The 125,847-nt window shown below is 40.4% G+C and overlaps 7 protein-coding genes across 10 annotated transcripts; 3 read left to right on the top strand and 4 right to left on the bottom strand.

Moving 5' to 3' along the window:
- Positions 1 to 9,191: 9,191 nt before the first annotated feature.
- On the bottom strand, positions 9,192 to 18,037 carry LOC103362596 (uncharacterized). The gene is made up of 14 exons (XM_008288995.1): positions 17,872 to 18,037; positions 17,468 to 17,576; positions 16,364 to 16,448; positions 16,200 to 16,273; positions 16,000 to 16,059; positions 15,627 to 15,734; positions 15,052 to 15,108; positions 13,121 to 13,251; positions 12,797 to 12,851; positions 12,519 to 12,611; positions 12,285 to 12,419; positions 11,735 to 11,836; positions 10,046 to 10,207; positions 9,192 to 9,786 (listed from the first exon to the last, which is right to left on the bottom strand). Exons 1-14 carry the CDS (start codon positions 17,883 to 17,885, stop codon positions 9,658 to 9,660), a joined length of 1,314 nt encoding a protein of 437 aa, XP_008287217.1. The 5' UTR covers positions 17,886 to 18,037; the 3' UTR covers positions 9,192 to 9,657.
- Positions 18,038 to 19,025: 988 nt separating this feature from the next.
- taf10 (TAF10 RNA polymerase II, TATA box binding protein (TBP)-associated factor) lies at positions 19,026 to 23,090 on the top strand. The gene is made up of 5 exons (XM_008288993.1): positions 19,026 to 19,427; positions 20,918 to 21,075; positions 21,246 to 21,310; positions 22,727 to 22,841; positions 22,937 to 23,090. Exons 1-5 carry the CDS (start codon positions 19,295 to 19,297, stop codon positions 23,024 to 23,026), a joined length of 561 nt encoding a protein of 186 aa, XP_008287215.1. The 5' UTR covers positions 19,026 to 19,294; the 3' UTR covers positions 23,027 to 23,090.
- Positions 23,091 to 24,430: 1,340 nt separating this feature from the next.
- Positions 24,431 to 41,187, top strand: ppih (peptidylprolyl isomerase H (cyclophilin H)). Its single transcript, XM_008288992.1, has 9 exons — positions 24,431 to 24,594; positions 31,297 to 31,361; positions 33,085 to 33,108; positions 36,056 to 36,100; positions 38,032 to 38,074; positions 38,664 to 38,756; positions 39,739 to 39,826; positions 40,092 to 40,132; positions 40,785 to 41,187. The coding sequence occupies exons 1-9, from the start codon at positions 24,529 to 24,531 to the stop codon at positions 40,851 to 40,853; spliced, it is 534 nt and encodes a 177-aa protein (XP_008287214.1). The 5' UTR covers positions 24,431 to 24,528; the 3' UTR covers positions 40,854 to 41,187.
- Positions 27,257 to 29,792, bottom strand: si:dkeyp-100a1.6 (probable G-protein coupled receptor 160). Its single transcript, XM_008288991.1, has 2 exons — positions 29,553 to 29,792; positions 27,257 to 28,743 (listed from the first exon to the last, which is right to left on the bottom strand). Exon 2 carries the CDS (start codon positions 28,709 to 28,711, stop codon positions 27,617 to 27,619), a length of 1,095 nt encoding a protein of 364 aa, XP_008287213.1. The 5' UTR covers positions 28,712 to 28,743; positions 29,553 to 29,792; the 3' UTR covers positions 27,257 to 27,616.
- Positions 41,188 to 43,497: 2,310 nt separating the features above from the next.
- Positions 43,498 to 48,590, top strand: ybx1 (Y box binding protein 1). Of its 4 annotated transcripts, none has more exons than XM_008288986.1 (8): positions 43,498 to 43,765; positions 45,682 to 45,745; positions 46,014 to 46,047; positions 46,135 to 46,224; positions 46,384 to 46,722; positions 47,085 to 47,182; positions 47,540 to 47,826; positions 48,248 to 48,590. In XM_008288986.1, the coding sequence occupies exons 1-7, from the start codon at positions 43,657 to 43,659 to the stop codon at positions 47,778 to 47,780; spliced, it is 975 nt and encodes a 324-aa protein (XP_008287208.1). In that variant the 5' UTR covers positions 43,498 to 43,656; the 3' UTR covers positions 47,781 to 47,826; positions 48,248 to 48,590. The 4 variants fall into 4 exon arrangements, with proteins under 4 accessions (XP_008287208.1, XP_008287210.1, XP_008287209.1 ...); XM_008288988.1 differs by having other exon boundaries at positions 43,499 to 43,765; positions 46,384 to 46,659; XM_008288987.1 differs by having other exon boundaries at positions 43,501 to 43,765; positions 47,085 to 47,170.
- Positions 48,393 to 64,896, bottom strand: arhgef16 (Rho guanine nucleotide exchange factor (GEF) 16). Its single transcript, XM_008288990.1, has 15 exons — positions 64,751 to 64,896; positions 63,216 to 63,821; positions 62,646 to 62,697; positions 61,564 to 61,727; positions 60,652 to 60,708; positions 57,789 to 57,949; positions 56,487 to 56,639; positions 56,275 to 56,404; positions 55,149 to 55,223; positions 54,918 to 55,010; positions 54,650 to 54,801; positions 52,389 to 52,574; positions 52,055 to 52,125; positions 49,626 to 49,727; positions 48,393 to 49,498 (listed from the first exon to the last, which is right to left on the bottom strand). Exons 2-15 carry the CDS (start codon positions 63,771 to 63,773, stop codon positions 49,359 to 49,361), a joined length of 2,094 nt encoding a protein of 697 aa, XP_008287212.1. The 5' UTR covers positions 63,774 to 63,821; positions 64,751 to 64,896; the 3' UTR covers positions 48,393 to 49,358.
- Positions 64,897 to 72,424: 7,528 nt separating this feature from the next.
- On the bottom strand, positions 72,425 to 119,102 carry espn (espin). The gene is made up of 15 exons (XM_008288985.1): positions 118,803 to 119,102; positions 115,438 to 115,631; positions 104,734 to 104,920; positions 103,537 to 103,719; positions 102,279 to 102,410; positions 100,302 to 100,557; positions 99,600 to 99,892; positions 95,314 to 95,472; positions 92,058 to 92,289; positions 90,962 to 91,015; positions 86,338 to 86,483; positions 85,462 to 85,845; positions 75,674 to 75,753; positions 74,352 to 74,363; positions 72,425 to 73,188 (listed from the first exon to the last, which is right to left on the bottom strand). The coding sequence occupies exons 1-15, from the start codon at positions 119,100 to 119,102 to the stop codon at positions 73,041 to 73,043; spliced, it is 2,760 nt and encodes a 919-aa protein (XP_008287207.1). The 3' UTR covers positions 72,425 to 73,040.
- Between the last annotated feature and the right edge of the window lie 6,745 nt (positions 119,103 to 125,847).

The raw sequence follows: 125,847 nt of genomic DNA, 5'->3' as shown, positions 1-125,847 counted from the left end.
CATTAATAAACAATATGTCATCAATCACAAATTAATTCTTTATTTTCTGTCTTCTTTTTACTTTCAGCAGTTTACAGTTTAATTGTACTACAGATATTTTAAAGGACTATCTTTTAATCCACTTTACAATCATGCTTTCCACACAACAACATGATAAAAGATGATGCATTGTTCCTGATTAGACTACACAACAGGATGTGAAATCTTTTTAATGAGCTCAATGCAACATTAAAAACAATCGGTTTTCATACTATAGAGTGTATTTTCTTTTACTTACATCCAGGGTTTTCATTTCTAAAGCGGTCACCAGAGAATTAATGATGATTTTGTTGATTTTATATGCATGCATCCATATTTTCTACTAAAAATACAGCCTTTGGTTGACATTGCACCAACTTTAAGGCCTCTAATGTCAGTGGAATTTGATGTGTGGCAAGTCTGGCAAAACAAGGTTCCAGCTTTTTATATATATTTTTTTATTTTGCTATTTTGACATAAAAAACTTGAGATGTGCACAACAAAAACTGGTGCCATAAGGGTCAATGTATTGTTATTATATTTGCAAGGTTCCAAGTTGCAGAGATAATTTATCAGTTTACTAACTTACTGACATCTTTATAGTCTCACATTTATGAGTCTACATCTTTCACATTCTAGATGAGTCCTCTCTACCTCAAGTTTAAAAAAAGGTTGAATGAATGACTGAATGAATATTTCCTACTGTCCATAAATCCAAAAGTCACACTTCCGCTTTTTTACCAATAATCTTTCCACTCTTGCATTTCAGAAAAAGCAAAAGCAAAAACACAATGAGACCTCCAGGATCTGAAATTAGAATCATTTTATATGTCTTGCGTAATGAGCTTATGTGGAAGTGTGTTTCGTAAAGCAGTAAACAATTTTGGTCTGACCTGTGTGGGAGTCAGAGAGCGTGTGGGCGGATTTTGACATGAGTTCAATATCGGACTGATAAAGAGTTCAGGACTGGCAGTGGATGTTTTGAGGGCTGCATGTCACAAACTGTCTGTATTTGTGTTCACCCACGTCGAGAGGGAGGCGGAAGGACAATACAGGAGGCCATTTACCAGAAAATAACAGCGTAGCGAGGCTTGTTTTTGAACCACAGAGTCCAAACCACACTGAGCCTACAGTGTTTCCCTCCGACTGCCAAGTGATCTTTCTACTGTGGTAACAACACAAATAAATCCTCCGGCAAAAAGACACATTAAATAAAGTGCTGGATAAAATCACCTCATAAAAGTGTAACAGAGACGTCTGTTGACACAGTGACCTCCCTTCCTTCTTTTTCTTTTTTCCCTACTGCTCCACTGTTGCAATCCTCCAATAAAACCCATACAGGGTCATATATGGATTAAGGCGTGCCTTATACCACTACATCCATTGGTAAATCATGAACCCACTAAATAAATACACCACCTGTAATGTGCCTGCATTGTCTGACTGTCCTTCTCCCACCAGCGTAATATGTTTGCTCAAAAGAATACTCATACGTTTTTCAGGCTGCTTGATCGGCCTCGTGTTGTGCAATGAAGTGATTTAAAGCACATGTGATTTCCGTGTGACAAAGACGGGAAAACTGCTGTCACACTGCACTGAAGAAATGTCAGGTTTTGTCCTGGAGTACAAAGTCATGGTACAGCTCACATCTGGGTCCGTCTGTGCCATTTCAAAAAGGAGTGTTGCCTTTTTAGGGTCTCAAAGCTAAGCTCCATAAAATATTTTGGCTAAATTTTTCATGTTTTCAGACCTGAGAATTTTAGATTTCAAACATCTTACCTATGAAGCCATTACAACGGTTCAATATTTCTAGAAATATAGCTGAGGACACTGAAAACAACATCTCCAGTCAATCCAAATGGTCAAATGGCTCCAGGAGAAGCCAAATTTTAAACTAATGGCACTTGAAAATAGGACAAAATGTAAAACTGGGTGGTGTTGGGGGTCCAGAAAATGGTCTAAGTGTATTTATATTGATGTATCTATATTTCCTACTAAAGATATAGTCTTCAGTTGACATTTCACCAACTTTTAAGACCTCTAACATTTATAAAAGATACATCTTTAATTGAAAATGGGGGGAAAAGCAAAATATTCCAGTGTCCATGTATTGTCATTATATGTGCAAAGTTGCAAGTTGCTTCCTGTTGTGTTCATGTTGAACTTGGACAACAAATGAGGTTTACTTTGCGTTAATGTTCCCATACTGTACATACGATTGAAATTAAGACAGAACATGAAAACTGATGATAATTCAACCAACGTCACAATAAAGGGCGGTTGTGGCTCAGGTGGTAGAGCGGGTTGTCGTCCAGTCACAATGTTGGCAGTTCGATCCCCTGCCTCTCCACAGTCGAAGTGTCCTTGGGCAAGACACTGAACCCGAAGTTGCTCCCAATGGCAGGCAGCAGTTTGCATGGCAGCTCTGTCCCCATGAGTGTATGAACGTGTGTGTGAATGGGTGAATGAGAAACACATTGTAAAGCGCTTTGGATAGAAGCGCTATATAAGTGACCATTTATTGAATCGCACCATGGCAACAACAAGACCAGCGAAAACTCTTTAACTTTGCTCTTCACTGTAGTAAATTACTGTAAAAACATATTTTAGCAGTGCTGCACCGTTTTTCCAAAATAGGAGTAAATACTGTAAAATACTGAGATGAGCTGTTAACAGCAGGTTACTGTAAAAATCGACAGTGTGACCTGAACAGTTCAGAAAGCACTGTTTAGAGGAGAAACTTGATTTGGGCAGCTGAAATGATCATTACTAACTTTTCTCTGGAAACCACGGCTGACAGTATTTTACTGTACATTCACAGGAAGTATTGTAACAGTGAAGGAGGTTTCAGTTTTTGGCATCAGTTAACACATTTATGAAGGCGGGACTAAATCTGAGACTGTATTTCAATATGTTTCCTTATTTCTGTCTGAGATGACGCCGGCTGACCCGTCCAGATTTTGGAACCTTTAGTCCCTTTTAAAGGCCTTACTACAGGCATTTTTGTGTGTGTTTTTTTCTATTTCGTTTCATAGATGTGACCATGCACAACCTTTCATTTTGCCACTCTGCAGCCCGCTCGGGGCGACCAAGGATGCTCAGAGCTGTGGGGGTTGTTGTCAGGGCGGGCCAGTCTCCCACAGGGGAGGTCAAGCCATTTCCTGCTCTGAGAGACCTCCGTCCCTCACAGCTGTCCGTGCAGTCAGAAGCCCACCTTCCACATCTGTAGCAACCCCCCACCCCCATGCTTTTAATTTCAAAGAGATTGCTTTGAAGAAACACTCCTGTTCTGCTGCTGCAGCATTAAATACAAGGCCTTCTGTTTGTGCCTTATCAGTTTAATCAAGGGAAAGAAACGTGATTTTAGTGCAAGAATGAATGAACTGTGAGCACAAGCCGATGATAAACAGCAGTAACATCTGTAGAAACATTAAGCCGGGTCGGTAAAGGGGTTTCACGTCTCACCGGAAAATGTCGAGAACAGATAACCTCTGAAATTAGAAATATGTCAGGAAACAAATGTCTGCACAGCCTTCATGTGACAGTGTCTCGAGCTGGAATCGGAAATTAAGTAAGTAGGTGTTAACATATGTTTTCTGCAGTAAATACATCTGTGTAGGTTGATGTGCTGACACGGTGACACAGGGAATTCTCTTATAGAGGAACCAGCTGTGTACAAACATGTAATAGTAATTAGAGCACACAGACATGCCTGCTGCTGTTTTCAGAGTCACGGTCGTCCTGGCTTGTATTTCAGCTTCGCATTCCTGTTAACCGTGACGTTGTTGTTCCTGTGAATCTGTGGTAGAGGTTGTAATTACTGAAAAGACACATATGACGGCTACATTTTTTGATAAGATTTGCACATTTAAGATCTACGATTGGGCTGAAATGAGTCAGCTGCAGACGCTACATGTGTAAGAAATTAAAATTCCCAAATATCCAATCATTTTCAGATGAGTAAACGGAGTAGTGGGGCACCAGAGCTGGAACAAGGGGACGTCGTCATTCATCTCTGGACTTGTGCTGCAGTACTTCAGAAAAACCAGAGAGAAAATTCTTGTGAAATTCTCAGATCGAGTTTATTGCACCTCTTTGTTACCACCCACCACTTCCTTCAAGCCTGACATGGAATACTCGTGTTTGATGTTTATATTTCAAAGTCAAACGCCTGTGATTGCGTTCTGAATCAGAACCATTCATTTAAAACCGTGATGCTACTGTCTGCGGGACTACGTGTGATTTGAAACACACACACACCCTTCCCTTGATCTTTTTTTTTTTTTCTGTGTGTGTAATTTAATGGATCTGCGGTCAGGGTTTGACAAGTTGGAGGCGTCAGGAAGGAATCGGGCTCCTCAAATGTCTGAGTGGGCTTTGCACCACGGCCTTTGACCTCATCCTGCGAGGAGACAGCTCAGTTATCAAAGAGCCAACAGCCATCGGGAGGAAAGAGGAGGACGGACTGAAAGAGTGATGTTTGTACCTTTGATTGTTGGACAGTTCAGGAAGTGCACGGAGAGACAAAAGAACATGCTCTCTGTGAAATCTATTCGGATGCTAAACTGCATTTCGTGAACCCAATAACGGCGTCACAGACTGCCAATGTGTCCTGTGAATAAACTGTAGCTGCGAGCAAAATGAATGGATTCGAGGTGGAAAACACACACTCACACGTATACAAACGCACAGCTTTATGTGTGGTGGTGCTATCCCTGGAAAAAAACAAAAAAGTTTTTTCCCAGGGTACCAGCAGAGAGAAACAAAACCGAGTCAGAAGGAACAGTGATGGAGGAAGTGGCAAGGATTAAAGTGATTTAAACCCTGTGACATCTGATTTCATGGTGACAGCTTCAGTGAATGGCAGAGATCCGAGCATGAAAAGAGCAATTCTTTGCCCGGGATACAGAACTGGAGGCCTGGGCAGCTTCCCTACCCGTGATTTCAGGCCTCAGTGTGGGCAGCGGGTCTGCAGGCCCAGCAGGAGGACTTCCGCAGCTCTGTAAATCTGATCTCCGGTTCATTAAAAGCTGAAATGAGAAACGAGGCAAATCCAAAGGGAAATTTATTTAATATTAGTTCTCTTTTCAGCAGCTACTATCTGCAAAAAATCCTCCCGTCATCAGAGTCAAAATGCTATCTGCTAACCAGGTCATGGAGATACTGAATGTTTTTTTTTATTTGCGGTAAAAGGAGACAGGCAGACGTAATCAATATTTGGTTGTTTACACGGTGTTCACAACTTGTTCTTGAGGTCAAAGTCTTTTTTAATCACCACACGAATTCCAGGGTCATCCTTCGGACGGAAATGAGTCAAGTGTGGTAACTTTGCTGATTATTTGCATTGTGGCTGCGCATTGTTACTTCATTGTGCAGGGGTGGCGGGGGAGAAATGATGAACTGAACAGCCCACAGATTTCTCAAAAAAAAAAAAAAAGCTGGGCATGACCCTTCTCAGTCTGTCTCTCCTTACAAAATAGCTTCGATTCCTGAGGCATGACAAAACCCCCTTTTCTTTCCCCCCTCTTCCCTCGATCTCTCCTCCCACTCCACAACCCTCCTCCTCTTTTTCCCTCTCTCACCTTACTTACTCTCGCTCCATCATTTCCTGTTGAGTCACCGGCAGAGCCATGTTTTACAGTTTGCTGCTCCCCTCTTTTGCCTTTTTTCCTCCACTTCCTTGTTCACACACGCCTGTCTTGTAAGGGAGAAAAGCTCGGCGTGACGCGACAACAATGGCCCCGCTCCAGCTGAAATAATTGCATGAAAAGCAGGTAGAAAAATCAAAGCAGACGTAGGAGGTCTCTTTCCTGGCAGTGATTCACGCAAGTTAAATGACCTGGAGGATCAGGGGATTATTAGCTCTGCACATCAGTTCAACACCTCACCCGTCACAACATGTCACATCACTAAAGAAAAAATACAGCTTCAAGCAAAACAAAAGGGAAGAGAGAGAGAGAGAGAAAAAAAAAAACATCACTGAGGTCAATTACTTCCTTGGAAATTTGGGATTGCAGCCTGGTATTTGCCGACGTAGTCTGGTGAAGTGGGAGGAAGTGATGCTGTAGTGAGGTAAGGGTTGTACTAAAGCGCCTGCCAGTGTGTGAGGGAGGGTTGAGGGCAGGGCTCTGAGAAACGAAAGGGCTCTGTGGAGGACCGGTTGAGTCATTCAGAAATACAGCTGCTGACTCAGTTTGCAAACTCGTCTCCTGGAGCACGTCGCCAGCCTATGTGGCATTTTGTATGTATGTGTGCGTCTAAACCTGCACCTCAGGATCAGGAAACTCCTCAGGGCTGATCTTGTCACTCTTAAAAAGAAAACATTGCTCATTAAAATCAGTCCTCATTCTGTCAGAAACTAAGTGTTTGCTCAGAAGCCACTCACAGAATCACCAAGCAGGTTACATCAAGTGGAAAATGAAGCTTTGCCCGAAGGAGTGCCTATTCTCCACCGCCGCTGTAATCCCACTCTGGCACCCGGTCAAAGTTTCTCAGTGATTCAATCGTTTCGTCATTTCTCCGGTTTTCTCTCCACGCCCTTCTTGACGGTCTTACAACTGTGACAGTCCAACCATCATCAACACAGCGTGATCCTTCTGGGAGTACGGACTACGGGACCCAATCCAGAATTAGTCATCCTGGATGTGTTGCAAGGTCCAAGAATTGTGCGCTGCTGTTGACATTATTGTGCTCACAGGGTAGTTAAGGACACCTCCCATCCAGGATGGAATGCGATAAAATTGAAGAGCTATCTTACCTGATTGTGATGCAATGTGAGTCATGCTGACAGTGTGTACGGCAATTACCTGTTTAGTACTTAGAGGTGTCATAAATAACTGTAAAAACAACAACAGGAGTGCACTGAAAACTGTGATATCTGATGCTTTTTGGGGGCTAAAGATAAGAATGACAGTTATTTAACTTCACACTGATGCCCTGAGTTAGGCCATTTTTACAACTATTTCACACAAAGTTAATTGATCTTTCCTTGATTTCTATAGTATGTGTAACAGACTACACAGTGAGTAGATCCTAATTCTGGATTATAAAGATTAAAGACGAATTGTTCATTTTAAACATTTTAAAAGAAGAAATGTTGTAATTTACAGGTAACTATTAATGGTTAATGCTTGTTACAGTGGCCCCAGTACAGGCTTTTCTTTTCTTTTCTTTTTTTTACATGATTACTAATATATTCTGAATTATTGCAGATACTCCACAGCATTTTGACATCTTCTGGTGCTAAGCGTTGTAATGTTTACCACAACACACCGCTGTCACCCCAGTGATTGTCTTCTAACCACCTGTGTGACGTTCTAATCAAAGAAACTAGCGCCACCTTGTGTTTAAAAGACGCTACTTCTTCACTAACAAGCACTGAGTAACAAAAACTGATGCCTTTCTGTTATTTATTCTGAGTGCACATGATTTTATTTAACACTGTGAATTAACAATCTAGAGTTATGACCCAGCGTAATCAAGCCAACAGAAACAACCCGCCACCTTTTTGTGAATAGTGGGATCTTTCAGCCCGCCGTGATTCCTCTGTGCTGTTTAAACTCAAGGCAGAACCACCACACATGGCTACTGGTGTAGAGTTTTAAATTCTTTAAAGATGTTGGTGGGTGTTGAAGCAACCCAATTTGTGAAAAAGAAGAATATGTGGGGATAGGAAATTCCCATTGCTCTTTTACTGCTTTTCAAACATGATTCATGGTTCATTTAATTTGGCTTTTTTTGGACCAGACTTTACAAACAAGACTCTTTCATGTCCAAGTAAAAACAGATTTCGACAAAGTATTGTAATTTAATTCTGACTAGCAAAATATAGGACAACTGGAAGAAGGTTCTTAGCTCTGATTAGACCAAAATTGTGCTTTTTAGACTTTATGTTTGGCAGACAACAAACACTACACATCATCACAAGCACACCATCCTCACTGTGAAGCATGGTGGTGGCAGCATCATGATGCTTATTGCCAACAGGCCCTGTAATGCTTGGAAAGGTAGAGGGGGAAATGAATGCAGCAAAGTCGAGAGAAACCCCCAAGGACAACCTGCAAGAGAACCGCAACTTTGGGGGAAGATTTGTTTTCTAGCAAGCCAATAACCTGAAGAAAAAAAACAGCCAAAGCTACTCAGAAATGGTTTAAAGACAACAAGGTGAATGTTCTGGAGTCAGAATCCAATAGACAATTTGAAGGCGAACTTGAATAGGACTATTTAATCCTGATCCCTGTGCAATCTGACAGAACTTGAGCAGTTTCCAAAGAAGAATGTGGCAGAATGTGCTGTGCCAGGCTGACTGACACCTAGTGACACAGGCTCAATGCTGTAACTGCAGTCAAAGGTGCATTAACTACTATTACTACAATCATTTCTGGAATATAAGACGCTACTTTTCTAACACGCTTTGAACCCTGCAGCTTAAACAATGATGCAGCTAATTTATGGATTTTTACGAATTTGCCTCGAGACGAAAGTGACATTGAGAGCGACAACGAAAGAGAGACTGAGGAAGTGTGTGACGGAGTAATTCTGAGGCTGTTCAACTCCGACACTGAAGAACTTTAGTGGTTTTAGTGCGCAGGAGGAAGATGAAGATAGCGATCAATGACTTTTCCTGGTAGCCAACTGTGTTTTTTATTTTCGTAACCAGCCGTGTTACAGGCACTGTTCGGAAAAAAGCATTTATGGTATTTGTGTATGTTACTGGTAGGTATTTAATTAAAAGTTTTAAAAATCTTTCTGTGTAACTATCTCATGTTACAACATGGACACCTGCGGCCTATATATGTACTTTTTTTTTTTCTTTTTAAAGTTAGTGGGTGCGACTTATATTCAGGTGCGCTCAATAGTCCGGAAATTACGGTACTATCAAATACTCAATGGAAGTGGGTGAATTCTCAAGCAGTCACTTGTTTTACGTTTACTGTTTTCATAAATTGACATTACTTTGTAGACATCAGTTTTCCCTTTGACATGAAAGAGACTTTTTTTGTAAATTCTTGTGGATAAACGACAAATTAATTGGACCAAGGTATAATATTTTACTACAAGGTACTTTTAGAGGCACTATGTCTATATGTATTGTATGTTTATGTGAATTTGCTCTAAGTAAATGGCACTTACAGTCAATAAAATAACTTCAGTTAAATAATGCCACTCTCGAATAGTGGAAAATAAGCAATTTATTCATACAGTAGTTAAACAGGAGTTGTTTAAGCCCTGAGCATTTCAAGAATCTGTTTGGAGTGAAAGATCAACTGGCATGAATATTTACAGAAAGTTTCTCAAGCAGTGATAACAACATGACTAATCAACTGATCATGAAGTTATTGACAGTACACTGACAGCACTGAAATGATTACATGACTACACAAGATTTGTTCCTTCATCTATCAGTTTAAAAGCATCTTCAATCATTTGGATATCATCATAGTGTTTGTTTTAAGGTGAGCTAACATGCTCAGAATGTTTGGCAGTCCTCTAGCTCTGGTTACTGTCCTCACAGTACACCACCCTGCCCTCCAGATTTGTTCCTTCATCTATCAGTTTAAAAGCATCTTCAATCACTTGGATGGCATTAAAGTTTTGGTTATAAGGGGAGCTAACATGCTCACAGTGTTTGGCAGTCTTCTAGCTCTGGTTACTGTCCTCACAGTACACCACCCTGCCCTCCAGTCGCGAGCGCTCTGCTTCAAACACCAGCAAATGGCTCAGCAACGTATCCTCAGGACCCGATCGAATCAGGGACGGATCGTTTTTCTGCATTCACAAAAGCAAACACCACATACATATGATATATCCATCCCTCAAACCCCGTGTCAGTGCCGTCCCTGAAAATAATGGTAATAACTGTATTCATCACAAACGACTGTCCACAAAAGGTCCTGACTCACATAAAACCTCCTCATATACTGCAACAATCAAATAAACTAATTCTAAAGACGGTCAAGAAAAAAAAGCTCAACGGAAACTATCCATCGCTCAAATAAAAAAGTGTATAGTACTTGCAAGAACTCACCGCCACAGCAGAAATAAAGGCTTTTATAAGGTGGTAGTCGGCTCCACCGTGTCCACTCATGCCGAACGTCTGGTGAGCTTTACTGTCTGCTGTGTGCTTTGTGGATCTCTGGGTCAGAAAGTCGAACACACGAATCTCATGGCCATCGTATGACAGCTCTCCCTGTGAAGACACAGTTCATTAGACTACAAATAAGGTTGTGAAATTTCCACACTGTTGTAAAGACCGTCTATATCATTGCAGTCTTGAATCTCCAATGACTCCAATAACTCTGAATTTTCTATGATGGAATCATTGAAACCTATGAATCTTCGTCACAAAAAAAACAATCGTGCATTTTGGTTCTTTCATAGATTTATTAAAGATCTTCTGGAAACATGACTAAATCTGCTGGGTGCTCACCTTGTCTCCTCCAAACATGTTTCTGGTCATTGTGGCCATATAGCTCTATTTTTGTTTCATTTGACCACAGAATTTTTCACCAGAAGGCCTCTTCTTTGTCCATGGTTTCGGCAGCAAACTGTAGTTGAGCCTTAAGGTGCTGCTTCTGGAGGAAGAGCTTCCTTCTGGATCATCCTGACCAACTGTCTCTCAGCAGCAGGTGATAGTTTGTGTTTTCTTCCTGATCGTGGCAGCGACACAACTGTACCATGCACTTTGTACTTAGAAACAATTGATTTTGGGATCTGTAGCTGCTTTGAAAAGGCTCCAAGTGACTTTCCTGATTGTTCAAGACAATTCTGAGCTTTTCCAGATCTTTGCTGAGCTCCTCAGGGTTTCACACTGGAGTGCTCGTAGCTAATAAGAGCAGGTAAGCAGCAGCAGTCAATTGTAGTCACTCACGAGAAGTTAAGAGGTCATGCCACTAAGAAAATCAGAATAACGCAGCATTCTACATCCCCTAAACTGCTCATTAAAGTTGCTGTATGATTTTGTCATATAATGTGTTTGGCAAATATGTGAACTGTGTTTCAATGGTTCCATCATAGAAAATGAAGTGTTATAGAAGTCTTAGAAAACTCAAGACTGACATGATATAGATGGTCTTTACAAGTGTACGTAAACTTTTGTTACAACTGATGTTCCGTCTCAGAAGAAGCTAAGGCATTGTACTATACCACTTATTCCAGTGACAGCATTATTTCTTTAAACAGGTGATAACATCATATTTGATTTTACAACATTATCAATGTGAATGCATACTAATACAGCCAAAGGTTGTTGGAGATCTTATGTTGTCCTTTGCTTCCAACATTGTGGCGACAGTTTGGGGAAGGACTAATGACTGGAACTTTATCGCCCAACTTCTATGCCTTACTTTACTCTTGTGGCTTAAAAGGAACAAATGTCTGGAGCCACATTTCTAAGTCCTGCTGAAAGCCGTCCCTGAATAGTTATTATTGGCTTGTTTGTTGAAGCAGCATATTGTTGCTCACCACAATTTCAGAATGGCATCGTCAACAGTTAAGGTACATATGGGTACAATGTTTTGGCATGCACTTGGCCACCTAGTGCATGTGGTCAAAACTACTATGACGTGATTTTGACATCATGACCCCATTCTTTTCACACTCTTGTTCACAAAGAATTAACTTGCTTTCTGAGGGACAAGATTTCATGGATTTCAAGTTGACATTTTTCTGCGTGTCCCTTTTCATTTTCTGCCATCCACGTTCCTCACAGTCCTACCTTGCTGCCGTAGATGGTTGTTTTTCGCATGCAAGTCTCCTCAGTGAACGCCACCATGGAAAAAGCTGCTGTCAGACCACCTTCAAACTCCATGTTAACCACCTGCACAAACAGAACACGTAAACAGGAACAAACGGGCAAAAGTTTAGGCTTCTAACTGTGAATAAGCCAGTTATGAATTTTCAGTTACTAAATCTATTTCTGGAAAGAATGAAAATGCTTGATAAGATTTAACCCATAAATATTGTATAATTAATGTGCAGCAAGGCAACATAGCATACGTTAATCCAAAACAAATACAGGATTATTTGTCAGCCTTTTGGAAGGTGCAAAACAGTGTTTGCTAAATGATGCTTAACTGTTTCAGTGTCCGTTTATTCTATATTTGCTGAAATTATTATTTGATACCACCATGGGTACAGATATCAAACATTTCATGAGTTTAACTAAAGTAAGAATGAAGCTTCATGGGTTAGAAAAAAAGGACAGAGCTGTACATTGTGCCGTGGAGAAAAGTCTTGAGTGAGGTACAAAGCCTGTGTTGTCTAACCTGATTACTGCAGACATCGTTGTCACACTCGTAGACACAGCGGCCATATGGTCCAGTCCTCAGTGCCTCAGTTACTGACTCGATGTCTGGGAGTGAGCTCGGGCAGATGACATTTACTGGCCAGCCGGTGTGACCCTAACACGCATAGATACACACATACAGTAGATATAAAAGTGTGTACAAGAAGCAAAGAAATGCGGTGTAGTGCACAGGTGGTGAAAATTCTGTGTTTACCCGTTTCACTTTGTCCAGGTAGATTTTGCATGCTGAGTACGGACATTCTTTTTCTATTGGACAGTCGAGGCAGCGATCTGCAGCACCTGTTGGCTGACAAAAAATAGGAATGTCACATTTTATAATCATGCTAAGTGCATAGATTCAGCTATAAAAATGATTCTGAATAAGGAGTCAAGTCCTTTTATACATAAAGAATTTTTTTGTCAGTTTCACTCCCAAAACTAAAAACTGTTCTGATTCCTTGTGTAAAAGTGATGATGGAACAAACTACGTACCTTGTGTTTTTTTTGGAAATGGCTGACTGATCCAAACGATGACACTTTCACACACCTGCCAAGTCCAAACTGCCATGTTAATGATGTATCCACAGAAAAACAAAAAGGACACTCAGCAAACATCTCTGTTTACATGTGGCCCAGTTAAACCAGGGTAAGGGTGAGTTTCTGTTGGCATTAAGTGGACTGTGCATCCAAACAATCAATACACCTTATGTCATGGCTAAACAACCACATTGTTGCAGAACTGTTTTTTTTAGAATCTTATCTCTGAACACCAAACAAAGCCTGGAGTTCATCATTGACTGCTGTCTGATGGTTTACCTGCGTGCTCCGGCCCAGTGATGTATTAGGTCAATGTCATGGCACGACTTGGCCAAAAGAGCAAAAGAGCTCTCTGCTTCGTTCCTCCAGTTTCCTCGAACAAACGAGTGAGCGAAGTGGTAAGACCCAACCTGAAACAAGAGGTTGATGCCATTTTCAAAAATACTCCAAACACTGTAATAATTCTTTTGACTGACACTGACAAACTAGAAAAATAAAAAACAAGGGTGCAACAGCATAACTTTCCCATTACTGTGAGTAAAAATGTGTACAATTACTTTTGTATTATCACAAACACCAGACATCTGAATGGTCTTTTGTAGTGCTACCAGCTCAGCAACAGTCGAACACTTACAAACAAAGAACTAGGAGTTTGACATCTAGAAAATAAGACTGAAATTTCACATTATTAGATTATTAATATTTAAATCTCTGCCGCAAGGAATAATCTAATCTAATCAGATCACCTACTACAGGGATCTCCAACTCCGGTTCTCCTGAGCTACTGTCCTGCAGGTTTTAGAGGTTTCCGTACTGCAAAACGCCTGACTCAAATTAATGGATCTCCAACAGCCTGTTGTCAAGTTCTAGACAAGTCTGTTAATGATCCATTAATCTGAGTCAGGTGTGTTGCAGTACGAAAACGTCTAAAACCTGCAGGACAGTAGCTCAGGAGGACCGGAGTTGGAGATCCCTGCTGTACCACACATGGGCTTCCTATGGTGAAAGTATAATGTTTCTGTATTGCTCTAAAAAAAAAAACTGTTTTATTGAAGCCAGTCGGCTCATTATTTGGCTAAAACTGTCCATGCATACGTACGTGGTGCAACTTGTTTGCTAAACCCTATTCAGGACTTTCTTGTTTCCATACGTAGATGGTCTTTCGGGGTCCATTGGATCCCAAGAAAGAATATGTGCAAAATATTTGTTGGTATTCATTATAGATTTTTATACTATGTTAAATACATTTTCTGACAAGTTGACATATTTTTGGTTCCAAATGCATGACAAATGTCCCTCTTTTTATATTAAAAAAATCTTCAAAAATAAAAAAAACACTACTTGCCACCTAAACCCAATGGCCTGTGGTCCAAAAGACCCCAAAAGTCTTGAATAAGGGGAGCACTAATGACTCACATAACGAGGGGGAGGAGCAACAAACCCCCAATTAAAACCTAAACTCAGGTGTAAATGGATCCTAAAGAATATAAGTATCTGGAACTCCCAACTAGTCAGTCAGAACTGATGAAGCCTCTTGGATAAGAGATGAAACGTCTTCAAGGAATTCAAGCAAGTCCAGTTGCTACGATTAATCCATGAGAATAACCATGACCTGGATGACTGAGAATCTTCACAGACACGTTGAGAAGAAACAGAGTAATGGAGCTGTGACTACATTAAATCCAGTTATTTACTCCATATGGGTGAGCTGTGGTGTAAATACAATATTGAGTTGTGTCTCTATGATTCTTGGTTTATCATGTTCAAGAATGTGTGTACTGAGACATAAAGTAACAGACGCCAGCATGATGGTGAAAGAGCATCAAAAGGATTCTAATCTGTTTCTTCTAACATTTTATACAAATTACATAAACATGCTACCGTTACATGAACGGGTTAAATGAGGTTCAATAAGAATGATGTGTCCTCATCCAGGGTTAGCCTGACAGGGAGAACAGTGGAAAGACTTTTCTGGGAAATTTCACAACAGCAGTCGTTTTGAACATTCCGATCCTCTAATCTAATATGGATCTAAATCAAGGTTCCAAACACAGAGATGATCTGTCTGTTGGAAGCACAACCGACTAACTGCATTAAAGAATATTACGACTATTACTGTTATCATTTATAAATTAAAGCATTAATGTTTTTTTCACCACAAGACACAGAGACTAATATTACTATTTTCACTGTGTTTGCTTCATTCTTACCGGCTCGAGGTGCTGAATATGGATCACATCACCAACGACTCCAGCATCAATGAGCTCCTAGAAAAAGATCAGTTCATTTTCATTTTTAAGACCAAAACAAGGCAGAATCCTAATGACTGTTTAGTATGTAATCTTCACCACCTGCTCTACTTTAAGGAAACACTGTTAATACTTTTATCACACAACAACACACTTAAGCTTTCTGGTTAAATCAGGTTAAAGTTCAGTCTTAGCTTCACAGTGAACTTTAACAGGACAAGCACTGGATAGTTTATTAACTTTACTGCCTCGTGAGTTACGACAACTTGTTGCAATTTTGGGCATTCTTTTAAGTGAACTGCTTTTCTTCTCAGTAGAAATCAAACAAAACTCAAACCAAAACATGTGAGAAGCTGTATTTGCTGATTGATCTGTATATCCTGTAAGTGTGCTGCTGATTTGATTAAGGCGCTAACTGGTCCTTTAGGCTTCATGACACTGAAGTTGACATACTTGATTCCAAAAACTGTTACTGTTGACTATTTAAGACAACTGTCAAATGTTTGGATTAAGTGAGTGGAACAGACAATGTTCACCTTAATCTTGTGGATGAGTGGATCGTAGCGGAGAACATGACCCACAGACAGCATCACACCACTCTGAACACAAGCCTCCACAATCACTGTGCAATCCTCTGCAGTTGTCTAAAGACAGATGGACATGTTAGTGACAGGAAGGTATGGGGGGGTTTTGAACGGAAAGACTGAAATCATACTGCAGTGATGAAAAATACATAAAACGTTTCTTAAAATGTGAATTTAAATCAAAATCCAGAATTACAAACCAAAGTTCATTTCCATTTCAAAAAAAGAAATGAAAAACTACTTTTACAAATGACTGTAAAATCAACATGTAGGGATCAGTAGCACCCATCAGAGGGACTTCTTATATGAAGAATGAAACACTCACTGCCATCGGTTTCTCCAGAAGAACATGGTATCCCTTCTTTGCAAATGCCACAGCAGGTTCCTGGAAAACATGCAGCAAAGTAGTTTACCTGAACTATAAGCAAATGAACAAATACAAAGGTTACAAATAATTTAGACCAGTTATGAGGACTAGAATTTTTTGTTACACATACATACAGAATGTACATGTTGTGTGTTTACCTTATGAAGGCGATCCGGAGTGCAAATTAACACGGCATCTGCAAACTTGTCTCTTTCAACGACAGTGTGCCAGTCTAGTTAGGAAAAAAAGAGGATTCAATAACTAAGTTCAAGGCACATGATTAGCATTTACTCAGTACAGTTGCTTTTCTGCTGATGCGCACCTTCAAATGTGTTTTCATCTTTGATGTTGTGTTGCTTCTGAAGTTTGGTGCGGGCGAACTTCCTTGGATCAGACACAGCAACAACCTGAACAGGTGAAAAAAAAGTGGAAAAAACAAGTTGTCTGTTTTTCATTACAGATCTAGGCAGTGGTGGAAAAAGTATTTTGGTGTTTTTCTTAAGTAAAGAAGCAACACAACAGGAGAAAGTGCTCTAAAATGAGCAAAAATCCTGTATTTAAAAAATGTAAACATTTCAAGGGCTTCAAAAGTGCATGAAATCAATATAGATGCATTTAATGGACTGTTTCATTTAATAAGCTTTTTTAGACTATCCTGAGCAAAACTATAAGCCCAGCATGCAACATTTTTTTAAGTTCTAACCATTCATTTTAACATCAGGAAATGAATATTTGTGTATTTAACATGACAGACATCATGAAGCAACCAAGTGGGCGTTACATTGGAAACACTAATGAGCACATTGAGAGTGGAGTCATCGAGCAAAAATCACATTTGCAGTGTAGATCCACACATCTGCAACAAGTTAATGAGGTTTTCGATGCTGGCTCATAAGATGTTGTGCCACTCTTCCTGATAGGCTTGGAGGAGTTGGTGGACATCGGCGGGGACAAGATCATGTTGTTGGAGATGACAAATGTTGGAGATATGGACATTCAGGTGCCTGGTTATGGCTCTAACAGACAGGCAGCATCCATCATGTCAACTGCATGTTCTCGTCTTGTCATTAGTAGCATCATGTCATTTCAATAAAGCTGCATTTTCAGGTCGACTTTTATTGTCACTGTTCAAAGGAGTGTCTGGTTACACTGTCTGATCATTGTCCTTTCACCTGACGACAGAGTGAAATGAAATGAAATGAAAAATACTTTAGTTATCCCAGAAGGGAAATTCAATTGGAGTGGAGTGGAGTTTCCTGTTTACTGCATTTATTTTATTTTTTCAGCATGTATTATTACAGAAAGCAGTGAGGATCTATTTCTTCTACACGTTTGGTCATAGCTATCTTGTCAAACGTGTTTTACTTGAATGAAAACATTAAAAACACCATAGACTAGACAGAGGCTCAGGACCAGCTCTCCTCACCTTCATGCGGTCAGGATGGATGGATGCATACTGGGAGTAGATCTCCCCTCGACAGCCAGCTCCCACCACGATCACACGGACAGGAGAAGTCATTCTGTCAACCTGGGAACTTGGACACAAATCAAAGCCTCTCAGACACACCTGTCTCAGCCCCGGAGGGAATAAACACCAACAATTTACCTGCACAGTCCCCGTCAGTGATACTTCCTGGAGTCTAATCTTCCTATATGACACTCTACATACAGTTTTCTAGATTAGTCGTCATCTAAATGTGTACTTATTTACCTTGATCGGTTTTTAAACACTGACTTATAAACAGAAACAGTGGATGAGAGCGTATTAAGTGTGTTGCACTGTGCTTCTAGTAAATCGTAGTTGTCAGTTTATTACACGGTTGTTAGTACCTGGTTTGTCCCATACAGCTGTCACAGCCTCCTGTCCGTCTTCCGTGTCTGTCCACGACTACAATGGTACCAGAGTCCAGTAAAACATCGACCACAAGGCGCTGTTTCACTTCTTCGTCCAAGATAATCAACCACGAAGCAGCTCGACAGTCTTCAGACGCCACCTGCAGTGAATGCAGCGGCACTTCCCTCTGATGCGTTCACTGCGCCTCGTAAACTACCACTTCTTACTTTAAGTAACGCACCTTGTTGCAAGATTAGAGGAAAATACGGGTTGATTGCAATTTTTTTTTGATTATGTGGTAAAATTGCATAATAATAATAATAATAATAATCAATAAATCAATGTTATGCTTATATTATCCATTTAAAATGGATTAATTTTGTCCCATTTTTGCCAACTGAATCATGTTAAAATAAGACATCCCAGTTACTATCAAAATAGGTCACTGCTCTTCGTTTTTTATGGATAGGAAAAATATTTTTTGAGAATCACAAAATGCATGTTGTCTTTAAAGAAATCCATTTTCGATATTGTATCAAAAATAAAATGATCTTCAGTCAATTAGGTTGCTGGAACTTGCTAAGAAAAGTCACCATAGTCATGTTTTAGCTGGCTTATATAAAAAGTATTGCCAGATTAATAAAAGCTTAAGCTTTCTATTTGTAGATATTGTATTTTTTTCCCCTAATGTCTATATATTGAGTCAAATAAATATCAAATATATCGATATTTTTGTATAGAATGTACAATTTTGCTGTGCCTTAACTTTGACTTATAAATTAATCAGGTAAACCTAATAGTTATTAATAATTCAAGGTCTGAACCCTACCATTTGATTAAATTCGATGAATTCGTATTTTATATCATTTTGTAGGATTTTAATCTTAATATTTAAAGTTGTCAACTAAATTTACCAAGCTAGTCTTATATCGCTGTGGGAAAGCATTTTGGCTATTGGTTAAAATATGTCATATGAACAACAGTGACTTGACTAGATTTATGTACATATTTAGCTGCTGATATGACGAAATCAAATAAATTTAAAATCCAAATCGCGTAAAACACATTCAGAATTTCAACAAGGCCAAATGACCCCAAACGCAACTCTGCGGAGAGAGAATTCGGAAAACTTCGGATTCCTTCGTCAGACACGAGCCTCGCATACAGCCCGGGGTCACATGACGCGATTAACTGTAGCGTGAGCTCAGCTTTTTGCTGCACGATAGCAACAAACAGCTCTGATGCCAGCTAGATTCTGTGATTTTAATATTATACGAGTTACCGAGCAGTTTTAAATCAGAACGTACTACTTTGTAAAAGACTGGACTTGGAGCTGTATCGCACGGAATCGCGGTTTTTGGGGGCATCTCTCTCTCTCTGTGCTAGCTAGCCAAGGTTAGCGCGTTAGCTAACGTCAACATGAATGTAGACAACGTTAACCAGACCGTTACTACAGGAGTCTCATCGACGACGTCTTCTACTGCGAGTAACTGCATCGCCAACGATAATGCAGCAACCAGCATCAGCAGCATCCCTTCGGTCACGAGTAACGGTAACGTAATGTGACTTTGGCTGTTGTTGTTGTCCATGTTATTGTGTGCTCGACACGTACGATACGTTTGTCTCACGTCAGAGGTCGGAAATTTCCACGTTAAACAGCAACTATTGAACATATAATAACAAATTGACATGGCTGACCGTGAGAAGACGTCTGATTTATGGCAGGTAGCATATTAGCACCGTTAGCTGATCTTGTTTGGACACATTAACCAAAAAGAGGATGGTGAGCTACAGCTATATGAGGCTGTCACAGTTTAATCAGAATATTTCACACATAATCTGCCAAGTGCATTGAATTTAGACGTGTCAGATGAAGTCTCTGTCTAATAAATACTTATAGCCTTTCCACTTTTATGGACGCTGCCATGTTGAGTTACGTCAGAGCTTGAAGTTGGGGTGAATGAGTTTCCTATTTCCAGCATCAATCATGCTGAATACATTCTTAAGTAGGATTTCCTAGAAAGCAGATCAGCTAGTTTTTGTTTCTACTGTTGAGTCACAATTTGTCTGCCTCGCTGTCACAATATACCCTAAAGGTCCCTTTTTACTTTGTATGATTTTAAGCTATGAAACTATATTAAGCTTTGACATGTAAAATAAAAGGTGTTAGAATATAAAGATGCTCACTTATTCCATTCCTCAAGCCCCTTTTTTACTAGATAGCCAAAAGCTTTGCAAGACTTAAAGAATTTTATGCAGATTCTACATAGAAAGTGAATCTCCTTGAGCGAATGATGTACATAATCCTGCCCTCTCACTGTTTGCTGCATCCAAGATGAGCCATCCAGAATGAGCCTTGCAGTCTATCAGGTTGCTTTACTTTCTGGATCTGCTTTTGCTAACTCTAAAATGTGTCAGTCACGAGCAAAGCGCGCATAATACTCAGCTGCAAGAGTGAACATAGGAACCTTAATGCACTCCTAACATCTCACAAACTGAAGATTTGGTAGATTCCCTTTTTTTAAGGGCAATGTGACTACAACGACAGGAAAATCCTTAATGTAATGAGCATGTTGCGTGACTAATGTAGCCAATGTTATTGTGAACTTTAAATGTACACCCTTGGGTTAGGGATCACTGAATCACTGAGGGACAGTTGGAAATGGTGAAAACTTTAGGAGCCATTAGTAATCCTGGCAAAGTTTAGGGGAATTACTGTGTTTTTATTTCACCTTTTGTGCGTCAGTGTAACCTAACTCAGTCATAGATGAATTGTCTTTGTGATATTTTGAGCTGAAAATTTAAGGACACATTCTGGGGAGATGTGAACAGAAAAGAGGCACAATATGGAAGCTTTAAGTCTTTTTTTATGCATCTGAGGTTTTGTGCCATGTGTTGGTACAAACAGGGTTTACACAGACTGTGCTCAATACTATTAAACTCTAATCTAACAGTTTTTTCTGCTTTTGAAATGTGGTAGATGGGTATATATGTATTTGTCTTTCATAAAATCTAAGCTCATCCTTGTAATCTCTATGACAGCTTCAGCCTCAGCAGCTGTGGTCGCGCCATCAGCAGACACGTCTGTCTCCAACGGTGTCTACGTTCCTGGTGGCATCACCAACGGAGATGTGAAGCCTGCCATCTCCACCACACCCCTGGCGGATTTCCTCATGCAGCTGGAAGAGTACACTCCTACAGTAAGTCATTCAGAACTACTACATCATGAATGTACAGATACAATGTCAGAAAGGCCAGGAATTCAAAATGCTGCATGTGTTCACTGAGCTGCTAGTCCCTGAATAGCAGCCATATAGTCATTATTTTTTCACATATAAATAAGTCTTTTATGGTGTTTTTTTTTTTTCAGATTCCTGATGCAGTTACAGGCTACTACCTCAACCGGGCTGGCTTTGAGGCTTCTGATCCAAGAATGTAAGTGCATGAAGCATAGGCTAACTGTGTTCGTGGGTCAGCCGGATACCCCAAAACACAAAATGTAACAAATCACAATGCTGTTCAAAGATCACAGCTGTCACATTTAGAAGTTAGTGTTATCGCCCCCTTTTTAGATTTTGCAGTGTACTCTATAACCCTTTTTTGTATCTGTGTTTTGCGCTTTTAATATTCATGTTTTTTATAAAAAATGTTTTGTAAGCTTCCAGGCAGTGCATATACAGAGTCTTCAAAAGCCTATTGAGATCCTTTTGCTTTGTGTATAATGAATAACCTGAAATGAGACAGAGCTGCACCACAGCTTGTCAATTGAAACAGAATAACTGGGAATTATGTTTGACAACTTCAGTAAATGGTGCAACAAATGGGACTGATGCACATCTGAAACCAATTTAGAATCTTTCTTTATGTTTATACAGACTTGGGAAACTAAATCGGCTTCTTGTGCAGCAGTAATTTGGAAAAAACAAAAGTTTTAATAATGCCTGTTAGAAAAGCAGTGTTGTTTGAATTTAGATCCGTCCGGTAAGAGTCTTTGGAACATTATGTGCTTTGCAGAGTGAGAAGTTTTTGCAATCCGAGAAAAAGTAACATGTTAGATTGACTGTTGTTTTATCAACTGAGGGGTTTTCTTGCGTAACAGAATTTTTAGTGCTGCCTGTAGATGTTTTAGCCAATGCCAGAGGAACATCACAGGGCCACAATGTTAATAATAACCCAGTTTTGTTATGAGATGAGATGGACCTTATTGTCCCGAAGGAAATTTGTCTTGGGATATCAGTGCCGGATGCAGCTGCACATATACAACAAATATATAACAAGCACAAAAACAACCATACATGACGACAACAGTCAACAAAAAGTGCTTCAAAGGGTAAGAATTACATATTGCACAGAACAGAATTGCACGTGATCATATGAGCGAATGGCACAAATACAATAAAATAAACTCCATATCAGATCTTTAGAGCGGGGGTTAATTAAGGTTTCATTTACTCAAGCATGTTTTTTTTAATCAGATTGCCAGAAATAACAAGAATTTCTAGCGATTTCTATCAAATGAGGTTACACAGATTCACTATGCATGGATCGATCATGCTCTGCTGTAATTACAAGTCACCTCCAAAAGGCCGAGAAGCTACGAAAAACCCTGCACACAGCATTTTTTTTATTTAAAAAAAAAACATAAAGCACAGACTCTTCAGCCTCACAGACTCTTTACAGTCACCTTTGTGGTCGTTATGCACGTAGGTGTAAAATAAGAATTAGATCAGAGAAGCTATTTAACCTCATGTCATATTTTTTTTCCCCCCCAGATGAATAAAGTCACAGGTTGGCTGTGAACAGATAGTGGGGAAAACACAATGTTAATTGTCTTCTTTTTTACCTCTGTAGAATCCGTCTGATCTCCCTTGCTTCTCAGAAGTTTATCTCAGACATTGCCAATGATGCGCTGCAGTACTGCAAAATGAAGGGCACCGCCTCAGGAAGCTCAAGAAGTAAGACAAAGGTGAGTGTCTGTCTGATTTTAACTTGTACATTAAATCATCAGCTTTGAAAAGCTTTTATCTTTTTTATTCACTGGCTATTTCCTTCTCTACATAGGACAAGAAGTACACTCTGACCATGGAGGACCTGACTCCTGCCCTGTCAGAATATGGCGTGAATGTCAAGAAACCTTATTATTTTACATAGAAGTGTTTTCCAAGCTTTTTGCTTTCAGTAGTAATTCTCCCCCTGCTGGCCTAGTAGAGTCTGACAACACCTTCATTGCTAAATGTTTTTTGACCATGATTTAGTACAGCTTTGACAAATCTTTGTAGTCACTTTGCAATTTGTCATTTTTTTGTGGAGCCATCTTTGCATTTTGTTAAATTGTGACATTTTGTTTTATTGTTAAAATAAAACCTTTAACAAAAAGCTTGGTCTTTTTTTCTTGTCTTTATAGAGGATACTATAAATATTTAATAAGTAAGTATCTCCTCTCCCTACACATTTCGTGCTCATGCAGCCTCCATTTTTAACATTCACTTTGGATTGTTTTCCCAAGTTCATATCACACATGCTGGACGCCATTTGATCCAGACAACTTTGTGTTAGTTTCATCTGACCAAAGAATGTGATAGAAACATTCATAGGGTGTCTTTTCATGTTCTTTGGAAAGTCAAGCTTGCATTTGGGCCATTATAGGAGCATTTTTCTTTTTGCACAATGCCGATGGAGAGTGACTTCATGCAACATCTGCAAGGTCACAAAAACCCCAGTTGACACAATTTAGACCAAACCTGAGAAAGAGGTGTTCCTGCTTTCTTCTATAATCATGTTTATGCACTTAGTCTCAGCTGGATATTACAAGTGTAATAGTGTTTATTGCAGTGCTCACAGGTTAACGGACAGCAATGTAGTCTCTATATATTGTTTTTAATTATACATAAGATTAAATACTCTAACCTGCCCCTTATAAATCTTTCAACAATAATGCTAAAATTGTTGTAAAATGATGCAGATTTGAATCTTTTATCACAGAAAGAACTGCACAATGTCTATCACACAACTAAACCACAGACTCATACATTCTTTAAACTAAACATTATTTTTCTGGCATTCTGCAGAAGTAACAGCACGTCTTTTGGTGCATGAGGAACATGTGCCATTTTACAAACACCCTGTAAGCCTGAGTTAGCTTTTACAAAAGATAATTGGAAAGGTTTTTACATTTAGACATATCTAAATAGAATATAATACAATAGAATAAAACTTTATTGATCCCTTCGGTATAAAACCTCAGGGAAATTGTTATACTAGAAAAAACAACACAGCACCAACACAAATTAACATAACGACCATTTCGGGTATTTGAATGCAAATAAAATATTTTAATGCAAATAAAATATATAAAATATTTTAATGCAAATAAAATTTCTACTAAATCAGAATTGCTGGCTCTATAAGGTCATTGCAACTTACCTACATATTTATAATAGGAAATGGACCACCGCCAGAGGGTTCCTTGGTGGAATATTCCATTGCTTTTACTATCGCGCTTTTAAGCGACGGTCGTTTTGTGTCCCCAACTGCGACCCGTAACACGGCCCTCGGAGGCCACCGTAGGTCTTGACAGCGCATGTGCCGGACGTTCAAATGATTCGCTCGTCTGTGGACAAACTGTCTATTTTCTAGTCTTAAAAAGTGTCATAATGTCAGTTCAGGCTACAAACCCCAACAACCCGATAGTCTTCTTCGACATAACCATCGGAGGGCAGGTGAGTAAAACACGGAGACGAGCTAACAGCTTAGCTAACGTCACATTAACGTCCACATCTCTACCGACATAAAGGCACGTTTTGGTTACAAGTTGTAAAGCTAGTAAACCATGCTAACGGTATTTAGGCTGCTCCGTATTAGCACACATAAATGGTAAATATAATAGTAACTATTTCTATAATACCTTTTTAAACCAGAGTTTTCAAAGGCCAGAAATTGAGGATGCAAAGGAAGACCACTGAACAACAGAAGCCCAAACAGAAAGAAAAAGTTAAACATGGTAAAAGATTTACAATAAAAAAATAAAATAAAAAAAAATACAATGAAAGAAAGTAGGGAGTAAAACAATAAAACAAAGGTTTAAAAGAAGAAAAAGATTGTTATAAATAAATAAATAAAATAAATAAATAAAATAAATACATAAATGAATGAGTAAAAGAAAATATATAATAATAATAGTGCTAATAGTAATAATAATAAACTTTATTTATAGAACACTTTTCAAAACAAATGCTACAAAGTGCTTTCCAATAAAAATAAATTAAAATTGAAATAAAATAAGCACACAGAATAAGGTTAAAATAGAAAGCGTACAAATAGAACAAGAAGCTATAACAATTAAAACTTAAATAAAATCAGGAAAAGCTCTCCGATAAAAATGTGTTTTAAGAAGTGACTTACAAGAGAGCACAGAATCAGCGTTAGAATGAGCTAATAAAGTAGACAAAACCACATTAAAGCAATCATGCAAAACTGAGTTTTAAGAAGTGATCTAAAAGAAGATATGCGTTTTTCCTTTAGTGGTTTATATTGTTGTGAGATGCAGGGACATCTCCATAAAGGTTTTATACGGATAGCTGGATGGGGTCACTGAATTTGTAGTCAAGGGGTTTTTTTGTAAAAAACTGTCAGAATGAGAGTTTATAAGTCACATACTGTTATACTTTGTTTTCTTATTTTAAAGTTCATGATACTTACTGTTTGGCTTGCATAGATCAATGCAGGTACAGTTTACATTTTGGTTACTATGGGAACCACTGTTCGATATAGTTGAGGAATTCTGATGGGAATGAGTTCACCTTCAGGCAAGACATCCATAGTTTATTAGTTGATTTCAACAGTGAGAATTTTGTCAGTGTGTGATGATAATTTATCAAATTCATTGTTACTTGGCCATATTTGAATAGTTCTTTGTTGATCAGAGAGGTAATATTCTATAGCACATGCATATGCATAATAATATAAATGCTGCAAGTATCCTGATATGATACAAAGCCAAATCTATCTCATATAAATGAATATGACAGGAAAAGATTATGACTGTACTTAAAGTACCTGACTTAAGCAGTAAAATATTTATTTGTTTGTTTGTTTGCATGTTGTTTTTATTCACTGTACAGCGTCTTTGAGCGTCCACAGCACTTTATAAATAAAATGTATTATTGTTATTATTATTATTATTATTATTATTATTATTATTATTATTATAAAATAACATTCAACTATAATGATGCTCAGGATGCAGCTGTGTAAGAGGTGATTTGGCACTAGCTGACAAATTGTGACTGTGTGTGACCACTCACCTGTCTGAGGTGAAAAAAGTACAGTGTCATTTAGATCCTATCGATCCTGTGTCTGTGCTGGTGATAATTATTTATAAGTAATCAATGACGTTACTTTTGTGTGCATAAATGTGCACAACTCTCTCACTTTGGAGATGCTCATTTGGATCCTGCTGCTGTCTGATGTTAAAGGTATTTAATTTAGAGGGGAAGAAAAATCCTGGCAACAGGTGGAAGCAACAAACTAAATTTCAGCTTCTGTTAATCTTTGAAGGTCTTTGTGTCACCTGTCAAATAAAGGCACAAATGGTGTCTTTAGCAATCTCTGTGATGTTTGTGGGTGGCCACACTTCAGGCTGGCTGCTGTTTGGGCGTAGTTGCACATAGCTGCTGCAGTCAGCTGATGCTGCTGTCACTTGCGCTCAAACACCGCAGTGGCTATAGCCGCCCTGGTCCCGTTTGGAGGCGGTGCTGCTGGATTGTTTGCACTATAATTTCAAAGCGGACAAGGAAACCGTATTGAAGCTGCTGATTATGATTTTGCCCAAACACTTGTCAAACGTTTACCGCGTTTGAAATTCTGATTTTTGCCACAGACAGAAGATTTCAATGAGCCTCCATACCGGAGCCGTTGTTTTCTGTGCACTGAGCTCTATGTCATCAGACTTCCCAGAATGCTGCATCACTACACCCTAATGTCTGTGTTAGCTTCACGTTCTCTAATGTACCAGAAGAATTGAACGGAAGTTTCCTTTAGACTTGTGCAGACAGTAAGACAACAGATTTCATGCTTGGAGGAAACATACAGTCATCCTCAAATGTATTAAAACTGCATGCAGGTGTGTTGGACTCCAGATATCATGTTATCCTAGTATGGTAGTTTAAAAGTCAAAAAATGTTTTGTGTTCCAAGATACTTTTTAAAGATATATTGTTTTATATATTTTTATGTTTTTTTTTAATGATTATATCACAAGTCCAAAAGTAGCTGTTGTGGAGTGTTTGATCAAATTAAATAATGACGTTTGAACCTCTTTGAATCATCTGACACAGAACAATTGAAGCAAAAGATAGAAGAAAAAGAAGGTTTAGTGAAAGACTGTTTTTCATTATGTTTTATTAAAAGTTTATGAAACCACAACTGTTTACAACAGAAAGTTGTCACAAAGCATTTCCCTCATGTCTATATTGAGTATTGAGTGTGCAGTAAATTCAATCCTCCACAAATAACATATTTTTCTTCATTTATAAAAGTTTAGCTTAATAACCACAGAACAACTCTTCAAAGAATAACAGTTTGCAGCAACGTTTTGCTTTATGTGTCCAGGATTTTTAGCAGTCAGCCATAAGTCCCTTTAGGCATCTTAAGCAGCAGTCACACAGGTAAACTATTCACAGGTGCGTCTTCATTTTTATGAACTCCCTTTCCTCCATCATAAGTGTAGGTCTGTTGCATTTCCTCACACATTGAAGTAACTGTTGTTCTTCCCTTTTGATGGGTTAAACACAGCTACAGGGAGTTGCTTCTGTTGCATTCCTTGGCTCAAATGCCAGTAAACTCTCCATGTGCACACGTTTTCTGGTAGATGGCTGTAGGGCCCTCGCGTCTTGCTCTTCACCCAGAACACTACACCTATGAGCAGACTGTTGGCGCATTCCAACAACAGGAGATTCACGGAGATGTAGGCAGGTACTGCAAAGCCAAGGACCAAGCAGGCCACACACAAGGCAAGATAAGGCATCCAAAACACACCAAAGCCCAGCGTGAGGCTGAACCACAGAGGCGGTCGCTGCTTGATGTTCTCTTCCAGATAGTTCCCCTCACTGCTTTTTGCCTCCATGCAGGGGGTTGAAGTGACAAACAAGTCGCTCTTGTTGTTCTCGTGTTTCTCCCTTGCGTCAGATAACCTGTCAGCCTCTTTCAGCCACTGGGGAATACTTGACCAAAACAGTGGTATTGTGAAAATTGTTGCACTGAAAAGCGCCACAACGAAGTAGGTAGCCAGTGCTGACTCCTCCACTTCACACACCAGAGCTGACACCCCTGTCTTGTCGTGCAGCTCCATCGGCTCTGCGCTGACAGAAGTCAAGGAGTAACGAACCGCAAGCACCCAAACCAGCAGTGTCAGGACCGCGTTCCTGAGGAGTTTGCAGGAGGTTCTGTGGTTGCTGACACACGTGTCTTCTAAACAGTAATCCAGTAAACCCAGGACCATCATGGGCAGCGGGAGGGCTGCATATGTCGCTGCAGCGTTGGCCAAAAAGAAGCAGGGTGACACAACAGACATTTCAACCCCAAGAAACCACATGGTCGCCATATACAGCAACATCACAAAGTCAGCCAGCGCGATGGACAGGCTGCACATGCTTAACAGGGATTTGTAATGTGTCCGGCACCACACGTAGTAGACCACTGCGTCCATTCCACACTTGAAGAGCAAAAGAAAAAAATACTTTTCACTGTAGTCTGTGTGAAAGCCAGACGCCTGGTCCCACTGCTCTAAAATGGCAAGCATTTTGACGCTGTGGTTAGCTTCCGGCGTTGACGGCAGCATTTATGTTCAGTATGAAGACGCTCCTGGAAGTGCTGTAAATGACACAGTACAATTGGTTAAGAACTCGCAAATGGTCGACGAACAGTAGCAGCAATAAGTAAAAACAACAAAATGTCAAATCTGCTGACGCTGTGGATGCCTTACAGAAACAGCATCAGACCCAGTTGCTGACACTTGCTACTGTTAAGTATCTTATCTTGCAGTTCTTATGTTTTGGAACTCTGGCTTCTTGCTTTCTTTGTCTTTATTGTGAAGTGCTTTGTCATGTCTGCTCTTTAAAAAAAAAAAAAAGAGAGGTTTGATTTGAATTACTTGTTGAGCAAGGTGTTAGTCGGTGTAGAGCAGTTGGCAGACTTGTGTCTAGGTTTGTTTTCTAGGGATGAGGAAAACGAGGAACCAGTCAAACCGATTTAAACAGAGCAGCCTCAGACGGAAAACATTTGAATTAAATGCAAAAACACTGGGGTGTGTTCCTCCAGATTAGCACAGGACATTGTACATTTGTGAAACTTATCTTTTTTTCTCTACCAAATAAAATTCAGATTAAGTCTATCAATGCGATTCTGAGACACCTTTAAGTTTTAAACTCAATGACGCTGTGATCCTATTTATTAATTCAGACTTCTCTTTTTTTGCACATGTAGTCACTTGCGTGCCAACGTCTGACAGCAATGATGTTGAGCAGCATACACGCACACTGTCCTGAATCTAAAGAATCTTATTCCTCCTGTTTGTTCAATTGATGACAGGTGAAACCAGTTCTGCCGTTTCAAGCACACAGCACTAACGTAAGAAATGTGAAAACTGAAAGAAAAAGCTACATGTGGCCGTGAGACTGTACCTCTCTGCCCAGCGTCGTCCTGGTAGTCCAGCTAGTTTCAGCAGAGCTTCAGGTGTTTAACTCTTGTCCAGGAATGTAAGTTCGAGGCTCTTTCATCTGCGAGTGTGTGACTGTTTTCAGGTGGAGGAGTTTGCTTTTAGGGAGCTCTTCGTGGCTCCACCTTGCAATTGTGAATTGGCACACATAATGATGGGACACGCCTTCTGTGTCTTCAAGGAAGCTGCCTTGTTTTCCCTCCTGTGGGCCTCAGTTGACTTGTATATTCTGCAACCAAGACAAAAAAAATACATCGGATGATATGGATGAATACGGTGTCTGCTAACAATACCTGCTAACTGCCACCGCACCCTTTAACCAGTTTGTTCACTTGCACCACTATACAATGACACACGAACCCCAGAAACCAGCATCCATTGTTGAATCTTGAAGGCCTGCGGTTGCGACCCAGAAATACTATCTTACCTGACGGTGACAAAAGCACCTCCTATAGCGTGCTGTCAGTGAAGTCTGTTGAGAAGTTAGCTTTGGCAAAGCGTTTTAGCCTCAGGAGTGTGACTAGGTGTGTTTGTTGTGTTTGCTTATGGTGTGGACATTAGCATAAACTCCTGGCTTCATGAAGTGCCAGGGGTGTGGCGGATATTAGTGTTCCTGGGATTTCAACTTTTTCAGCATGATTAAGTAAATCTCTTGACCTTATCGGGGTACTTGATACCCTTTCTGATCTTCTTTGCAGTTTTTCTTTTCTATTTCAACGAATCAAAAAGAAAAAACAAGAAGTGTTTAACAGCACGCATCCTTCAAAATTCAAAAGCCCGAATCTGTATTTCAGAAATGCTTGATTTTATGTTAAAGCCACCTTACCTGCTGTTTGATGCTTCAGTGGACGTCAGACGACTCCAACCAGACAAATCCCTCAGCAGATGAAATGCTTGATGTTTGCTCTGTGTCAACACCCTTTTTTTCTTTTTTTGCCTGGAAACCAAAGAAACACTTTATTGTCTGAATCGCACATAAGAGTAGAGATCCAGTGGCTGATTGTTGCCCTGCGAGTCGTCCGCATGGAGTGAAGGAGGAGTTGTGCAGCCATGTCACGAGGACAAACACATCTTTGTACAGCAGCACTTTGTCTGCACGCACACGCACACACACGCTCATTGTTGTAATAGCCACTTGCCTCCGTGTTGTGAGAGGCCTGAGCGTAGAGACGCCAACGCAACCGACGCACACGTATCGGCACAAAGCTCACGATTTTACGTCCAGTAAAGTGCTGCATCAGTACTGTTGCGCTTTTCATTTGCATCCCTCTATTATGGATGCTTTGACCACGACTAAGTGGTTTCAGAACTGGGACTAAATAGCTGGTGTTGTTATGATCAAACAGAATCTACTTCACTTTTACATTCAAAGTCAACAGCGAATAAGCTCATTGTGCACAAGGGGGGAAAATTAAAAGAGTTCTTCTCTATGTAATATAGTTCCTATATTCAATGGAAATTATATGTAAAAAAAACATACATGGATGCTGTGGCAAAGTCTGTGTAACTGGTTGCTCCAGTTGCCGGCATCATGTAGAACAGCTTCCGGGTACTGAAAATGATCCACTTCAGTTCATCCAGGTGTTTTTGGTTCAGAGTGGAGCTACCCTGTGTCCCTCTGTGTGTCTTTTTAAATGCAATTCTTTCTGTCTTCATTTGATATCTTGTTTTGCATGTTCCAACCTCTAACTCTCTCACCTGTCTGTCAGGATGTCGGACGGATGAAGGTTGAGCTGTTTGCTGATGTGGTCCCAAAGACAGCAGAGAATTTCCGGTAAGGAGGCAGTCTGGGTCACAGGCTGCTCTCATAGTTACATGATGTGTGTGTTTGTTTTTTTTGTTTTTTACTAAAGTCGCCACCTTATTCAAATGTGTGACAGATTAAAGGAAAACCTTGAACCCTACGCTGCAAATTATTACAAATGGGTTCTGGGTGATGAAAGATTTCTATCCTGATGGGAGAGGCATCTTCCAGGATGACAGCGCCTCCATCCGTAGTGCACGAGGGGGAGTCACTAAATGCTTGAATCCGATGCTGTCATCTTCTCAGTCCACCTACAGTCGTCCTCAAAATTATTCATACCCTCCCATTAAAGAAGGAAAAAAACAGCTGTCACTGAAATAAGATGAAATCAACGAAAGGAATACTAAATAAAAATGTAATGAACATCATGACATTGCTTTTGAATTGTGGTTCAACAGAAATATTAAAAGGGGAAAAACAACAACAAGCATAATGGGACCCGTAAAGTAATATTTAGTTGAACAACCCTTTGAGCCAATCACTGCAATCAAGTGTTTTCTGTAACTCTCAATCAGACTTCTGCACCTGTTGACAGGTATTTGGATTTTGGCCCACTGTTCGTCAGCAAAGTGCTCCAGGGCCTTTTTTTTAATTTGATTTTTTTTCTATTCCTCTCAACCACAATTCAAAAGCAAAGTCTTATTTCAATAAATTATAATTGAGCACATTTTTATTTATTATTACTTTTTTCATTTTCTAGTTATTTGAGTGACTATTTGAGTGAATTTTGCCTTTTCTTTCCTGGAAAGAGATGAATGCATTTGAGGACGACTGTAATTAAACACATTGTGGACCAGGAGATAGCTCAGCAGGTTGGGCGGGGGACTCATGGGCTGTAGTCCCTGACGCAGCGGGGTTCGAGTCCGACCCAAGACCATTTACAGCAGGTCCTTCCTCCACTCTTCTCCCCATGTTTCCTGTCTCTCTCCTCTTTGAGCTATAAGTTACTATGTTATGTGATGTTGTAAACTGCGCGATACAAATTGAATTGAATTGAATAAAGGCTAAAAAAAAGTCCACTATGAGGCCATATCTTTTGGAATTCTAGTGTTTGTCCCTCCAATAGAGTTCTATACTTGAGGGCGCCGCTATAGCTCACCTGCGTCCCATGTACAGGGGCTGTAGTCCCTGACACGGAGGTCATGAGTTTGAATCCTGCTCATGGCCCGTTTCCGTAGGTCCTTCCCCCACTTTCCAGTGTCTCTCTCAACTGCACTCTCAAATAAAGGCACAAAGGCCAAAAAAATAACTTAAAAAAAAAAAAAGAGTTCTATACTTGTAGGGCTGCAAGGTGGCGCAGCTGGTAGCACCGTTGCCTCGCAGCTAGAAAGTCGCAAGTTCGCGTCCCGGTGAGGACACCCGGGTTCTTTCTGTCTCCATGTTCTCCCCGTGCAGCGTGGGTTCTCTCCAGGTTCTCCGGCTTCCTCCCACACAGTCCAAAAACATGTTGAGGTTAATTGGTGATTCTAAATTGTCCGTAGGTGTGAATGTGAGTGTGCTTGGTTGTCTGTCTGTAAGTGTAGCCCTGTGATAGACTGGTGACCTGTCCAGGGTGTCCCCTGTCTTCATCCTGAGTCAGCTGGGATAGTCTCCAGCCCCCCTAGTGAGGATTAAGCGGTGTATAGATAATGGATGTATATGCCAGCAAGGACTTCTCTGCAAGTTTTACAACATGTCTTCTCATCTCTTACAGGCAGTTCTGCACTGGAGAGTTCAGGTAAGGCTTTACATGCATGTATTCTTTGTCTTTTAAACGCTTGTTGAATCATCCTGCCCATCCAGTAGACCAGCCCATTGTCTTCACAGGTACTCCGATGTGTTTTTTGGCAACTGCTAGGCTTTATGATATGACATTGTTCGCTTGAATGCAGTTGGAACACAAGATAGAATTTCTGTCAGCACAACAGGTTTCTGTTGGCAACATACCTGCTCAGTCAGGTCTTCAAAGGGTGGTTGTAGGCACGCATATGCCTGGTAAAGGACTGGGGACGTATCACTGTGACTGGAGTGCAGCAAGGTGAAGGAAGAGATTATCACTTGTAGCTCTGCCATGTTTTCTTAATAATTCAACTCAATGATACCAAAGTACTGTGTAGATTAGTTTGTTTTTCACAGCTTTCTGGAGTAATGTTTATCAATCTGCCCTCAGACTTCGGCCTAAGCGTTTCCTTCAACCTGATTTGTCCTATAGCGCAAAACATATTTTTATATAACTCTTAAAATGTGCCAAAAACTACCTGTATATACTCACTGAGCTGCAACAACCTGCCAGAGCCATGAAGGCCAAACTCTGTGCAAAGAGAAAACAAATACTCGAATGAGCCATCTTTATTATTTGCACATCTTTATTTGGAAGAAATCCAAAGAGGCTTTTATTCTCACGTGGACTTCCATCTATTAAACAGCTCAGTGGAGCTGCGCTGTTACTGGCAGCTGTTCTGAGTCACTGTGGCCGATAAATATTCAGTATGTTGTAAGCCAAGGAAGGAGTAAAAATCTGTTTCAGGAGCCAACAGTGTTCCTCTGTGATGCTCTCATACGTCAGTGGTTCTTAAACTAAGGTGCTGAGTTCTCTGTGGCTTTATTGTATGAAAATTCTACTTGGATCTTTTTTTAAAGTTGCTTTCCGTGTCAATATTAGCTTTTACATGGACCCTAATAATCCGCTGATAATATAAGAATTGCTCAATCAGATTAAAAATCTGAAATAGGAAAACATTATAACCGCATAAACAGCAAAACAGCAGTTGTAGCTCCTCGTGACGCACTCCCAACATCTTGAATCGACTTTTTTCGACGGTTTTCTCAAGGCTGCAGTCATCCCTGTTCATTGTGCAGTTTTTCCTACCACGCTTTCTTTTTTCTTCCAGTCAACTTTCCGTTAATGCCCGTCAATTCAGCACTCTGCCAGCCTTTGGAAGCGGTGACCTTCTGCAGCCTGAACTCCTCGTGGAGGCTTGTCGATAAACGTCTTCCAGACAACTTTCAAGTCAGCAGTCTTGATCTTGGTCGTGCGTTCTGAACTCGACCCAAAGATATGCGGTATTTATACCGTTTGAGTAGTAATTTTCTCAAACTCGAAATAAAATATTCTAATATTTTGAGATGCTTAAGCCATAATCATCAAAATTATCATAAGAAAAGGATTAAAATATTTCACTTTACAGGTAATGAGTCTAGAACATATTGAATTGTCACTTTCTTAAATAAATGATGGAAAATATTTCACTTTTCTACGATGCTCTAATTTTTTGAGTTGCGCTTGTTTACCCAACATTCCATGACTGTTCAGCAAAGTCCATCAGACCAACACTCTCCCACCAGGCTTTGCTTCGGGTTTTATATCCGGTGGTCGCTGGCAGAGGAAGGAGCACCAAGTTTGAAGTTTTCCTGCTCTGTCTCCCTGATTAATATTTGAAGGACAGTAGAAAGAACAAAAGAATTTGTTCCCAGGACACAATGCGAGTCGATTTTGTTCATTTTCTTCCCATTGATTTAAATAAAATGCCTCAATAAAGTTGGAAAACAAACTTTTTCGGTCATGTTTGCGGCAGATGCGACTCACATCAGAAAGAACCTCTTACCACTTGTCAAAAAAACGTATATTCAGATTAAATCCTTGTGGACATATAAAGCTTATTGGATCCTTTATTCAGCATTCATGTAAATAGTTGAGCTGGAATGATTTCACTCAGGTTAAAGAAATATTGACCATGTGACCGTCGCTGTATAAAAATGGTCAGAAAACAATCGCTACATCAAATTCAAGAGCATTTTTACAGAAGCCTGAGCCGGCTGCAGTAGAATGATGATGGTGTAGAATAGCTGCCAGCTCATGGTTGTTTCTTGGCCTGCAGCAGGATGTGTGTTCTGTCCCACTTAAATTTTTAATGATGACCCATTTACTGTAAACTCTTAAAAATTCAAATCTGAAAAACTGACAGTCAGGCAGCATTTTGTTATCCTGTCCCACGTTTCTGAAACAGGCTCCAGAAGACCTGAGAGCAGCAGACACTGGTGATACTTTGAGCTGTGAGACAAACTCAAAACCTGAATGTTTAGTCTGGCTTATTATCGATTCCATTCAATTAGTACGATCACTATTTTTGTAACTGATTTGTTATATATATATTATTTTTACATATTTTAATCCTTTTTTAAGTTTTTTTTTTTCATTTTTTAAATGATTTTCTTATTTTACTTTATGAACTTTGACCTGTACTTAATCCTTTTTTTGTTTGTTTGTTTTCTTCATGACTTCCCTGTTGCTACCGACTTATCTTGCTCTTATCATTTTGCCTGACGCCGCCTCTGGTGTTTCCGCATTGCATTTAGGTTTGATGCTGTTTTTTCAGGCTCCCAGTCCCTGTTCTTATTGAGTCAGTCATTCATATCATGATGCTTGTGGGTGGTATTGTTTCCTTGTTATGACCTTTTCTACTTGTTATCTGTAAAGCACATTGTGTTCCATTTCATTTTCATTAAAAGTGCTCTATAAAGTCTGATTGATTGAAACATAGACAAACCTGTTTTGTAATAAGTGGATGGATGCACCTGTCACAGCCCGGCTGCAACAATCGACGGGAGAGCAGACGAGGTCGAGTGTCAATATAAATGCAGTGTTTTACTGTCGGCGCTAACGAGTTCTGTTGTGTTTGCTGCAGGAAGGACGGCGTTCCTATCGGTTTCAAAGGTTGCACCTTCCACAGGTACGCAGCATGGCAGCCTGATTTGTGCAGCCTCCATTGTACTCTACATTGTTATGATTTTTTATTTTTTTTGTATGTTGGAAGGTTTTATTTTAACTTGAAAAAGCCCCACCTTCACATGGCTTGTGAGGTTATTGAACCTGACTGACTTTTGAGCAGCGTCTTACTAACCAGCTTAATTATTTTCCACTGTCAGGTTTGGCATTCAGGCTATTTCTGTCCCTCAGTTTACGGGTGTTTTTGGTCCAGAGGCAAAATGACAAGTTTAATCCGGGACACAGAAATGAATAATAGCATCTGCAGGAGCTTCAAACATTTAACCAACATTTTCAAACTTGGGTTTCTTTTGATTATTTTTGTTGTTTTTCGTTGTACTCACCAGTAATATCCAGGATGGATAAACCCTTTCCAGACATGAAAGACATAACATTGCTGGCTTCATCCGTCTGTTAACGTGTCAGCCTTCTGCCATCCAGACGTGGGTCATGTTTTAATGTTCCTCATGGTTTCATTCAGATACACCTTTAACAGTGAGTGATTGAGCAAAGCTACGCCTGCAGTATTTGCACAAAGGCAAGATTGGAGAGTTCATCAAGGCTCAAGGAGCGACTAAAAAACAAAGACTGGAGCTGTGATTAAGCTTATCAACGTGGAGGAACAGTCAGGGTGTAACAGCAGGTCACTCTGTACTGTTTCTCACTTCAGACAGAAGAGTTTTCACCGACACGGTTGATAAGCTGCAGTTTATCATTTGCCAGATTACAGCCGTCCTCAGATTGAGTCCTGGATCCTGTCAAAGGTGTCCAGATGTGTTTTATTACTGTCAAAGTCTGATCCATTTACTGAAGTCAAATATTATTTTATCACAACAAGTGTTTTTTTTTTGTTGTTGTCTGTTTGTTTTAATATGGTTTTAAATAGGTGTGCATCTCACAGTCGGATATTTGCAGTAATAGCTTAATTATTGCATTCCTATTACTAACCTCACTAATCACTACAGCAGTGGTTCTCAAACTGGGGGTCGGGACCTCCATGGGGGTCCCAAGATCATTTCAGGGGCTCGCCAGATCATTGTAAAAAAACAAATAACTAAATAAAAGCCGACATTTGTCAAATAAATTTGTATTAGGGCTGTCAAAATAAAAGCATATACTTGTTCCCACTGCTTTTTTGAACTTGTTAATGTTATGATTTGATTATACGATATTATTATTCTTTTGTAATGCTCTTTTTAAAATGATTTTCTTTTGTTTTTATTTTTTTCCCCCTTTCATTTGTTCAAAATAAATTCAATACATTCATTCATTTAAAATAAAATTAATGTGTTAATGCATAAACAACAACGTTATTGATTTCAAATTGGGGGGTCACGAACACAAACTTATGTTATCTTGGGGGTCGTGGCTCAATAAGTTTGAGAACCACTGCACTGGAGTAACTGCAAAAACCAGTTTGCTCTTTGAGCAAGTCTTATCTTTTTATGCAGTTCATATTTGTCTGAAAATGATAAAGAGAAGATATCAGATGTGACCTCGTGAGACTGCCTTCGCCACTTTTAGGCATGAAGCGACACAATCAGATGCTTTCGGTTTAATAGAAAGAGAGGCGACAATCACATTAAAAGTACATTCTCAAGGGTGCTGTGGTGTTAGTTGCCTGCTTGATAATGAACAGGCACCATGAAAAATATATATTACACTACAGAGTCTATAAAAAGGGTTCAGCACTCTCAGATGTTGGTAATATTTTATCAATTTACAATCATAAGGTGCCTGTTTTGGACACTGATCAGGTGAAAAGTTACAAAAATAAATAAAAAGTGTATCAGCATGCCTTACCGCTGCTTTTCAAACAACATCTTGCTCTCACAGGTGAGCTTTTACTTTACCCAAACTGATTCTACTGCGATGTTCTTCATTGTCCTTTCACAGGGTGATCAAAGACTTCATGATACAAGGAGGAGACTTTGTAAATGTGAGTACATGCACACATCTTTATGGTTCCACGACAACAACAATCACAGCTTTAGCAGTTTGCATCAGTCCTGTTTCATACATGTGCCTTTGATTAAGGCTACAATAAATATCAGAACTTTATGGACCCTCACGTCTTACACCATCGCAATGAAAGTTCACGTTCTTATGAATAATAAATACGCAGCAGGTTCTTCAGAATCTTTCCAGACAGGGTGAAAGCAAATGGAGCGTTATGGAAACCAAAAGTAATCTCTGGTGGGATTCCTGCTTTGAGTGTGGCAGTATTGGATAGTTGAGGAAGATTTTTCCATGAATAGAATAAGTAAATATAAATTAAGTGATACATTTGATATAACAAAAAAGACTGTCACTTTTCATTTTAAATAACAATAAATAATTGTCCTTCTGTTGTTAACTCCTGAGTCACACCTAATAAATTAATTACATGTCACCACAATAGCAGGCAACTGAATTATTGACGTGAACTGAAGGAAACTGCGTTGGTCGTTCCCCCCTCTAGTGGTCATGTGGTGGATTACAGCGCATCTAAACGTTTTTATTTTGTGTGCTGTTGGTCTGCTGTGAAGGGGGATGGAACTGGAATCTGCAGCATCTACAGAGGTCCGTTTGCAGATGAAAACTTCAGAATGAAACACTCTGCCCCTGGTCTTCTTTCTATGGTAAGTGTGTCGATCAATGCACTGATAGGAGGGATGCTGAATAGAACAGAGTTTATACTGGAATCATTTGTGCCTTTGTCAAAGTCAGCCTTGTAAACAAAGGTAAAGAATAAAAAGAAGCACAGCAGCAAAAAAAATTACAAATCTTTGTCCAAATATATAACAATAAAGTAATTACACATTATATAAAACACTCTGTATACACAAACAGGAAAATTATAAATACCCTGAGTAGGTATTGCACACATTATGTAGTGTACAAGAGTAATATTGCACATGCTGGTTTGTAACATAAGTAAAATGACCATAGACATATACTTTTATATTTATACATACATATACTGTTGAAGTTAAATCTGTGTATTTCTAAAGTGAACTCACAAAACCTCTCTCAGCCCTGTTTTCCTACAATACTGGTAGCCAGCATACCTGCTGAAGGACATGACACATCCAGTAGGTGTCAGAAACTCATGCAGTTAGGAAGGAATGCTTTTTGTTGCTGTGCCCCACATAATTGGAAAATGTCACGAGGAGTTTATTCAGGGGGAAAGTTTCAATTAGATTGTAGCTGTCATCTCTTTCATTGTCTCTTAAATTGTTCTTATGTACTTCATTTACTTCTTTGTCTGACTGTCAATTCCTGCACTTCTACTTTTTTAACCTTGCTAATTTCTTGTTTTATTTAATCTAGCCATGTTTTCCTTTTTATCGCTATTTGATTTAGTTTTTTGAACATTTCTTGTATGCGCCTCGACACCATCAAAAATGAAGGTTCTTCCGCAAATAGATGAAGTCGTAAAATGAATGAATGAATCAAGAAAAGTCTTGGTACTTTATTTTTGCTCAGCTCCACATGGGGGCGCTCCTGTGACCTTTTTGTATATTTTGTACAATGCTGTTTAAACTAAAAAATTGATTAATTCGTCCAATAGGAGTACACAGTAACCATTATGTTTCGTTCTTAATAATCTGTCTTACGCAGGCAAACAGTGGTCCAGGAACAAACGGCTGCCAGTTTTTCATCACCTGCACTAAATGTGACTGGCTAGATGGGAAACATGTTGTTTTCGGTGAGTAAATCTACAGCAGGGGTGCCCAATCCTGGTCCTCGAGAGCCCCTATCCAGTATGTTTTAGATGTGTCCGTCTTCCAACACACCTGATTCACATGATCAGGATCGTTATCAGGCTTCTGCAGAGCTTGATGATGAGCTGCTGGATAGGGGCTCTCGAGGACCAGGATTGGGCACCCCTGTTCCCCAGTATTAACTCTTTTTCTAGAGCTGCGTGATGAATTCATGTCAGACTTAAACTGTCTTATTCACAACTCTTTCAGGAAAAGTGGTCGACGGTTTGCTGATTATGAGGAAAATTGAGGTAAAAACATCACTATTCATTTCTTTATATACTGATTTAAATGTGTTTTTTTTAATTTTGAGGTTGCTTTTCACTAATAGATCAGTATCGGACTAATCTATAAATGAGCAAACTTTGAAGTGGGGACACTGGAATTGTTGGCGGACAAAAGGAAAGTTATTTAAGCTAAAATGCAGCATAACAAAACAGTCCCCACTGGGTGATGGAACAATTGCGGCTTCATTAATATGTAAAGGTCCTTCGCTGACCTGATGGCCGTGTGGTTGAAGCGCATATCACACAGGCGCATATTCCTGAGCGGAGAATCCCCGCCTGGGTTTGTTTGCTGCTCCCTAGCGTCCCTCAAGGAAATAAATCTTTTAGAAGAAACTAAATGTAAAGGCATTTTCACCTTTGCAAACTGACTTTTTAAGTCTCCAAATTTTGACACACATATTTGGAAATATAAATAAAATGCTTGTTTAACATGATAAAATTGTCGCTTGTGATGTTTAAAACGTCAGCATACGGGACAATAATCATGTATAGCATCATGTAATTAGACAGTTCTTGTGCATAAATATCCAGGCATTATTTTAGTCAGGAGTAAAGTTGACAGGGCTGCCTTTGAGTCAAGTTTTTGTTCTAAGTCGGTGCTCTTTCCTTGCAACAGAACGTTCCTACGGGACCCAACAACAAGCCAAAACTCCCCATCCTCATCGCACAGTGTGGAGAGATGTGATCCAGGTCGCTCCAAACTCTGTGTGAAAATTACACAACCTCTGTGTACATCACGTAGTACCTTTTCCTTTATTTCAGATTGAAACTCACCTGTACATAATGAGTATCAGGTTAACTGCTGCATTGAAACCACATTATTCACATTATAGTCTGGTTTTGACAGGATTTATATCATATTTGCTTTTATAATTCATTTTCTTCGACATCACATTAAAAGCTGTTGTTAATGTTTTTCTGAGGACAGTTTGTGTACCTTTTTTTTTTAAAGCCAGATGAAAGAGTTGATCACACTGGTGTATCATTTCTGATCAATAAATTGTACATTTTTATACAAACCTGTGTGTACATGGCTCCATACTTTAAAACTGAAGTTTTAATATTGCTCCACTCAACTTGTATATACTGTTTAAGGTATGCATAGATAATTAGCTTAGAAAATTAAGCTTACAACAGTGAAAAGGTATTTTAATTATGATTATCCACAATGGCTCAAAGCATATTTATTGCAATTTAGACTTTAGGGTTCAATCTGCAATATAGTCTAACGTCAAATAATCTAATGTATATATTTTGGGATAATTAGTGCACTCCTTTTACTTTATAATCCACATTTTATCCATTTACCGTCTGTTTAAGAAGCTGCCCAGACACCCATAGTTGGAAACTGCCCTGAATCAAGTTTAAGAACATTGTGTACCCAGACTAAAATGCATTGCTTTGGCAGCTTTTAGCAGCAAATTTCCTCCTCATACGCTGCTGATCTAAACAAATGAAGATGTGCATGTGTTCCAAAAAGAATCTTTTATTTTTGAGTCTGTGATTTGCATTGTCAGCACATAAACCTGCAGAGATGTGCAGTATAGCTTTACTCTGAAGGGATGCCGGGTGATAATCAATACTGCCTTCATAACTGTGGAGCAAATTAGGTCAATACTACGGTTAAAGGCACGAGAGTTCTCCAAGAGACACCCTCCAGTGCCAAAGAATCCTCCGCTGAACTTACGGCTACCTCGTCTATCTCAGCCATCTATACAAATCCAAACCACCAGACCCCCCTCCCCCATCCATGCTCATGTCTGCCTTGGACATCGTTCCCTTGGCATAAAAGAATCCTTTCAGATGGAGGCTCTGTTCTTATGGAGGCAGGAAGAAGGGTGTTTTTTTTTTTTTTTTAGCTTTTTTTTTTTTTTTTTTGCATGCAGGGGGTGGGGGTCTCTCCATGGGGAGGCTTTCTGGGGTCAAAGCTAAAACCCATCTTTGTGTGTGGGAGAACGGAGCTTGGCCATTAACAGCAGAGCTCTTCACACATCAGCCAGCGCTCATAAACAGTGCCAGTGGAGCATTAACATGACAATGGATGGGGGGCTGCGGTGGGGTTGTCTCGCATTCAGTCTGGGTCTGTCTGCTCTGCGCTAGTGGAAGTGGAGTTTTCTGAATTCACACAGGACGGTGGCTGCTTTTAACTAGATAACTGCGCAGGGTCATTTGAGTGGAGAGGCAAAGCGTATGTTATGCCACTGGAATGCACTGTCACTGACTGAGCCTTTGTTGTACCTTAAAATGTCAGATTGGTACAGAAAGTAGGATTGAAAACATATTAAGCATCCTCTTTGAGAATCAAATCTCAGGATGCAATCAAATATCACGAATGGTTTTCAAACTGTGATGGAATGTTTATTCCTCATCAGTGTCCTTAAATAACCTTTATCTCAGACAGTGACATAAAAGCTGGGGATGCTATAATATTGTACCAAAAAAAGCAGATTGTCTTCTTATCATCTTTAGTGATTAAAAAAAGATGGATTCAGCTGTTCTATGTGTTAAGCTGCTCACATTGATGTGCTGTGTATGTTTTGCAGAATATGCCAAAAATCTTCCTTTTTCTTCCACAGTAAAAGGAATCTCATCTGGAACAGTGCCGTAAAATTGACAAATATGACTTTTCCACCATGTTCATTGAATAAATGATCGAGTCCTTCCTCATGCCTCTGTTCATTTTAGGTCAACTATCCCTCAATAAATTTCCACAGCACTGCCCTCAGTGCAGATGGGGCTTACAGCATAGCGCGTGTAATGTCTCCAGGAGAGCAATCTGAATTCAAAATGAAGACATCTGACGGAAAATAGATTAAAAATTCAAGTTTTGTTTTGCCTCTCAGCAGGCCAGTGTCACCGGAAACAGCTGGTCAACATGATAATAAACTGAAGAGCTGTTTTGCCCCAACACCAAAATACGAATTTACCCAAATCCCAATGTCTCGCCGCTTCTTCTGCCACAAATTTTGATTCAGTTTAACGTAAAAATGGCATGCTAATAATTCCAAGTGTCTTTTTTAAAATAATATTTGTGCATTATGTATTTACACAAACATCCGTGGACTAAAATGACCCCAGCTAGTAGACACTCCGTTCCAAAAGTGTCACAGTTATCTGTCTCATTTGTCTGGCTTTGACATCACTAGTGGGCGGTGACAGTAGACAGGTACAGACCCCTCAGCCAATCATTTTCGCAAACGCTTCCCTCGAAAAGAATTGACAGCTGACTGAGCCATTCGGAGGGCGTCTTGTTTTCCGTTACAGATTGTAGCCAATTGGAAGGCTCGTTGGGCGGACCGCCGACCAGGAACATTCCCCGGCACAGTTTCTCATTCTGCCCAGTTCGATCGGCAACGGGAGCGGAAAGAGGAAAGCAGAGAGCCCGAAGGCAGTAGCCCCCACCACCGCCGGCCCAGGTTACCATCTAGCACCGGGAAACATAGCAGAGAGCCGCCGCCGGCAGAAGCCATTACCAACCAGTAGTAACCATGAGCAGCGAGGCCGAGACACAACAACAACCACCGCAGCCTGCTGCCGATGCGGAGAGCCCATCCAGCCCGGCAGCCGCAGCTTCCGCGGGGGATAAGAAGGTCATCGGTAAGACTGCTGGAGCTAGTTAAGCTAACTAGTTAGCTAACGTGGTTTGTGGCAGCGGAGCGGCGATGCGCAAAAGTGGCGGTTGCTAACAGTACCGAGCCTGTCGGTTCGCCCAGTTTACTGTTAAACGAAACGTTAATCCGACACGGAGAACAAGTAACCCAATGGTAGCATATTTGAAACTGACAAAGGAGAAAAATAAATGTTTACAGGACCGCTTACATTTCTGTCCATTTTTGATCGTTTGTGGGATGCCTGTAGTGTTTGACCTAAATGGGATACTGTCGACTTAAAGTTTTCTGTGAAACAAAGTAAAATTAATTTGCATTTGCTGTCAGTAGTGGATCGTTTGTCCTATCGTTTATTTTAGCTCGCGGTACATAATTAAAAGTGTCCGCTGGAACGCTGATCCGTTTAATCAGTGCTATATCTTTTTTTCTTTTTTTTTTCTTACCTCCTCGTAATACAATAACCCTTTATTTTGGATGTTAATTTTAAAAGAGAATATGAGACCGTTAAAGTAATCGTGTAATTTTAGTCCGTTAATCTGTGTTTTTCATGGGCCTCCACACGTCAAATATCCGCCACGGAATACCATGATACCGGCAGCCCGTCACATGGACGATCGTTGAAGTTGTTTCTAGCCGTGTAGGGACGTGTGTCTGTCCGCCGACGCTAGTTTTCCGTTCAAACAGTCAGTGCACAGATGTTGACGTCGAGGCGTTTTAAAGTTAACTTTGGCTTGAATTTTCTAACTGACAGCGGAGCGTAAGTGTGCTACGCGAAGTTATTTCGTGCCGATAACTGGCTGCGAATTCAGCTGAGCGCAGGCTAACGTTAGCTGCCTGCCGTCCCTTTGTTCACACGAAAGAGCCTGGTTCCATGTCGGAATATTTTTTATATCCAAAACAGTCGAAACACGTACAAACTCGTATCAAACGCGACTGGCCAACCGGTCCCGTCAAAGCTCCGTTATAAATGCACCAGAGTACATGTGTCTAGGGTCGTGTAATTTTGGTCTAATTTCTGGGCTATCATTAGGGGCCTACGTTCTCAACGATAGCAGCTCTTTGGCTAACGAAGCTACATTAGCCTAGCCGGCTAACTTTAGCTATTTACATGGCTGAAGGGGCCACCCAAAATGTCCGCCGTGTGATTCCGCTGATTTCTCTTGCAATTTGGTCGTTTGTTTTCCGAAAAAAACATTACAACAACTACCAACATTCTAAATTTGGAAAAACCTTTGGTCACAATACATGTTGGCTGATGTGCTAAGTTCGATTCCGCTTGCTTGGCTCTAATCCAACCACATGGTTCGGATCCGCTTAGCCACATAGCTATGCTAACAAGCCAGCTGGGCTCACCGCTTGCTAGCGTATCCGGGCGCGACTCTACCACGTGTGAACGCAAATGTCCTGAGCAGCAGTGCGTCTTAAAATGGGGCAGTAGGTCTGTTGGAGTTGAACTTTGATACGTTAGCTGCTACGGCTACTATGCTGTTATTGCATCCACACTTGGCATGCAATCTAGTAAGCTGCATATGTCAGAAGCCCTGATAGTGAGGAAATGTTTAGATCTAGTTGAGACATAGTGTGGTCTGCAGTGGCTTATAATGGATCATGCCTCACACCAAGTGCAGCTGACACAAGGCACTCATAAGCATCAGGATCTATAATAAGAGTGACAGTTGGTAGTTAAATATAACTTCCACAATATCTGTGGCCGTGGTTAGTTTTTCATCAACTGGTCACATTTGATTCCTTTACAGTTTGTCATCAGTTTAGATCAAATGAAGCGCAGGATCAGTTTTAAAGCTTTTCAATCAGATTCACTGTATGCGAGTGTTGTCTTAGACATGAAGTAGAAAATTACACAAATCTAAAGCTATTTCATAATTTCAATTAATTTCATTTCAGCAACAAAAGTCTTGGGAACAGTCAAATGGTTCAACGTCAGGAATGGATATGGTTTTATCAATAGGTAAGTGGACCCCTCCCCCACCCCCTGCTTCCTAAAGACCCTGATATCAGCTGTGTGTTAAAGAACATTCCCAATCCTATTATGGCTATGATATGCTTACAGAGCTGACCAGATGATTTATCTGCTGGTCTCAACACTGTTGTTACGTGCAATTCTTAATTAATCCGTACACTCACTGGCTTAGTTGCAATCTGTCTGTAGAGATTTTCTTGCATTTTGTGGCTCAGCAGAACACTGCTAACTAGTACGATTATCTTCCTTTGTTTAGGAATGATACAAAAGAGGACGTTTTTGTACACCAGGTAAGTTGTTCTTGGTGGCGGCGGCATACTGTTTAGTTTAATAATTCTGGAAATATAATATTAACTCGGAACTATTCGTGATTTCAGACAGCCATCAAAAAGAACAACCCGAGGAAATACCTTCGCAGCGTTGGAGATGGAGAAACTGTGGAGTTTGATGTAGTTGAGGGGGAGAAGGTAAACATTTCTTGTATGTTTGTATGTTAATTTTGTGTTTAGGTCTGCATTTCTTTATTTAGTTTGTAGCTTTTGAAGAAAAAAAAAAATCCCATTTGTTGTTGTCTTGGTCATTAATCTGGCTAAATACATGTCTCTAAAACATCCTACTGTGCACAGGGAGCAGAGGCGGCAAATGTCACCGGCCCAGGAGGTGTTGCAGTCCAAGGAAGTAAGTACGCCGCTGACAGGAACCGTTACAGGCGCTACCCCCGAAGGAGGGGCCCTCCCCGCGGAGGAGACTATCCAGAGAACTACCAGAGTGACGGAGAGGGTGAGCCAGGCAGCGGAGGACGTGACAAAGGCAGCAGAGATGGGGGAGAGAGCGCCCCTGAAGGAGACTCGCAGCAGCGCAGACCCGCTTACCCTGGCAGACGGCGCTACCCGCCATACTTTGTACGTAGACGCTACGGCCGCCGGCCCCCGTACACCAACGCACCACGCGGAGAGATGACTGAGGTACGCTGTCACAGGGCTACTATCCTGAAGCAGGCACCCAGCTGTCCCATGACGAAATCGGGACCCTTGATATGTTAGACTCGACTCTTAACCCTCTCCTTTCTAACACTCACGTGGTTGTGATCAATAGTTATTGGTGTATCGGGGGCCTAGCCAATATTTTGCAAATTGACTCAAATAGGCCCCTAAAATCAACTCTGCAGAAGTGCCTGACAGTGTACCTTCACTGCACAAACACATTGATCATCTACGCTTGCCATTCGTGCGCACTAAGGAACAAATGATCTGAAGGTGGTCTGCCTTTGTGCTGGCACCTAAAAAAAGGTATGTGTCAGTTGTTTTGTTGATTTGTTTACTTTCAGGGAGGTGAGGGTGACGAGAGCCAGGGGGGTCCAGACCAGGGCAACAAACCAGTGAGGCAGAACTACTACAAAGGCTTCCGACCAAGGTTCAGACCAAGGTTTGCATGTTGGCTTCATTGATGCAGGGTTGCAATAAGAGAGGGAGAATAAAGCTTTGTGCCATCTGGATCCCAACTTTGAGTCCACAAAGTGAAAATTGACTAACAATAAACCTTATGATAAGCAGAAGTGCCACATGTTTGGTCAGAGAAACTCCCCTTTTATTGCAGCCTAACCTCAACCTGCAGCTGTGCATCCAAATTTGGCTTTTGTTCTTTTTGTTTGTTTTTTTTGCATCACTTCTGTGACTTTCTATGTGCCTTTTGTCCCAGTGAATGATGTATTCTTTGCATGGTATTTCTACTTCATAGTTGTTGTCTTCTTTCAGCTTCTTCCTTTTCGCTTTTCACCTTTAGGGGTCCACCCCGTCCCAGACCGGTGCGGGACGGCGAGGAGGACAAGGAGAATCAGGGCGGCGAAGGTGGTCAAAATCAACAGCCCCGCCAGCGGCGCTACCGCCGTAACTTCAACTACCGCCGCAGACGCCAAACAACTGGTGGCAAGCCCGGCCAGGAGACCAAGGAGGCCAAGACAGGAGGTGACCCATCTGCAGAGAAAACGTCCGCTCCCGAGGCCCAGCAGGGTGGGGCTGAGTAGGAAACAACCTGCCCACCGGCACCTACCATCTTTTACCATCGTCCGGGTGAGTCTGTAGCCTCACAGTGACTAATCTGTCTGCATGTTGATCGTTTCAGTTAGCTTTAACTAACACCTTGATTCAGGTGTCAACATTTGGGGCTGACTGTAAAAAAGACATTGAAGGTGCATGCCAGGAAACATTGTTAGATGCTCAGTGTTTTCTTCTTCTAAGCCTGGTTGCCTAGGTTGTCATTTACACTTGTTTAGCTCTGTAGATGTTAATCCAAAGCATGAGCCAATAGAGTGGATTAAAGAAAGTAAACTGCCTAGCAACATAGAGCCTCTTGCTATTGTCTGGCTTCCATATGAGCAACAGCTTGGGATACTTTTTCTGCAATCTGCCAATGACTTTCAAGAATTTTATCACATAGGGTGCTGTCCATAGGCGAACGATGTACTAATCTGTAAATTTTCCTCCTTTACAGTTTTTTTGTCAACAAGAAGAAACATCAAACAAGATCTGAGCAATAAAGATTTGACTTGACGATCGTCACAAGCTTGCACCATGCATTTGACCAGATTACCACCGATTGCCTGCAGAATCTATGCAGACTTGTTTTTTTTCCATTATTTTTATGTGACAGCTACAAAACGTTTTGGGGAAACAGCAAATGTTTTTCTAAATCTGTCCTAAGTTTTTACACCAAATGGTTTTTAAAGATAAAATGGAATTTGATATCTGGTCAGTTTGACATTTTTAAATAACTTTTTATGTATTCAAACATTTTAACAAAATGCAAGCTCAAATAAAAGTTCAGAAACCAGGAACATTGTCTATTGTGGTGGCTTTATTTTTATTTTTTTCAAGTATACAGGCTATAGACAAGGGCAAAACCACGGAACATGTTTGCTTTTTAATATAGAACAGTTAAGTCGGAGTGTTTTCATGTCGTATATTTAGACAATTAACCAAATTCCACAATGGAACAGTGTATCATAAACTGCATTTAACTTGGCAAATGTCACACCAGGATAATACATAAACCCTTCACAACATCTTTAACACTAACACAATATATTTTACAATATAATGTAACCAGTAAGTAGCACTAGATCAAGTTACTCATGTTGACATTTGTGGGCAAGACTTCCTATAAAGGCAAAGTGTACGCAACAAACGTCTCATAGTGCATGCAAACAATTATCTAACACATTTTCACAATAGAAAGTATATTAAAAATGACATTTAATTGTTCATTCAACCGGATGGTCATATTTGAAATAGTCTTGTTTTTATACAGCAATGGGAAACATGGATACTGTTGGAAGCAGGAACCTCATAGTTTCACTGTGTTCATGTTAGACCACTGAGGCACCAGTTTCTGATTTTTCCTATGCTTCGTAAACGTCCTCCAGTCTGTTGGTAATGTGTTTGTGGCCCATCGTTACAGCAATTAGTAGCTTTCTCGTGTTCCGTGTGATTCACCGGCACAGCAGTCTCAACAAAGACAGAACATTGAGCATCGCTAATGTTCCAGAAGGTGTTTCTATTATTTTGTCCATCCCGACATGACAGTACGTCCACGGTGAAGTCGCTCAAACGTTGGTCTCTTTGCGTAAGCGCTTCATGCGCTGCACGTTGCTCTCCATGGCAGTGCGGTTGGTGATCTCTGTGGCGCAGCTGGCAGGGAACCAGCCTCTCTCTCCATCTCGCATTCTCTCCCCGTAGCACCACGCTGGGAAGAGCAGACAGATGTTTAAAACACTCTCGCATGCTTTTACGAGAAATGAACAAGATGAGATACTGACTGAGCAGAATTTGAAGTTGTATTCTAGATAGCGACAGAGCAAAGCAGGCCTCACCTTCTTCCTTCTGCAGGACAATGACGAGCTCAGCCTGCTGCAGACCCAGTTCATCAGGATCCTTTGGCATGTAAGCTTTGGTGGCCTCGTACTGTGGCAGACCTGAAACACATTCCCAGAACATATTGCAGTGTGGTTCAGAAAACTAAAGCTTGTATGATGGGTACAGGTTCCTGTTTTAGTTCATCTCAGTGTAATACCATAAAATACACTTTAAGGCCCCTGTGGGGACGTTTGTCTTCACGCGCAAGTTAACAACCCGACATTTCACATTTCATTACACATACTACACAAGCTGTGATAAAAATGTGATCACAACACCATAAAGCCATCGCACAACCCACACAGCCTCTAAAAACATAGTTTAAAATGTTAATTGCTGTAGGTGCAAATGAGCTTATAAAGCTGTTTAGTTTACATTGTGGTGCTGTGCAGAAAGAAGAACGCTGCGGTTCAACTGTACGATCGGGTTCTTTGGCACACTGATGTGATGTGGCATTTTCTCTGTCAAGACACACCTTTTAATAATATTAAACGTCAACAGAGACGCTCACTCTTGAACCTGTAGTGTGGGACTTTCGTCTCTCCTTCTTGCCAGTGACACTAATTACATGCTTTAGGTTTTTTTTTAGACTGCAATATTTCCTCTGAACGCTGAGTTTCTTTTTAACCTGGAGTATCAGAAACTTTACTTGGACACTTCCTAGGTTTGCCTGCTTTGCTGCTAGTTGCTATAACCTACTTTGCCTGCATCATTACAGTTCTTCTCCTTATCAGTTCAGGTAAACCAATCACTGCTGAACGTCATCAGACACAAGATGGACTTATTCAGCATTGTGCAGACTTGTTTGATCCCACACTCCATACGTACGTACGTAGTCATGAAACAAACAGCAACAGTGAGCTCTGCCCATGTGATGGTTTTGTTTTAATAAGCCACTAAATTAAACTATCACAAGTGTCTGTAAGAAAAACAGTATTGCTTTAATCCTATTCAGGACTTTTGGGGTCTTTTGGACCCCAGGCCATTTGGTTTAGGTGACGGGTATTGTTTATTTTTGAAGATTTTTTTTTTTTTTAAATCTAAAAAGAGGGACATTTGTCATGCATTTGGAACCAAAAATAACATCAACTTATCAGAAAATGTATTTAACATAGTATAAAAGTCTGCAATGAATACCAACAAATATTTTGCACATAAGACCTTCTACACATGGCAACATTAAAGTCCTGAATAGGGTTAATAAAAAACCCCTAAAAAATAAGTTTTATTACTTATATAAAATCCTGTAGGTGCTCTGATCTTATTCTGCATTTCGACATACTGGACACTGTGACTATGACTGGTCCACATCTGTCCTGACAGATGTGTCATGCCAAAGAGCTTTTACTGTTTGTTTCTTTTGGAGTCAAACGCAATTAAGTCTGAATGTTACAACACCTTTCTGTCAATATAGTAAACTCAGCATCGTAAACATCAGGATTCACACAGGACAGACAGACTATGCAGCTGTGCTATGTATGTGAAAATGACTTGATTTTACCCGAGCAGCTTCTCCATTTTGTTGCACAGTTTGACAGTTTTTGCTTGTCACTATTTTTTTCCTGCAATGTTAAGTCCTGCCACTTCTATGGAAACAGCACAACCATGACAAGAACAAGTGAGAACTCAAGAACGTTCTCTGTACAAAATGACACAAATATAATTGCCCTATATCATTAAAAACGAGCAGAAATGATTTGATTATTTCACACAAACTAGAAACAGATGTACAACAACAACATACTTGTCTTCTGTCTGCTCTGTGTAAACACAACCTGCTGTTCAGTACAATTAGAAAACTTCCTAAAGGTTTGTCACATGAATGTTGGTCGCAGTTAAGTCACTAATGGCTTTACAGTTGCACTGAAGAGCACATTAATTAATTAATTCATTCATTCATTCATTCATTCATTTATTGAACCTAGTTAAAGGCAACTGATATATTTTTGGAGAAGAGATTTGGGCTGAGATTTGGTTAAGCTTGCCGATGGAACAGTAAGTCACAGGTGGCTTTAAAAGTTGAAAATCAGACTATTTGAGTTTCTTTTTTAACAGTTCTTGCTCCAATAAATGGTGTAGTTTTGTCAATTTTAAAAAATGCCAACATGCCTTCTAAATCTGCCTCAGGGTTCAGCATGTTAAATAGAGGCAGACTTTTCTGAAATATAAAAATTAAAACGCAAACCATCTGCTTTCTGTGCGGTACGCTGCATTCCTCAGCTATTTCAGACTTACATGACAAATGAATGATTTAGAAATGAAATGTGAGAGAACTAATTTGTCATCAGCTGCCACTTAAACATGAATTAATGCGCAAAAACAATCTGGTCAAACTTAGACTTATTTCAGAAAGTACTTCCTTTGTAAGATCAACATGCAGACTTACCTTCTGTGCAAGTGGAGACACCTGCCTGATTGTTTTCTTTAAGAGCAACTATCCAGCGAGCTCGGTCCACCCTGGGCAGTGAAGGGGGGAAAAAAAGAAAAGGAAAAAGCACCATTACATGCTGCTATTAGGACTTTGATCAGTAGAGGGAGCCAGACACAAACTTGTTTCCTGGACATACATGAGAATAAATCACAATGATCATCAGACAGACTGTTTTATGTATGAACCAACCTGTGACAGTAAGAAGTCAGTTTAAAGCAGCTTTAAATGTATATTTTCAAATAGAAACTCCCACTTGAGGGACTTCAGGGGTGACAGGAGCTGACGGTACCTGGACTCGGCCACCAGGGAGATTGTCTCTGCCCTCCCTTCGCTGTTCTTGCTCATCACCAGTTTGAAGGACAGATAGCTGGTGCTGTTCTTGGCCGGCGGAGACAAGCGTCCCTCTGGAGTCTCTCCAACCTCCACCTTCACATTCTCCACAGTGGCGTAGTCCAACACCACAAAGCTCTCCTCACTGGACACACAAAAAAGTCACATCCGAATGATTAGCTCATTGTGTTCTCCCAGCAGGAACGTGCAAGAAGAACAAGGGCAATTTCTGCATATTAAGGTGTAGAGAAAGCAGCAACATGTTTACTATGTGTATAGACATGTACACAAAGCAGTCAAGCCACATTCATTTGTTATCTGTTGGTAGCCTGTAAGAGATGTTATCACCTGCTGGCTGGGTCACAGTGTACCCTTCACCACCACAGAAATGACACCAAGGTTACAGGCAGCTTATTTCTTTAAGATGACACTGTTTGGTTTCTCCCTAACTCAAAACAGAAAGCTGCAGTCAACTGAGCTGACACGCTGAAAGTAACACTGAAGAATCTCAAGAATGCAGGCACCATATCCATACTACTCTCCTTTCTCTGTCCCCTTCCCCTCGATTCTGTTCCTCAAGTTCCAGCAGCTGGATCTGTTTAGTGTCCACAAAAGTCACCAGGAAACAAACACTGAATCCATCATAAACTGCTTTTGGGGTTCTGACTTTGCCTTCCATTAAAACAACTCCTACTTTAGCAGATGCCAGCCAGGTTCTTCTTCACACTAAGAAGTTATTGGACTTGTGAAAGACTAATTGAATAAGTGCATCTGGAGCTGGAATTTGTGCTTTTTATGGAGTTCGTAATGCCAAGTTAACTCTTCATGTACAGAAAGCCAAATGCATCTTAACTGATCCTATTAGACTCAATATAAGTGGTTGTGTTGACATGCTGGGAATGTTTACTGGCATTTTCATGATTTCAAATAGACTTAAAAGCATTATTGTCCCTATACTGCATTGTAAGACAGCAATACAATGACATATCAAATTACTATAAAATTATGTCAGTTATGTGTCCTGATGACATGACAAACAGGATATTAGTCAGTTAGCAGCTCATTTTTTTGGTTAGTTTCTGTTGTTTGCGCAATTCATGAAAAGCACACACATGATTTTAATCAACACAATGACGAAAACCTTAAAATACCCTCGACAGTCATCTTTATACAACTTTAAAGCACCAGTGTGAGGATCTATTAAGTGGGATCCATTAGCAAAAATGGAATCCATCCATCCATTATCTATACACTGTTTAATCCTCACTAGGGTCGTGGGGGGCTGGAGTCTATCCCAGCTGACTCAGGGTGAAGGCAGGGGACACCCTGGACAGGTCACCAGTCTATCACAGGGCCACACTTAGAGACAGACAACCAAGCACACTCACATTCACACCTACGGACAATTTAGAATCATCAATTAACCTCAACATGTTTTTGGTCTTTGTGGGAGGAAGCTGGGGAACCTGGAGAGAACCCACGCTGCACGGGGAGAACATGCAAACTCCACGCAAACCAGCGACCTTCTTGCTGCGACGCAACAGTGCTACCAACTGCTCCACCTTGCAGCCCCAAAAATGGAATATATTAATTATGTTTATGTTTGTATTAGGGGGCTCTCGGGTGGCTCGGTTGTTAGCACCGTCGCCTCACAGCTAGAAGATCCCGGTGAGGACGTAGAGTTTGTATGTTCTCTCCCATGCAGCGTGGGTTCCTCCCGGCTTCCTCCCACAGTCCAAAAACATGCTGAGGTTGGTGATTCTAAATTGTCCGTAGGTGTGAATGTGAGTGTGCTTGGTTGTCTGTCTCTAAGTGTAGCCCTGTAATAGACTGCTGCAACCCTAGTGAGGATTAAATGGTGTGTAGATAATGGATGGATGTTTGCATTAGTGTATAATCCCCTCTCACCATGAATACTTGTAATTTCGTTGGCTTAGAATGAACCCCATGTTGCACTGCTATGTTTCTCCAGCAGCCCAGAACAGACAAACCAAACACTGGTTCTGGAGAGGATCTTTCATGTTGTTAGTTGAAGTTATAGCCACCGCAGCTTCTCCCACATCTCCTCATTCGGTTGGTTGTAATCTGCAACCCCACCGCTAGATGTCACTGAATCCTACACACTGGTCCTTTAAGCTTCCCGCTTTAACCACAAAATATCATTTCACATTCCAGCTGCTCAGCTTTGTAAACAAACTCTGCTCTACATTCACGGCTCACCTCTTCTTCCTGGTCACTATCAGTACATCATTGAAGAGATACAGGTAGTAGCTTCGGTTGGTGAAAGCTCTCCAGATGCTGAGCTCTTCGGCGGAGATGGCTAGCTCGCCGTGCTTCTTCAGCCACCGCGATGATGACACCAGCGGAAATGGCTGCGAGGACACAAGATTTATCAGTGCCAGATTAGCGAACTCACCCCAAAGCGTTTGCACATTCACTGTATTCTACCTTGAATGTGTCTGCGCAGACACATATGGTCAACTCATACCTTGATTTTACCAAAATCCATTTGCTTCTGAATAGTGTACATCTGCTCTGTCCTCTCCATCCGCCTTGCTCCATCATTGCAGCTAGAGACCAACTGAAAATATAATCATTGAAAAAAACAATCATCAAAACCTTAAAGAAACATGCACACCATGGTCTACATTTAAATGATGAACGCTAGGCTAGTGACTGCTGTTCCTACATCCAGCTGAACAGTCGTCAGCATCTTTACCTTGCTGATGGCGTTCAGCGCCCAAACTGCAGCGAAATACTCCGCCTTCTCCATTGGAGTTTTCTGGGAGATTGTCTGAGAAGAAAACAGAGGTATAAAAACCTGCAATCACCTGTTTCTGCAAATCAACATTATGCAAAAACTTCAAGCACATCATTGACAATCTGGTGTTCCTAAATGAATACGTTACTGTGGATGGTCACAAATGCATAGTTATAGGTGCAGATATACCTGCATGTTTCTCATCCATTTTTTATCTTTTCACACAAATACATGTAATATGATCCCATATAATGACAGAAGGTTAACCAAAAAACATCAAGCCTACTACAAGCATGGTGGTGGCAGGATTATGCTCTGGGGCTGTTTTACTGCCAGTGGAACTGGTGCTTTACCCAAAGTAAATAGATGATTGAAGGAGGATTACCTCCACATTCTTCAGGAAAAACAAAATATTCAGCCAGAATGTTGGGTTTTGGATGCTGTTTGGTGTCCCAATAAGACATTAACCTCAAACACACATCAAAAGTGGTAAAGAAATGGCTAAATCAAGCAGAAAATAAGGTATTAGACTGGTCTTCCCAAAGTTCTGACTTAAACCTCATCGCAAACCTGTGGACTGTGATGAAGAAACAAGTCTATGTCAGAAAGCCAACAAAGGTAGTTGAACTGCACCTATTCTGTCAATTCTACACCAAGAGGGGTTGTCAAAAGTACAACCAGAAGCTTGTGGATGGCTACTAACAGGGCCTAGTTAAGGTAAAAACCGCCAATGGACATTTAACCAAATATTAGAATTGCTCTGTGTGTATTTTTGGCCCAGAAGATTTTGTCATATTTCCAGAAGACTTGTCATCACTTCATGACATAATCAAAACATTTTTAAAAAAAATAACAAATAGACGTGTTTTGATGATTCCATCGAAGCCGACAAGCAAATAACAACCTTTACGGATAGTCAGTTTAAAAACAGTTGGGTTTTTTTTCATATTAGCTGCTTTGTATGTTCCAAATAAATAAAACACACCCCCCAATCTGCTGTGAACAAGCATTGTTTCATTTCTGGGGGGACACCTGCCAAAAAAGTTGAGAACTGTTCATATAGGAAAGAAAAAACGTAACTAACATCCAGCAGAAGCGGTAGTCTGGTTACTCGCTGCATGGGAAGGATGAGGAAGGAGATCATGGGGAGGCCTCCGCATTCAGTGCTCGCTTCAATTTGCTTCAGGGTCTCTTTGAACGCAGTGTTGCTGCCCCTAAAGAGACACAAAAAAGACAGAAGTTGAGCTCATCCTACTGAGGCACTGTAGAAACTCAGCAGCCTGTTGTGCTACTCACAGCAGCTTCTGCAGCGTCCTCTGCTGGAAGGTCTCGTTGGAGCAGTAGACGATGTAGGGCTCAAAGTGGTGGGTAGCGTGGATCTGAACAATGTCGCTGATGTCCCGGATCAATGGGTAGTCATAGTGACGCCGTTCAAGGTCCTCAAAAAATCTGAAAATGGATCGAGAGGGGGAGGTTAGACATGAAGCGAAGGTACTCTGTTTGACTGTCTACATACAGCTGTGAGAGGAAAAAGACTGTGATCACGTCCAGGGTACGATTTCAGAGTGTTTGTGTGCAAATGGGGCATTTGTTGTTTTTATTTTGTCATTCTGAGACAGGTTTGACAATTTAAGATAAACTCGAAACTTCAAGTTACAACAAATTGCCACCTTGGGGTTATTTTATTCTTCTTTTTTTTGGTTTTTAATTAGAACCTATCTACTCAATGGTGTCTCTGCTGCAACTTGTAATTTACTGGAAGAAAATATTTCCACGTCTATCCATTTGAATGTCATAAACAGAATGACAAACAACAAAAGCTGATCATTTCAAGCTCCCATTACAATAAAAACCAAACATACGTAATGATTTATTTTTGCAGTTAAATCCATTTGAGCCTTTCCGCCGTGGCTTTGTGAAAGCCTTTCCATTTTGTACATCTTCAACATGACAGATGACTTTCAGCCCTGCCCTTGCAAAGCGCCGTTTCAACAAAAAGGAGTAAAATGACACCTTAAAAACAGGCCAACCCTGGAAACGACTGCAGGAACCCAGATTCACACACAGATACTGTAAGTCACATTTGTCATACAGCAGCGTCAGAGACACACCAGTAGTTTCATTGATACTGTTTCATTTGAAAACAGAACAAGCAGATCACTTTCTGCTAAAACCGGATCTATTTTCATTCAAAATAAAGCAGCTAGGAATAAACAGTGAGTGCTCTTAAACATATTATCATCTTAAAAGGCCGGGAATACCTCCCAGAGCAGCAGAACCAGTTTGACAAGCGTGTCTTAACATGTTCACGGAGTCGACAGGATACTCAAGACATGCTAAGGGCAAATACTCTCCCTGAAAATCTCAATCAAACAGTTTACAACCTGAAACCACGTCTCAGCAGGGATTCAGTCTGACTTCATGTTATAAAAACACACAGCTCTATTTATAATCTGCACACTTGATACTGCATATTGAATGAAATAACTTCACACACCGATGGCATCATGAAGTATTTTCGTTTTCGTTTTTAAGATATCAAACCTCCCAAACCAGCTCCATCGGCCTCACACACACATAAACAGAGGAGTGTCTGACCGTTTGCTAACTTGGTGGATGACGGAGATGTTGGAGAAGAGGTGATGGTGCTCGGTGGCCGTCATCGTTTTTCTCAGCGCGTCGCTCTTCTCGAAGTGACGCACCAGGATGCCCAGGCTGTGCAGGTACGAGTGCTCCGAGGTGATGATCTCAAAAATGGCCTGAAAAAGGATCACACAAAGTCAAACAAGTGTGCACACGAAGGAGACATGTGCAACATTTACCAAAAATCCACAATGTGATGCTGTGAAGTTATCCTGAGACGACACTTTAAATGTACCTCTTCTCATTTTAATTGGTCTAGTTTAATCTCTTGTGATGCAGTGATTTCCCAGATTCCCCAGAATCCTTTTGTAGGTTGTGTGCTTGGTGGTGGGAGAACAGTGTGCAATGTACAGCACCCAAAGTTAAATCACGTTACTTGGAAATCAAATTAGCCTTACAAGAAGCAACGCTGGAACAAACTACACGTGTACTGAGGGTTTTCTACAACATGTGGGATTCTGTTTGCCAGAGGAGCCCCTACTTAAAATATTTAATTTAGTTGTTTTTTTTAAATCTCAATTAAACAGGAATAAAAATGTAATTTTCCAATAATAATTTTTAATATATTAGTTAAGTCACAGTTAGAAAAGTAGTTGATTTGATACGGTATCTTGAAAAAACAGAAAATGTTCATATTTTAAAGGTTTGATAAAAATGCAATCAAGTAATCCTCGGCAATGGAGCCATTATATAATTATACGTTTTTTTAAAGGTCAATTCAGATGATCCTTATTTACTGCAATCTGATTGTGTGTCACATCCCTGACTCATAATAAAACACATGCTGTAGCTGCAGTGCATTCTGGTCTATCATTAGAGAGACATCTGCATCCCCCGACAAGTTTCCTCCTCTGTACTGGATATCGGTGCAAAACGTTGAATCTAAGTTTGACACGGAGTCACTCAACCAAATAGACACACCAACAGTGGTTGCCTTATGGCAGTATGAATAATTTGTAATGGAGGGTTAGTTAAGGCCTGTTGCTCGGTGTCAGAATGTGAGCCATCAGGCGGTGATGACACACCTTCCTCCTCCTGTCAGAGCGAAGTGGCTCAGAAAGGATCAAAGTGCACGAGCTGAGCTAAAATCCAGTCCAGTTGTTTATGATCAGCTCAGACCAGCATTTAGTTCAAGGAGCGAATACGGAACAGTACATGAACGTCTGCCTGGTCAACTTTTATCTGTGTGGCAAGTTTTTTAAAACTGCTCAAATCTGGGGGAAAAAAGTACTTTAGCTAATCTCAGCTTTCCTAAAATTGTAATAAAATGCTTTCACATCCCTAAAAAAGCTGCCATAGGCAGCGCCTAATCTCAAGCACACTCCTTTAGCATTAAAACTAACCCCATGAGGTGACTCAAGGTACAAAAGAGCAAGACAAGCACCTGCTCGGGACTTTGCAGGAGCATGATTACTCTGGCAGGGTGCGGCTTTATTCAGGGACTGCAGTGCACACAGGGTGGACCTTTGGTATTGACACAGCATCTGACATCTCAGAGGGCTGGCGGGGAAACGTTACAAAAGGGAAAATCCACCCTCAGATAGAGTTACACTGTACAGACAGTATCAGTCTGTGATGCTCGTTTGCTTTTTGTAATCAAACAAACTGGGTCTGTTGCTGTACTAATATTAATTGAAGCTGTTTTATCTGCATCTGTTTTCACTCAGTGGGCTCCGACACTTTCTAGAAAGTCTTGCGACAGTAACCGCTGAGATTGAGTTTGAACTTCTAGTTAGATGATGCTGGCAGCTGCAGGACTACAAAATGAATATGACTATTTTATATAGGAACTCCATCTTGATTTTTTTAACATAAACCCTCTGTGACAAACTGAAGGTGTGGGATTGGAATAATGGGAAATGTAGGATCATGTGGTTTTCAAGCTTGACCCACAGCAGGGACTAATACTCACGGCCTCTCTTGCATCAATTTTGACCATGCTTTTAAAAAACGGTGTTATATAAAGCCCCTGACTTCACATAAGTGCAGCACTAAATCCACCGCTGCATAATAAAAAACTATTAATGGTGACTGTTATGAGCTTTATCACTCCAGTTTTATTGTATCCACATGCTAATGCTGTTTTTTTTTTCTCCCTCCAGCTGAGTGCCAGAACCAAAGAAAGATGACGTAAATAGAAACCAAACGGCACTGCTGAGCTTACTTCAGTCATGAAGGAGAAAATGCCATTTGTTTTGAGAAAATGGCTGCTTTTCAACTGCAATTTCAGTCCAATACAGTTTTTTTTTTTTTGTCAAATTCAGAGAATCTCTTTGCGCTGTCTGCTAAGCTGTCTATTCTGTGTGTGGGAGCTGAAAAAACACAGTCGTTGATACAAAGCTCTGGCTCAGAGGGATCCATGCAACACCACTCCAGTGTGCACGTTCTTGCTTGTGCACATTTGTGTTTGTGTACGGGACACGGGAAAAATAACGGAGAGAGGATTCAGTGGCAGGGAGAGTTGGAAGAGTAAATCTGGCACATGCTAATTGTCTAAATATCCACAATATTTTCCCAGATTTACAGACTTTAAGAGACAATTTCTGGTTAAAAAAGCAACAGACCTACACCTGACCTTGAACGCAACACGTCTTATGGATCACTGCATTGCATGTTGCGCGATGATGCAAAACGGTGGGAGCAGAAAGAAGCCTTTGTGTGTTCATTCTGATTATTTATTACTGAGAAATGTTAAGCCATTGAGCTGCGTGAGATTTCTGTTAAAGCAAGAGACATTCCCTTGCAGGATATTTCTGTGGAAACGCGTGTGATGCAAATCTACACAAACACATACATACATGTGCACACTCATCCTTACCTCTTGTCTCTTTCTCTCCTGAGGTGAGACCATTGCCAGAATGCCTGTGTCCTTCACCTTTATGGGAAATAAGCAAAGAAAGCACCGATGAAGTCGTTCAAACAAAATTTGCTTCGAAAACGGTCGTGTGACAAAGTCAAAATTGTACACATGAACACGAAGAGCAAACTTTTCCACTGTGTGCGTGGGAGTTATACATTTATAAAACAAGTACGGCAAGAGTATACGCTTTTAAATGTGCCGTTTAAAACAAAATGAAAGTGACTTGGAAGATGAAAATTTCAACCCTAGGGTGTTATTGAAGGATATTTAAAGATATTTTTTACTTTTGTGACTTAAAAAAAATGTTGCAAATCAAGATTAATAAAGTTAACATGTATGGTAACTTGCCCGTCTACGGTTTAAAAAAAAGGGAATTTATAATAAATAAAAGAACTGCAACAAATATTTATTTAGAAACATTTTGGTTTGAGGTAATGACACATACACAACCAGAAACAAGGTAGTAACACTCCCCCAAGAGTTTTCTTGGGGGAGTGGTATTAGTGGCACTAATCTCAAAAAATCTAAGTGCAGTTCAATGCAAACCAGTAGCAAAGCATTTATAAAGTGCCTGGAACATTTCTTTAGTGACACTAAATCTTAGTGAAACTAAATGAAAGCGCACATGGTTCTTCAACCTCAAGGAGTGGACATATTGAACGTCCAAGGAAGTTACCAAATATGTTCACTTGCCCCATAAAGGGTTAAAGGTCAAGAATGAACCATATTTGATCAGAAGCGTGTTCTCCATTGAAGGGAGCGGTGACATAGATTTCATGTGCACTTGTTTATTTATAGGCCAAATGAAGTATGTGCCTTCACAGAACTCATGTGATTTTACTTCTCTCCGTGCACTTGCAGGAGGTTTACCTGTGGCAGCTGGCTCCAGGTGAGCTGCGCTGGCCGGTAGCTCTTCACCACAATGCCTTGGTCCTCCACGGGCGGCTCCACCACCACAAAGTCATCCAGCAGCTCGTCCTGGTTGGTGGAGTGCAGCCCCCGCTCACGGATCTCCTGGTAGAGTCGCGGCGTTGCTGAGCATCGACACCAAAGAACATCACTTAAGTTTTATTTCTCAGTGCGCAAAACGGAAATATTACAGTCACGATGAGGCCGTGCATGTAAGATTCTGCTGTTATTCGCTCACTAATTTGCACTGAAGTAGAAGTAACTAGATATTCATTAATGCAAAAACTAATAAAATGCTGAAACTGAGTTGGAATTTGTCAACAGGATGGCAGGGATCATTTGAGAATTACAGTGTGGGAGGTGAGAATACATCTGTTTGTTCAAAAAACTGAGGGGTGAGTTAAATTCAATGAAGGTTTGTTCCTGGAGTGTTTATCTACTGGAAAGATGTGAAAACCATTAAATTGGTGAAAGGTAACAAGCTTGATTGACAGTATATTAATTTGATCACGACACTTCAACAACTTGAATCTAACATTTTAGAGAATAGATCAAAAATGTTCCCTCAAGGATCGAATAGAAGCATAAATGTGTGTTCGTTTTATTTTCCATAATGCATTTTAACATCATCGGATTGGTGTTTTTAAGCAGCTGCACCAGTTAGATAACAACTCTGTAAAAATGGCACTTCTTCAATCAACACTTCTCGAGTCTACATAATTATAATGGGACAAAAAATAGTTTTAAAAGGAGAAGTAGCAGCATCTGAAGATACACAAGTATTCATCTTCACGACTCAGCAGATATTTAGCATGCCGAGTGCATACAGACTGAATGATTTCCTGTTTCTTCTTCTTCTTCTGCTGCCTCAAGCTATCCTTTCTACGTCGTGCCACTGAAATCACAGCATCCACACACCGAATCTAACATTTTCATTACTCAGGGTTTCTACAACGAGTGCAATCTAATAAAAAAAACTACTTCCCAGCTATTTGTAGTTCAAGTTTTGAGAAGCAGACAGAGTGATGCATGAGTAAACGTACCGTCTTTGAATGATCCACGTTGGTTCTGGTTCCTCTTTCTCCCAAAGGTTCGCTAGAGAGGAGACAGCAGTAAGTTTATCACTGTGGAAATCAACTTAATGTTTCTCTCATTCTGTCCTCAGCTCTGCTTCTTTTTTTCAATCCTTTAAGGTTTATTTTTAATTCTGGTCTGGTAGAAAAAAAAAAGAAAAAAAAACCTACGAGGACTTCCTCAACACTTGTCTGGAAGGCACTTGTGGAAATATGCCATCATGGCTATGACTAAAGGACAGTTTGACAAAGGGCATCGCCAACGCTGATGGCTGTGACCTATGAAGAGGACATCAGGGCTCTTTGAACCTCATCCTGTTCAGTTATTTTAGCAGCAGCATCACACTGAAACACTTCAACACAGAGTCAAGCTTCTGGTGCATGAAGTTCGTAAAAGAAGGTTGCACTAGCTCCTAGATAAATAACTGTAATGCTCAAATACAGGGAAAAAAGTGTTATTCCTATTGAATTACAATAGCTTTATGGTAAACACAGGAGTGTAGCCCTGTCATTTGAGGCCCAACCCCTCACCCTTCATACCTTGCGACCAGGGCTGCGAGCCGGACTAGGACTGGGTGCTCTGTCCTCTTTCACAGGTTTCAGTGTGGATTTAGTCGCTTGTCCTTTTGTCATGGCTTCGATATCCAGGCTGGTCACTGCAGCTCTGTATGACTTGTTCCTGCGGTTCCTCCTCAAAGCGAAGCCGTCTCCATCGCTGTCGTAATCCTCCCAGGACAGATCGGGCCCCTGAGTGGAGTGCCGGCTCCGGCCCCGGCTCCCACTGCTGGAGTGCTCCAGTCCAATTGGGAACGTCACCACCGTGGTGTGGTGTCGGTTCTTCGGCCGGCTGGATGCTGCTAAATTCTTGGGGATGAGCTGGTGAGAGCCGACCTTTAGCGCTGCGGGACTCTGGGTGCTCAAAACCACCTGCTGGGGCACCACGATATTGTCCACTACGTCCTCCTGGGGCGTGGTGGAGCTTTGTGCTTGGTAGCCTTCATCCCCCGGCTCAGATATATGGAGTTCTGTGGAGAAGTGGCTCTCCAGAATTAGGTTGGCCGGGTTGGCCATGAAGTCGTCTGACTGGTTGTGGGACATGGTCACCTCCTGTGGGGAGCTCTTCAGCACCTACAACATTGGACTAAACTGGAGGAAAGGGGGGGAAAAACAGTAGAGCTTTAACATGCTTAACTAGAGGGCAAAAGTTCAGACTAGAGGCAGGAGAGATCTGGAATAAAAAATCTGGCCTTCGGTGACCCACAGTCGAGCTCTCAACCTGTAATCCCACTCGCCTCTGAGTCGGATGGAGCTGCTAGTTGTGTCCTCAAACTCACAACGAGGGATTCGACCCATGACTCACCGCTCACTCCTACACTGCACTTGCCCACACAATAAAAAAAAAAAAAACACAACGCACAAACAGACCTGCTCCTGTAGATCTGTGCTTCACGGAAACAACTAAAAAATCCCTGGAAGGAGAAGTCAAGTGCAGGCAGACACACGACTACATTATAAACACATTATTACACATTGATGTTAACTGCTCCGCCATCGAAGCTCCAAAGCTTTGGAATCATCTCACAATACAAACTTCCTCCTGTGTGTTGAGAAAAATCTCACATGCTTTTGTTGGCTTCTGACACCTCTTAATAGATCCCTATTTGCAGTACTCTTTAAATTATCTGAAATGTTAATCTTATGGCGTGTCATTCTGTTTTGCAATTTTTTAATATTTTATGCAAATATATTCTTTTTTTGCATTTATTTCTGTTGCTGCCTGACTGTTGACTTTGCACTATACTCAACTCTGGTTGTTTTTAAACGTGCTGTACATACACATACATAAAACTTGTTTGAATTCACAACAGACAGTAAGAAATGAGGTCTAAGTGCAGCTTTAACTTTCACAATAAAATCACTTATTTGCTTAATTCGAGCTTCTCTTGTTTTTCACTCCAATAACTTCTCCGCTTGAGAGAAGGATCAGGGTGGGAGAAAAAAATGTCCGCCTCACATTCCCATAGTTCACAACAGCGAGGTGACACGCAGTTCACGGAGCACAGCGGCCGTCTTACCTGTCTAGGTGAGTCCCCAGCAGCAGCAGCAGCAGTATGTGTGTTTTTTCAGTGGTTTCAGGAGCTCAGTTCTGCCGGTTCTGTTCGGGTGTAAAGTGCTGTAGTCCTCCGCTGCTCTCAGTCACACATTTCTCCTGCACTCGCCCACTTCCTCCTCAGGCTGCAGGCGCCCATTAAAGCTCTGCTGCCTACGTCACTACAGGTGATCGAGCGTCAATCAATCATCGATAAGTGACAGTTTACACTCGCAGGTGAAGAAGCAGCTTCTCTCAGGGAGTTAGTGTCGTGTTTAGGAGTTCAGGTTTTAACGGCTGAGGTTTTGGATGGAAGTTCAGGCTCCATATCAAGTCTGAAAAGTTTCAGAATAAACGCTTTTTAAAACTTCAGGTAGAATTTAACCTACTTATAATCACATTGAAAATAAATGAAGATGAGCTGCTCTCATTTATTCCATCTTTTGTCGACGCTTTTTTTCCTCTTTTTTTTCCTTTTTGTTGTTGTTGACGTCCTGCCCTGACAGGTAACAAATAGCGTGTTGTCGCCCCCTGGTGACCAGTAGGAGACTCTACATTCATTAGTGACCGCCGGAGAGGTCAGCTTATTTCTATGGGCCACAACAGTGACAGTTGTACAGTTTGGCACTGAGAATAAAACTTGGCATTGAAATATTTGCATTTGGAAAAAGAGAAAAGATATTTAGAACTGAAAAGACTACAAAATAAAACACAGACATGAAAAATTATTTCATTTTATTTTGACATTTTGGTGTGTTTTTCAGTGATAGTCTTCTGTTTTTTCTTCTTCTTCATGTTTGTGTTTTTACAGTGTGTTTATTTATTTATTTTATTGTTGTTGTTGATATCATCTTACCCTGACAGGTAACAAGGTTGCTCTTTAATGACCAACAGTAGACGTTCCACTCATTAATAACTTGCTCTAGAAGACTACAACAGTTGTCAGCAGTGATGATTTTAAAATTTGGCATAAAAAAAAAAACAACAACAAAAAAAGGCACCAAAAACAAAACCTAAATTGAAAAAAGAACCACTGAAACAGAAATATTTGTATTAGAAAAAAGGAATTTTGTTATTCTGATTTTTAAAAATTATTTTATTTTGACATTTTTGTCTTTGTATTTTGATGTGCTTTTCCATAGCATCTTTATTCCTTAATGTCTGTCCTTCTACGGTGATTTTAATTGTTTTTTTATTTTTATTTTTTTTATGTCACAGGTCTCAGTTTGCTGTGTGATTCCCACCACACACTGGAACATAGGCTGAGGGTTGTCAGAACCTTACAGCACCAGATTGAAAATCTTATCACTAATGCAGAGTGAAAAGGGAAGAAACACACTTATTAAGGAAGCACAGAGAAACTGTAGCTGTCCCAACTGGGCCTTCATCAGATCAACACAAAGATCTGGAAAACACCACAGAAAGATGCTAAGATCTTTCCCCAGGAAGTTTCACCATCATTAACATCCTGAGTCACTCCTGACATGGCTGATTCACATCCTTTCTTGTGTAAAATGGCACAACCATTGTTACGACCATTCCTGTTGGACCACCTGGTTTCACAACCAACATCTGAAACTCCTCATTAGTCAGTTATGACTGAAGAAGCCTCTTGGATGAGAAGTGAAACATCTTCAAGAACCAAAAACAAAAGTAAAGCTGCTTTTTGCTGAAGCTACCATGACATGGACGACCAAGAATCTACACAGAGAAACCTGACAATGACAATACAACAACACAGCTGAAATAATAATAATGTGAACCACTGAAAAAGATTTTACATTTTTGTTCAAAACTGTCCTGATTATGGCGCCAAACGGCCTATTATTCACCATTAATTCAACATAAAATATTAATATATTTAATAATTATTTAAATGAATACATACATGTTAGAGCAAGATGTAAACAATACAACTTGGCAGCCAGAGCTTTTATTGGTGAGGTAATACTTCCTAAGTAGGCGAGCTAGATCATTGCCCTGCTAGCTCTTCTTTGCTGGCAAGCTATTTGATAAGATATTTTTAAAAAGAAATTATATTTGATCCCATTTGCATGTATTTTGTAATCCTAAGAAAAGAAGAATAAAAACTTTATCCATCAAAATGCCTCAGGGCAGTGTCCCATTTTTTCACAGTGTGTTTTCTATAAATATGGATGCTTAGTCATTTCGATGCATAATTAGATCCCACTACAAATTAAAGTTGAATCAAGCAGCTATTGTTTGTTTTCAGATGTTCATTATTATCAGAACACTACAGTATTTAAATTATTGACTGAGTTTGGGATCCAGTGTCAGTGTGTGTGATGCCACTTTTATGATGTTATATCAACAGGGTGACCACACGTCCTGTTTTCTCAGGACATGTCCTGTTTTAACGTGTTGTCCTGACCGTCCTGGTTGTTTTTATAAAGTGATGAAAATGTCCTGGTTTTTATTGTTTTCAGTGGGCCACTAAATTAGGGTGACCATATTCTGATTTCATTTGAGTTCACTGGCCTGCAGGTGCACTAGAAGTGGACCAAATACTTTGAGAAGGCCAAAAGCATTGCACGCTACTCAGAACTACTTCTTTCCACTTCCCTCTCACAGTGCGAATGTTGAGAGGGTTTTCTTATTGATGCAGAGCCAGCGGACGAAGGAGAGGAACCGGCTCTCTGTTGAGTCACTGAAAGGGATTCTATTTGTGCAATACGACTTCAAAGATACTTCCAGCAAAGACTTACATGCTTATTTGTTAAGCAACAAAAAAACTGCTGGGAAAGATCAGCTCTACAGCAAAATATGGACGACGGGCAAACAGGGAGGATGAGGAAGAAAAACAGGATGAAGAAGAAAACTAAAGATATAGATATTTTTTGTTAGTTTTTGTATGTTTGTGGGAGATATTTTTTTGATGAAGCTGGATTGTTACTATAGCAGAGGTTTTTTTTTTTTTTTAGTTATTTATTTTTTTCTAATGCAGAAGAGACATTATTACTCTTATTATTTTATTCATTTTTAAAAAAAATTTAATATCATAATAAAACATGTTGAGTAACCTCTGGGAAGCCTGTCTGAATTTGTGTCTTTGGTTATGTACAGTATTTGGTAATATAACAATTTTCTGTCCATACAGAGGAGGCCTACTGTAAATGTATTGAAATTAGAAGGCATCTTTGAGTAAACTTTGAGTATTATCTGAGCATCTCATAGCTGGGTCCAGTGTCCTGGTTTTCGGTAATCAAAATAAAGTCTCCCTATATGCCAATGGGAACTTTTTTTTTTCTTAATCAAATGAGATTTTAGCAACACAGTTGGGTCATTTCACTTGTTCCTTAAAAAAAAATACTCAAACTACATAATTATGCAATTTGTACTATTTTCCATTGTGGAAAGATATTTTTCTTAATGGAACTTTTTCGGTGCCAAATATGTTTTTTGTTTTTTTTTTTCTTCCAGTGCCAACATTTTCCAAACTCAAACATTTCATTTCCACTTCCATTCAGGCTAAGTTGTCGGTGCTTGGTAGTTTTTTGTGTTGTCTATTTTGGTTCCATGTTTTACGGTTTGTCGCTGCTTCTAGGGAAAAAAAACCCAAAACGCATTACGTCACCTGGCGAACTGTCGCGCGCACACAAGTTAAAACGAGGCGAACCTTGACCCGCGCGCTTAATTGCGGAAGTAAAAAAAAAGTTGAGGGAAACTTGAATCTGCGTGTCTGAAGTCACCGAATTACGCGACACGAGTTTGTGTTTGTCACAAGAGCTCCGGAGGAAACCCGCGTTGAGGAAACGTGTTTCCATCCGAGGAGACACGTCAGGTGTGTTGTGAAGTCCTTACGTACAGGTGGAGGTTTTAACAGACAGGTGGCTTGTTCCGGGATGTGTAGACGTGTCTTAGGTTCGTTTTTGCGTTTCATCTCTACAGCTGTATATTACATTAGATTCAACTTTATTGTCATTGCACAGAGTACAAGTAGAAAAACTACAAACTGCAGGTAAGTATCAAACCGGAAGTGCCAAAGAAGAGGTTAAGTGTGTTATGTGGTGTGTGCACAGTAACATACAGAATAAACAGTGTGGTATGAACACATTAAGATAACAATATAAAATGGTGCAGGAAGAGGTAGATGGCTATGAACTGGATCAAATCAAATCAACTTTATTTATCGAGCGCTTTAGAACAGTCACAGCTGAAACAAAATGCTGTACAAACAAACACTAAAAACAGCATAGAACAAATAAAAACAAGAACGAGGTCTCATGCTGGGTTAAAAGCCAGTGAATAAAAGTGGGTTTTAAGATTGGTTTTAAAAGCAGGCAGTGAGGAGGAACTGCCTGATGTGCAAAGGTCGGTCGTTCTACATTTTAGGAGTAGCAACAGAGAATGCTTGGTCCCCTCTGAGCGTTCGCTTGGACCTCGGTACCTCAAGGAGCAGCTGATCAGCTGACCGGAGGTACCGTGCAGGGGGTAAAGAAGCTTAGGGCAAAGCCATTTAAAGATTTAAAAACAAATAAAAGAATCTTAAAATGAACCCCAAAGTGGACAGGCAGCCAGTGGAGAGAGGCCAGGATGGATGTGATGTGCAGCGGGCAGCAGCGTTCTGGATTAACTGGAGACGTGCAAGGAAGGACTGGCTAACTCCAACATATAGTGCATTGCAGTCATCCGGCCGAGAGGTAATGAAGGCATGGATTGCCGTTTCAAAGCGCAGAGAAAAGGCTTCACCTTAGCAAGCTGCCTGAGGTGAAAGAAACTTGACTTAACCACCACTCTAATTTAAAATGGATGGATGAACAGAAAAGATAAATGCAGTATTTGCACATTATGAACAGTATTAAAGGTTTCTAAATTGAGGTAACGAGGTACAATACAAACTACGCTGAGCAAAATATAAAGGCAGCAAGCATGGCTTAGAGAGAAATGTTCAAATATAATTTCAATGCCGTGTCCTGGTGAGAAAAGGGCTAAATGTAGCCAACAGTGAGCAAAAAGGTTTGGAAGTTAAGTCAGATGTGTCCTGAAGGGTTATGATCAGACAGCTGCTATGACCAGTGACTGTAAAATACCGCCTTAAAATGCAGCTTTATTTAAATGACACCATGCCACAGATGACAAGAGAAAGGGAAAAATGTCGGCATGGCAGTTAGGGCTGTAGTCAGGCACTTGAACGTCCACAGCTTCACCATTTGTCATGTAAAAAATCCCTTTTGAAAGCATCATACGATGGAAAGCCTGATGCTCTGGTGTCTGACAAAATGACCCAGTCCACCCACTCCACTGAGCCCTTAAGGAAGAGCAAGACAGCATCCCACAAGGCATTGACTATTTCATTAACAGTAACACCATAATACATACTTATTCCCCTCCGTCACAAAGAATAGATTAAGTTTAATATAATATTACATGATGCGTTTGGGGCTGCAAGGTGGAGCGGTGGTTAGCATGTTGCCTCGCAGCAAGAAGGTCGCCGGTTCGCATCCTGGTGAGGACACCCGGGATCTTTCTGCGTGGAGTTTGCATGTTCTCCCCGTGCAGCGTGGGTTCTCTCCGGGTTCTCCGGCTTCCTCCCACAAGGTCTAAAAACATGTCGAGGTTAGTTGGTGATTCTAAATTGTCCGTAGGTGTGAATGTGAGTGTGCTTGGTTGTCTGTCTCTAAGTGTAGCCCTGTGATAGACTGGTGACCTGTCCAGGGTGTCCCCTGCCTTCGCCCTAAGTCAGCTGGGATAGACTCCAGCACCCCATGACCCTAGAGAGGATTAAGCAGTGTGTAGATGATGGATGATGTGTTTGTATTTTTGTTCAGTATATTTGATTAACTTTGTGTCGTGGTCCTGCTCGAAGTCTTAGAAAATTGGTTTATTCTGCACTTCTCTCTGCAACCAAGCGGTTATGTTTAGAAAAGGATTTCCATGGTTTCAGTGTTCTCACACAACAGTCAAAATCTTCATCATCTTGCCCAGACTTGAACAATTGTCTTTAAAATAATCTTTTGAAAGCAGAGAAAAGTAAATAAATTGCAGCTACAAACGCTTGCCCATTTTAAATTTGTGTATTTTCATTTTTACTTTATTATTATTACTTTCTGTTGATGATATTTGTTGTTGTTGTTTTCCTTTTGTATGTCAATGTAATTTTTCTTTTGCTCAGACCTAATTTGCAGTCAGCTCTGAACATTATGCGGTCAGTAAAGGTCAGATTTATTATGGTGATTTACAAAAATAGATTAATGTGAGTTTTTGTTGAAGGCAACACAAACACAAAACATTTAATTGGTGATTAAAGATTTATTTTCTTCATTTTTAACAGTCTGAAAATATAATTATACATCATTTTGCCAATATTCTATTCAAGCAAGGCTGAGACATGTAATATAATGCAATATGGAAACAATGAAATGACAAAAATTCTAAGGGTCACTATATACAGAGTTTTATATATATATTTATATATATTTATAGAAAATCAAATGGCAATTACATTTACATCATCTTCAATTTCAATGTCATATGGCATCCGATGAAAGTGAATTAGAATGTTTCCAAATAATCAACCAGTCCTTCGTGGTGACACAGTGTTTGCTTGATACCTTGTATTTGTAAATCCAACGTAAATGAAGTAAACACAGGATGTTTCCATAATGGTGGAATATTTCACAACGGGAGCGTTATTTTCGTGAGGTTTACTTGCTCCTAAGTGTGGCAGTGCAGATTCATGCACTGGTAAAAATCAAAATCTGTTTCTGCCAAAAATGTTCTGGCCACATTTTCATATGTAGCTTAAAACAGATGAACTTATTCTCTACCAACAGTGAATCTTTAAATACTTCAAAACCTGGAGCTGGAGGAAGCTGTTCAGATCAGAGAAATGATGCATGCTGTGTAGTAATCAACCTGGTATCTGTGCTGGTTCTATCATGTCTTTTTTTTTTTTTTTTAAACTACAGACGTTGGAGTTGAGTGTCGGACGCAGAAATTCCTCAAACATAGCCGGCATCATCCGAGGAACAGCTCATTTTTGATATGCTTGCCTGTGGCAGACAGAGAGCGCTCTACAATCTGTAAGCAGATCTGCTCATGAAAGATTTATCTCCCAGGTTAGTGGGACAAAGGCCGGAACAGGACACAGGACAAACTGATGTCTTTTCTCTACTTTTGCAATATTCAGTGTGCAGTTGAGACATCTGGTCTTTTTTATAGAAAGGCCATACCCATATACATAGAAAACTAGCTTTATGTGTCTTTTCTTTTTGTTATTCTCTTAAAATTCTGGGCGCCCGGGTCAAGTAATAATACACCACAACATGCTCGATACACATTATGCAACACATGCACACAACATTTCACATTCATGATCACAACAGCTTAACATTTAGGTCACATGTTTGGAGAATTCAATTGGAACCTGCAGCTTTTTTTTTCCCAGTGTAAAATAATGAAATTCAATTTGTTCATCTACATAATCTTTGCATTATTTAAAATATAGTTTATTTTTTTCATCAGTATTCCAAATCCACAGAGAAAATGACAACAAGCTTAACTAAAGAAGCAGATCAGCAGTGTTCGGATTTGCTTCTTACAAGAATTACAACTCTGGCAGTAAAATGAAGCCTAGAAAGTGCTTCTATGAGCTCGATACAAAAAATGTCATGACTAAGACGTGATAAAGACGTGATGCTATCTACATACAGAATGCATTAGCTGCTTCATGATGCAACAAGCCTTTGCTGAGTACGTCACCTTCGGATGACAATCGTTGGAGCTACGTCTCCGTTCATTACATAACTGTGAGTGAGGCTAGTAAAGGGACGATAGAAATGCAATAACAAGCATTTTCCTCATGGCAAAAAATGCTCACAAGTAGCCTCTTTTAATCTATCACAAGCCTCTTAAAACTACTGTTTGAAATATTTCTATTTCATATGTTTTCTAGTGATTTGTAGGAAAGCAGATAAAGATAATTTAGTTCAGGACACATGCATTTACAGCAAATGTTTTAAGCAAGGAGAGTCAGTGCATGTCAGATCTGTCGTGAATGCTAAAGGACCGAGAGTTTGTGTCCATGAGACTTTTCAGTGGGAGGTGGAGGATCCTTCTGTTGTGTTTAACCCAACATGAACCTCAGAGCCTGCATGGACAGCAGCAACCACAGCGCTGGTCTGTGTTTCTGGAGACCAAAGAGTGAGACGAGCTCTCCCCGGCTGTCCGGTGTTGGGTTGGAGGATTCGGGGATGGAGAGGTGCTGGGGAAGATGTGAGAGCGCTGCAGGGCAGTGGAGGGGGAGGCGGTCCAGTTCACTGTTTGGCTACATCCCCTTTCTTCAGAAGGATCTGCCGCTGCCAGGGGGCCAGTTTGGTTTCATCGTAGCCCATGGTCCGTAGTCGCTCCTGCTCCGTCTTCTCCTCTATCTCCTTCGCCTGTTTGGCCTGCTCCTCTGCTTTTCTGCAGGCATCCATGAAGAAACAAAACAGTGGTTAGAGTCGAACCGACAGTACATGTCTTCTTTGCTTTTAATCATTAGTTACAACAAATGGAAAATATCATGCTTTAACAGACTTTAGGCTTTTACATTTTTGAATCTGCAATGATTTGCCCCCACTCAGCCACAAGGTCAGGGAACCTACAGTTCATATGGTTGGTGTTCCAAATTAGCCCAAAGGTGCTTGATGGGACTGAGGTCGGGGCTCTATGCAGGTCAGACAAAATTCTTAAAACTAAACTTGCTAAACCATTTCTTCACGGTGTTAGCTGGAACTGGAAAGAGTCACAAAGCTGGAAGCACACGTTTGTCCAAAATATCATCGCTCACAGCAGCATTAAGATTTCTCTCCAAACCATGAAAAAGCGCACTTGTTTTCGTACTGGAACGTCCACATGCTTTGACTCAGTATAGTGTGTTTCTGCATGAATCTGTCTTATTGATGTTTTTTACAGCATCACTGTAACTTGCTATGGCAGGTCAAGCACAGGTCAAACTAGTGTAGCCATGGCTCAGTTCCCTCACATATGTCAAAGCTGTAATCTGGCAATAGCGGGACCCTGAAACTGGCTCACCTAAATGTAATGTAATGACAAGATAAAATGTCTGCTGCAAAAATCAGTCTTAGAGAGCAAAAGTATGTGGTTGGTTGGTGAATATCAGAAATTCTTTGACTCAGCTGAGTCCACGCAAGCTGAAGGCTGACGTGTTATTCAGAAAGTTCACCTCTAGTTTTAAAAAAATCAATTTTTTACCTTGTTAACTGGTCCATGTGATGTTTTTTATATGCTAGAAGACACATTGTGAGTAAAATCATAGCACTGGCTGAACATCCCATTTACATCAGCGAGAGTTCCATCTACACCATTTTAAGACAGGATGGGATTATTTTCATGGAAAATATGTGGCTTTGATACACAGAGATGAGTTATTAGGGATTTATTCAATGACCCAGAAGGACTTTTAAGTAATGGAGAATGATGTGACCATTTTTGGCCACTAGATGGAAGACTTGAGCTCATATTCATAGTGAATATAATATAATGTATCTTATGACATTAAATTCAGGGAACTTATTTTCACATTTTGTGTTGTGTAAATGTAGAACAAATAAAAATGTCCTTACCTTTTCTGTTCCCTGTCACATCAGGAGATTGAAAACACAAGAAGAAAAGGTGTAAAAATCTTAAACAGCAACAACAGTTCCACAAGTCACAGCAACTAGGACGCATGATTTAACCAAACTGTCAACTTTTCTTTCAAAGAATTATTAAAAACAAGAAGCTAGCCACCTCATGAACCATCTTGGGTTAAAGGTTAATTAATGCTGAAGACCAAACCCACAGTTTGGCGGTGAAAAACCACAGTTACACCATTTAGCTTCAGTGTAAATACAAGTGAGCACTGCCACCTTCCTCAGTTAAACAGACACAGGTCAAGTTTTTAGGAAAATGTTAACGTTCTATCTAAGCGAGTCTGTAGCTTAGTAAACTGTGGAGATCATGCAGAGATTTATGCTGAATTACATAACATTACAGTAGGCAAGAAGAATATCCTAAACGTCTCTGAACATACTGTGAGCACAGGTACCAGTCACAACATTCTGTGCTTTGCAGTGCATTTGTTTGGCAAAGCAGGCATTTTTTGAGTCATTGATAAGTTGATAAGAGTTTTCAGCAGAACTGCATTAGTTATTCTTGCAGGCTAGTAGGCAATGCATAAAAAGTACTTGTAATAAAATACATCAGTTCATCAGAGTAGTGCAGAAGAGCCTCTTAGTGAAAAATTATGGAACGTTAAAACAAGCTGTATGTCCAGTTTAAAAACACTTTGTCCAACAAAAGACTTTCCTATGACTTCATGGCTCCATTCTGTTGATCTTAAATAGTACATTTTAGTGGTTGTAATGGTGTAGATAATATTTTCTTGGCACTTCGTCTAAGCTTATACTATTTTAATGCCAGAATGTATCCAAACACTCACTGTAAAGAAGTGCACTTTTTAATTAAAAAAGGAGAAAATGTACACCTCTACTTACAATGTTACATCCACCAATCATTATTCCAGGCATGTCAGCTATATTTAACATCATGTGCAGCCTCCAGATCTCAAACTTGATGTGAGGCACAATTAAAAATCCACAGGAGCTGTTTGATGCTGTTAGTGCAGACTAAAATTCAGGCCCAGCTGCAAGTGCGAGAATCCTAACTTGTTCACTAAATATACTCCATCTAGCACAGCGTTTACATATAGCAATCAGAAAGAAATATAACAAAGTCTGGTCAGTTTTAACAGGAAACATTAAGTCTCTGCTTGCAGGGGAATGTTGGTGAAGAAGCACCCAGACAGTGTCATGTGCAGAAGTTAACATATGCATACAGTCTCCTTCTAGTGGTTCAAGTTAAGGTGACGATCAGATGTGCAGAGCAACACCGCATCGCTACTCACCTCTCTTCATCCATCTTCTTCTTCATCATGTCCCTCCTCCAGGCCGGCATCGATGCCAGGCGTGCTGCCTCCTCTTCAGCCTGTGAGGGCACAGAGGGGTGCAGGGGGGGAGACAGAGATAGGAGCCCAGGCTGTCAGTAAAGACTTTTTAACTGTAAAAGTAGACCTCATATCCTGCTTTGCTTGACCTCAACGCCTGGTGAAGAGAACTCCCTCGAATGAATTATAAAATTGTTTTAATTTAAGCATCAGTTGTATATTTGGAGATAATAAATAATTAAAAACTGATCAAGATCATTGTATCAGTCTTGGAGGCACACCTGTGCACTTTTATGGGAACAAAAAATTCAAACACAGTTTTGCATGTTGTTAGTTCATGTTCCTTAAACTGCATCTTTGATGTGTAAAGCAGGTCGTTAACCACAGATTTCATTCTAAAAAATACTTCAATCATTTCACCCTGCATTTTCAGGGTCAACAAGATAATGCAATAAACCCGCTCACTGGAACTGGAGTTAACTGGAGCTGTGGGGTTGTCATACTAGTTGTGTCAGCAGCTTTGAAAAACAAATCTATGACAATCAGTCAAAGGTGATGTTTCATGCATGTGGTGTCACATAAATCATCCCTACATGCTGAAAAAGTCATGCAAGCACCTGTTTAGAGAAAAAGCCCATTTGTTCATACGTATTCTCATGTGTTCATTGTTATAGAATCGTGCTTCATGGAAGACTGACAGAGTGTAAACATTATGCAGGGCGCATTGTCTAGACTGGTGTGTAAACTGACAAAAGCAAACAGCTCCCAATATGTACTCTTCTCCTGTTTTGTTTAAAATAAAATAAAGCCTTTTGAATGGACCAGACAGGAGTGTGCAGGATGTTCCGAGTGTGCACGACTGTAACCGGAGCTTTTTTTTCTCTTTCAGGCTGTAATCGGAGGTGGAGCAGGAGGAGAGGCAGAGGGCAGCCATCTTGGATTTCTCATCTACGCCCGACAAGATACATTACCCTTTTGCATTCCTTTTACTGAAGGATTTCACTTGCCCAAGCAAACATGAATCCAGGTAAGATTATCTGTGCGGTTAATTTTTTATGATTCCCCTGGGAATTTCAGATCAAGAGAAAGAGACGCACTAATTAGCCAAAAGATTTGCTGAAATTATGACTGGGATCGTAATCGATTTACATTGACAAAAAAATAGATTGTGTGAAGACGGGAAGAAATGCAATACTTACTGTTGGAGTAAAAATGGCTTACGTAGGCCAGAGGCTGTGATGCACTGGTGTTTTACTATACAGTCACATTGAGGTAAAAGCTCTTACTGATCTATCATATCCTCTAAATACCAATCAAACCACTGGGTACTTGTAACCACACGTATTAATACTGAGCTCCATGCTGCTATGCAGTGATGTCTTTAAACTTTAACACCGCCAACATTACCATTGTCATTCCATGGGATATTACATCGCTCTCATAAATGCATCTGCAATCAGAAATATAAAGTAAAGATTTCTAACTTTCTCCAAATCACGCTTAGTTTTGATTAAGTGTTTACACATTGACAAGTTGAATGATACAGACAATGAGCAAAGAAAACGAATCATACAGGGTATTAGGGTAGCAGAATACCTGATTAATACCGCCTGATTAATATGTCCCAGATTTTCAACCCCTACATATATGGAGCAAAAATAATAACATAGCATGTCATATTTTATCAAATTCTGTGTTGCTTTTAACATAGGGGAAAAAGTATTTTCTGTTCCAACACACGGCGTCTCTACAACTGAATGGACGACATGAAACAATCCAGTATGCACTATATTGAAAATGCTATTGGGCAGATTGAGAGTGTGGTCACAGACCAGAAACCACAAGTTAGTACAGAGTCACACGTCAGTGACACATATAGTTAATGAGGTTGTCAGTGGTGCTGGCGAGATGTTGTTCCACTCTTTCTGAAGGACTTGGTGGACAAGTATAGGGACAGGTTGTTGGACATGTTCACCGACCATGCGGGCAGACTGTCATGCTGTCTGAAATAATTCAGTCGAAATGGTGGAGTTGTGGATATTAAAGTGCCTGGTTCTACTATTATCACCAGCTCCCACAATGTATGAGTCCCACCTGCACCCGCAAACATTCTGACTATTGGAGCCTGTACAGTATAGACTGCCACTGATTCTCTCACCTCACAGATTAAACACGTTCATCTACTGAGTAGTGTTGATAAACAGATGCATACTGGCTGATAATAACGTTGCGAAGTAACAGTTGCATTAATAAGAGATGCAGATATTCTAGTATAGTATGTTCACATTTTCTACATTTCTCCATAGTATCTTATTTAAGAAGTGCAAGAAGAAGTGCTATGTCTTTGACTGCAGAGAACTAAGCAATTATGTCAGATTTGTGCCCATTGTATGTCAAAACTTTTGCTCATTTGTCACAACAAAGTCCAGTTCTTTTCTATTTCAGTCAGTGACATTTGGGAAATTAGTCTACACGCCGACCTGCCTTGCTTTGCTTTTGTATTCGTCTTTTCAACTGCAGGGTCTACTTTTTGATCGCTGCTGGCAACTGGAGCAAAACTGAGTCAGGGAATGTGAGAGAATATACTGTATGTACATCTGTACATATTCTATTGTAATCTGTTCTTTATGTTGTTATGATATGATACTACAATCTACTTTGCTTATAGTTAATAGCAATTATTAGTGTTACGGCTACTAAACATGTTACAAGCTATCTGCACTCTGTGCTGGTGAGTCACTGTGAGTCAAATCTGGCAATGAGTCCAACTGAGTCTTTAAGATGTGGCTACAGGCCTGATTGAAGTGTCTATTTCCTGCCTAAAGAAACCTCTAGTGGAACCCACTGTAACCAGTAGGCTTATTTGTTTTTATTTTTACCCATACAGTAAACTGAGAGACATGTAATAAATAAACTTCTGTTAAAACAAGTAATTACAGAACCAACTGAACAAATGAGACCTTTTTTTTTGGATATTATTTGCTAACACTCTTCATTGCCTGGACTCGGTGCCGACGTCCGGTCCATATGTGCAAGCAGTACTGTAAATACAAATATCTGACCTACACATCTTGGTAGGTGAATAGCCAATATCGTTTTGCACATCATTTGCACTGACATTGGTGGTATCACCTTCATCACACACTCTTTACGTTGCTGCTTACATTCTCCAAATCTGACACACATAGATAACTACACATCTATATATATATAAAGCTTTAGGTTTACCAGCTGACTGCCCTCCCTTTTGAGCTGTAAGTTGATGAAGAGTCACTGTAACCTCCTTATGGCTCCTGTAAGCCACAGATAGCATGACAGCGGGTGGTGTTAAGAGGGTTATTTGAAGGTAATCTTGATGTCACAGAATAGACACTATGAGAATCGTGGTTCTCCGTGGAGGATTACACATTCAAGGGCTCTGTGTCTGAATGTGGCTCTTTCATTGTTGCGTATGTCAGTGTTGTCAATTAAGTTCTCAATACAACAGAAACTGCATCTTATAAAATATATATTTTTTTGGCCCTATTGCTGCAAGTGCTTATTAATAGATGACCCTGACAGTTAATAGAGAATTGTGTCAGAATGAAATCCTATGATCACAAACATGTCAACAATCTTTATTTCTTACAGCAATGTATAAATTAAATAATAAAGGAACACAAATTCAATTATGCAAACTGTGACCAAATCTGTTAAATACACTCGAAATACAGAGTAATAAAACTAAACACAATGGAGCAATTATGAACTCTTAACTTGATGTTTCATTATAGCTGCTTTAATTTGCAGCATCCAAGTTCTGAATTGCATTAGCTGTACTTGATCATTTTTGCAATTTATACTGTGAAGGCACACGCTGTTTAAACAAAACCAGACTTTCAAAGACCGATGAACACGGACCATTTGTGGAGCACTAAGTAGCCTTAAACTCAACAAGCTCACTTTCTTTGCCTTTAAGTTCAAGCGACAAGGAGAAGTTAATAAAATGATACCATTTTCACTTTCACGTGGAATCCAGACTGAAAGGTTAAGACATCCTCCCTGTTATTTCTAGCAAACGTCTAACTGTGTACTTTGGAGTTTAATTGCGAAGCCTTTCCTGTACCACTTTCAGACTGACACAGGGGTCTGAATGTCTGGATAAACCTGCTCTCATACACCGTACGGCTTTGTTTCCTTGGTGTTGTGATTAGCAGGGAAGTTTAAATCCCATTTAACTGGCGGCCAAAATAAATAGCAGAAGAGGGAGGAAGAGTAAAACGGTGCAGGTGAGGGAGGGAGCATACGGACAGAAATATAACTTAACATGATACTGGTTATTGTTAGATATAATCCAAGATGTAAATTTGAGTCTTGAGTCTCTTAGTTAACAGTAGTCATGTTTCTGTTGTGCATTTTTTATGCACGCTTTAAATTTTTTGTATGAAAGAAAGTTAAAGGGAATGGCAAAATATGAAGACAAAAAACATTCTCAATTCCGCAGAGCTGTCACGTTAATGTACATACTGAGAAATGGAGACACCTTTTCCAAAAAGATTCTGTCAGAGCGAACTTTAACTCACATGACGGTTCAGCTGCTTCTGCTTCATGTGACTCTGGACAGCATCAACCATGACCAAAACCAGCTGATGCACAAGAATAACTACAACTTGCCCAAATGAAAACTAATTCTGAAGACTTCTCTCATTTTTTTTGCTTTTTGGTGCTTCTCAAACAACTGATTTTGTTTCTGGAGCTTGACCTCTACTTCTCTCTCTTTGTCTGACGAAACGGTGTAGCCCATTACCTTCACTTCAAAGCAGGTCATTTAAAACCAGCCTAATTCTTCCTGCTTTTTCCTTTTGTTAAAAATTTCGGAAGTTTGCTTCAAATTTGCTTGACAATTATATGGAAACACGGCTATTGAGAAGAGAAGATGAGAAAATTGTTGAACAGACTTTCAACCAAGTCAGTCAGCTGTCTGAAAGTGGCAGAAGAGTGAGTCACTGAATCTGTACCAACATGAAATGCAATCTGAAGTATTCAATATAAACCAAATATGAAAGGTTTTTTTTTACCAAATATGCCCTTTACAAAGATGATCTGAACACACAAACAAGACTTTTATGGCAAATCTTTTCCTTTAAAAACTTTTTTTCCTAGAGGCAGTGCATCATGGCAATCAATCATACTTCATTCAAAACGCTCCTGCTTCAAACACCATTCAAAATCAAATGGTTCTAACAAATTTATGAATAGCAAAAGCTCTCTTTTCATCCACTTAAGCATTTCAGTACAGCTAAGTAGATGCTCTTTGCTTTGCTGCAGTTAAGTCTCTTATGTGACATGGCCTAAACGCTAACACACCAGATTAGGTTCCTCTCTCCATGCGTTCCACTGTGCAGGTTAGTTTCTCAAACCCTGCTCTTAATGCTTTTCCTCTGTGGTAGTACTCGTGAACTGGGCTCTTGGTTTACCCGTAGCCCACATAGTTATTAGATATCAAAAAGCTCTGCTTCCTTTGCTTTCCAAAATGCAAAGCTGCGGTCAATGTATCTGATGATTTCCTCATTGCTGAACTCCTTTAGCTCATAGATCACTTTAATTGAGTCTTCATTAGGTTCATCTCTGGGTGGAGGTTTATCAACAGGAGGCTGCTCTATTATTTTAACAGTAACCGGAGGGACTTCTTTCACTGGATTTGGCCCTGAGTTTTCTGTAGTGTTCTGTGGTGTCTCAGCTTTCGTTGCATCACTATGTTGTACATTTTCAGTTGTCAATCTCTGCACATGGTCCTGCTCTGAGATTTTGCCATTAGACATCACAGACCCATTTGATGCCGTCTGCTCAGTGGGTTTTACGTTTCCCTGAACTTTGTCCTCCAGTGAATGCTTCTGGGTTTTCTGCTCCACACACTGGCCGTTGGTCGATACACCGTTTTGGACTGCAGCAGGGGATGATGATGATGATGGAGAAACTTCTGATTGTGAGGCTGGTTTGGAAGACTGTGGTGATGGTGCAGGTGGGCTAGACTGTGCGTTTGGAGGTGGGGGTGCAGGATGTGTTGGTGGTGGAGGAGGTGGAGGATGAGAAGGTGGTGGAGGGAGAGATTCCTGCATTGGCATAATGGACATATCAGGAGACATGGAATGTAGAGAAGCTGTCATCACACCTCCGCCATTATCCGAGTCTCCAAAATACTTGAGTTTAATGTCCTCAAAGCCATCTGCCCAATCTCGCTTCCCTCTCTCAATTTCCTCCATGACCTCCTTGTGAAACTGCCTTATGACCTCCCATTTGTGGCTACCAAGACGGTCAAACATCTCGTAGCACAAGAGGTGGCGGAATTTCCGTTCGTTACGCGACATGTTCATTTCTAGCAACTGGAAGTATCCGAGCATGAAGAGGTCAAGGGTTAGGCTTTCATAGCTCACAGGTGAGCCGTTGATGTGTGGCAAGAAGTGCTCTGGCCAGTAGATCATCTGGGCTCGACTTAGCCTGCGGATCTGCCGTGTAGGCACTTGACTCATTATTGTCCTCCAGTGGCCAATCAAGTTTCCTACCACCTGCTTTGACTTCATGAATAGGAGGAGTTTGTCATCTTCACTTTGCATCTCCCCACCAATTTGTGCACTAAACTGGCTGTAGTCCTCCCAGCCCACGTCTAAATGATGTCCTCTTCTGCCTGTATATTTAGTCCGATATGATTCAGAGATAGTATACTTCCGCCAGTGTTCAAGGAACAGGAAGACAATTCTCTCTTTCCTCATTTCGATGCATTCCTGGACGTAGCTCAGATCTGTCTGCACCTCCAAGCTTCGTGTTAGTTGATCATTGTTCAAAATGGGGTCGGTGGAAAGAACCTGGTTGAACTCTTCCATGTTCGTTGGAGCCATTACCTCAGAGGGTGCATACGTCTGAGGAGCATGTGATGCGATGATAAGTGGTTCTTCAACAAGTGGTGCGACTGATTCCTGCACGGAAGGTAGATCCCCATTTTTATGGGAGTCGAGGCCTGCAGCAGAAGAACCATTAACCACACTAGTTTGCTCTGGACGATAACTGGACTCACTTACGACAGGAAGCGACCTCTTGCGTTTGTAAACCCTATTTGCTTGGTTATCTGCAGACTGCGACTGATTCTGAATTTCATAGTTGGCCTTAAGGTTCTTCACTGAAACTCCACACTGCTTTATCTCCTTCTCCACATCCTCTCTTGTTGAGAAAGACTGAGAGCGTCCAATAACTCCAGTGCCAGCTGATCCTGCTGGTTGAGACTGACCCGTGCTCACGTTCCTTGTCTCTTCTTGAGAATATCCAGGACATATGAGGTCTAAAATGTCTATCTCTTTTCCTCCAAGTGTGGCAAGAAGAATGGCCATACTCTTGAGCAGGGTGGAAATCTTGCTGCACCAAGCTGGAAGATCTTCAGCTTGTCCATGTACCTGCTTTGGATTCACAGAGAAATGGCCTTGACTGAGAGCAGCGGAAACTGGTAGGAGCTGGTGAAGTTGTCGCTCCAGTTCTTCCAGTTCCTTCTCAACTTCTGACACCTTATGCATGACCTGAAGGTTCTCAATTTGCTTCTCAATTCGGTTTAGGTCGGCCTCGGTCATCAGTTCTCCAAATGGGCCCAAAATGGCATTGTGGATGTGGGAGTAGTGCCATTCCTGAGGCTGGTAGTGCCCACTTGATGCAAACTAAAGCAGAGGTCAAAGGAGACCAGTAGGACAAGAAAAAAAGGGAAGGAGGGAGGGATTCCTTCAGCTGGAAGTTCCTGGTATGAACACACGCTTCAGTGCAAATCCATCCGAACACACAGGATTTACATGGATTTAGTGGTGCAATGGCACTGCCTCATTACAAGCACAAAACTTTCTACTGTAAATTTGTGTCCAACAGAACAGAGAGTGCTGCTTTGTCCTTTATGAATTAATTGAAATTATACCCTGAATTATAATTATATGTTGAATACACCAATATCAGTATCAATAGAATATTGTTCAACGTGTTAAAATGTGTCTGTATTTGTATTGTAAGAACTTGACACTGCAGACCTTTTACATTAGAAGTTACTGAATCCCTCTTTACAGCCTATCCCATTGTTTTATGTGTTTTGTGTTATCTGTTAATTGAAAGACACAAATGCTGAAAATTCAGCTTTTACTTCCATCCAATAGCTGATTTTTTTTCATCTTGCCACCAGTTTTGTCTGTAACCTAACTATGATGTAACACTGCAGCACAGTGTAAGAGCGTTAAATCGCTTTTGGGCCGTAGCACCAGTGCAACAGATATACTTAAGTCCCCACCTAACAGTGATGGAAAACCATACTGGGTGTAAATTAGGGATGCATCAGCGCTAAAACCCAGTGAGGTCAGTGCAACACGGGTTTATAAGGGACTTTGATGTGGACATTAGTTTTATTTAATCCTCACTGCACACACATTTTATTTGCAGTATTTCGCAACTTAAACAGTAAAGTGCTATACAAATGTAGTTGTATTTTTATGTTTTTTGTGTGTTTTCCTTGTTGTTATTACTGGTCGACCTGTAGTGTGAATGGGCCCGGCATCACACCACTGAATCAGCATGTAAGAACTTGAAGCTGCAAAACTCCATCACCAAACACCAGCCCACACTGTGAATCCATTAGTCAAGTGTGCTTATGCTGTGATGGTCATTGTAGCCAAGTATTCAGATCAGTCCACTCCAAAAGGTCTGTCATTAACAAAAACTATAAATCCGAAACAAGAAACATGCATAGAAATGCCTACAGACACAAAGATATTTTTAAAATAGCGAGCACGGAGCTTTCTACATTTACCATTTCATGCAATTTTTGATAAGTTATCTTTTTATGTGCTGTTTACAGGGGGAATTATATTCCTAAAATACTTTATGTTCAGCTTAGTTTCAGAATTTTAGGCCTCGCAACTAGATGTTTTAATGATGCCGCTGCACCTCAACAAATAATACATGCATGTCAGCATCATTAAAGGACATCAAAGAGAAATTTCTCCCTGCTGGATCGTTTAGGAGTATAAGATTGCAGTCCTCGCTAGCAATAAATTATTAATCAGTCAAATTTAATTAATCAAATCACATTTAGCTAGAGTCCTTCTTATGTTACACGGGTCTAACAAGTGTTCAGATTGCTCCAGTATAAATTACTAATCAATACCTTGTGTAAATATACATAATATTAACACACACTGCAGTGACTGGTCATGAAGAGAGAAAACGAGCAGTAGATGTGATTGATTCTAAAGGCAAAAAATCTAACTGTGAGACACAACAAGTGTAGATAACAATATATGCTGACTGAAACGCTTGTAAATAAGTGTGACCATTTGTTCTGAAGATATGTGTAATGGCAGCTAAATTGCTAAAGTGCAACACGCTGTCCTTCAGCTATCATATCACAGAAAGCATAGATGCTACATGAGCTTGTGAATTTAAAGTTCTGACCCGGATATTTTCACCCTCAACTAACTGTTTGACAGAAAAGTCAAAGAGAGAAATCAAAACTAATGGCATGCAATACTACAAAAACAACCAAAAAAAAAAAAATGCATGTACATCACCTCATTATTCAAAACCACAAAACGCCACATGCAAGCACCAGCCATCCCCTTTGTGTCATTCATGATTTGAAACTGAAGGCATATTTATATATAATAGAATTTTAAATTTACAGGACCACAAGTGGGATAGCTAAGACACAGCAACATCCTTAACCCTCTAAAGCCTTACAAAGTCAACCTTACCTGGCGCTTGTGCTCTTCCTCCTCTTGCATCTTGACCTGAAGCTTTCGCACCATCACCTGCCTCTTCCATTCAGGGATGGCTTTTCCCTGCTCGTCATGAGTGGGCACCAGCGTCTCCACGTCTGTGAGGCTCGACTTCCTCCCCGGGTCCGCTTTCGCCGTGCCGCCGCCGCCGCCGTTTCCGTTGATCACAGAGTTGGAGGCCAGTTGCTCGTAGCTCGCAGAGGTGGACATGGTCCTGGCAGATCCAGAGCCAGAGCCAGTGGGACTGGGGCTGGGGCTTGGGGTGATGGGTGGGGAGGTGATGGGCGTGTTGGATGGTGGAGGGGATGACGGTTTGGCTGGTGGGCTGGCGGATGGAGGCTCTGGAGATGTGGAGTTTCCCTGATGGAGAAGGAAGACACAGAAAACACAGGGAGTCATCAAACTGATTGACTTTTGTAATTGTTAGACTTTGCAGTTTCTTTTTTTCTTTCTCCTTCATAGAACTTTTTTTTACATGTCAGCATTACTCAGCAGTTTTCATCATCACAGTGTTATATCTGGGATTTCATATTGATGCAAGTTTTGCACAGAAATTAGACTTTGCAGTTTTTAAAATCTTAAAATCATGAGTGAATCATTTTGTCTCGTTTGCGTCAAATTAAATTCAGATTGCACTCATGAAAGAAACACTACTGAGGGGTTGACTCGCCAACAATCATTAGCAGAGGCATCACAGACATATTGTTGGCTGTCTAATTGCTCCTTTTGATGGTTTGGTGTAATTTTCCATCTGTTTTCTAGATTAATTTATACCAGCATATATTTGCATTTGCTCTTACTTTTTTAAAATTTAAATCGTGACATCTAATGCAGGAAAAGCTGTGGACCTACATTGTTGCCTGTGGGTCCGCTGTTGGAAAACACAGTGGTGTAGCCTTTACTGTGAGGTGTGGGCTTGAGGCTCTTCCCTGCTTTGATCTCTGCCAGCAGCTCCGAGTTGTCGCCAGTGGGGGACATCATGTTGAAAGATTTTGTGCCTGCAGACAAAAGGGTCGAGCAGACAAGTGAAACCAGGTAGAAAGATTGGAACAGAGGGAGACAGAAAACAGAGAGAGTGAGAGAGATACACCGGAGAAGAGGAGAGGGGTTGGGTGGCATTTCAGTGTTAAATATTTCATCCAATCAGCCGAGTAACAATGCTGACCTGGAGCATGTTGGACAATGCTGGGAGGTCGTTATGGTTTAGCGAACCTCTCCCTCTCATGCCAGAGCTTAGATATGTCTCTTTTTAAGATTTGTTTACTTTGGTTTGCACCTCTTGGGGTTTTGTTTAAGACGCGTCTCTCATTCGCTCGGGCAACTGTTGCATCAGTCAACAGCTGGAGCAAACTGGGATTAGGTGGGGAGGAGCAAATTACAAATTATTCCACTACAGTGAACCCGAAGAGAAGAGGCACACAATCTCTCTCAGAATGTCACCTGACCATAATAAACACAGCTAAGCCACTGCTGAACTTTTAGCTTTTACAGTAAGTAGGTTGAGCAAACAAATGCATAGATTCAGCGTCCATTGACCCTAATCTGCTTAAAGAGAACAATGCAACAACTTCAAGACTTCAACTATAGACTCTGTTTGTTACGCCATTTAAAAAAAGTTTCCACTTTTAAAGACTGAATAAATGAAAGAAGTGTCATTCAGGGAAGGTCAAAGCAGCACTTTCTTTCATTTTTCACTTTCTGGTTTAAATAGAAATTAAATCTAATTATACAGTCATACTTTTGAAAGCAACATTAGCAGTAATACATGAATATTCATATAGTGGTATATTCCAACAGCCCACTCCAGTGACAGCGCTCTAAATACGAAACACACACAGAGCAAGTGGCTGCCTCACCTGTTGTAGTGAATGTAAACCTCCAGTGCAATAAATATCCTCAGTCCCTCATCGTTCACTCATTCTCTACTGGCTCAATGTTAAAAAAAAAAGAAAAAAGTCTTCCCGTAAAAGTGTTCTCTGTTGAGGCGACCACAGTGATCTGGCTGGACACAAAGCCTCGCCAGCCTGCCTCCCCTCCTCTCTCTCTCTGCCTCTCTGCCTCGCTCTCCCCGTCGCTGTCTCTCTCTCTCTCTCGGGGAGGAGAGAACAGCTTTCTATTAAAGACCCATCATCACAGTTGGGGGAAATCTAAAGGAATCACCGGTAACTGGAAGTGACAGCGAGCCATTGGCAAGCCGGCCAGGAATTAACACGCACATGCACACGCGTGCACACACACACACACAGTCGTCCTTCAATCCCCGGCTTGTCAGTCCACCGGACCAATCCTCCCTGCAGCAAAACCTGCCGTTCACTCATACATGCATACAGTCGCACCTCACATTTTCTGGATTACAGAGAGAGAGACTGGTGACTGACACCTCTAAAGGCTTTTACAATGTGTGCATTCAAACTGTGGCCTGTAAAGAGCCAGCAATAACATGTGACCGCTCTGTGAATGCAGTTTGAACTGGTTATATTTTGCAACAAATCTGCACCTCCATGTGCAACAAGTGCTACGGAAACCTTTATAAAAAATTAAAATCTCTTTTAAAACATTCTTAAGTAGCTGAGTCAGCAACAAAAATGTATTCCTTTTAGTTTTGGCAACTCAAACAGCCTACCTTCGCCCATTTTTCTGGACAAATCCTCATTGTAGAGCACAGGAACAGCTGATAATCCACAATCTGATGTGTTTAAAAGAATTTAAAAAAAAGACACCGGATTGATTTGTGTTTTTAAATCTGACGCTGTGTGCCTCTGCCTCTAGTTAAATTCTGTTTAGGCTCAGGGTGTGGATTCAGTAGTTACGCCACAGTGAGTGTGAAGGAGGGTGGAGGTGTGACAGGTGGAGAACATTTGACAAATAGCCTCTGGTAATGGACAGCACAGCACAAAAGGGTTTTTTTCCCCCCTGCGTTAGAACTTTAAGGGCACGCAAGCTGCTGTATCTGTTTACTCTCCGGACCTCAAAGCCCGACTGTGGGTTTGAAAGGAGCCATAAATACACCATGTATCAGAGCCAGGAACTGTAAAAACTAAAAGAATTTTCTGATTTTCTACTTTCTGAAGGTCACAAATAATGTATGACGTGCGCGTCTCTTAGGAATATTAACTGAATCTAAGCTTGAAATTGTGATAATTCATCAAAATCATTTAATATCTCATTAAAACATTCGCCAAAAAACCCAAACATGTGCACCAGCAGTCACAAAATTCTGTAAAAATTCTGCTGGACTCTGCTTAACTGCAGGCAATGCAGTTAGGAGACGAATATGGAATCAAATAAAACATTTAAGTATTAAAATAGGTTATAGTTTACCATATTTTCAAAGTATGATAACTCATATGGGCACTTAGAAAATGGTACACATGTTGATTCCATTTTTTCTTTTTTTAATGATTACTGGCATCATAATTGTGTCATGACGCATAAAAAACATGTCTGAGTTCTTTCTGCTTCTAAAAAAAAAAAGTTAGGATCCTTTACATCCTGTTAATCAATAGAAAACAATACAGAACCTTTAATTGTCTGCATCGTTACACACTTTCAATCAGCCACGTGGTTTGTTGCCATTGTCTCGATGACCATTTGAGCTATACATTTTCTCAAACTCTCAGAAGGCTTTTAATTTTATGGCCGCCACACTTCCTGTTTATTACCAGATTAACGGCGTGGAACAATTAGTCCACACTGCTCCTTAGCACGCGAGATAAAGACGTGTCCTGTACAATATAAAAAGTGTACTCCTCTTTAATTTGGCGATCAATAAAAGAACAATAGAACAATAGAAAACTGAAAACCATCTCCAGCATCTCCAGTCAGCCACCTGTTTTGTTCCCGTCTCTCAACGAGCTTCTGAGCTGTAAATTCATCTTGACGTCTCTCGGACGTGTTGGTGGCTTTTAATTTTACGACCGCCGAACTATCTGTTTACTACCTGATTAACGCCGTGGCACAAATCATGCCATTAGGGAGCACACACACCGCTCTTTAGCTTTAAGTATTTTACTGCCATCCTGCCGTTAGACAGCAGAAGAAGCATAAATACATGAGACAGTTGGATGCTCGCTGAACAAAGCATGAAGATAAAATGCATGGATTGTAAATAGGTGGCTAAGTACAGTAATTAACAGTTTACAGCTTAATTGATGTTGCTGTTTATTACTGGTTTACTTTTTAAAAAAAAACTGCACTGTATATTGCCCTTTCAGCTGTCTGTTAGCTATGACACAAAGCTTCAGCCGTATTCTACTGTAATTGAGCCTACACTTAAACTTTTATTTGAGGAAATGAGCTGCCTGGCAAAGTGCTTCTCCCCAGAGCGTCTGTTCTAAATGACCTTTTATCTGCTCCTGATGTCCCTGTTTTACTGATTGTAAAAGAAAAATAATGTAGGATAATCAGTGTTTCTAAAATACAGGAAAAGGCTTTTTTTTTTTTCTTAGTTTCTGTATTGCGAAAAAGTATATGATAAATACACATATTTGCTAAAATGAACAACCTCATTATTAAGGATAAATCACTGCCTACTTTTAATTAATAAAGTAAAACATGTATGATGGTCTCTGGTAGTAGTTTTGACTGATTGTTTTTATTACTATAAAGAAAGTCTTAGATGGTAGACAAAGCATTAAGGATGTGTTGAGGAAGAACATATAAGAAAATAGATCAATAATCTGATCATTCTGACTCTGACTAGGAATTGCACTGGTGATGTAATTTGCAGCAGATGTCTTATAGTTCACTTCTCAACTTAAGGGTTACATACAGCTGCTTCTTTGTCTCGTCATGGTGAGTATCTGAACAGTTTGCATTATTCAGAAAACAGGCCTTTTTCTCCTGTTGGTAGGAAATTGAAATACACCAGTTCCTGTGAAATGCATTTTTTTGGAGGGGGAATGATGGCAGCACATTGATTGTTTAAGCTGGACACACAAGTTGCATCACAGTTTATATATGTGTAAAGCTCTAGGTAATGATTTTAACCCTCTGAACGCCAAAACCTATTGTATAAAGAAAAAACATTCTGTGCTCGTCAACCATGAAGCCATTAGTGAATCAAATGTGACCAACAGTCGTGACGACAAATTTTTAACTACAGGCAGTGTTTAGACAGAATAAGGTGAGTAGAGAAATATCTAAAATGTGGAGAGTCACTTATTTTTTTTCCCAGTGTTGGCAACATGTGTGGGAAAAAATATCGTAAATGTTGATTACAGATTACATTTGTAATGATTTATGGCATTTTAAGTTCTCTTTACTTCTATACATGGCTGTGCTGATTCCATACGGGTGCAAGACTTTAGTTTGCAGTGAAAAATGAACCCACAGTAAGAACAAAATAAAAAAAATAAACAGTTTAGAGTTCAGAGGGTTAAGATCTTATTGGCAAGCGTAAAGGCCTACTGCGAAGCCTCGGCGTATCTAACAGAGAACTGATTACGTTAAAGACTGGTCTGCAGTCTGTACTTACTCTTCATCTGCCTAAGTGCCCCTCCCTCTGCCTGAAGGGCAGAGATATCCCCGCCTTGACAGAGCAGCGGTGAGGACAGACCACGGCAGGCAAAAGAGGAGAAACAAAAAAGGGAAACAAAACAAAGAGAAACAAGTGGAGAGGATGCAGGTGAAAGAGGGCACATGGAAACACACATGTATTAAAGGGTGAAGGAGAAGGGAAACAATAGGGCAGTAGGAGGAGAAGAACAGTGTTGGCTTGACAATGACGAACTGAAACTAAAACATCATGAGAATAGAATTTATTACAACCACAAAACAAGAACATCTCCTGTCAAACCTCATGGTACAACTGAGGTTTGAGCACCCAGTCCTCTCTTAGCCAAGATTACTTTTGGCACATTTTATTCTTTTTTCTGAGATGTACAAGTCAACAATGCTTACCAGACTGCAGATTTATTTATTTGTAGAACTTAATGATAATAATTTGATCTGGACAGGCTGTTTTTTTTTTTCTGTAAAGGCCTATCTGTGATTGAAGGTCAAAGTCAATCATCTTTTGCACTTTAATTTTACAAACTTTGGGCGAAATGATAGAATTTATTTTGTGTATCTACAAAGAACATTTCATTGATCACTCTGCTACACTTTACTGCACAGTGAGGACAGACTTTTTAGTACAAATGTATTTTCACGAGTCATGGGAACCTTTCACACTTAATTTTTACCATTTAAAAAAAAAAAACTTTACACAAGAGTTAAAAGTTGCCCTGCAACTAGAGCGGCGTGTGCGCGCTCAGACTGCATCATCCAGGGCAGCCGGGCACTTAAGGAAATGGCTGAACACTAAACCAGGTCTGAGCGTAATGGTAGCCCAGCGTCATTAATTTATAATCTGTTATTTAGAATGCTGGGGTCGAACTCAACGCATCTATACCCAGTGCGATTACACTCTGCCCCTTATTACCATAGGCTCCACTTTCTAGGAATATTGGTGTGATAATATGTAAAAGAAAAAGTGTTTTTAAAGGTGTTTAACGCTGAAGTAAAGCAGGAAATTAAGAGAAACAGAAACATTGAATTAAAGCTAAAGCAAAAGGTTCAGGGACACTCACTTCCTGACGAGGAAGATGGGCGTCGCTGCGTGCTGGAGGCGCTACTGGCATTGTTCTGGTAGGTGTGCGTCTCCGGGGGCAGCGGAGGAGGCGGAGGGGGCGTTGGCATCGGATTGCTGGGGGGAAGAGGCGGCGGAGGAGGCGGAGGTGGGGGTGGGACGGATTCCTCTGTGGTGCCGTTTTCAGGGCTGTGGGCGGGACTGTCGGTCGGCTCCTCCAGTAACGCCGAACCCTGATGGAAGGACAAGGAGGGACATTATACATATTCTGCACCAATTAACCTGTTACAGTCACCTCTGAAGGGGTTGTCATAGCAACTACTTTGTTTTATCACTCAATATTATACGTCCACTTAACTTGGGGTTGAACATTGACAAATAAAACCCCAAAGCTTTTTTCTTTGCCTTTTTATCTGCTATCTGTACTATTCTCAAGACATAGTGAAGAATGTTAAAAATAAAGAATCAGGCAATTATTAACTCAAAGGCAGTATGAGTTAGATAAGATACGATTATTATTTATTCATCCATGAGGGAAATTCTTGGGTCAGATATTGCATCAGAACTGTAGGGTCAAAAAGTAAAAGGCAATAAGACACTGAAATGAAATAAGTAAGCTAAAATAAGACGACAATAGAAAAGTATTAAGCTGGGAATTATACAGCGGTAATAGGTGATATCCCAAATGACAATGAAATAATGAAATTAAATATTGAATCCAAAAAATTAGATCATATTTCATATCAACAGTGTTGTACATAAAAATGAGATATTGCATGTGTAATCAAAACCTGGCTGATGAAAACAAAATGTGATAAACTGAAATGTTACACCTGAGAAACGAGAACATAAAATAGTGCACAAACTACTGAGAGGTAATATTACAAATAATATTGATGCTGTTGTTAGACGGCCACGGGTAGAAAGGACTTCCTGTGGCGTTCTGTGCTGCTACATTATTTAAACAATTATCTCATAAGGCAATATATATATTTTTTTATATTCTTTTTTTTAAATATTTGTAATCAGTGAACTTATTTTTGCTTGAAATATCCCTTTTTTTAACTTGTGAAGAAAAACTGCTTTTAATTTATTTGTTAATTAAACAATATCAATGCAGCACAAAACGGTGTGAGTAAATTTCTCCTGCCTGCCTGCCTGTGAAGGCTTTCAGCAGGAACGCTGGAACTCCTGCTGGGCTGAGGGAGCGTTACATTCTTGCACGGAGGCTGTTGACAGGGACAGATGTGTGCATCCCTATTAGATATGTCCGCCCTTCCTGCTGCCTTTAATCAACTCATAAAGACACAATACCCTTTTGCTAATAACAGAGCTAATATGACCTAATCTCAAGGGGAAACTGAGGGGAAAACAGTTGAAGAAGCCATCTGTCACTGCAAGTGATAGTGCTTTAACCTCTGAGCTCCCCCCCCAGCGTGCGTCTGACACGCGCTGAAAGCGTGCCGTAACTCTGCTGGAGGCAAATTAATGGACCGTGACATTTAACTCAACCCCGCCCTCTTTTATTCTTCAGACGCGTGCGCATCATTGTCGCCCCCTTCACTTTTCAAACCCCCCAGAGAGTTTGGAGGGGGGAGGGCCGTGTCCAGATGGGTCTTGGCAGCACGCGCCGCTTCCGTTGATTAGCCAGTCCATCTGCTAGGGCTCCTCTGAGACCAGGAGGGGCCCCACTGAGGCCTTAATTGGCTCAATGTGGATTATACCCTGTGTCATCCAAAACACCCCCACTCCTGATACCCAGGAGATTATAAGAACACCTCTCCTGGGACATTGATGAGAGTCTAATAGACTCTTTTCATTCAGCTGCCTGTGAAGGTATGAGGCAGCAAACAAGTGGTTTAACCAGTGCACAACCACCCACAAATTGACATTTTTCTGCATTATTTTGGAGTGCGTACAAAGGCAGATGTGTTTTGGCTTGTAACCTATCATGTAAAATATTTTAACCTATGCAAACGTCCTTTCACGGAAAATTCTGTTGTATTGCACATTAAACCAACCGCACCCAAGAGCACAGTGAGCCCGGTAATAGGTAATACCTTAGTCAACAGAAGCATCGTAAAAGTGTTTACTTAGCAATTCTATATCAGTTTGATCAGCAGTACAAACAAATATAACAATGTGGATTACACATTATACGTGGGAGCTTTTATTGCTATATTTGAATCAAAGGAAACATAATTAATCACAAGCCTCTGTGTTCATAAGAAAACCTGTGGAAAAATGTAAATGTTCTTCCCACATGATCCTGGAATGCCAGCACTGAATGAATCTTTTTGCTTGTTTGTTTTAACATGTTCCAAATCATATAGATTAACACTTCTTCAAAAAATGCAAACTTCCTGTGAAGCGCTCCTTTGTCAGGGATCGTCCTGAGCTTGATCCATTGTAGGCTCTTGGACAGTTTACACAAAGGGGTGGGGACTGGAGAGGCAATGGAAATGAGGGGGCAGTTTGCATTAGGTGGCAAACAAAAGCTCAAGAGGACACAAGATTATGTAACATGCTGAGTGGCAACGCTCAGGCAAATAGTCAGTTCTGTAACCTAATGCCAACGCATCCCCACCCAGCTGAACCTCACCATCCAGAGGACCTTATAAGGAGCTGGATGCCCACACAACCCCGGACATCACGACTATCACCAAGCCTTACGGCAGTATTCAGTTGTTCAGCCCCAAGATTATTTTGCATACAATTTGCAGCGGATTAAACGTTGTCCTTAAAAGACAAAGAACTTGACGTACAAAGCCCCGCGACATCAAGAAGGCATGGTAGTTAGTCGGTGACCTGGTTTTTAGAAATTACTTCACAGTGGATGTCAGATGACTCAGCCAGTGTTACATCATCCCCATTTTCAGTTTTTCTTTGTAGTACACGTTAATAAATTAACACAGTATCTTGACCTGTCTATCTGCCATGGTAGTAATAATATGATGATAATAATTTACATTAATATATGTTTAAATGGTAGAATATGTTTAAGTTAATCAAACGGAGCAGAGAGAAATACAGAACCTCTTTTTTGGTCATCTTCCCAAAAACAGAACATCTTATGGTATCATGAGGCAAAGATAGAAGAGGTATTATATTTTTTTTTACACATTTGCAGAAACGATTAGACAAGCACCTGCTGAACATATTGCAAAGTAGATATGTCATTGATCTAAACACCTCATTTAATGAACTGGATTATTAGTACGGCTTCTCACAGACAGTTTTTTCGAGCAGCAGCTCACCTCCTCGTTGGGCGCCATGCCTTTGCTCCCACGGCGCTCGACTGTGTCGCTGCCCAGGGTCTTGTAATAGTCCCCAGTGCTGGGCTGCTTGCTGAAGCTCCTCGACTTTCTGTTTGAATCCACACGCCGTAATTTGTCGTGGTTTTCTCCAGCAGTCAACTAGAGATTGTTTAAAATAAGGGAAAGAAATGTAAGCATCTTTAATCAGCTTTGATTTACCTGTTGAAATACTTTACGTCTGTATGTTTCTCAAAATGTTGCTTTTATGATGCATCAGAAAGGAGTTTGAAAAAAAATGATGCCAACATACAGGTAAGGGCTCGATTAAACACCCAAGTCATGGATGTTTTAAAAACACTGGCAGGAAATGGTTAAGCAGTGCCTTTGGAGTGACCTTGTCATTTGCAAAACAGCGTGCCATATACAACATAGTTACTCGCTTCTATTTCCTGATAAGCTCTTTCGTGTGACCAAAGCTGCTTTATTTGAATAAGTGAACAAGGCTTTAATTCACATGCAGCTTTTACACCGATGTACAGGAGACCCTTGGCCTCAGAGGTAGTCTTTTTGAAAATCTTGCGATTTGATTTGCAATAAAAAAGTCACGCTTGAGGTAACTATTCACCGTGGAATTGACTTAAAATGTGTGAATGAAAGTTTCCACATGAGACACCATCAGAAGTGTAGCTGTTGCACAAGGAGGAAGCAATGATTTGTTTAACCACTGACGCAGCAGTTTAAACTCTGCAGACGCGCTGCATAACATAGACTCTAAATTACAACCTTTGCGACCTGCTAATTGCATTGTTTGAAATCCGAATTTTGATGAGAAATCAATGAATTCTTCAGCCCTACTCAGAAGTCACAAACAACTTTCACTTTCCACTCTGATGTCTGGCTTAAAACAACTGGAAGTTTAAATATCAGATATCAACTTCCTGTCAATCTGAGAGTCTTCACGATATGCTGCTGTTAGATTTTAAGTGGAGACGTAAGCTGTGGGTTAACTCGCCTTGCTCTCCCAGACAGTCTGGGGATACATTTTCCTAATGCAAAAAGCCTTACATTTGCATTTGAGCTCAATAAATCTACTTTGAAACTTTCCGATTCATAAATACCACTTTTGCTAGCACTGTAATTTGTTTAAAAAAAAAAAAAGGTGTGAAAAATGTGAATGAAAATCCCATTTTCACTGCATCATTGCAAAAAAAAAAAAACATTAGAAGCTGTCAACTACAAGCCTGTGTGTTAGTCATCGAAGCACAGCATGCATTACTTTGCCTTTCAAATCCTGGATTTGGCATTCAGCTTAATTTACATTGTAGTGCTTACAGACGTCATGACGGATAGAAATCCAGACAAGAATCTCCAATGCCAAGTAGAAATCTAATGTTAATGTAAGCGGAAATAATTGACAGCCGACCCCTGACCTCTCCAGCCCTGCGGTGTCATGTTCTCCCTTCTTATAAGCCTGTTTAATGTTGTTGACTCATGTCTGCTGTCAAAAAAAAAAAAGGTCCCTGAGCACTCATCAGGTGGGAGGGTAATGTGAGCAGGCTACAGATGGTTTGTCATCCTCCAGGGAGGTGGGCCAACAATAGCAAATGTACAAAAGCATTTTGGCAGCCCCCCTTTTATCCCTCACACAGATGTACACACACAGACAGCCTTTCTTCCCGGTATATGGCTCTATCCGTCAGCATAAAGTCATATATTCTTTTTTTATACACACACAGACATGCATGCACCAATATGCATGCACACACACACCTACACACACATATATCAGCACCTTTTACAGTTTAATGGTATGCATGCACCATCAAGGGCCTGTTTGTTGTCTGATATGGTTCAACTCATTTGCATGTGGTTTTGCAAAAGCCTCAGATTATAAAAAGTTATAAACGGGTCAGTGTTGGCACTATGTTAAACAGTGGTAGCATGAATTACAAAAACAATTTAACTGCAAAAACATGTTATAAACACAAAGGCAAAGCACACAGACAATATATATTTAACACATTTATTGTCCAGCAATGTAGCAGCTCAATCAAATCCAAAGCTGGAAGATTAGCCAAAATATGTAAAGCAGCTTGTAGTATTTTTTTTTCAGTATCTGCAACCCGAACACGCTCGCTGTCTTTTTAATGCCTTACCTTAGTGTTGAGAATCCTCTCTCAAAGCTCTCCTCCAGTCTGGACAGAGCCTCATCCACAAAACCCAGTGGAGCACAGAGAGAAGCTGTCACCAGATCCAGAGCTTCACCTCCTCTCTGCTCGGTGCTACGCCTGTCACTCTACCTGCCCTCTCACTTTACCCACAGGCCTCATCAATAACCTATTGGGCCAGCCACAGCAGCGGCAATGATGTCACCGCCAACCCGGAGACCAACCACTCCCCAACCCTGCCCAGTTGTCTTATGCAAAAACACAAACACCCATGTGCTGCCCTGACCATGGTCGGCCACACGCAAATCTCCCAGGCATTAGGATTATTAGAATATTCTCGCAACAAGTGCCTCGAATTAGCAGCAAGAAATTGGCAGACGGACACGAGTGAGATGTCAAAGTCCAGGTTTTCTGCAGGAACAACAGCCCCGAAGAGTAAAACTGTGAGAGTCGAGGCGGTGCTTATTTGGATGCTCCACATGAAACATTTGACTTCAGCCAAAGCATATGCAGATGAATAAGCTCAGAGCATCAGTCATTAAGAAAACACACCTTAAACGTCATTCACTTAAAGCTGCATTCTTTAGCTTTCGATAGGTTTCTAGTTAAGATTCCTGCAGAACAAATTCTAATATGACATTGTGAGACCGGTCCGTTTGATTGTATCCCTGGATGGAGTTACTGCTCCCTGTTACTATGGCGCCCGAGGTAGATTGTTTGTCCCGATGTATATGGTACACAGGGATCTTATTTGTGTGTGTTTTTGTGCACGCATGTGTGCATGTGTTCTGAGTGCTGGCTTTTGTTCAATTGTTAATGAGGGCGCGCCCCGGGCCGATCACCTGGGCACAGACAGGAGAGGGGGCGGCACTAATTAAAAACCCTCCTGCACATGGCTGATGGCGCATGCGTGCACACGCACACACTCACCATGACAACAATCTATGGTGAGAGGACACCTTTGCTAACTGTGGACTTTATATCTGCGAACAACATCTGACTTTGCATAGAGATTTATAAACACAGCCAGTGTTTTGGATTGATAGATTGTTCCAGCGAATTCGCCGATTCTGCTGCCCCTCAAGTTTTTCTGCTTTTAGATAAAAACGCAGACAGACTTTAATCTGCAGATTCAGAGGTGTGTGATTTGACAGTTACTGTGCAACATGAAGTGTGTGAGTCTGAAATTTTGCAAAAACACACTTCTCCTATTTGTGGTGTTCCCATAGAGCTGACTGGACCGAGACTCATATCATCACACTGGCAACAATCAAGACATCAATTTTTCATTGGGTGAAAGTGATCCCACAGATAGGTTATCTTTGTCGTAATTACAATGTTTCCTGAACAACTCATTTACATTTCAACTAGAATTCCAACTTCACAACCAGTTTTAGTACTTCACAGCAATATTAAACCCCCACAAGCAGCACTGACACCAGCGTCTGTTCAAGTCCTAAGAGCTGCTCCTTGTCAGCTCTTTAAACACTTTCGAGTGATCTGTGGCCAGGATACGTAATTACTGGAATTAACATCAAACACATCACATCAACTATTGTGCGTGTCAACTCAGGGGCCTTCTGCAGTAATGAGCATCTTCTTTGGCCTCGTTAGCCGTGCTAACACAATAACATCATTGTGGGCAACCAGACAAGGCACATTGTTAGAGAAGAGCTATAGCCCAACTGATTAGACGCAAGGGGAAATAGCAGCTAATGGCCAATTTATCCCAAACACCCTGTTCTTCCTGCTTTTTTAGGGTTGCTCTATATCATGTCACTGGCTCAACAAAGAAGCTGTTTTTAGAAGTTTTATGTACGCAAATCTAGAGATATCACCTTTTTAAATAACATGAAGGGAGCGTGTTTGAGCGGATATGTATAGTGCATCATCCCATATAAGACATAAGGAAATACTACACTATATGCAAGCACTAGTCTCGCACTGAAAATAAGCCAAAAAAGGGACCCTATTTACTATTTCTTCACAGTGAAACAGTTTGCTAAGACATAAATAAATATCTTCATGTAAAATCTTAGGTAACTTCTCAGAGCTTTTCCTCCACATGAAGAAACATCTGCACAGCTTTGAGGCTTTTCATATGAATCAGGAGCTCACCAACACTGCCCTTACCTCCTTTTTACTTTCCACATGCCGCAAGTTGCTCTTCACCTTCAGAAACTCAGCCGACGAAGGCTCTTGAGGGGGTTGCGGCGCTGGGTAGGCCGGGGGCGGAGGGGGCACCGGGGGAGACTGTGGAGGAGGCGGCGGTGGATACGTTGGTGGCGGCGGTGGGGGCTTGGTGTCAGCATCAGCAGGAATCTCTTTCTTCTTGGGCACGTCGGAGCCGATGTCCGGGTTTAGCATGTCCATGTATGCCTGCATGTCTGAAATGGCTGATTCTGATGCACCTGTGACAGACACAGTTTTTGAAGGTAGCACATTCTTTCAGGACACAGTTTAAACATGAACGACAAACATGACTCTAAAGACGGCCATTGAAAACAAACTGTCTGCACTGGGACCACTAGGGTGCAGCACCACTATAGCGAGCACCTGTGATGTGGAACGAAAGGAAGCCAACTGCTGTCCACTTCAGCAAAAAGATGAGTTTTCTACTATTGTTATATGTGGCATGGAAAGGTCCAGGATTAATGGCTGAATGATACAAGACAATATAGCTTGTTTCAATCAGCACTGAGATTATGATTGGATGTATAATACATTTACCTGCTGAGCTCATTTTATATCTCAATTTTGAAATTTAAAGCAACATCATTTGGGATTAAATGAAATGAAAAATGTACAACAGTTGCAGACCTGTATGTGCAACTGTGTTCAGCTGAGCCGGTGGGCCTCGTGACATTGTTAAGCTGCTTCTCTTCTCCCCAGTGCTGGACTGGCTGGAGTTGGCTGAGTCGTAGTTGGACAGGGAGCTGGACGGCGAGCCGATGTCAAAGTGCGCCGCCTGACTGGTAGGAGGCATGGTGGTGTTCGGGGACGAGAGGCCCGAGTCCGGCTGCTTGTACTCGAGGTCCGTCGACGGGTCCCGAGACAAAACGCGGTGCTCCACACTCTGTCAGAGGAAGCAGTACATGAATACCTTTATATCTGCAATCTTCATTCAACAGTGCTAAAAAAACAAAAAACATTGATATATATCAATTATTTCTTAATTGCTCATTAGTAAAACATCTGGTTCATTTAGTTTATACATAAAAAGATAAAGTGTCATTACACAAGTCAGATAAATTAGTGCTTCTTAATATGAATTATCTACATGTTCAGACATCAGTTCCCAAATCCCACCAGCTCTCAGTCCCTGTTGACTCACACGAGGAGAAAAGCAGCATGACTTTAATTACTGCACACTAATGAAACAACTCACAGCTGGTTAAAAAAGGCTCTGGGGCCTTGTGCTTTTCCCACAGCGCTGGGCTCAATTGGCTGGATGTCCCTCATGACAAAGAACACAAGAGAGGGGAAATATGTTTCCAAAGTGTTCAGTATGGAGGAGTAATTGTTACCCCGTCACTCAGGGACTTCCGTGGGTTGAGGCCATAGAGGACGATGCATGTCAAGTGTCAGTAGTTCTAGTAATTAGCTGAGAGAAAGTGAAGTCAGTCGGGGGGGAAGGTTGGCTCAGTGACACCTTGTTGTTGCAGTGTGTACAGTATGTGTTTTGCTCTGTTGGATTTTGGTTGTTTGGGACCAATCAGGTAAGAATTTAAATGTAAAGTAATTGTTGGAATACTTTTTTTCATATGTTGTTCTTTTTTTAAATATGATGCAGAATCTGAACTCCAGGGTGGTGATGGAACATGCAGTCACTGTGGCAGACGTGATAAGACATAATTTCTTTCAGAATCGAACAAAATTGGAAGTTAGGAAGTTTGCATTTGTTATTGATGGTATGAACAAGGCAACAGTTTACATGCTGTCCTTAATGAATTCAAATACTGTATGCCCTCTTGTTTTGATGTGGAGGAGTAGAGCTCCCATTGGACCAATTAGTGTTTGAAAATGCAAAAAAACACATTAGTAGGACGTACTGTATGTCCTCTTGATGAGAACCTAACAAGTGTCTCCCATGTTATGTAATCATTCAAATACTACAGATGTCGTTACACTTAAAGCGCCGTTTCCTGACATTCTTTGCTTGTAACCCCTTGAAATAAGGCAAAGTGTACTTATGTTCCCCATCTCAGGTCATGGCCGTAGTCTGTACAAAATGTGCATATATAAAACTGTAATCTTATTTTATTTTTTCGAGTGTGAATGAGGATAATGGAGGCTTGAAAACACCAAATCACACACAGACACACACACATATATATATATATTGCACCAAAAAGGTAGCATTTTAGAGAATGTGTTTTTAAAACATTTTGTATAACAGAAATACATTTTCTCTACTTTCCTTTCTTTCTTAATACTCCTAAGATTAATCCTGAAGGGAATCACTGTCTCAAAGTTTTAGCTGCATTATTGTTGTTTTTGATACAGAAATCTTAAAGGAAACTTCCAGTGACTTGGTCAAAACCCTGCTGAAATTTGGTTTAAAGGGTGCAAATAGGGTTAACATGCAACTTTGCTTCATGTAAACTTTACTTTCTTGAGTAGTGACAGATGACTCGTTGTTGTTGCCCATGCTTGCTGTTTCTTTTAACGTTTTTGTAGATCAAAATAATTTGAGCTTCTCTGGTCTGGTATCTTCCCTCTCAGTTTGACTCTGTTTCCAGGGAGGTTAGAGGTCAGGATGCATGGCAGCACAGATGTGTTGGTCGCAGCTCTTACCATGTTCTCCACAGTGCGCAGGTACTTGGCACACTGGGAGTGGCCGTTGTATTCGGCCAGATCTGCTGCTGTGAAGCCGTCCTGGTCCCTGATGCCCAGGTCCACCCCGTTCACCACGAGGATCTGACAGCACTGCAGAGCAGACAGACACAGTGTCATGTAGAAATAAGGAGGATAACATAAGCGTGTTGGTGAAAGTGACAGCTGTTCTCAAAACGTCTCTCTGGTTGTTGATTAAATCCTTAGAACTCATCTCTGTGTGTCAGAGTTACATATTTAGAAGCTTTCCTTGGAAACAATCCCTTTGTGTATAAATCTACTCTTTGCTAGTTTCCCTCTCTGATAAAAGCATTTCGAAACTTGGAAATAGTTTAAAGCGTCTGTCTAAACACCTTCCTGCCAAGTGTTGTTGAAGCCAGAGTAAGCTTGTTCTCAGACTGAGCAAGCCTCGTTTTTGGCATAATGACTCGTGTCTTAGTTAGTTTCTTAAACATGCTTTCTCCAGTCAGGTCAGTTTGTAGTTCAGTTTCAAACCATTCTTGTGTTTTGCTCATTATCAGGTTTTTTGGGGGGTTTTTTTCCACTAAGTTTACTGCATCAAGTGTTTGCTGAAACAGTTGTGTGATGAGAGGTGGATACAGCAAAACTGTTAGCCAAATGAGTAGGTTGTAGTGGTGGAAACCATAAGCAAGAGTCGATTCATTCAAAACAGATGGTTGTCAAACCCACTACGGGTAAGCGAGTACTGAGAATCGCAATGCATTTACATTATTTATTTGAATAATGTTTATTTAAAACCAAATTCTTCAGCTCACGTCTTCTGATATGGCTACTATAGTGTTTGCTACTGACAGAAAATCAGGAAATCCAATATTGCACAAAAATTAGTCCAACCTCCGAATATCATTTTTACAAAAACACACCAAGACTAGCATCTTAACATGCAACTAATAATAAGCTTTTTCCATATTGTTTAACTTTTGAGAGATAATTGGTAAACTAGTACCAAAACTAAAGGTATCTCCTCTTCGTGCTCGATAGACTACTTTGACCAACAGTGTGTATTTTACTATTAACTATTCCATATGGGCACAAATAATTTTGCACCTTCTTTTCTGATTACTTAAGATTGATTTTATTTTGCTATTCATTCAAATACAGTGCCAGGAAGAAGCAAAGTGTACTTGTATTCTGTTACTGTGTTCATATTAGTTTGACTGCGAGCACCACATGAGTAAACATAAAACACAACACACACCTCCAGTTCGCCGTTTTCTGCAGCGTCATGCAGGGGGGTCCCTCCCCAGTTGTCAGTGACGATCTCTCCGCCGTGCAGCAGCAGCCAGCTGAGCACCTTTGCATGACCACGACTGGCTGCAAAGTGCATCGCCGTGGCTCCGTCACCATCCCTGTCCGCCAGGCTGATCTCTGTAAAACTCATCTACGAGGGGAGACATAAGGAAACGGGTTATGGTAAATCAGGAAAGCTTCAGCAGATGGAGAAACTCTGTCGTTTAGGTTGAAAAAGCTGGCTAGGGAGAGTTGCAGGGTAAATTTTGGGTTATTAGTCTGTGGCAGTGTTTAGACAAGAGTTTGATCACAATGCAGCAGGTCCTTCTGGTGTTACGACAAGTCATTTTGGAGACAAAAAACATAGTAAGCTTAGACTAGAACTCATTCAATGATTTCAGCACACAATATGTAACTTTTGCTGCTGAGGGTGTCTCAATCAAAACAACAAAAGACGCAATTTGATGTCATTGTGTGGGTGACTCATGGACGAGATAATCTATTAAAGTTTAGTTCATGTCACACTTGTCACTTATATTCATATTGTGTCATTTAATTCTATTGAAATAGCTGTGTGTAACATTAGATAACATAACATTAATAGCTAAAATAACATTAGATGAACCCTTACAGCTACGTTATGTGGTGAATATAAACCCAGCATCAGCCAGCACTTCTACCCGTACAGTTACAACATTCCCTAAAATAATTGTGAACCATCACAAGCGATCAATACAATCATTAACTAACTAGTTTTCCTACTTCCTTGTCTTCCTCCTGCATGTTCTGACATATGTGGTGTTTTCCCAGCTATAGTGGGTAAAGGGAATATGATGCCACTGACAGGTGACCAAAAGGAAATGCAAAGTTGCCTTGAATAAAATTACAGATTTCCACATTTTTAAAGCTTGTTGGAAACATTTGGGATAATCTATGTACACAAGTCAACTAACTTCATGAGAGTTGTTGGACATTTTATTGCATAAATGTTAGATATAACAAATTATCTAGCATTGGTCAAGGTACGGATGTAGACATTACTTGTGTTTTAATTATGATCTGTTCAAAAATTGTATAGTATTTGTATCCTTATAGGATGTGGATCTAGCAAAAATAAAAAATAATGTAAGGATTTGATCCACAGTGTCATGACATTAAAACATACCAGCCATACGATGACAGTGTTGTGGCCCATCTGGGCAGCAGCGTGCAGAGGCGTCATCCCGTCATTGGCTCTGATGCTCGGATCAGCTCCGCAGTCCTTGACCAGGTATTGGACGACCTCCAGATGACCCTCCTGGCAGGCCAGGTAGAGCGGTGTGGCACCATTCTTAGTTTGGGAGTTGACAACACTGTGGGGAAATGAAAGAGTTGGGTAAACAAAAGCCTCGTGGATGGACAGAGGATAAACCAGACTGGTGATATTATACTTAAAATTAGCACAGCTGGGACTCTACATGGCAACTTAGATTCCAGTTGTGTGATTGAATCAGTTTAGCAGGATCTCAATACTGACTGGATGAAGATTTGACTAATTTCATGTCCACAGTTAAAAACTTCGGTCCTCTTATGATACTATTGTAAATATTTTGGGATTATTTCAGAAGGTGTTTAACACAAAAGCAAATAAAGTGTGTCCATGTGCACATTTTAAAACAGTACAACGGCATAGATTATGTGCAACAATTTTTTTTTCAGGTAAAATAATCTAAAAAGAAGAGCATCAGGTTTTAAATTAGTGTGCCATTTATGTAAATTGAAAGCAAAGCCATGACACAGAGCCTTTCAAAAGGAACAAAGCACCATTTCACTTCTGGGTGTTGTACCTAGAAAGAGTCCCATTCACCAACTTGTCCATTATGTAGCTTGTGAGTACAATGAAGATGAACTATTTCATTCTAAAATAGAAAGCATAAGTCTTAGATTTAAGAGCAGTCTTGCTGTGTGCACCACTAAAATGTGTGGTTGTATATGTTGTGGGTTTGGTGATGCTGAAGCTGATTTCTGCTGTTTTATGTTTGAGTGATGTTGCTTCTCTGTTTAGTTCTTCTCAATGTGCAGAAAGTCTGTAAATCCATCCCTTCTTCATTCTGCTGCAGCACAAGGAAAATGTTTTCATTTGGTTTTCTGCTTTTTTTACTCAGATGTAAGTTCTTTAGAAAATGTTCGGAAACAAGACAAAAGACCTTAAAACTACTGAGACCCAGGTTGGGAAAAAAGTCCTTATGGTTGACATTAGATGTAATAAATAATTTTTGTCTGTTTCAGATGCTGTCATCGAGTCGTTGTTTACTCTTTCAGTTGCCACACAGGCAAAAGAAATGTACTTTGTTAAACACTTGTCAAGGCTACTTTTTGTGTTTGGCTATCGTCACACACCGTGATAGTGATAATGAAGAGCAGTAACCTGGCTGTGTCTCACCAGATCATGGCTGTAAAGCACATTTTATTTTGCCAACAAAAACAGCTGTTGGTAGAAGAGATTAGGCTTTTCTTCTTTTGTTTTTGTATTTCAATGTGGACAGAGCACTTTATGGACAACATGCCTTTGTCGATGTCAACATCCGACTATTCTGAGAGTAGACGGTAGCCAGCCAAATCCCACTCTCCTTTATTTTCAGAGGCCCTTCATCCCACCTCCAATGCAAAACCTCCTCCAGTGCCTGTATCCCTCCTTGTCCTAGATCTTCTCCGTCACAGTGGGAGGTCAGGGAGTGAACCAGCGCTTCCACACTAAATCCCATAAGGTTGTGGCTTTATTTGGACTCTGACAAATGAGCAATGAGGCTCCTAAGAGGATTATCACTCCACTGGCTTTGCTCGACTTGCTTTGTGCTTAACGAACGGTTGCCAGTGGGCAAGACGAACTGAGTAGGTAAACAGGAGTAGAGAAGTTGAGAGGCAGGGCGGCTCCTGTAGACTCAAACATGACCCTGCCATGCTTTCCCCAAAAGGATCTGGCTCATTAAAGCTACACATGGATGGCATTGTTATATGTACCTGTGCCAGAAAATATACAGGAAGTCTGTGGAAATAATAACAAAACGTGAGGCATCGCTTTCCCCTTTAAAGGGAAAACAATGGAGGTCTGTTTGGGTGACTGAGGGAAAAGTTCCAAGTAAACAGAAGTACACACTAAATATTTCAAAATAAGACGGGGAAGTAATCTGCGTTTCTGTCATCAGGAAGTGGGCGCTCAGATGAATTATTCATGCGTGTAACCAAAGTGCGATGAAGTTCACCTGCACACTGGGGTCTGTGTTTGGTAGAGAGGCTGATATTAAACCCAACCACAGCATTTTTAAGAGTGACGAGGTAGAACGTGTTCACGGTGAGACGGATGCACTTCTGTCACATCACACTCTGTCTTTGTCACAACTCTTCAGAGTGAAGAGGCTTGGACACTCTCCACTAAAGAAGTGCTTTTGGAGGACAGGTGTAGCTTTCCAAGGGCTAAGAAAGAGGTTAGCCTTGTGTGACAACACAAGTAGCAAGTGGCACAAGGGAAGCTCCTTGGTCAGTCACTCGAAAGAGAAAAAAAACACACGTTTAAATAAAAGACATTTGATATATTTCCAGTTCAGCTCTGATGAGTAATTCACCTCAGTAATTGTCTGTACACTGTGACCTCCCGTCCTCCTAATGGACAGGAACAAACAACAAATTATCTCATTACTAGTAAAGTAATTGATGTCAGGCTAATGGCCTTCTGCCTTAATAAAGGCTAGTTTTTTTCCTGCCTAAATAATGAAGACTGTTGTGGGAGAATGTATATGTTTTGTTTAGCCTAATGACCTCTGTGTTTTGTGCATGAAACTTTAGCTCTTAGCACATTTCACAATAGAAATGTGATTACATCATAGGCAAGGCAAGTGTATTTGTATAGCACAATTCGTACCCGAGGCAATTCAAAGTGCTTCACACAAAACTATAAGAAGATCAAGTCAATCCACAAATGCATAAACACAATCATTAATCAATTACATTAAAAGCCAAGGGGCAGATAAAATCATCCATCGAAACATCAGTATAATCATTAATTAGAAGAGCACAGATAAAATACTTTCAGCTGTCATATGCACAACTAAATAGAACTGTTTTCAGCCTGGATTTGAACATTGTCAGACTTGAGGCCTGTCTCACATCTTCTGAAAGACAATTCCAGATTTTACCTGCATGAAACTGGAACCTCCCCGTGTTTAGTCCTGACTCTGGGCACCGGCAGCAGACCACTACCTGAGGTTCTCAGAGCCTGATGTGGTTCATATACTCAGCACTAATCTACAACTTCTTTGAGAGACAGTTGTGGACAACAGAGCCCCAAAACAAGAGGACAGCAACAAAAATACACAGACAATAACTAGGTAGAAACAAACAAGGACTTTGACAAAACACCAATTGAGAGCAACACTTAAGAGGTTTTGGGTATTAATGCCAGGTGACATGAACAGCATTGATCGTCTGGTTAGAATAGAGTTCTGCTGGGAAGCCTTGTTTCCCAGCATTCATGTGGATGTTACTTTGGTACATAACACCCACCTTAACACTGTTCCAGACCAAGCACACCCCCAGTGGCAACAGCAGGATAGTGCACCCCACCATGCTTCAAAAACTGATCTGAAAGGACTTGAGGAACACGACCAAGAGCTCAAGGTGTTTAACCAGCCTTCAAACTCCCCAGATCCTCATAAGATCAAGCCTTCATGGGATGCACCAGAACAAACCTGATCCACTGAGGATCTGTCTGGCAACCCTAAGCATCCGTTGCCAGTTTCCCAGTGTCAGACACCACAGGGGACCCTCACAGGTCCAGTGTCCATACCATGATAGATCAGAGCTGTCTTTTAGTAAAAGGGTGACCTACACAATATTAGACCGCTGGTTTTAATGTTATTGCTGTATCTGAAACATCAGCTTAGATCAACAATTAAAGTCAGAGGTACAACAAATCTGAATAAAACAACCTCGTGGTCAACTTACTGCCACTGCACATGTTCAGCCTCTTTGAAGAGTTTTAGAAGAAATGTAGAAGAGCATGTAATGATTCACTTTAAAAATTGTACACTCTAACATAATATATAGTTGTAAAACTGTAGGCTTTTTAATCAGAAAACCATGTTCCACTGCATTTTCTCATGTTAAACCTCTTCCTGTTGATGGGAACAGAAAGAGGGGGTTTATCCAAGTGGTACCAAGAAGTTATTAAGAAGATTAAAACGGAAGAAAACAAGTGCAGCTCAGTCATTGGCTGAGATAAATACTCAACTGTTTACCCCTTCCTTTCCAGGTATCTAACACAATGATCACTGCCATCAAACTGATCCTAATTTCAGAAAGTTTAAAGTTAGAACGAGCACTAATTGGGTGCTGCCGCATTAGGACACTGTATTAAAGACCTGAGACCTAAACAACACTCGTGACCCTCAGAGAACAGTTAGAGAGCGCATTCATATCTTGAGAAAATGTTTTTGTTGTTGTAGCAGAGAAGCTTTCCTTTGCTACTGATGATTTGTTACTATGAATTCATTTTATTCATGATTATATGAACAATTTAAGTGATTCCTATTCATGTCATGGGAGAAAAACTATTAACGAAAATAACCAACTGAGGTTCAGACAGCTAATTGTGAGGATTATCCTAATGTCGAGGTGGAGCATTTTTAGCTGTATGTTAGAATTGTGACCTGGCCCACAATCTTAATCTGCACTAATTGATTACATAACTTGTCTGTAGCCTCTCACTCTCTCTTTCACCCTCTTTCATTCATTCATTCATTCGCTCCTTTGTGTTCTGAGGTTATCAGCAGAGGCACAGCACGTAAAGCTTTTAGTTTTGGTTCACTGGACATCATGTGGAAACGAGCTACCAGTTTAGAGGAGGCTCTAACAGACGTTAGGATGTGCATCAACAAAGATGCATCTGTGGCCGATCGTAACACAAAAAAACAGTAATAAGTCAAAAACTGCAGACAATACTGTCTCTGACTGCGTGGCTTCACTTCAGAGTATTTTTGATCTGTGCATATCATTCGAAAAAAAGATAATTTTCTGTGTGTAAGATATGACTTTTCCTAATATATTGTACTTGCATTTTACCCAGTCTCTGAATAATTGTCGTGGTAGTTGTAGTTTTACTTGGGTGTTTTTGTAGTTGTAGTGGTTTTAGATGCTCTAAATGCCCTGCCAAGAATATAACTGAAGAGAAAACTGCTGTAGTTTTAAAAATGTCTTCAGGACAGTGGGCGCAGAAAGTATTTAAACACTCAAGTCACACTCAAAACTGTGTGAACTGATGGATAAAGGGTTTGCGAACTTGGATTAGTTTAAAGAAAAGACAGCAGATGCAAAACTAATTGACAAAAAGAAGATAAATAACGTGCACTCGGTAGTGTTTTCACTAAAGATCACAGCTGCAATGTTTCAGAGTTTAGTTTGTAATAAACCAGTTTCTGTAATGAGTGTTTGCTGCTTGAAACATCAAAGAATCTTCAAAAAGTTGAACTGATCTCCACCATTTCTTATACTTATATTTATATGTACATTTTTCTGTATAGTATGTGTGTATCTCTATGTGTAAAGCTGCTGTCAACGATGTGAATTTCTCCACTGCGAGATAAAGGCATATCTTATCTTATCTTATCTTATCTTATCTTATCTTATCTTAGACCATCACTGAGCTGATGTTTTTTTCTCGATGGCGTCCCAAAGGTGGTCTCTGGGATTTATACTGGGGTTGTGGGAGAACCATTCTAAGACTTTTCTCCAGAACAAAGTATTCTTTTAACAGGTAGCTGGTATGCTTTGGATCATTATCCTGCTGAAAGATCCACTTCTGTAGCTTCAATACATGTTTGACTGATTCCACTAAGCTTGAATCCAAAGTTCCTCTGTACACTTAAATGTTCATGATTCTATCAAGAAATACAAGTTCACAAGAACAACCTCCGACTTAGATATCCCCACCCTCATGCTTCACTTTACTCTTAGTGCAAACTGGTTGTAATACTTCACTGGGGTTTCTTTGTGGAGGCTGAATTCTTGTCCCAAAACAACACACATATCCAAGAGCTGCTGCTGCCTTTCTGCTTTGTTTTCTGCAGATTTTATTCTGTCTGTCGTGATCGTTGAGCTTAGAAATAGTTTCTCCGTCTGTGCCGCTGCTTGTTATCCTGAATGCTCTGTGAACTGAGTTGCATCATGTCATTCTCACTGATCTCTTGAGCAGTCCTTGCTGCTGTGTCGTCTATTTTTCTTGACTTTAGACATGATCATACAGAGCATCTCCTGTTCTCACTCACAAGTCCTTCATGTGGAAACTTTGTGATAATGTACCCAGCTATTGAGGATGATTAGTTTTTGTCTATCTGGTGAATCAGAGTGGCCCTTTCACTTATCTTTTCCACTTTTTTACTTGCTTTCAACATCCAGTTGCATAATTCACAGAGGTGCCTGTGGTAGAGCAACCACATGTGTAGTCCTCAAGTTAACACTGGTCACGTTACATTAAGTTGAGAATCAGGACAACATGTTTTTGTGCTGTTTAGGGTCCATGTCAAATGGCCTCAGGAAAAAATATGTACTGATCAAGGCCTTGGTGGAAGCTTGAGCGCTTGTCTCAAGGTTTTTCGTGATGCTGTGTTTGAGTGTGATGTAAAATTTTAAGCCTTTGGTTTATAGCAGTGAGAAATGCTGCAAACAGAAAATGCTCCGAAGGCCTCAGACATAGTTGGTGCTGCTTGTTTACAGTGTCGGTGTCAGTGTATGTACTATTACCTCCGTGCAGCCACACTCTCATTATGTTGTACCATCATTAGGCTGCCAGTTACTAAAGTGGTGATGTAACAGAGGGAGTCATGTTATCCTTGTGATTTTTCAAGTAGAACAAACTCAGAGCCATCAAATTACCTCTTAAGACTCATTGATACAAATTTGTAGCTTGTAATAAACCCTGAAACTAGAATGCTATCTCTCTGCTGCAAAGTTCTTTTCTAAACAATGCCTGAGGCCGGAGACTAGAAAGCAGCCCGTCTATTCAAACGGATTTGTTTTCCTCATTATCTTATCGCCAGTTGGCGCTACTGTGTGTCGCCGTGGAGATGATGGTAAACTGCAGCAGTGGGAGGGGAGATGGAGAGCAGTGAATGGGGCCCAGCTATCAGGGAGCTACCATGTCCCTGCGGATCATTAAATTTTCAGCAGGTATGCACCTGTCTGGGGTGCAACCGGACAATATTGGTGCTGCAGAGCACAAGGTTAGGGCCTGGACAAGCTGCTTATCCTGCTAAGGTCATCAAAGTCAAAAGAATTTAAACAACAGGGCTGCTTAGCTCAAACACTGAGTGGTAATTACATTTCTGTTACTTTATGGCAGCAGTAAGTGATCATAATTGGTAGTTGTCGTAGATACCAGCACAGAGCACATCCTTCAGTTCAAGGGTTAATATTTACTTTTTTATCCTTTTATAGCCACATATGGACAATATTACTACTGGAAGTGAAAAACAAAGTAAGCTTCAGCTATTTTACTGCAACATCTCTGAGCAACACATCTACTTGTTAATGCTCCTGTTACCTTCAAATTTACTGACATCTTTTATCCTTTGGATCAGTTTGACACCAGCAATTTACACCTCCAGAAAATGAGCATAATTAAAATTATTACTCAAGTTTATGTGTAAATAGCCCTTTAAATAAAACTGAAAAGGTGATGTCAGTCACTTATTTAGAAACTTTAAACATTGAATGGGGTCAAATCAAGCCCAAAGATAATAGGAGGGTTAATTTACTGTGTTCGTTATGTGCATTTTAATTGTATTTAGTGTTGCAATGCACTGCAGCCATAAACATGTCAAAAAACAGCCTGTCTGGTAGCTATAACTAGAAGCATAAATGGAAATATGAAGAATTTCTTTAGAGGAAAAACAGTTAGTGTATTCCCTCACTGTTTACTCCTATAACTGTTAGTGTAACTCCCTGAAGAATTTGTGCAGTTCAAATACTGTCACATTGGCTACAAACACAATTTAATGCTCAGGAATGAAACCACTGTAACACCCCTTAGTGGAATTACAGAATTGAGCTTAAATTAATTGGCACGTATTTTGATAATTAATTAAACAGTTTGAGTAGTTTTTAAGATTAAAAAAAAGCAATTCTCTGATTCCAGCTTGCTAAAATTGGCTATATTTTTGTTTCTTTACTCCTCTATGACAGTAAACTGAATATATTTTGCTTGTAGACAAAACAAGTCATTTGAGGACATGGTCTTTTGCTTTAGTAAACACTGATCGACATTTATCACCATTTTCTGATGTTTTATAAACCAAACAACTGATGTATTAATTGAGAAAATGATCAACATATTAACTGACAGTAAAAGTACATGTCAATTGCAGCCATTTAACAGACTATACATATATACGGTGCTGACAGGCTGGAGACCAGAAATATTTGACGAACTGATATTTAGCCCACTTACTTACTTGGTAATTCTTCAAAAATATATGAATCTAATGATAAATTATCGTGTATAAGCTGTGTAACAACTGCTGAATATTGTTTCATAATGACACATCGTATTGCAGTCAACCTTATTGGTGTTTTCTGCAGTAAAACGTACTGAGTCGGCTGAACTGAAAGTGGGATTGCATCTCTTTTTAGCAGACATTACCTGCAAACAACCTGTTTATGAAGAGTTTATGCTGCTCATTCTGTTCTTACAGCTCTGTGTCAGCTCTGCTCTCCAGAATAAACTGAATCAATCAATGCCTCGCCCGTGTCCATGGTGCTAATATGGTCCATATGGGCGAGCGCTATCTCTGACACAGATGGGTCTGACTCTGCACTGATTAGGGATGACATTCACTAAGGAGCAACTGCACGGACACAAAAGCATACACGTCTTACTAACAGGATTAGTCAATTAATTAATTACTTGGTTGACAGAAAATAAATCAAGCGACTCTCGTTCCAGCTGTAACTTGGAAAGGTCTTCCTTGGAAAGAGGTTGCTAACTAATGTGGGACTAACCTGGTTAAAGAAACACTACAAGTTGTTTAAGTCGTTTTCGTCGCACTAATTGACAAACATTTGTTGGCTTCAGCTTCTCTAATGAGAGAAACTGCTGCATTTTTGAACTTGCATCTTAGGAAATAGATTATTTTGAACTGCTGAGCAAAGAAAACCTTTTTGTTTTCACTGTTTTCTCTTGTTTGTATAGATTTTTAATCATCCAAGTCATGATGATCATATGAAATCCATAGCAGATAAGTCCTCTTTGGTTTTTGAAGACATTTTCTTTCAAGAGGCTTTTTTTTCCCCCCAAAGAAATCAACTATTTCCTGATGTTTTATTGACCAAATGTCAATTGCTTGATCAAGAAAAGAATCTGCAGAGTAATAGATAATGAAAACAATCCTTGAAACGTCACATCTTACCAAATGCTGTCATACATAATTTAACACAAATATTAAATCATGCACACTTGCTGACATGTCTGTTAACGAGGCTCTCATGCAGCCAGACACCAACATTATTGAAATTTCTTCGGGTGCATTACATAAGCAGCACAGGGCTGTTGTAGTAGCGTGCAGTATTTTGGGAAAGCTAAACCACTAAGAGGTTTTTGCTTTGTTTCCTTAATGGGATTTGAACACAAAGCATTGAGATTGCTCCACAGGTATCAAAAAGCGAAGTTCAAGTTGCTTCTAACGAGTGCCAGCTGATTCTTTAAATAAAACCAGCAGCATGAGCCCTAATCCGTATGTTTCCGCATCTGTTGTGAGTCGTTTGTTAAGCATGTGAGAAGAAATAAGAGTTGATGTGCTGACCTTTGAGAATCTGGCAGATCATTTATCAATGTCAGACTTCTAAAGTGGCCCAAGTCTGAAATCTGAATCTAAACAGAGGAGCTGCTATATTCTACTTCAGTTACAAACAGCAAGAAAAACCTGGTTAGAGCCTACAGAAATGTCTTAAATACAACTTAAAATTAAAAATGTGCCGCAGGTTTGATGGATGAAGGGAGTGTTATCTGGTACCAGGTCAAAGAAAGAGAAAGTAGATTGTGGTAGATTATAGTTCAGTTTAACATCTTATGAGGATCCATCCAAGCATTTGTAATGTAAATAATTGTGCTTATATATTGAGCTGTTTTTTCTAACTTTGTCAGATCTGAGTATCTAACAGCTGTCTTTCAACCTATGATTTTCATTAAAATTCACAGCTTCAGAAACATAAATTAAAATGTATTTGAAAAGAAAGAACAATGACCAGTCACAAAGAGTAGGAATAAAAGAACATGATGACATAAAGTAACCTCCAGAGGCCCACACACGTGAGCACGGATCAGTTTTTATGCTCGACATTATGACGTGATGATAACAAATACAGCAAAATTCAACTTTATCATTAAAATTGAACTTGTTAACAATGAGAGGCACCACATTAGCTGTCGTCTGAATTGGTCTGCTAACAAATTTACGTCTCAGAGAAAGGGTCTCTGGATTCTGTGTGTTGCTTTGGAATTTTTTGCTTCTCAGTCCGCTACACATTACATTTTGATTCAAATACCACTCTTAATTTGACATATTTAGATTGAATCTTGTACAATTTCTGTCGAGCATTGTGTGTTTTAGGTAAACAAGCATTGGCACCCAGCTCGCTTGTATCGCGTGTTTTCTAAACAAAGACATTTGTAGTCCCTGCTCAAAGGATCAACTGAAATCCGGCAAGTTACCAGATTAAGTGACAATCAGGCAGCGGTAAGAAGAAATCAGCAACTTATAAATCACGCAAACAGTTTCTAGTTTCAAGCAGAGTGACAGGAAGCCTGCAGGTTGCTGCAAAGACAAAACTATGTTGCTCTTACTTTGGGCTGTGCCCCAGTAACAGTCGGAGAGAGGGCAGGTCTCCCTTGGCAGCAGCGTAGTGAACAGGTAGGGCGCCTGTGTCGGTGGAGGCCCCAGGATCCACCTCGCCACTCTTTAGCAGCCAGTCGGTGATCTCGTGGTGGCTGAAACGGGATGCAAGGTGGAGGACAGTAGCACCGGAACTGTCCCTGTCCTGCAAATCAAACAAAAGAGGTGAAATAAGGAGTTTTGCAACGGCATGATTTTATTTCCTTTTTGCATTTTAGAAAAAGTTCTGAGCAAAATTGTCTAACAGTGCAAAAAGGTGAAAACAAGAGGTGCAGGCTTAGACTGTGAATCAGCTGCAATGTATTGTGTGCTCTTATAGATATCAGCTAGTTAGTCTTACTGACAGAGCTGCAGCACATCCAGCAGAGGGACAAGCGAGAATTAGAAACAACCAGTGTCATGATTTAAATGATATCTGACTGAGAAAATTAGTCAAACGCTACACTAAGCAGACACACAGAATTTTACAAAATATGAGGTTTGGGTTTCCATATCCTCTCTTCATACTTTACCTTATACATATGAAGAGTTCATTTGCAAAAACAGGTAACTACATCTTCACAAACCTTCAGAAAACCCACTTCTCCATCGTCTACCTGAGACAATATCAATCAAACTTGTCATGTCATTTCTACTGAGCCAAACCCACTCAACTTCAGTTTATCTCAAACAAACAACAAAAATAAGGTCTCTGAAAATCTACAAAAATTGAGTTATCTGTTTTTGCAAATGAACTCTTCATATTATTACTCTTTGACAATAGAAACAGAAAATAGAAATGCTGTTTGGATAGATTTGTATGAACAACAAAGAAGCTGCAGTCTGAGGCAGTGAAGTGCCACAAATTAATGGCATTAGCATCAGATAAAATCATGATTAGAATTGGGAAACACAATGGTGAGAAGTGGAAGCTAGCATGGGGCGCCCATCAAGTAGATTACCCCGCGAGTGGTACCCGAGAGGTTGTACTACTAAATGTCAGCCAAGAATCTTATCAGTTAATTTATGCCCCTGGTTGCTCTTTGTCGCTTTTCTGCGCTCTGTCAAGCAGCCCTCAAAAGTAATGGAGACAGTAGGTGGATGACGGAGCTCGTATTACTGTTTCAAATTTAGAATCAGAGGCTACTACAGGTCTGTAGGACTCGAGCGCGGTGACATAATGTGGTATAAGACGAGACATAATATGGGTCAGCTCTGTGGCTTAGTCAGTGGCGACTGTCGCCTCAGTTCATTAAGGTCTTTGGGATGAATCCGACCTAGCTGGCTGGGTCGTCTACGTGTGGAGTTTACATGTTCGCCTTGTGTCTGCTCTGGTTTCCTCCTACAAACACTGTCATCATCAACATCATTGTTACAGAAATGGGATAATCTAAACTGCACCCAAGAGTGAAAGTTGTTTATGTCCTTCTTTCTTGTTCCTTTAAGTGTCTGGTGACCTTTCCAGAACCAGCTTACCCACTGCATGCTGGGATACTCTGGAGTATGTACAATGACTTTGTACAGAAAATATGAACGAGGATAATCTTTTTTACGATATATTAAAGAAAAAGCAACCTGCTGCAAATGTTACAGAACCTATAGGGCCACATCAGACTGTAGAGCCAGCTCTAGATATAGATATAACCCTCACTCTGAAACAAGTAACAGACACAACAGTTAATGTTTCAGCATTCGTCCGAGTAGATTTACATCAGTGTACAAAGAACTATGTGGGAGGTGTGTACATTTTACCACCGTGTGCAAATTTCTGAGGTAAACACACGATCCGACAGTTGTTATTGTTAGAGTACAGTCACTTTGCATTTCACTGCACAGAGTGAGTGAGGATATGACAAAAAAACCTCTTAAATCTTGAGTTACTGATTTTGCATCTTGTGGTGAATCCTGAGGTTCATGGAGTGTTCTCGTGATTATAAATGTACGCCTCTGTCCAGGAGAGACTCGCTGTGCATTCATGCTGGGGTTTCTTTCCTCAGTCTTCCAGTTTGTTTGCCGTTTTCTACTTTTCCTGCAAGCATTTTTAGAATGAACTGTTGTGACTTTAGCAAACCAGCTATCTTTGATGTCCCTCTCATAGATCACCTGATCACCCTTTTACTTGTCATATTCACTCCGCTATTTCACTCTAAATAGCAACTCTTAAAAAACTTTGAGCCACATGTGAGCTCTTTGCGCATTCTCATCAGAGAATGTCACTTCACTGGTAAAACTTTGCAGTCCTTAAAAGCAACATAACCCCCACAGTGTTCTTTTACTGCTGATGAAACCTTCTCAAACCAGCTTTTAGTAAAACTCCTTCAAAGTAGCTGCTCTATTTGCATGCTACCTGAGAGCACTTTGCATTTACCAGCAGGAACACAGAAATGAGGTGGTCAAGTTGGAAAGTTTTAATCCGTCATTGATGGTAAAACCTGCAGCACCAAAAATCTCTCCCACTCTACCTACACCTCTGTCATGTACTCCTATTTCTGACCTCCATGAGTTACTGTTTGTCCTGTATAAAGGTTAATACATTTGCAAATCCAGTTTTGCATGTTTCATTTCCATGGGAACACGACGCAGTGCAGCAAAGTAGGTATTAACCTGAAACCAAAAACCTTCATTACGTTTCTCATTCTCTGCAGTTGACAGAATTTTATGTGTACTTAAGTTGCTTCAATTTCTTTATTCCTATCAGAGGATAAGCATATGCTGCTTTTCAGAGTGCCAGCATGCAGGCTCTTGAGGATGTCTGAGGAGCTCTTCCTTTTGAAAGGCAGGACTGTGTGTGTTTCCTCCCAGACTGCTGGACTGTCATCATGTTCTGACATCTCCTCACAGCTTGATGCCAAATCCTTTTATTGGGGATTTTTTTTTTGCAGGCATTTTCCATCTTGGATGAAGTAATCTTTTGTCATCACCATCATTTAAAGTAGAAGCATTGTACAGTTTTGGAACCTTAGAGGTGAATTAATCGTGTCATAATTAGGTTTATTAGCCTTGTGGTCAACTGCCTGGTATGTCTACCCAAACAGCAACACACAACATACCGTAGAATGTATGAGAAAAGTGTTGATTTGACTTAATTTTCAGTGAAAAAGTCATCTATCTCTGGGTTTTCTCTATTGAACAGACTTGTTGTATTAGTAGGCTAAGAGCTTAGTGCCCCTGGATGACCTAAATGTTGTATTTTTCCAACTTAAGGCTTGAAAATACACTAAAAGTAGTTGGGGGATATGGTAAAGGATTTTAGTAATTTGGCTACAGAGCTGAGACACAGCAGCCAGGTGGAAGGAAACAGAGTTAGAAGGCTTTTTGCTCCCCTTAAGTCACTCACCTCTGGCCGACATCCTCCCTGGGTCAGCAGCCACTGTAAGCAGGCCAGGTTGCCTGTGGCCGCTGCGTCATGCGCCGGGCTCGCCCCATTGTTCGCCAGGCAGTTCCCCGGCAGTCCTGCGTCCTCCACCAGGAAACGCAGGCAGGTGAGCTTCCCGGCCCGGGCCGCGTGGTGGACGGGCGAGGCTCCGAGCACATCCTTGACGTCGTTGGTGAGCGCTTTTGCCGCTAATTGCACTTTGAGAGTCTGCACGTCCCCTTGCCTCGCGGCGAGCAGCGTCCGGTCGCCCTCCACCACCATGACTGGCGCAGACTGGGACACTCCTGCCGTACGGTTGCCTTCGTTGACCCCGATCAGCTTCACCGTGCGGATGAGGTCAGCATTGTATTTACAAAAGCCTCAGATCACGTCAGTCAGCGGGTTAATTTTGTGGAGCGGCTCAGTTATCCATCCGTGGATCTCCAATGCGCAACGGTGAATTCATTCGCCTCAGTTTATAAGCAGCGCATTTTGAACAGCGACACCTGTTTACATGTTGAAATATACCCAGTCCATTATTAATTAGCTGAATTACAATCTCTTTTCTTATATTTTGCTCGACGCTGTGGCTCAGGTGTCCGCTTCTGTTCTCTCTGTCGCGCGTAAAATCCCAAACACCTGTTGCGCAAAGTTTCGTCTCCCAGTCAACTAATTCTATTTAACCAATTTATTTACCCGCTTTGGTGCCAGGATAACCGCCTCATGTGTGGAGCCTTTGGAGAATATTCCTGTGTGGTGTGTTTTTCTTCCCTATAGTAGCAGATGGCGACATGGGACTCAGCGCCTGTTAAATAATCCATCAGGGGGAGGATCGCTGAGCCTGTTACAGTTTGCTGCTTTCCTGAAATCGGCTCAGAAATTAAAGGAGCAGTGCAGACAGGCTGCTCTGAATACTCCAGAGAAAGTTACACAACTGTGGACGTGGTGGTGGGTGTCAGTCAGGCAGCTATTGAGCCACAGCTAAATACCAATTCAGCGATGGACTTTTTGAACACACGCCCAGTCCTGTTTGCATACAGCTTCACCTGCGTTAATTTTACATAAGCATCACTGGACACCTGCAGGTTGGTCACTGTAGAGGTCCATCTGGTGGCCTTTTGTAAAACTGAACCACTAAATATTGTTTCTTTGTTCAGTGAGTCGCCCCTTTGTAGGAACTATGTCTGCTTTATTTTAGAATATGAATATTAAATATCAATAACCTTTCACATGTAGCTACACAAGAAATATGATTAAATGAATTTAAAGGTAAATTAAATAATAACAAGCTAAAATTTTGTTAGAAAATCCTGAAAAGATGCCCCACATGGGTTGTCTTACCTCATGGGTCATTCAGGCTTGTTATTGAGGCACAAGACTAACTTTATTTTCAATTTTTGATGCAGCTTTGACTTTAACTGCAACATACAGTATGCTACATAACACATATTGGAATTGTTTAAGGTGTTTTGCAAACTGTTTGATTATTGCCAGAAATGATGGGTCAAGGACAAAACTTTGTTAGAACTTTATTATCATTGAGATTTCAGTTCCTGACATAATGATGTCAAACCAACAGGAATGCTTTGCCGACATTTGCAAAGAATTCAAAGTCTTTCACATCTGAATTATGTAAATGTGCAGACTAACGGATATCCCTCCATATGGCTTCCATGTAAACTCAGATTTTACTGACAGAAAACAGAATGTGGAGCTTCGGTCACAAATAGTATTATTACTGTCTCCAATAATCAGTTATTTGTTTGATTTTTTAAATGTCAAAAATGATAGAAAAGGCCCCAAACCGCACTTCTAAAACATAAACCATCACTCAAGTCAAAGAAAAGCAACAACATCTCATATTTACACCTAAAACCAGCAGATGATTGATTTATATATGCTATGTACATATATTATTCAAAAACCACAGGCTTTTTTTGTGCTGTGAAAATATTACATCAACCTCAAAGCTACTACTTTTCATTTCAATGTTATTTAAAGGTTAGTAAGGCTGCTATCATCCAAGAAAGGACCTGAAATATAAAATTGACTACATCTTGTCGTCAGGACCCCAATTTATTCTAGTAGCACGAATTCAATATCTTGTTGTGGACATTAAAAATACTAATCCGTGTGTTACAGACACCTGTTTGGAGCTAATAAATGATCATAATAACCCTTTTGTTACAGTGACATTATGACAGTTTATTTCAATGTGTCAGAGCTTTTATTGTCATGTAAAGCATCATAAAGGACTTTAGTCACATCAGCTCATCTTTTCTAGTTTTCTTCAAGTAAATCAGTGAGTTTTGCAAATTTCACGCAATTGAACTTTAAATGACATGTTTTCAGACCATTTTAGAATTTAAAAGCTGGAGTTTTGGTGGCTGGAGTTCACTCAACTCAGTAAATCTATTTAATAAGAAACAAACTAACATGTAATCAGATTTGAAGTAAGCAGATCTGTTTAAGAAAACACACATGGTACAAACTTGCTGCGTGTTGTGGTACATTAAGTTATTGTTTGTTTTGTTGTTGTTGTTGTTATTTGTACAGTAATCAAACCGGTTCTAACCATGACAAAGGTCAGTATTGAATTTGATCTCTACATCTGTGGACTTCTTTATCTCAGTGGGACCGTGTGCAGCCTCACAGACTATCTTTGTTCTAACTCTGGTGTCCTCAGCTGAGGCTGTAACTCCTCAGTGGTAAATGAGGAAGAAACTCTTTAAACTTGGAAATACTAAAGAAAAAAAACTAACCCTGCCTGCAACCATTGTCTTTGACGGGCTGATTCAACCCAACTCTTTAAGTTTGTTGAACTTGTTTTCTCATGTTTGGCTAACTTCACTTATTTTTAAGGCAGCAGAGAACCTATGTATTTAAGCCGGATAATCTTAAAATGATCAATAGTGTGTTTATCACAACAGATTCCTGACTGGACGTGAAGATTTAAATTATTTTGCAGCATTTAACAGCAATTACAGAGAACCAAATAACTTTAAAACCTTGTGAAGACCTTAACAGGCTACATAACTGATGAGAAACACATAAAACCACCAACTCAAACAGCTCAAGGGCTGATGTAAGAGGGCACTCTATCAACTAGACAAACAACGCTACAACAAGCAAAATTGGGTTGATCAAAGCTGAGGGGATTCATATATATATATATATATATATATATACACACACACACATATATATATATATATATACACACACACATATATATAGTCTCGGTCGAATCTATCTATTCTCCACGTGTTCACTGTTTACTTGAACACCGACTTTTAATACTTGCTGATTCATTTGAGAAACCGAGACAACGTAAATTTTGCTGCATCTTGCAATAGCAACAGCAAACTAAATAACTTTAAAACCTTGTGAGGACCATAACAGGCTACATAGCATAACTGATGCATGACAGGGAGTCATTTATTACTTCTGAGTAACGAATGGATAATAATGAAAATATTTTGAGTTTCTTTTTTTTTATTGTGACATGTGCAGGTGTTGAACTAAGAACATTTACCTAAGTGCTGCCATTCATTATCTTATGTGACTTAATATTTTTAATCCACTACATCTCAGAGGGGAAATAATAATAGTAATTTATGGCACAATTATCTGAAAGAATTTTAAATTAACAGCCTTTAAGCTGGATGTCTAATATTTTACAAAGTAGGTCAAATGAGCTTCCCTTTAACCAACCTCTGTAGCATGCTGCAAGTTAAGGAAGCAGTGATCCTCAGAGACTTATGTTAAAAAAGCATTTTAACTTGTGATAATTTAGATTTTGGTGGTGATACTTGTGTGCTTTAACCGAATTTTGAGGGCAGGATTTTATTTGTAACATCATTTGCACTGTGTTAGCCGGTTACATACCAAGTGAAACAAGTGGAAAATTTATCCTATAGTGCACACACCAAGTCAAATAACTCACCGGAGCCTACAATCACGGTAAATGTTTAGCAGCTTTTGTTTTCACTTTAAAAAATAAAAATAAAAAATGCTGTTAATAGCATCATCTTAGAGTGGTTTGACTGAACTGCAAGGTCAAGTTTAAAAAGCAAGCCTGTGCAAGTTATGCAAATAGGTTGTCCATGAACCTGACCTTGTGATGAGCTGTAATACTTTTTAGTACCAAACGGTGGCAGGAAAGTCTTCTGTTGTGCAGTGCAGCTACCTGAACCTGCAAAGGTGTTCAGGTGTCAAGGCATCATTTTGTGTTAGCTGTTTGAAATCTGTGTAATCTGCCTCACACATATGGGACATATAGATAAACCACATGAGAATAAAGACTATTCATGACAGTTTTTGGTGTTTAATATTTATATGGATACAATAACTCAGCAGTTTGTCATTACTTTGAGAGCCTTTTTCTGTACTGTCAAAATAGGATGGTGTTCAAACTCTATTTTGTTTATAGGCTATGATATCTGAAGTCTTATTATAGGGGGTTTTTTTGTGGGATAATTTTGGAAAAAATCAGAAAGTGATAAAGATGTTCATCCTCCCACCAGCTCCTGCGCGCTCTGCTTCTCGGTGACAAATTAGGTTGATTGATTTTTACGCTCTGCGGGACGTGGGGGAGTTTAGTGATGGTGTTAGGGGGGTGAGGAGGGGGGGTTAGTCCCGTGCTTGACGCGTGCCTCTTTTTGCCCCATCTGTTGCACCGGTCCAACTGTCACCCACACCGCGCGCCAGTTTTTTTTTTTTTGGTTGGGGGGGAGGAGAGGGGGAATTCCCACGGGGCGGTCTGACTCGTGCTGGTGGCTGCAATCCCCAGGAGGAAGTGGACAATGATAAGGCTCTAACAAGCTTTAAGGGGACACACATCAGAGCTGTTACAGCCTGGGAATCTGACAGCGCACAGGAATGATGGCGTTAGGAAAATTGCATTTATATTTGTGCGATATCCAAATGACGGTCTGTGCGTATTTTAACGGTAATTTCCTCCTTTGGATGAATATGTTTCCTGATGTTGATAAAGACACGCTGTTGTTTGTTTATTGTCTACACAGCAACTTGCAGAGCTAATAATAATAATAATAATAATAAGAAGAAGAATATATTGAAATTAAATCATATGCTTGTGATTCTTTCGTTTAGAAAAAAAATAAATTCACAGTTAGTTTGAATAAATACCTCAAATGTAAAGGCACTAATCACTAAAATGTGCTAATTTTTGTGTAAAATATTGCACTGACTATTCATCAATCTCCTTGAACTGATATTTAAACCGGCTGTATGCTATTTCTTAATATTCCTGTTTGATTATTGAAGTCCAAACGCTGCGTAAAAACCAGGACACTCCTTCTGGTTGCAGCTGCAGCGTTTGAAGGTCCCTTCAACACAGGGTTTAATCAAGTGTAGGTAATGCTGGGGCTCCTTTTCCCAGGGTTTCATTAAAAGACCTTCCCACAACTTCAAGCAGCGAGAGGCTAAATCCCTATTGAACAAGGGAGGAGGGAAAAAGGGGTTCTACCAACGGTTTTTTCCCCTGCGCAGCCTGGGAAAGAGAGCTGGGATATTTCTTGCACGCGTCGGACGTGCGACAGTTATTCAAATTGGACTCAATTATTCAACGCGTGGGCCCCCCCTCATCTATTGTGTGGTCACATCTGCTGCTGCGCGGGAACATTTAAAAAAAAAAAAAAAAAAATGGGGACATTTTTTTTTTCTCAAGTTCAGGTCCTCTTGTAACATGACAACCCATTTGCTGGCAGCCAGAAAGAGCGTTGAACTGTTCAGTCCCCAATAAAAAACCCAAATATAGTGATTAAAAGTGAAATATTTATGTGTAAACGATGATTTTTGTGCGTAATTGTGCAGCGAGGCCCATAAATGGCACCGATGAGACTGCAAGGATACTTTAACGTTTTAAAGGCTGCCTAGAACCATCATAATGTTATAAAAAACAGATAATTTGAGTTTGAATTTGCACCTTTGACGCATTATTAATACCAAAACCATTATTATTATTATTATTATTATTATTATTAGTAGTAGTAGTAGTAGTAGTAGTAGTCGTAGTAGTAGTATTACTGTTATTATTATATAAGGCCTACTTTTATCACATATTTTTAAAAACACATTTGAAAAAAGCTCGTGCCTAAATGACGTCAACCCTGGCTTGCTTTATGGAGCAACTCCTCGCGCTCATCTGCAGCTGGACGGCGCGTGCCACAGACTCATTACGCTCGCTTGAGTAAACTCGGGCGCGTGCAGGAGGATGGAGGCCTTCAGAGTGCGTTAAAACCACAGAACACCTGAATGTATGATGCTAAATACTCTTTATATATTCTACAACAAAGAATACACATGATAAACAGTTATAATGAGAAACAGCTTGTAGTTATTGTTAATGAAAAAAGAGACCACACAAAACGAGCTTTATTAGGCAGCTGAAAGAAGACCAACACACACAAAGAGAGAGGATTGCTTTATTTATGCTTCTCTTTTGTCCCACCCATCAAATTTTCATCTTTTTCTTCACCTTTAGTCTCTTTACTTTTTCTTTCCAGTCTTTTGGTTGAGCTGAAGTTTTTCTATTCTGCTTAATAACATTAGGAAACCATTTAAAGCAGTGCTGTCATTCCCAATGCATTAGAGTTTATGTTTCAGTTGATGCATATGCAAACTAAATTATGAATAAAATCAATTTGCATTTTACACAGCAACCATTAGATGTAAGGACATTTAACGCTGTCGGTTAAATTCCTCCAAAACCTGCATGCGTGGAGCTTTAATCAGACAGATGCTTTCAGAAAATATGTAATTGGACCTACAGTACCATTATTTTTGAACAAAGGGAGCCCACAGTCCAAAAGCTAAGAGGTTTTTTGTCCAGTAATTGATTTCACCTTAATGTAGCCTATAGAGTTTCTGCTCTCCACCTGAGTGATCTGCCCTTCACATCCAAACCCTATAAAAGTTAAGCAAATATGTAGGTTTTCCCCATTTTTTCATCACTTTTTACTTTGTTCATAAGCTCTGCCGTCCTCACAATAAACTTATCAAA

The sequence above is a fragment of the Stegastes partitus genome, unplaced genomic scaffold (assembly GCF_000690725.1).
Source record: "Stegastes partitus isolate 25-593 unplaced genomic scaffold, Stegastes_partitus-1.0.2 Scaffold586, whole genome shotgun sequence".
Taxonomy (NCBI): Eukaryota; Metazoa; Chordata; class Actinopteri; family Pomacentridae; genus Stegastes; species Stegastes partitus.
Note: the sequence above shows the minus strand (reverse complement) of the source record. Positions and strands in the feature narration are given on the sequence as shown.

Coding starts and splice junctions, on each gene's coding strand:
- si:dkeyp-100a1.6 (XM_008288991.1), bottom strand. CDS start 28,711: ATGCTGCCGTCAACGCCGGAAGCTAACCACAGCGTCAAAATGCTTGCC.
- ybx1 (XM_008288986.1), top strand. CDS start 43,657: ATGAGCAGCGAGGCCGAGACACAACAACAACCACCGCAGCCTGCTGCC. Junction 46,048..46,134: donor AGGACGTTTTTGTACACCAG/GTAAGTTGTTCT, acceptor TCGTGATTTCAG/ACAGCCATCAAAAAGAACAA. Junction 47,183..47,539: donor CGACCAAGGTTCAGACCAAG/GTTTGCATGTTG, acceptor TTTCACCTTTAG/GGGTCCACCCCGTCCCAGAC.
- ppih (XM_008288992.1), top strand. CDS start 24,529: ATGTCAGTTCAGGCTACAAACCCCAACAACCCGATAGTCTTCTTCGAC. Junction 31,362..33,084: donor AAGACAGCAGAGAATTTCCG/GTAAGGAGGCAG, acceptor CATCTCTTACAG/GCAGTTCTGCACTGGAGAGT. Junction 33,109..36,055: donor TTCTGCACTGGAGAGTTCAG/GTAAGGCTTTAC, acceptor TGTTTGCTGCAG/GAAGGACGGCGTTCCTATCG.
- LOC103362596 (XM_008288995.1), bottom strand. Junction 16,274..16,363: donor AGATGAAAACACATTTGAAG/GTGCGCATCAGC, acceptor TTTCCTAACTAG/ACTGGCACACTGTCGTTGAA. Junction 16,060..16,199: donor CTCCGGATCGCCTTCATAAG/GTAAACACACAA, acceptor CATGTTTTCCAG/GAACCTGCTGTGGCATTTGC.
- espn (XM_008288985.1), bottom strand. CDS start 119,102: ATGGTGGTGGAGGGCGACCGGACGCTGCTCGCCGCGAGGCAAGGGGAC. Junction 92,290..95,313: donor GCATGGCGCCCAACGAGGAG/GTGAGCTGCTGC, acceptor TCCTTCCATCAG/GGTTCGGCGTTACTGGAGGA. Junction 85,846..86,337: donor GCGGACCCACAGGCAACAAT/GTAGGTCCACAG, acceptor CTTCTCCATCAG/GGAAACTCCACATCTCCAGA.
- arhgef16 (XM_008288990.1), bottom strand. CDS start 63,773: ATGTCCCACAACCAGTCAGACGACTTCATGGCCAACCCGGCCAACCTA. Junction 55,011..55,148: donor CGCTGAACGCCATCAGCAAG/GTAAAGATGCTG, acceptor TTATATTTTCAG/TTGGTCTCTAGCTGCAATGA. Junction 52,126..52,388: donor TCCCTGGTGGCCGAGTCCAG/GTACCGTCAGCT, acceptor TTCACTGCCCAG/GGTGGACCGAGCTCGCTGGA.
- taf10 (XM_008288993.1), top strand. CDS start 19,295: ATGAATGTAGACAACGTTAACCAGACCGTTACTACAGGAGTCTCATCG. Junction 21,311..22,726: donor GAGGCTTCTGATCCAAGAAT/GTAAGTGCATGA, acceptor TTACCTCTGTAG/AATCCGTCTGATCTCCCTTG. Junction 22,842..22,936: donor GCTCAAGAAGTAAGACAAAG/GTGAGTGTCTGT, acceptor TTCTCTACATAG/GACAAGAAGTACACTCTGAC.